General features: G+C 45.1%; 1 protein-coding gene across 16 annotated transcripts; it reads left to right on the forward strand.

Moving 5' to 3' along the window:
• Window positions 1-8,493: 8,493 nt before the first annotated feature.
• LRRFIP2 (LRR binding FLII interacting protein 2) lies at window positions 8,494-121,001 on the forward strand. 16 transcript variants are annotated; one of them, XM_043963013.1, is made up of 28 exons: window positions 8,494-8,800; window positions 42,403-42,551; window positions 71,682-71,768; window positions 72,454-72,504; window positions 74,706-74,762; window positions 74,860-74,904; window positions 78,643-78,684; window positions 80,072-80,137; window positions 82,877-82,951; window positions 83,458-83,505; window positions 83,585-83,629; window positions 85,012-85,059; window positions 85,835-85,888; window positions 88,085-88,153; window positions 89,624-89,713; window positions 92,547-92,591; window positions 93,745-93,861; window positions 95,573-95,644; window positions 104,480-104,650; window positions 106,459-106,551; window positions 108,112-108,204; window positions 111,389-111,490; window positions 111,691-111,823; window positions 113,220-113,269; window positions 114,168-114,288; window positions 117,994-118,073; window positions 118,750-118,854; window positions 120,042-121,001. In XM_043963013.1, the coding sequence occupies exons 2-28, from the start codon at window positions 42,462-42,464 to the stop codon at window positions 120,150-120,152; spliced, it is 2,160 nt and encodes a 719-aa protein (XP_043818948.1). In that variant the 5' UTR covers window positions 8,494-8,800; window positions 42,403-42,461; the 3' UTR covers window positions 120,153-121,001. The 16 variants fall into 16 exon arrangements, with proteins under 16 accessions (XP_043818948.1, XP_043818984.1, XP_043818977.1 ...); XM_043963022.1 differs by lacking the exon at window positions 8,494-8,800 and adding an exon at window positions 9,471-9,574; XM_043963049.1 differs by lacking the exon at window positions 108,112-108,204.
• Window positions 121,002-121,896: the final 895 nt, after the last annotated feature.

The raw sequence follows: 121,896 nt of genomic DNA on the forward strand, positions 1-121,896 counted from the left end.
TCCAGGAGAACTCAGTTCCATGGTGTTTGTCCTTCATTTTTGAAGATGACCAATGACATCATGGGGGATGTCTTGACTTGCACATGAATTGGGTTTAAGTGAGGCAAAGTCATCAGCCTGCCTCTCTCTCTCTCTCTCTCTCTCTCTCTCTCTCTCTCTCTCTCTCTCTCTCTCTTTTAGTCATTGAATTCCAGTAAAAAGATAAAAGTCAAGATGACTGGCAATTGCCCAGGTTACAATGGATGTCCTTGGCTTCTTTGATGTCTGACCAAGCTCTACGTGTTCCACAGCACTTGCTTCAGCTCTCTTCATGTTCAGCTTTTGGAACAAGTTGTTCTTATCCACCCATTCCACTGGGGGAAGTCTTCATATGCTTGGAGTAGACATCTCTTTGATTCACCAACATGTTTGAGATCTCTTGACTTTCCTCAGCATGGTTTAGCCATCTGCCAAGATGACTGCACATGCTACAGCTTCTTGGAGCCCCAGGTGAGAGGGAATAATATTAAATAAAACTTGAAGAGTAGGTAGTAGCTAGACCAGTGGAAGAACTTAAATGCTAGGCTGAGAAGTTAATTTCATTCTAGAGGCAATGAAAAGTGAGTCAAGACCCCTTGGGTTATTAGTGGCAAATTAAAACTTATTAGAAACATTGTCTCAATGTGGGTCACCTTGAGAAATCAGACACAAGTAAATTACAAAAGTTAAAAATTAGAAATAAATTTCCGTTCCCATCTGTTGGCAAATATGATTAACCCATTTAACTAGTCATTATCAAACAGGATCTGGAAAGTGTTACAAGTTAAAAAAAAGTTCTGGAAATCAAGGGTTCTCAATTTAGTGTACACAAACATTTTGTTTTAATGTGTTTGCAACTGCATTTCGATACAATGTGTTCCAAAAGTCTTAGTGCAGTTTTAGGCTTGGATACTTTAAAACTGCACTAAGACTTTTGTAACACCCTTGCATCATTGGTTTCATTTGTAATCCTATGAATTTCATTCATTTAAAAACATTCTGAGAAGGGGTCTATCGGTTTCAACAGACTTGCCAAGAAGGTAATGAGTCCCTGTTCTAGATAGAAGCAGCTCATCTTTATTTTGGGGTTCAGGTCTTGGCTCTGATACTAGCAGAATTTAAGTGAAAAGGCCTAGGCATGATGCAGGTGGACCACAAGGCATTAATTGGGTGGGATGTGGGCTGGAGAGGATCACAGCTCCACTGAGGTATCAGACTGCCTGGTTTAAGGTATTTTAAAGTAGATCATTTTTCAGAAGAAGCTCCTATGTATAGAGATCTCTCTCCTTTGGCTGCCATAACTGATAGTCCATACAATCCAGAGACTAGGGCCAGCATAGTTCTATTTCCGGTCAAAGGTATTGACATTGCCTGGTTTACTCAAAGTCACTGAGCTCCATAGAATCATGTTGAGTCCTTCAAGCTGAGCTCAGTGGCTATATGTTCTCTCCTTCATTCTCCTCTGGGCTCTGCTCTTGCCTTCTGGATTTCTTTCTCCATCAAGACCCAATAGCCTCTTCGTGTTGAAAGAAGACTCTGCCCTTGAGGCCCTTTCCTCTGATTGGTCAATTCTTTCCAGAGCCTCCATTTTGAGGAAAGTGCCCAGGCCAGCTGTGTTCACTCCTTTATTCCTTTCTGGGTTCTGTACCCAGGTCTCCAGATTTCTTTCTTCACCATTATCCAGTAGCCTTCTCACTCTATCCCTGAGTGCTCTGCTTCTCATTGATCAGGCCATCTCAGAATTTCTGTTTTAAAGAAAGTGTCACAGTCAGACATGTTCAGTCTCTGTACTCTCCAGTGTCATCTTTCCTCTGAATATAAGCTCCTTGAGGGCACATCCTGTCTTTCTTTTTGCTTCTACTTGTAATCCTTGTGCCTTAGCACATAATAAGCGCTCAATAAATGCTTATTGCTTTGCCTTGACTTATGTAGTACCTGGCCTTGCAGCCCAAGTACTACAGAGCTAATTGAGCATCTAGAGACAAGTGAATTGGAGTCTGGGAAGATTCTAGCCGAAGGCCACCTGAGGAGTATCAAGAAGATGTATCCTTTTGATGCTTCATTGGCAGCATGCTTGCTTTGTTGAAAGTCCATCCCTGTTGTATTAGTAGCTTTCCAATGCCATTTGAATGATATATACTTAATGAATCAAAAAAGGAAAGTGGAGTCATAGATAGAGAGCTCATGTTGAAGCCAGGAAGAGTTGCGTTCAAATCCTGCCTCTGACACATACTGGCTATGTGACTGAGCAAATCACATCATCTCTCAGTGCCCTAGGTCTCTTCAATATGAACAAGTGGCAGAGATGCTTCTGATTTGCATTGGTGGAAGAAGTTTCCTTGTTTGGAACTTCCCTATACCAATGAATTTACACAAGCTCAGGCCCTAACCCCTTGTGTGTGTGTGTGTGTGTGTGTGTGTGCGTGCGTGCGCATGTGTGCAGATATAAACAGGGACACAGCTCATGCTCCTTCCCTTTCTTCCTCTGTCTCCTTACCTTCCCTTACTCTCTCCTCCTCTTTTCTTTCCTTTCCTCCTATCTTTCTTTCTCTGTCTCTCTTTTTCTCTCTCCCTTTCTCTATATCTATCTATATACATATGCAGATATAGATATATGTGCATATATCTATATCGATCCATCTCTCCATTTTTCTATCCATCTATATTATCCATTTATCTATCTGCCTACCCACCCACCCATCCATCCATCCACCCACCTATCTACCCATCCATCTATATCTATCTATCTATCTATCTATCTATCTATCTATCTATCTATCTATCTATCTATCTATCTATCTATCTATCTATCTATCTATCTATCTGCCTGCCTGCCTGTCTGTCTATCTATCTAACCATCTATCTACCTACCTATCTACCTACCTACCTACCTACCTATCTATCTATCTATCTATCTATCTATCTATCTATCTATCTATCTATCTATCTATCTATCTATCTATCTATCATCTGGGAAGGTAGGTAGTGCAGTGGATAGGGTGCTGGGTCTGGAGTCAGGAAAATTTTCCTGAGTCCAAATCCAGCCTCAGACACATACTAGCTTTGTGACCCTGTGCAAGTTACTTAACCCTTTTTTGCCTCAGTTTCTTCATTTATAAAATGAGCTGGTAAAGGAAATGGCAAAGCACTCCATTATCTTTGCTAAGAAAACCACAAATGAGGCCACAAAGAGTTGGAAATAACCTTTGAAAAAATGGCTAAACAAAACCACATATCTACATATGTCAAAAAGTTACCAAATATAGCTTTTAGAGCCTTTAATAGATGTTTTGGGATTTGATAAGAATTGGTGAACCCAGAGACTTGCCAACACAGTGGCAATAGCACAGAATGAGTATGCCTATTTTTTCCATAGCCCCATCTAAACTAGCTTTTTTCCTTGTCTTTTTCCATTTGATAGGTATTACATGAGATCTCAGACTTGTATTAATTTTAATTTCTCTGGTTATTAGCAAGCTTGAGAATTTTTCCAGATGATTGTTGATAGTTTGTGTTTCTTCTTTTGAAAACTGTTTCAGAACTAATGGAGAGTTGCTCTTCATCTTGCAAATATGTATCAATTCACTGTAGATTTTGGGGTATCAAACTTCTATCAGAGATGTTTAATGTGATTATGCTTAACCATTCCCCATCTTTTCATCTTATTCTGGTTGCATTGCTTTTATTTGTGTACAGTTTTTCATCTTCATATAATCAAAATCATCCATTTTATCTTTCATAATTTCATTCATGTTATGGCTAGTTAATCCACAGTTGGGAAAGATAATTTTAAAATACTCCTCTATTGAATCAATTGTTTTTTTTTTTAACCATAAAGAGGAAAATACTGGCTTTCTAAAGTTTGTCTGCCACCATACCTCTAGAGATGGTTTGAAATTTGCGGCTCATAACCCACCACCCACATAATCAAGGTGCAAAGTAAATTCTTGACGGTATTCATTTTTCATTCATTCATTTCATTTACTCAACAAGCACTTATGAAGAGACACTTTGCTAGGATGCTTCAAGAGATACAAAGTTTACTTAAGACCTGATGGTTGTTTTCTCTGAACTAACAGCCTAGGAGTGGGAGGAGATGCCAAACAACAGCTAGAATATACACTATTAAATGTTACTGGAGGGACTATAAAATATAATATTGCATGTGACATGAGGAAGTTGGGTCATTCCATTTCATCTTAACCAACATTTATTAAGCACTTACTATATATTAACCAATTATATAATCAACATGAATTCAGGAAGCACCTGTTAAATTCTAGGCACTATTCTGGGTGCTGGCTGGGGGTATGGGTAGAAATAAAATATGGAAACAGATAAGTCTGAGATTGTTACTTTTAGGCATGAGAGATTTCTGGATGGGTAAGGGGGATTGGAGTTGGGTTTTAAAGCATGTGTAAGATAAGGAGAGAGAGGGAGAACATTCTAGATAAGGGGACAGTGCAGAGAATGGGTGCATGGATGTATGAAGGCACTACAGGGGGCTGTGTTTGGAGGTGATAATAACCAGTTCATTTTGGTAGGAATGTAATGCTTATGCTTAGAGGGGGGTAATATGAGTGAAAATGACAGATAGTATGGCCCCAGTTCATGGAGAACCTTGCATGACTAACAAAGGAGGCTGAATTTTACTTGGTAGGTAACAGAGAGCCACTGAGGATTTTTGAGGAGAGGAGGCCCTTTATCAGATCCATCTATGAGGAAGGTGATTCCAGCATTGGTGTGATGAATGGGTGGGGGCTGCAGAGAGTGTTGATGGGAGGATATTGCCACAGGGCTCAAATTAGGCTGGTGGCCCTGGGAAATGCAGTAGGTTTTGTTTGAAGGTATATGGTTTAAATTAAGAATACAAGCCAGGAAGCATACCATATCTAAAACTATATTATAAAGCAGCAATCATCAAAACTATTTGGTACTGGCTAAGAAAAAGAGTGGTAGATAAGTGGAATAGGTTAGGCATGCAGGACAGCAGTAAATGACTATAGTAATCTACTCTTTGCTAAACCCGAAGACTCCAGCTTCTGGGATAAGAACTCACTGGTTGACAAAAACTGCTATGAAAACTGGCTAATAGTGTGGCAGGAACTAGGCATAGATCAACATCTTACATCCAACCATTCTGGAGAGCAATTTGGAACTATGCCCAAAGGGCTATAAAACTGTGCATACCCTTTGACCCAGTAATACCACTACAAGGTCTGTATCGCAAAGAGAGCATGGAAAAGGGAAAAGGACCCACATGTACACACATATTTATATCTGCTCTTTTTGTGGTGGCTAAGAATTAAAAATTGAGGGGATGCCTATCAATTGGGGAATGGCTGAATGAGTAGTGGAATATGAATGTAATAGAATACTATTGTGTTGTAAGAAATCATGAACAGGCAGATTTTAGAAAACCCTGGAAAGATTTAAATGGACTGATGCTGAGTGAAGTGAGCAGAACCAGGAGAACATTGTCATACTACCCAGGTCCCCTTGGTAAGCATCTACCATAAGCGCTGTGCTGGTACTGCAGATACAAGGACAATATCAACAAACATTGTGTGATGATCAGCTGTGATAGATGACTTGTCCCTTCTCAGCAATACAGTGACCCAGGACAATTCCTAAACACTCACGATGGAAAATGTTTTCCACATCCAGAGAAAGAACTATGGAATCTGCATGTAGATTGAAGCACACTATTTTTGCTTCATTTGTTGTTTATTTTTTCTTTCTTGTGGTTTTCCCCTTTTGTTCTGATTCTTCTTTCACAACCTGACCAATGTGGAAATATATTTGACATGATAGTACATGTGTAACCTATATCAGATTGCTTGCTGTCTTGGGGAGGGGGGAAAGAAGGGAGGGGAAATAATTTGAAACTCAAAATCTTACAAAAATGAATGTCAAAAACTAATTTACATGTAATTGGAAAAAAACACTATTAAGTTAAAAACAAAAAGAAAAAAGAATACTAGCCAGGATATTGGAAGGGGCCAGGTAAATATCTCCCAGGGCCTGGGCCACAGGGAGCTAATCTAGAGGAAGTTCTGGGCTCAAATGTTTCACCCCACAAGCCAATCAGTCCCTTATGACCAGAACTTCTTTTACTCAAAGTCTGGATAAGCTTGGAAATCCAAAGCCAAGACCACAGTCCCACCTTGGCCAAAGTTTGGGGAAGAAGCTGTGGCTTCCACAGCCTTCCACAAAGCCTTCTGAGCATCTCCTTCTCCTTCAAGAGGACAGTAGCTAGCTTCTTGGTTCCCTGATGCCTTCTTTTTTTGTTTGTTCGTTTGTTTGGTTGGTAGGGCAGTGAGGGTTAAGTGACTTGCCCAGGGTCACACAGCTAGGGTCAAGTGTCTGAGGCTGGATTTGAACTCAGGTCCTCCTGAATCCAAGGCCAGTGCTTTATCCACTGCTCCACCTAGCTGCCCCTCCCTGATGTCTTCTTGTCCCCTTAACGACTGTCTGTCCTAGAATCTCCTGAGGAAAATGGGGGTGGGGGTAGGGAAGAGTGATGAAGGCCGCTGCTGCTCACCAGAAGGTGCTATAAGCCTTGGCTGGAGTATACAAGTCAAGTGGACCTTGGTTCTCCCTAGCTTAGTTTTGCTAAGTATTACCTGGGTGACCCTGGAGGAATATTTCCACTTTAGTGGCTTCAGTCCCTCTTGGAGAAAATGATGGGTGGGTGGGGGAGGGCTAATAAACTGGAGTGCAACTCCAGAGGGGGCAACCAGGGTGTGAACAGCCTGAGATCCATTCTGTGTAAGGATCAGCTGAAGGAACTGGGACTGACTGTTCAGCCTGGAGAAGACACAACTTGGCAGGAACCTAAGTGACTTCAAGTATAGAAGGGCTGTGCCTTGGAAAAGACAAGAGACCTTCTTTTTGGCCTTGGGCAGTTGAGCCAGGCACAGTGGCCTGAGGTGGCAAAGAGATGGATTTGTCCTAGGATTATAGAGAGGGAAGAGCCACCTCCTCTATAGAGGAGATCAAGGCCTAGGGAGCTAAGTGACTCGCCCAGTCACACAGCTAGCAAATGTCTGAGGCAGGATTTGAACCCAGGTCCTCCGAGTGTGGCGATTTTTGCATTGTAATGGAGGTGAAGGGGCTAGGCTCTATGCTCTGAGCAGCTAGGGGAAAAGGACAAGAGAGGACTCATGGGAACCTTCTCACAACACTATATTATACCTTCTCCCAAATTTGACACGGGAGAGATTCCCCAATGGTGGACTGGGCTATTAGTGCCTGCCTCATTAATTCTGGATGTCCTTATTGGTATCCATGGTGTCTCTTCCCTAGAATGGAAACTCCCTGAGGGCAGGAACTGTTTCCATTTTGTGCTTACATCCCCAGTACCGGGGCAACGCTTATGGGAGATGCTTACCAAGGGGACCTGGGTGGCATGACAGATAGAAGGCTGGACCCGTGGTCAGAAAAGCTAAGTTCAAATCCCACCTGAGAACCTTCCTAGCTGTGTGGCACTGGGCAAAGCCCTCCCTTTTCTGCATCTGCAGACAGGTCAAACAGAGCCTCTATTCAAGAAAGCACTTTTTGGACCTGGAAGCCCCTACCGGGGGTGCCCCAATTCTTAGAGGGGTTTAAGCCGTCAAGTTAAAGAAGTGCCCTAAGAGTTTGGGGATGGGGTCTCCATATTAGCCCTTGTTAATGGATTCCACCTCTGGCACTTGTGCACTAGGGGACCCCAGTCCTTGGGCTGTCAGCTGCAGAGAAAGTGAAGACCTGATTGTGGGGAGAGGTTGTAGACCTGGGTCACCTTCCTGTGCCTTAATAAATGGTGCTTGATTGGTGGACAGGCCCCATCAGGGCCATGTTTTAGGAGATTCAAGTTCAGGAGAGGGTTAGACAAAGCGCCTCTGAGGCCAATGCACCCGTCGGCAAGCACTTCTATTGAGCACCTCTTTTGTTCAGGGGAGTGAAAGGCCACAGGCATTTATTAAGCACCTACTATGTGCCTGGCACTGGGGGTACAAGAGGCAAGAATGAAAGCCAACAAACACTTATTGAGCACCTACTATGTGTCAAGCCCTCTGCTACGCGCTTAAGACACCAAGAAGGGCAAAAGTCCGGTGCCTGTCCTCAGAAAGCTCCCACTCCAAGGGAGGAGACATCAGGCAAACAGCTGTGTGCCCGAGATCTCGGGGCAGGAGGCGGGGGGCATCACAGCGGGGGGTACCAGCCGGGCAGGAAGGGGGTGTGGGGCCCAGCCCGGCCACGGCGCCCCTTCCTCTGTCCCTGCTCTCCTCTCGCCCCGCCCCTCCTTCAAAGAAGCGCTCCCTCATCTCCTCTCTCCTCCTCCCTCCTTCCCGCGCTCCCTCCCCCCAGCCCGGGTCGGGCGGGGCCGAGGCCGCAAGTGCATCCGGGTAACTGCCCCGCTGACCTCTGGGCGAGAGCGCGCGGGCCTGGCCCCGCCCCTGCCCTGCCGGCCCCGCCCCTACCGGCCCGGCCCCGCCCCCTCTCCCGGCTTCCCGCTGCCGCCGCCGCCGCCGCCGTTGCCCGGAGGAGAGCAGAAGGAGGAGGGGGAGGAGGACGAGAGAGGAGGCCGAGCTCCCCTGACCCGGACCCCGGCCCCTGACCCGAACCCCCGGTCCAGCGTCTGCGCCTGCGCCCGAGCCGCCCGCCCGCCCCGACCGTGGGACCGCCCGTCCGGCCGCCTGGGGCCCGGGCCCGGCCGGGCGCAGGGGCCGGGGCGGGGGCAGGGGCCGGGCCGGGTCGGGGCGCAGCCCCTCCTGCCCCGCGCCCGCCGCCGCCTCAGGTAAGGGCCGAGGCCCCCCGCCGTACCCCCCGCTCTCACAGCTCGGAGCCCGGAACTTAGGGGCCCGAGCCCCCGGCATCCCCGCTCGCGCCTGCCGGCCCCGGCCCGGGCCCTGCCGGGGGAGGGTCGTGGACAGAGCCCGCCCCACCCGAGAGAGGGTCGCGCGGGGCCTCCGCGGGCAGGTGTTGGAAGCCCCCGGCAGCCCCCGGTTGTGGCCACCCCGGGGGGCAGGGAACTTTGTGCAAGTTCGGGGCCCGGCCCCCTGGAGCTCGGGGGGGCTTGCCTGGCCCCAGGGCTGGGGGGGGGGGAGTCGAGGCCCCCACGCCCCCCTCCTCCCCGGGGAAGGGCTCCCGATGAGCGAGGGTCCCGCCGTGGAGGGGCCCCCAGGAGCACGCGGGCCTCGGGGGCCAGGTCACAAAAGTTCCGGAGAAAGCCCTAGTGGCACTTTGGCGAGTTTCATTTGGACCAAAAAGTGATCTGAGCTCCCGAGGCGCTGCGGCCACTCCCCCCGACCCCCCGGGACCCCCGGGACCCCCGGGGCCCGGCCTGGTGGGTGCAGGGGATGGCCCGCGGTCATAACCGACGGGGGCAAGCCTTTGGGAAGCTGATTCAGCGGGTGACTCACCCCTGTGGGCCTTCCTCACGAACCGGGCGGGGGGGGGGGGCGGCCCAGATGTGGTCCGGGGGCACTGCGGGGGGCACTGGGCTGCCCGGCCTCCTCCCCATCCTCGACCCCCTTTCTTGGAGCAAGAGGAAAACAGAAGCCACTTGTTTGTAAGCATGGTTTGGGCTGGCATTTTTCAGATCGTTTGGGGATTTAGGGCCAAAAAGTTAATCTTTAAGAGGGTTGGTTTTTACCAACTCTTGCTCAATGCCCCTAAGATAAAATACAAATTTCGGCCGACCCTTTAGAACCTTTCACAGTCACAGCCCAGCCTACATGTCACACACTGTGAATTCCAGCTGGTCTGGCCGGGTGCCCTTCCCCAGACTCGGGGGCCGGTTGGATTCCTCCACTTTGCACAGACCCTCCCCCTAGATCAGTAATGCAGAGTTTCCACCATCTCCTTTGCAAGGGGAGATTCTTGTGATCTCTTATACCTGTGCCATCCTCTCCAGAAGACAGGTCCCTTCGTTGATGGCAAGGTCTCCTGAGTATCCCTCACAGGGGTTTCTTTGCACATTTCCTTGGGACAGGATCTGTGATTTCATTGAGTGTGGGGAGTTCCTGGTGAGAAAACCCTCTCTCCCAAGGTAGATCACACCTGTTTCTCAACTCAGTCTTAGCTCTTGGGAACCCTCGGCAACTGCCCCTTGCCCAGGGATGTGTCCAAGGAGTTGCTGGTAGCCAGGCTTCCCTGACTCCAGGGTCTGCTAGCGACTATGCCACAAGTGTACAGAGTAGGGATTAATAAATGCTTCTTGGGTTGAATGGGGTTAAATGAATCTTTACCCCCCAAATTTAATTTGAAGCAAGTATGTCTGCTCTTGAAAAGTGAGTACAAACGTCAGGAAGCTAGGGGACAGTTCATTTTTCAGAAAAGGGCTCGGGTCCCTTTTGGGAGGGCGAAGGCATAGGAAGCCTGACCCCAGGTGAGAAGGTAGGCTGGCACCACTTCTGCTGGGTTCTCCTGATGCTGTACTGGGAGAGGGTGTTTTCCTTTTCCTGTCTAGTGACAGTCTCTTTATTTCACTTTCCACTCTATTCTTTAGGGGGATGGGAATGCTACCAATCAGGAGCAAGTCTCTTCCTTCCAGATGAGTTTGCTGGACCTTCTAATGGCTCTATTTTGGTATTTTGTTTCCTTTCCAGTAGGATTCATTCACTAACCTGGCTTTCCAGTCTTTTCCTGACAGTAACCACAGTAGTCTGGGTTCCTCAGGAGCATAGGGATATTCGTCCCCCTCCCCCCCTTAGGAGGAGGAATCAGCTAGGGACAGCCAAGAAGGGAGCCAGGGAGAGGGAGCTGCTCAGCAGGGTCAGCCCGCCTTTAGACAAAGTCCCGGCCGCTTGTCTTCCCTGGGAGGTTGGTCTTTGACTAAGCAGTTAAAAAGTCTTCCAGAAAAGAAAGTGATTTGCTGCTGCTGATTCCTTTCTGTGGAGTGCCACGGGGAGGAGGGGGAGGACTATCTGCCACCATTTCACAACTGTTGGAGAGGGGCTCCCAGTTCCCCACCCCCACACTGATAAACATTTAGTGGGCCAGGAACCTCAGGACCCGTGATTTCATTGGTGTGGGAAATTCCTCTCCTCACGGCATGCTGGCACCTCCTTGGTAATTTAGACTCAGAGAGTAGCCCAGAGCACTGAGAGGTGCCCATGGGAGATGGGATTTTCCTACTGTGTGTCAGAGACAGGACTTGAACCCGGGTCTTTCTGGCTTGGTGGCCAGGTCTCTAGCCATTGTGCTCTGCTGCCTCTCATTTCAGGGAAGCCTGCTTCCTCCTCCTGTAACCCCGTGTGATTTGGATTCAGGGAACATGAAGAGGAAGCATGGAATACCTGTTAGCAGTACCCTGACTTAGGGTTCAGTCTTGTCCCACTCTTCAGGACCCCAGTTGGGGTTTTCTTGGCCGAGATGCTGCAGTGGTTTGCCGTTTCCTTCTCCAGCTCATTTGACAGATGAAGAAACCAAGGGAAGCAGAGTCACCTAGTAAGTGCCTGAGGCTGGATTGGAACTCAGGTCTTCCTGACTCCAGGCCCAGTGCTCTATCCATTGGGCTACCCAGCTATCCTAAGTAATACTCTGACTACTTGGGGGCTAAAGGAACTCTTCTGTGATTGTCCTTCCTAGGCCCGTTATAGTTTTTGAGGCTCCTTTCAGCAGTCAGACTTGACAAGAATTCATTTTTACTTCAAAGGAATTGAGCAAGGCCTGACCAGTGAGGGTGAGATGATGCCCCTTTCTCTTCTGTTTGCCATGGTTATTACTTCCCTAAATTATGAACACGGTGGCAGGAGGATGGCGGTCAGTGTTGATCCCAGCAACACTTCACTACTTAATAAGCTCCCCCTGCTCTCTCTCACATCTAGAACTTGCTTTTTGTAGACTTTCATCACTACAGCCCATTCATTGTCATGGGCTTCCTTTTTAGTCCTCTGTATTTTGGTTTGTGAATTTCTGAGCCCATACCATAAAAAGCGTGAAGCGCACCTTGCTGCTTGGCATTCAAAGTTCTTCCAGCCTTCTTCTGCACTACTTCCCTCTAGACTGGGGACTTCAGCCCAGCCACACCATTCCTTAAACACATGGTTTTCTGTAAACACATGGTGCCTTCTCCCACCTTTGTGCCCTTGGCATAATCCCTCATTTCCTTGAGACTCTGCTCTGCTGCTATCTTCTTGCCAAGCCCTCCTGACTGTCTGGATAATGGAATGCTGCACTGTCCCTGTCTGGGGTGCCCCTTCTTACAGGGTCATTGAGAGCACTTTTGGACCTCTGGCCCAAAAGAAATCCCAAGGGTTAAAGGAAATCAGCCAGTCCACAAAAACAAGGTTTCTCCATTTGGCCTCAGCCTCCATTGTTCTGATTTGTGGGCATCTGCCTCTGTGGAGGCGCCTGGCTTAGTGTTCAAGTGCTTGGCTAGATGACATGGAAAGTCATAGATAAAAAAGTGTAGGGGTGCTTGGGAACGGTGAGCTTGAGGAGGAAGAAGTGGAAGCACAGTGAGGCACAGGGAATTTGGTGGGAGTGACTTTTGAAAATTATTTTAGACTGGTTCATACCCAGTGTGGGCTACATTTTATGACCTGGTTTTTGTAACAGAACTCTTGGAGACAGGCAACTATTATGGATAGTTTTTCATTCTCCACCTTTCTCCTATTCAATAATAATAAAAAAAAATTGTTAGTCAGCTCTGTGATTTCATCAGTCATGCCTTCAATAATACCCTTATTTTCATAGGCTTTAGAGTTGGCAGGAGCCTGAGAGCTTCTCTCATTCACCTGCACCCACCCCCATTTGACTGATGAGTAGAAAGTCCCAGAGAAGAGAAGGGCCCAGGGCCACTACTTGACCCTCTGGCCTTGCAGGGTTCTCTTTTCTATTCAAGAAAGGCAGTCTAAAGTAGGTACTTCTCAAAAAGTAGTTTAATTTTAGTTATAGAACACTTCATTTATGTTTTCGTTTAAAAAACTTTTGTTGCTGTCTTTTTACATCTTTTAGATTTCCTCCTCTATCCCTCTCATTCCCCTACCAGAGAGCCATCCCATGTAACAAAGAATATTTTTAAAAGAAAACAAAATAAAAAGGAGAAGAAGAACGAGTAAAAGCAATCAGCCAAACCCAAACTGTGGACCTCTCCCCATGCATGGGGGGTGGCGTTGCCAAGCCATGCCCACTTTTTTTTTTTTGGTGAGGCAATTGGTTAAGTGACTTGCCCAGGGTCACACAGCTAGTAAAGTATTAAGTGTCTGAGGCCGGATTTGAACTCAGGTCCTCCTGACTCCAGGGCTGGTGCTCTATCCACTGCGCCACCAACTGCCCGCCATGCTCACTCTTGTAATTCTGCAGTGATCCTGTGGACCCAGTCTTGGTGATGGTCCCTTCCATTGACACTGCTCACTCACTTGCTTGCTTGGTGGTCTTGGTGTCTGTGGTTTGCTTGGCTCTGTTCACTTCAATCTTCACTGACTTGGGCCATCCTTTCCATGCCTCTTGGTCATCGTCAGTGCCGCCATTTCTGCCACACGGCTGTGCCGCCATTCTCCAGGCCATGGGCATCTACTTTGTTTCAGTTCTCTACTCCCACCAAAAGCTCTGCTGTCAGTTCTTCTGTTACTTGGGAACTTCCTTCTTATCAGGGATCTCCTTGGGGGGTCTGGGCCTAGCAGTGGAATCCCTGGTTAAAGGGCGTGGACATTTTAGGCACTTTCTTTGCAGAATTCCGATGATGCTTTTATTGAATCTTAGGATTTTATGACCAAGGGAAGGGCCCAGTGAAATGCAGTTTTATTGCTTGCCAAGTCAGATCATTCATTGTACCGACTGACCTCCCTACCTGGATTTCTTTGCCTCCTAAAGTCGGCCAGCAGAAGGCTTCCTTCCCTTTAAGTGCCAGCTCCGAGGCTGCCTCCAGGAAGAAGCTGATCCTCATCCTCCCCCTTTCCTTGTCTATCTTTGTCTTCTCTTAATGGGTTCCGGCTTTTCTCCCCTCGGAGAGAACATAAGCACCTCGAGAGCAGATACCGTGAGGTGTAGTGGAAATAGCAGTGACTCGAGTGACCTGAGTTTAAATCCTGCCCAGGGGAGACTTCTCAGGGGCCTCCTGGTCTATAAGATGAAGGAGTTGGTTGCAGAGCCCCAGGACCCTGGAGTTCTAAGCCTTTGAATTTTTTTGGGGGGAAGGATATTTGTATCTCACTGCCTGCCACACAGTAGGTGCTTAATAAATGCTCACAGAGTGGTTGCAGGAATGCTGCTGCATAATGCATATGCCATGATATAGCATATCCAGCTTCCCACTCTTCCCTGCTCACTGCGTCAGGTCGGCCTGGGACTTTGTGCCTGGCGGAGCCAGTGAGTTGGAGCTCTTGAAACTGACTGTTAGAGAGAAATGGCACTGGGGAGCCCCAGCAGGAATTCCAGGACCTTTCAAAAGAGAGAGAAAAGAATGATTAAACGGTGTTTGGTGGTGGGTGACGGTACACTTGGGATGAGGGCCTGGCCCTTTATCAGGGGATTCTCATGGGCTCTTGGGAGGCATTTGTGGAAGAGCTGCTGACAGGCCCTACCACACACTGTGTAATCTGGCAGGCCCCTGTTGTCGGGCAGGAAGGCCTGTGGTCTGGGGGCAGGAGCCCTTCCCAGCCTGCCTTGGGTGGGGCAGAAAATGGGCCCCTGTTTGTGGCTCTGGGGCCTTTGTCTCCCTTCCACTATTTAAGTGTTCGTAGGGAGAGAATTGGAGTGGGGGGGAGGGGATGGGGACGGGACGGGGACAGGGATGGGACTGACAGCTTCCCCTGGCCAGGAAGAGAGGCCCTCTGCCTGCCCTGTCAGCTTTCCTGCTTGGAATGGCAAGAGTTGGAGGCGGTTTAAAAAAGCCAGACCAGCTGCTTTCCCTGGAGGAGAGCTAGACCTCAGGAAGGCCAGTTCTGAGTGTCCCAGAGGCCCGCACACCCTGCCAGGCTGCCTGACTTCATGGTGGACAGCAGCTGCTTCTCACAGGCAGATTAGACCACTGAGGGCTGAGTGATCCCAAGGTCATGGCTTCAAGAGGTGCTATTCTGATACTAAGTTCTTTGGTTCTGTCCTGTTAGACAGGATTCTTTTAGGAAAAGAACTTGATGAAATGCTTCCCAAAATGAATGAGAGGAAATTAAAGCTGAGCTGAGCCTTAGGTGATACCAGTGCTTAGGGCCAAGGTTAGGGGGCTGAAGCCTTTCTATATTCCCAGGCGTTCCCACTTCCACTGTTTTCAACCCTTTGGGTGCCAGGACCCTGTGACAATTATTGAGGATCCCAAAGTGTTTTTGTTTATGTGGGTTGTATCTACTGAAATTTACCACATTCAAAATTAGCATGATTATGAAGATAGTTTTGACTTAACAGAACCTTTGAAGGGGTCTCAGCCCCTGGGCCCCCCTTTGGGGGCTGCAGCCCTGCCCACTCCTGCCAGCTTTATTGCATACTAGAATTTTGAGGCCCAAATGCCTCTTCAAAGCCTGATTGTACCAGGCTTTAGGTGGAGTGTAACTTGAGACCTCTGGGGTGTCATCCAGGAGGGGCCAAGTTATTGAGCCCCTCAAATCCAGCATTAGGGCACTTCATTGTTTGTTGCTTGAGAGGAATCCTGAGGGCAGCTATAGATTTTAGGGAACTCATTTTATTTATTTCAGCAAACAGTAAGCATGCACTGAATTGTCGAATTGTATTTAATTGGAAGATAAATACCCAAATAACTTCTCTAAGGGACAGTGAAGTAAATGGGAAGAAAAAGTTCAAAGTGCTATGAAAACTCTGATGAAGGCTTCCTATCTCCCGGAGGTGAGGGGGCGGTATCAGGAAGACTTCCTGTAGGAGGTGGTGATGAGTTGAGCATTGAAGAAAGGGAGGCATTTCAGCCCATAGAAGGGAGTGTGTGAATCCTTGTGATGTGCCAAGTGCCCATGGAGGCAACTTAAAAAGAAAGCACGAATTCAGTGTTGTCTGAAAACTTTCAGAAGTTCATACATGGAGCTGAGACTATTTTGGTCCGTATGGGATTGTGGTTGCTTAAGTGGGAGACACTGGTGCAACTCTGCTGGGAGGCAGTGAACATCTGACCTTCCTTCACATTCTGGCTTTTCCATTTACCAGCTCTTTGACCTTGGGCAAGTCACTTAGAGTAATGGAAGGGAGGAGGCATTTATGGAGTACATGCACGGTGCTAAGCACTTTATAAGCAGTGTCTCACTTCATCTTCACAACAATCCTGGGAAGTAGGTGCTATTATTATTAACCACATTTTACAGCTCAGGAAACTGAGTCAGGCTTACCTGAAGTCACCCAGCTAGTATGTGTCTGAGGCCAGATTTGAACTCTGGTCTTCCTCTCTCCAAGCCCTGAACTCCATGCATGGTGGCTCTGGCTAATGGCCTCTTACTTTGGCTCCTGGCTGTCTTTGGACCAGTTGGCTCTCAGGTCCCTTTGCCCACCAAGAGCGTCAGACTCGGATTCTTTCACATCGTTTATGGTGGCCAGGCAGCTCCCCACCAGTGAGTGACAGGCCAGTTCATCTTTGGCCATCTCACCATTAACCCCATTGGAAGGCCAACTGCTGTCCAGCTGCAGCCCAGGCCTCCCCCAGCTTTGCAGTCACTGTTCCCACTGCCCTAGGGCAGCTCGCTGAGATTTTTCTTCTCAGGGAAGCATGAAGTTCACTGTAGCCCTTGCTGCACTGACGGCAAAGTCCAGCCTCCTCTTCAGTTTCTTACGTCAGGGGAGTCCCACTGCCTAGCCTACCTGGAAGCAGATCCTAATACCGTCTGTGAGATGCCGTGTACACACACAAGGAAGGTGCTGCCTGCTCGGCTCTTCTTACCTCTCCCCTCTCAAGTAGATGGAGGGCCCCAGGATCATAGATTTAGAGTGGGAAGTGACCTCTGAGGTCACACAGCCCTTGTCCAGGGCTCAGCCTCAGCCTCTTTTTGGGGCCCTTGAACCAAGAACGCCTTCTACATTTTAAAATAAAGTTTTATTGTTTTTACAATGTTAAAAGCACTCTTAAGTCTGCTGACCATACAGAAGTAGACAGTGGGGCCCTGACTGACCCCCTGCTCTAATCTGACCCTTTATTTTACAGATGAGGGAACTGAGGCCCAGAGAGGTTCCATGCCTTGCCTAGGGTCATGGAGTTGTTATTGGCAGAAGCAGGCTTGTCCACTTTCCTCTGCACCACAATGTCCTTGGATGAATAGTTGACCCTGGTTCCACTTCATGGAGGTCTTCAGACTGACACTGGTGGCCAAATGCTTGTGGGCTTCCTGCCTCCTTCCTGGTCTCTACTTCCTGCTTCCCTATTTCTTTCGAAATTTTTGTTTTTTTTTTTTTGTTTTTTAGTGAGGCAGTTGGGGTTAAGTGACTTGCCCAGGGTCACACAACTAGTAAGTGTTAAGTGTCTGAGGCCAGATTTGAACTCAGGTACCCCTGACTGCAGGACCGGTGCTCTATCCACTGTGCCACCCAGCTGCCCCATTCTTTCAGGTTTTAACTGCTGAAATCCCTGCTTCTGTCAGAAGCCTTCCCAGTCCCCTGTGTGCTCCTCCTACTGTAGTCTGTATTGATCTTGTTTATTCATAGGTTAGCATGTTGTGTCCTGTACTAGAGGCCACTGGGGGTAGTGAGTGGGTGAAGTCAGGGAGACCCAAGTTCAAATCTGGCTTCAAACATTTCTCTGGCTTTGTGACCCTGGGCAAGTTATTTAAGCTCCCTCTGCCTCGGTTTCCTTATCTGTAATATAGGGTTTAGATTTCTTGTCTAGCACATTGCAAATATAAAGCACTGTGTAAATGCTGGCTTTTATTATGTGCACCCAGTGAGCCCCTTCAGGATAGAAACTGGTCTTGATTTCCCTCATAGACCCATTGCTTAGGGCAGGACCCTGGGCAGGGCTTAACATGCCTGTCTGCTAGTGACTGACTTGGCTTCCTTTACATGCTGGCTTGGCTCCTAGGAACAGGTGAGTCCAGTGCTGGTGCTGGTGCCAAGGTGTGGAATGGGTTGTTTCTCCTGGGGTCAGTGCCTCGGTGTTGTGGAGAGAGGGAACATCTACTTGTGGCCACCTTGGTTTAAAGTTCTCTCTGGCAGGGAGGAGGGAGGAGAGCAGTACCCTGCTCCACCCTTCCCAGGGACCAAGGGTCAGGGCTTCTGCCTCGGATGAGCCAGTGCCGGCCCAACCACCTTCACCCCAGAGACCGCCTCTCCCTTGGGAGCCCCAACTCCCTGTGGTGCTGGCTTTGGGCTGTTCCCTCTGCATTCTCTTTTTTGTGCTCTCACCATGCTGGTGAGAAGCAATGGAGGGACTCTGCCTTCCTGGCTTTTCTTCCCAGCTCTCCCCCAGAAAAAGAGGGGAAAGGAAGCTGCTGGGAGTCCCAGGGACACTGGGCCACCTTGCTTCTGTCTTCACTTCTGTCACTTCAAGGGTACAATTCCTTCTCTCATTGCCATGTCAGGGACTAAAACTCCTGATTTTAGAATGAAGAGCAGAAGCATTTGGTGATGATTTAAAGTGCTGTGGCTTATCTTGTGTTTGTGGATACGTGTGTATCAGCAATACTCGGGTGTACACAGATGTGTCCGTGTGTCCGTGTGCTAAGCGAGAGATGGACCAAGATGGCCCATGCCACGTTGGACAGTGGAGCCAGCTCCTGACGTGCCTTTAACAATCTCAAGCTAGAAGGGCAGAGGGGCGGGCAAGGAGATGGGGCACGGCCTAGGTCCTGGAGAGAGGAGGTGATTGAGGCGATTGGGGTGATTGGCCCAGGGGAGGGCACTTCAGGAGCCTCTCACTGCTTTGACACACCCACTCCCACTCCCTTGTGGAGTCACACTTTAGTGGTGGGGATCTTGGGCTATTTCGTTCTGTCAGCTGAGAAGAATTCTCTTTTCAGTGAGTCAGGCAGGTGAGGCCAGGTGGAAGATGAACAAAGAGGGTCACATCTCACCCCCACCTTATCTTAGCGGTTACTCTTTTCAAAGCTGACTCGGACATAGAAGGGTTGGATTCACCTTTCCATTCCCCCACTTACTGGCAATGAGACCCTGGGCAAGGCTTTTTGTTTTTTTTTTTTAGTGAGACAATTGGGGTTAAGTGACTTGCCCAGGGTCACACAGCTAGTAAGTGTTAAGTGTCTGAGTCCAGATTTGAACTCAGGTCCTCCTGACTCCAGGACCGGTGTTCTATCCACTGTGCCATCCAGCTGCCCCTGGGCAAGGCTTTTAACAGCTTTAAGCCTCAGTTTCCTCTTCAGCAAAATTGAGATAGTAATACTTATGCTGCTGTGTGTGTGTGTATGTTTGTAGCTTTTTATATTAGTACAGATACCCAAATCTATATTTACAGATAGATATTGTTATTATCTCTGTCTTTGTCTATTTCTGTCTCTTGTTCTCTATCTGGTATTTGAGTTACCAAAAACTTGACAGACACACGTACACATACACACATATATACATACACATACACATTCACATACACATCCAGTAGCATAAATACTACTGTCTTTTGCCATATTTCACATCCACACACGGAGGAGCTAAAAGAGGAATAACTAAGACCAGGAGAATGTGGGAAAGAAGCTGGGAGGGGCACTCCTTTAGCAATTTGTACCTACTGGAAAATGTAGAGAGGGAATTTAAATTGGAACCAGAGTGAACTGGTTTGTGGACTGGTTGGCAGGTTGGGCAGGTGGCAAGGGCAGCTTCTCTCCCCAAGTCAAATCTCTGGGATCTAGCTCTGCCCCAATCTGTGATGGAACAATTTATATCCTTCATGAAGCCAGGGGTTCCCAAGCTGGGGTACATGTCTCCCCAAGAGCTACTTGTCTAGGAAGGATGTGAGAGTGTGTACATGTGTGTGTTTGTGTGTTTGGGGGGGGTAGTTATTTGGTAAATAATTCAGTTACCCTTTTGAGATATATGCCAGAAATTAATCTCTATTTCATATTGAGTGGGGAGTGTCCTGACTGCTAATGTTCGCAGGACTGGAGGATGTTTGGGAAGCTGGGATTCCACCTTAGTTTCTGCATCTACACAGCAACCCTTTGGTAGGGTGGTAAAACTTTAGGGTTGCCTTCTCTGAAGAATGCTTTTAAATGCCTAATCAATACATTGGATTGAGAAGTAGTCCAATTAATGAGAAAACTACTGGTCAAAATATTTTTAAAACAGATTCAGGGACCTCAGGTTAAGAGGCCTTGTTTTAGAAAGTCTTCATTAAAACCACAGTCTCTGAAGGAGAGAGTCAGGAAGTGCTATAGAATCACAGCAGCAGTTCAGCACTTCTTACTGGGCCATCTTTCACTGGTGATATCAGCTTTATTTATTCAGTCCCTGACTTAGGAGTTAACAAAGTCAAACAGAATCAATTGATCCACAACTATTTTTAAGCACCTACTGTGTGCCAGACAGGAAACTAGGTGGCTTAATGCACCGAGTGCTGTGCCTGCCATCTGGAAGACCTCACACACTTACTGTCTGTCTTACCCAGGGCCACACTTCACCTCTGTTTGCCTTAATCCACTGGAGAAAAAAATGGCAAATCACTCTCGTGTATCTTTGCCAAGAAAATCCCATGGACATTATGATCCATGGGGTCACGAAGAATTGGACATGACTGAACAACAATGCCATACATTGTAGTAGTGGGTTGCCTCTCCTTCCCGGTCTTCTTACAGCAGCTGGGTGACTACTTTCTGGGTATCATGTCAAGAAGCATTTATTAAGTGCCTACTATGTGCTAGGCACTGTGCTAGTCACGGAGGACAAAGAAAGGCCAAAGACTGCTTGGAGTGGGTGGTGTTGATGGTGATTATAATCTGCAAACAGCCACTTATGAACAAGATAAATACACATACACCCACAGGCACACCTTGGAGGGGATAAATTGGAGATAATATTAGGGGGAAGGCACCAATATTAAGGGAGAACCAGGTTTTAGCTGAGATTTGGAGACCAGGGAGCTCAGGAGTGGGTGATGAGAAGGGAGACAGTCCCAGGCCTAGGGCACTGTGGATGTGCGCAGGTGGGATGTGAAGGACAGCCAGGAAGTCACTCGATCCTACTGGGAGGGCTGGGGAGTCCAATGGAAGAAGGAGGAGGTGGGAAGGGGCTGACTTTTGAAGGACTTGAAAAGCCAAGCAGGACTTTATCTTTGCTCCTGGAGGTCATAGGGAGCCACTGGGGGTGGGGAGGGGTGTGTAACCTCTGACCGTCACTTTGGCAGCAGAATGGAGGATGAACTGGAGTGGTGAGAAGCTAGAGGCAGGGAAACCCACAGGAAGGCTTTCTGTGCAGTGTGTGGGGATTCCTGCCACGAGGTCCCTTCTACTCTGAGCTTTGACTGGGAGAAAAATATAAAGGAACCAGTATGAAGAATATCCAGATGAACTATTTCCTAGTTAAGGCATTTGTAAGTAGGCTGGTGAGTGAAGTTGCATGAGAGAGAATGCCTTCCATTTTCAGCTTCCGTTGTGAAAGTAGGAGGATAGATTTCAGGAGTTATTCTGGTCTTGAGAGAGAGAGTGTGAGGTGATTTAGAAGGGTTGAGCGTGTCAGGCTGAGGGCCTGGAGGCAGGACTGGAATAATTTAGAGAATCCTTGATAAAACTGGAATGGGGACAAGAACAGGAAGGGTTGGCAAAGTTGTCCATTGTTCAGTGACTCATTCAGCAAACATTCCTCAGCATCAAGCTGGACTAGATTGGAATCTAGAATGCCTGAGATCACCCCTTGCCTCAGGTCTTAGCTATAGGACAGACTCAACCTCTCTCAGCTTCTTTTCCTCAGCCATAGAATGGGAATTGGACATGACAGAGCTGTGAGGGTATCTCTCTGATACCTTGGGATCCTTCCAATTCTAGAAATGCTCTTTACTGGGATTGTAGACTGGAGTTAGGACTTTTAAAGGGGCCTCACAGTCATCTGGTGCAGCTGCCTTATTTGACAGTTGACGAAGGTGAGGCCCTAAAAGATGAATTGGCTTGTCCAAGGGCAGGTTCTCAGCCTCTCAACCTCCTGCTCTTTCTACTGCATTGTCATCTGCTGCCTCCTTGACTGTAGGTTGGAGGGGGGGAGTGAAAGAGACATTAACCATCACCGCTTCTCTGTCCTCACGGCACTTTCCATACATTCAGAAGGGGTGCAGGCTCTGGATAGCCATAATGCACAGAATGCATATCTGTCATGAGGTGTGCCTTTGAGATTTTCAAGACAAATTCCTACATGAGGTCTGGTGGAGTGTGGTATAGTGCCAAGGATTGGGCTGGGCAGCAGCACACCTGGATTCCCATCTTGAGATGCTCTTAAAAAGTTTGTAAAACAGAGGCTTACTGCCATCTTAAGTTTACTAGTGTCCCTCTCCTTCCCCCTTCTCAGAGACCCATTCCTTATGACAGTATTTTTCCAAAAAAAACCAAAAAAAAAAACGAGGAAGAAAATCAGTAAAAACCTAGTGACACATTAAACAAGTTAAATGTTTTGTAAGATGTTCCAGACCTGTGGACCTCCACCTCTGCTGAGGGTTTGACAAAGGGGTCTCCCCACACTTCTTTGGGACCAAGCATGTTCTATATAATTTGGAGACATTCAGTTTTGATTATTTTGTATTGGGTGGTTTTTTCCATTTCCGTTCTTGGAGTCATTGTATAGATTGTCTTCTTGGCTTTGCTTGCTTCATTCACTTTGCATCAGTTCATATAAGTCTTTGCAAACTTCTCAGAATTCATCCTGCTCATCACCTTGTGCAACCATTAACATTCTGCCCTAGCTGGTTGATGCTGGCCAGTCCTAGAGCTTCACAGGCTTCATCCAACCCCTCTTCGGAGCTTCCTTGGTTGTCACTGCCAGCACAATAGCCTCTTCCATCATTTTCAGCTACTCCCCTCCTCCCCAATTCAGTCACTTGTGAAATCTTGTTGTTTCTACTTCCCCGTGTCTCTTGTATCCAGGCATCTACTCCATGGAAGCCTTCTTGCTGTTTTCCATTGTGTTCCACTCTTGTGCTGGGGTGTGTTCCCTTAGCCCCTTAGAATCCTGCCTTTCTCCAGCCTTACCTCAAACGCTGCTTTCTCCGTGTGGCCTTTCCTGATTCCCCAGGTGCTACAGTCCCTCCGCCCCAGAAGGGCCACCTTGTACTTAGCTCTCTCATATGTCCTTATGGCAGTGCACACTGACTTTGCCCATTTTCCAATAGCCTGACATCTCATCCTCTCTCCTTGACTCGGCTTTTGATGCCCAACACCTACCGAGCTCCCCCAGCTCCCTTCCCTCTCCAATTGCAGGGCTGGAGGGTGCAGCATTGAATGCCTCCTAAAGCCCTCCTTCACTGGGGGCTCGGAACTTTGCCGGGAACCAGACTAGCAGCCAAGGTGACTGAAGGAAGCCCAGAACTAAGACTTGAAGATCAGAGAGTCACTCAACAAGCATTTCCCGAGAAGCTGCTCAGTGCCTGGCGCTGAGTGAGGCGGGGGAGCTCTGACAAAAAGAAAACAGACCCTGCCCTCCTGCAGCAGAATGAACATTCTAGAGGGAGAGGGGGAACAACAGTTCAGCTCAGTAGAGGTTTATTAGGTGCCCACGGTGGGGCAGGCACTGTGCTAATCGCTGAGGAGATAAACAAGAAAGAGGAAGATTCCCTGCACTCCAGGCTCCAACAATCAAATGGAAAAAGACCATACAGGAAAGAAGAGGGTCAGGACCAAGCCCTGGAAAACACCTGTGATTAGCATGTGTGACCTGGATGAAAATCCAGGAGAGGAAATTTAAAAGAGCAATCAGAGAGATAGGGAAAACCTGGAGAGAAGAGACTATCAGGGAGGAGAGAGTGGACAACTGAGGCAGAGGCTGCAGGGAGGCCTGGAGGAGAAAAGGCCACTGGGCAGGGGAAGAGTTCTTGACCAAACAAGGCCAGGAGAGTTTCACAGGAGATAAGACAGTTTGATCATAACAAATTGAAAAGAGATACACGCACAAAATCTGTCCTGCCAAAATTAGGAGGGAAGTAGTTAATTTGGAAAACATCTGCAGCAAATTTTTTTAATAAAGGACTGATATTGGGCAGCTAGGTGGCACAGTGGATAAAGCACTGGCCCTGGATTCAGGAGGACCTGAGTTCAAATCCAGCCTCAGACACTTGACACTTACTAGCCCTGTGACCCTGGGCACATCAACCCTCATTGCCCTGCCCCCCCCCCAAAAAAACCCCAACAAACAAACAAAAAATACTGATATCCAAGATAGATAGGAAACAAATGTAAATATATAAAAACTAGAACCTCTCCCTGATACCTAAATGGTCAGCAGATATGAATAAGCAGTTTACATCTCAAAAGAAATGCAAGCTTTCTGAGCAGCTGGAACCTGGACTTGGGAAGACTCAAGTTCAAGTTTGGCCTCAGACATTTACTGCCTGTGCCACACTGGGCAAGTCATGTAACCTCTATTTCCCTTGGTCTTCTCATCTATAAAATGAGGATAATAATAGCACTCCTACCTCCTCCCCCACCCACTAGTTATCATTAGGATCAAATGAGATGATATTTGGTTTTCATTCATTCATTCATTCATTCACTTCTCTGGCTTCTTATTTATTTGGTCTTGAAAGTATTTTATTATTTTTCAGTTACATGTAAACATAGTTTTCAATATTTGTTTATAAGATTTAGAGTTTTAAATTTTCCCCCCATCCTCCCTCTCCCCAGGACAGAAAACAATCTGATATAGGTTATATATGTACAAATGAGATGATATTTTGAAGCTCTTAGCACAATGCCTGGAACATAGTAAGCACTATGTAAATGTCAGCTATTAGCTATCAACCATCATGAGGCTCTAAAATCATTAACAATAAAATAAAAACAAAATAATTGAGGATCCACCTCATACCCATCAGATGAGAAAGGCAAATGACAATTATTTTTTGATAGGTCAATACCACTGCTTGGCATCTATCCCCAAAGAGATTAGATAAATAGCAGAAGAACCCACATGATTATATTAATAACACTTTTTGTTGTTGTGAAGAGATGGAAACAAGGAGGGTGCCCGTCAATGACTGAGCAGATTATGGGATGGGAATTAACGGAATATTATTGCATCATAAATGATGATAATCTGTTCTTGGTTTTAGTCATTTCAGTTGTATCCTTGTTTTCAATCATGCTATTGATCTCTGCTCAGATCTTGGCTATTTTTGTTTCCTCTTGTTTGAAACGGCTTCCTCTAGAATTACTCATGATCCTTTCATTGCTAAATCCATTGGTCTTGTCTCAGTCTTCATCCTTTTTGACACTTCTGCAACCTCTGACGCAGTTGTCGCTCTCTTCTCCTGACACTTTCTCTAGGCTTTTTTTACCTGCTTCCTACTCTTGCTGCTCCTTCTCAGGTCTTCTCTACTGGATCTTTATCCAGCTCATCTTCTAGTGGGTGTCTTCTTTTCTCCCTCTTCTCTGTTTCACTTGGTGATCTCATCCACTTCCATGGACTTCCTTGAGGAAGAGAATTCTCAGATCTCTTGATCCAGGCCTACCCTCTCTCTCCGCCTTCAGTTTCACATCCCCAGCTGCCTATTGAACATCTCAGATTGGATGTCCATCGGACCTCTTAAACTCAGTGTATCCAAAATGGAACTCGTTATGCTTGCCTCCAAACTGTCCCTTTGTAAGCTTCCTTGTTACTGCCTAAGACACCACCATTCTCCCAGTCCTCCACACACCCTAGCCAAAGTTGGACTCCACTGTTGGTTGGCTGCCTGCCAGCTTGCCTGACTAGGCAATGTCAGAGACAAACATTTTGCTGAATGCCCATATCTCCAAAACAGAGAAACCTAGTGAGGAGAACCTCTACTTATATCCAGAAAGGAATGAATGAAAACAACCAACTTAAGTCACACAGATTGCCCCTCATGGGCCAGGCACTGTGCTCAGCACTGGGGAGCTCATGAAGGAGACAGACAGCATGCCTATGGCCACGACAAATAAGATACATAGACGGTCCATGAGAGCTGGTCTCAGGTGATCTCAGAGGGAGGCACTGGCCTTAAGGGAATCAGTCTGGAGATGGAACAACAGCCAGGAGACGAGGGTCACCAGAGGGAAAGGGAGTCGAGGGAAACAACGGGAAAAGTGAAAAGGGACCAGCTTATAAAAGGCTTTAAAAGACAAACAGAGGATTTTCTATTTCATGTGGGAGCTAATAGGGAACTATTGGAATTTGCTGATTTGGGGAAGGATACCCATGGTCAGAGCTGTGCTTTAGAAAGGGCCCGTTGGCAGCCAAGTGGAGGATGGATTGGGGTAAGACGGGGTGTGAGGCGGGGAGACATTGTGAAGGCTGCTGCGGTACTCCAGCTGTGAGGTGAGGAGGTCTGCACCAGGGGATGGCCCATCAGAGCAGAGAAGGGAGCTTATGTGAGGTCTGTTAACCAAGGTAGGAAAAACAGTCCATGGCAACTGAAGAGAGGGGGGGGGGGTGTGAGAATTGATACCAAGGTTGTAAGGGATTGTCATTATGTTTGATGGAATCACCTGCTGCTTTGGGGTATTTTCCTCTTTCACTTAGGCTTTTTGAATACTTTGTTCCTTAGTTTCTACAGGGAAGCTCTTTACTCATAACATCACTAATTATTAAATAAATAAAAAAGAATTTAATAAGTACCTCTATGGGCCAGGCATCATGCTAAACATTTGGGATTCAAATACAAGAGCAAGACAATCTGGGGCTCTCAAAAAGCCTATATTCTAATTGGGGGAGACTGGGAGTGGAGACCAATCACAGGGATTGTGAAGAGAGCTATGGGGGACTTAGTTGGTTCCGCCTTTTCAGGAGCAATGGTAGCATTTTATTATTTTTTTTCAAATTACATGTAAAGACCATTTTCAACATTCATTTTTGTTTTCTTTTTTTAAACTTTCCCCTATTTGTTTAGAATTTGATTTTCCCCCAATTACACATAAAACCAGTTTTTAACGTCCATTTTAAAAACTTTGTGCTCCGAATTCTCTTCCTTCCTACCTCCCCCTTTAAGAACACAAGCAATTCAATATAAGTTATACATATGTAGTCATGCAACATTTCCATATTAGTCAGGTTGTGAAAGAAAACAGACAAAAAAAATCTCAAGAAAAATAAACTAAAAAAAAATTATGCTTCAGTCTGTATTCAGACACCATCAGTTCTTTCTCTGGAGATGGATCACATTTTTCATCATAAGTCCTTCAGGGTTGTCTTGGATCATTTTATTGCTGAGAATAATAGCTAAGTCATTCAGAGCTGATCATCTTACAATATTACTGTTACGTTGTATACAGTATATTTCACTTAATTTTTGTAAGATTCTGAGTTCCAAATTTTTCTCCTTTCCACCCTTCCTCCTCCCTCCCCAAGACAGCAAGCAATCTGATATATGTTATATATGTATAGTCACATTAAACATATTTCCAACATTAGTCATGTTGTGAAAGAAGAATCAGAACAAAAGGGAAAAACCTTAAGAAAGGGGAAAAAAAAACACTACAAAGAAAAAAGGTAAAAATAGTATGGTTCAATCTGAATTTAGATTCCAGTTCTTTTTCTAGATGTGGAGAGCATTTTCCATCAGGAGTCCTTTGGAATTGTCTTGGATCATTGTATTGTTGAGAAGAGCTAAGTCTATCACAATTAATCATCACACAATGTTGCTGTTGCTGTGGATTTATTTTATATCCTGCAACTTTGCTAGGGTTAATTGTTTCAAGTAGTTTTTTAGTTGATTCTTTAGGGTTCTCTAATTATCATCTGCAAAGAGTGATAGTTTTGTTTCCTCCTTGCCTGTTCTAATTCCTTCAGTTTCTTCTCTGATTGCTAAAGCTAACATTTCTAATACAGTATTGAATAATAGTGGTGATAATGGACGTCCTTGTTTCACCCCTGATCTTATTGGGGAGGCTTCTAACATTCCCATTACATGGCTTTGTGTAGATACTGCTTTCGTTTTAAGGAAAGCTCCGTTTATTCCTATTCTCTCTAGTGTTTTTAATAGGAATGAGATAATCGTGTGACTTGGGTTAGTTTTGTTACTGATGTGGTCGATTGTGTTGACAGTTTTCCTAACACTGAATCAGCTCTGCCTTCCTGGTATAAGCCCCATCGAGGCGCAGTACGTTATCCTGGCCCTAAATTGCTAACGTTTGATTTAGAATTCTTGCATCCGTATTCATTAGGGAAATTGGTCTGTCATTTTCTTTCTCTGCTTTGGCTCTTCCTGGTTTAGGCGTCAGCACCATATTTGTCTCCTAAAAGAGATTTGGCAGCACTCCTTCACCTGCGCAATGGCAGTATTAAAAAAATTATAGCTGTTCCCAGAGCAAGGAGTAGAAGGGGAAAGGTGGCAAGTGCATGTGTGGATCTAGGACAGATTGTAAAATGCTCGTGTTTTCTTTCTAATGACTGGATAAAATGTGAAGCCTGGTCTCTGGCCTACTGGATGGCTCGAGTGAGTTGAGTTGTGGAGTTCAAAGATAAGTGGACAGACTTGTGCAGGGAGGTGGGGCACGGTCCCTGCTGGTCAGATCTCGATTGAGAAGTGGGACTATAGTAGCACAGATGGCAAGACACCTGGCTCGGCTAGGATTGGCTCGTCATTCCTTTTTTCTCTTCTAGATTATTGCCTGACAGTTTTTATTGTATTTTTAAATGTAAATGTAAATTGTATTTTAAATAAGTTTAGCAAAAGTCACTAACAAAATTGCTCTATTATATATGATTGATTGTATAAATTCTTGAACTCAGGATTTTTCTTTAATCAGAATGAGAGCTTCACTTTGCCTTTCTTTATACGCACAGCATCTAGCAATGTGCCTAGCCCTTGATAAAGTCACATTGGTAAATGCCGGGGGTGCAAAGAGAGGCAAAAATAGCCCCTGCTCCCAAGAACCTCAGGTTCCAGTGGGTAAAGGCCATCTCCTGTGACTTCTGTCTGTAAATTGTCTGATTTTTGTTAATTCTGGAGAATTTTTCTGATGTTATATCTTTATCTGTTCTCTAGGTGTGGGATGGAAAGTCCATGGAGTCTTCCCATCTCTAAGGAGTTGAATTCTCTTTGTGGCTTGTTCTTAGTGATGCTTCTGTTATTTTTGGTTATAGTCTCCATTTTTATTTTCCCCCATTATTATTTTTTTTAAAGTAACTTTTAATTCTAGCTTTAGTTCCTCCCGCAATTTAGAAACATTTCAATAAACTCATCTTTGATTTCCACTTGTGATTTTCTTAATCATTGTCAATTTGGGCTAAATTCTTTTTAAAAAATACTTGACTAGAAAGTTTATTTAAACCTCACTGTAAGTGATTAACTATGAACATTTAAGTTCATTTCTGTATATAAGATTTCAGACCTTTTTAGACATTTCCTCCATTTCTTTGAAGGTTTTTTGCTTGGTTATATTCTTTGGGTGACATTTCATCTCTTTGAGGGTGCCTTCTGGGACACAGGACCATAGACTCACAAATTTAGAGCTAAGTCCAAGTTCTCATTTTACAGATGAGGACACTGAGTTCCAGAGTGATCACATGACTTGTTCAAGATCATACAGACTGTCAGCATCAGGGTGGGATTTGGACCTAAACCCCCTGACTTCAAGCCCAGTGTTATTTCCTTTTCATCAAGTTGTGTTTTGAATTTTTGTCATTGATATTATAGGATCATAGGATCATCGATTTAGAGCCAAAGAGGTGATCTAGTTCAGTCCCCTCATTTTAGGGCACTATTCCATTGTGCTTTACTCGGTTCATTTTTTTTTCTTTTGTAAATTTTACCTGCTTTTCTTTTCCTTTTTTAAAAAATTTTCCTTCTCTTTGATCATGTTGCCTTTTTTAGGTAGTATTTTATTTATTTTCCAATTATATGTAAAGATTGTTTTCAAATTCCTTTGTAAGATTTTCAGTTCCAAATTTTTCTCCCTCTCTCCCCTCCCCCTTCCCCAAGACAGAAAGCAATCAGATATAGGTTTTATACATATAATGATTATGTTGCTTTTTGACAGGGATTTGGGGAACCTGGCCCCCTTCTACCCTTTTGCTCCTCCATCTTCCCTGGAAGGGAATTTTCTTTTCTTATTTGGTCATGTTGAAATTGCTTTTTTTGTCCTGGTCTCATAATACTTGAAAATTTGATAAACATGTTCCTCAAAGACATCAGTAAACATCCTGAACAGTTAGCCCTTTGGTGTGCCGTTAGAGACCTGCTGCCCCCTTCGCTTGACATCTATCCATTTAATCTACATTGTTCCCAATTCACTGAATTCTGACACTGTTGAGACCTCACTTGTTAGAATCACAAAATCGGAGAGTTGGAAGGGACCCAAGAGTTCACTGCTCTAAGCCTGTGTCAAACGAATCCTTCCTGTGGTCTGACAAATGGTCTCCTTCTCTCCCAGGAGGCATAACTGAGGCAGCACCTCTAGGATTTCGGAGCTTTTCCTGACCTCAGACTTGCCAGTTGACCACTGCTTTCTTTGGGTCCTGGTTCTGTCCTTTGGGAGGGAGCAGAAAAGAAGGACTCCCCATTCTGATACTTGAAGATGGCTCTCCTGGGCCGGTGAGCCTTCTCTTCTCCGGGCTAACTATCACCAGCTTCTTCAACTGATCTTTAGATGACATGGACCCGAGGTCCTTCTCTGGACACACTCGAGCTGGCTTCTCGATGCCCTTCTTTGGCTGTGTGCCCCAAACTGAGCCCCATCCTCGCACTTCCCCATTCCTTCCTGGAAGCTCTGCCTTTTGTCATGGAGCCTGATGGAGCATTAGCTTGTGGGCCTTGCCTCATCCCATAGGGCTGACTCACTGCTCTGAGCTCAGCTGGCAGGCTACTAAAACCCGGAGATCATTTTCAGAACAACTGAGGTCTGACCACTCCTCCCACTCACTTGGCATTTATCCTCATACTGAATTTCATTTCATCACACTGAGCCCAGGGCTGGTCTGGTCAAGATCCTATCATATCCACAAGGGTACCCACTGAAAGCCTTGTATCATGACTTGTGCAGATAGTTCGTGTGCTACGTCTGCAGTGAATTAACCCATATTCTATTGGTAATGAAATTCTTTGACATCTTATTTACTTTTTAAATTTCTACTTGTGTCTTTATTTTATTTTTTTGGTGAGGCAGTTGGGGTGAAGTGACTTGCCCAAGGTCACACAAGCTAGTAAGTGTCAAGTGTCTGGGGCTGAATTTGAACTCAGGTCCTTCTCAATCCAGGACCAGTGCTCTATCCATTGTGCCACCTAGCTGCCCCGTGTCCTTAATTTATGAGGCAGTCAGGTGGTAAAGTGGATAGAGTGCTGGACCAGGAGTCAGGAAGACCTGAGTTCAAATTTGGCCTTAGACACTTAATGGCAGTACAACCCTGAGCAAATCCCTTAACTTCAGTTCACCCCAGTTTCTTCTACTGCAAAATGGGAATAATAATAGCACCTACTTCCCAGGATGGTTGTGGGAATCAGATGAGATAATATTTTTAGAGTGCTTAGCAGAGTTCCGGGCCCATAATAATAAATGTTTATTTCGTTCACATTCCCCTTCCCTTCTACTCTGGACCATCCCTTGTAACAAAGGAGAAACTGCCACTGACAGTGGATGCCACATTCTACCTTGGAAATTGGCTGCCCTCCGGGTTTAATCTTGGTCGTTACAGTGTTGTTTACTTGACTGTAGTCTCTCCACTTTGCACCAGTTCATAGAGGGAGCTTCCTGTGTTTCTTGGAATACTTTGTGTTGTTCCGCCTCTGGAGCTCAGTAACATTGTTTTCATATGCCACACTTTGTTTGGCTATCCTCAGTGACAGGAACACAGTGATACATGGAATACTTTGGGGGTATATGCTCAGTAGTGGGGTAAGAGATGGGGCCAAAGGGCATTAGCAGCTTCATAATTTTCTTACATATTTCCAAGTTGTTTTATAAACAGTTGTTCCAACTCTCAGCTCCACCAACAGTGTATTAGCTTGCCTGTCTTCCCACAGCCCCTCCTTCACTGATCATTTTTTTCTTCATTGGAGTTTTCCATTAATCTAAACATAGTCTTCAGCATTAGATTACCCTGACCTTTGGAGTTTGGGATTGGGTTTTCAGTCCCTTTCTTTGCGAGATCTACTGGTTTTCTGTTTTTTCATTTACTTCATTCCTTTCTTCACTAATTTCTGCACCTGGTTCTCATCAGTGTATGGTTTCTTTTTCATTATTTATTCATACATTTAGTCAATCAACAAACATTTTTTAAGTGCTGGTTTTGTACTAGGCATTGTGCTAAATGAATCCTTTCATTTAGGAGATGATAGTGATGCATCCTAAACAAGGTGTTGGTGGGTTTTTTTTAATTGAATTTTTAAAAATTTCCCCAAGTTCACTGTGAGCTAGTAAGCTTTTATTAATGCCTACTATATGCAAAGCACTGGAGATACAAATACAAGGAATGAAATAATCCCTGTTCACAAATAGTTTACATATCTATCAATCTATCAAATTCAAAGTAGCAAATTAGAAGGTGGTTTAGGAGAAAGGGCCTAGCAGTTGTGGGAATCAGGAAAGGCTTAATGTAGAAGGTAGTGCTTGAATCTTGAAATAAGAAAGGACTTCTATAAGGTAGAGGTAAGGACGGAATGGATAGCACAAAGGTATGGAGATGGAGGTGGAGCATTGTGTCTGAAGAACAGAGACAAGGCTAATGGGACTGGACCACATTATTGCTGGAGAGCAGTAATGTGCTCTGTGGCCAGGAAGGTAGGTTGGGACCACCTTGTGAAGGACTTTAAGAGGGAAACTGGAGGGTTTTCTATTCTGTCCTAGAGGCAATAGGGAACCCCTAGAGTCTGTTGAGCAGAGGAGTAGCATGGCCACATTTGTGCATAAGGAAAAGGAATTTTGGCAGCAGTGGCTGGAGTAGGGAAAGGCTTGAGGTAGGGAAACAGGTATGAGCTCTCTCCTAACTTTAAATCTAGGAGAGGGCCTGAACATAGGGGTAGCTGGACTAGCGTAGAGGAGGTGAAAGGCTGAGGCAGAGGGACCAGGGTATTGTGGTGATGGATTGGCTTTTCAGGAGTTGAAGATGATTTTGTTAGGATGGGGAGGCCTTCAACAGAAATGAACACTGGGAAGAGAGGGGGCTGGGCTTGGGGCAGAGATAATGAGTGCAATCCTGGACACAGTGAATTTGAGATGTCTCTTTTCACCTGCCAGTTTTTCATTCCTTCTACATCTATTGTGATTCAGTGTTGTTGCTTCTTTTAAGATGACCTGTGGCAGACAACCTGGAAGACCACTCATAAACATCTATGTCTCTTTTTAAGAGGAGATTCTAAAGTCACACACAGGGAAACTTTTGTTTAAGTGTTAGTTCTTTTATTGTGCAGAAACATTAAGATTCTTGGACAAAGGAGTTTGTTTTTGTTTTTTTTCCAGAATACATTGTACTCTTTGCTTGTAGGCCATGAAATTCAGAATGTAATGGGGGAAATTGCAGTATTCTCAGTTATTCCTGTTATAACATTTGTTGGGTGTTGTGTGGAGTCTAATACTTAAGTGTGCATAAGATACAGGGAGAGGTCTGAGTCCTATTAGAGAACACTTGAGTTTCCTAAAATATAGGAGCTGGAAGAACCCACAGAGATTATCTGATTCATATTACAGAAGAGGACACTGAGGCCCTGCCAGGTGAAGTGCCTTCTGCTAATTCTGAAAGCAGGGGTGGGCACAATGCCCAGGTGTGATTCACTTAACTGTAAGGGAGCAATGATCACCAGCCAACCCCAGGCAGGCCCCCAGAAAATGCTAGGCTATATTTAGAATGAGACAAGCTGATGTTAGGGGCCCAGTCTGGTCTCACTGAAAGTGAGGGAGGCACGGATTGAAAAGCTCCCTTTGCTAAGGCAAGATGGCTGCCTTTGGGGAATCTTCTATGTTCAGCACTAATAAGGGATGAGAAACCCATAGCAGGGGGCAGGATCACTTTGTGGCCTTTTCTTTGTGTCCTCAGAATTAACCCATTTTGAAACTCACAAACATTCCTTTAATTAGGTCAGCAGAATGGATGAATAACAGAATCCCTTAGGAGCCCGTTAAAGACCTTGACACAAGCATAAGCAGTTGTGTTCTTGTCATTCGATGGGAGGTTTTAGTTCTTTGTTAAATAATTGACTGATAAACTGAAGACATATTGGGAGAAATGACCATATCTAATGATTGTATTGGAGAGAACATCATGAAATGGTTTTGTTATCATAGTTGTCTGAGTCATATCTGATTCTTCATGGCCCCATCTGGAGTTTTCTTGGCAGAGATACTGGAGTGGTTTGCCATTTCCTCTTCCAGCTTCCAGCTTACAGATGAGAAACTGTGGCAAACAGGGTGAAGGGACTTGCACAGGATCACACAGCTAGGAAGTGTCTGAGGCCTGATTTGAACTTAGATCCTTCTGACCACAGGCCTGGCATTCTATCGCCAATGGACATTTGGCAGGGCCTCACTCTCACCTGAACGGGAATCCCACCAGACTTTGCTGACAGAGCCCTGGGGAGGCAGAGCCTCCCTGTGTCCATGTACTCTGTTCTCTTTGGGGTTTGGGGGTGGCTGTGATTGTTTGCATAGTTTTCTTTACATCCAGTGTAAATAGTTCACTCTTCACCTCTTACCCCTTGTTCCCTAGTGGACCAAGTCTGGCTGGTGGTCCTGCCAGTATTTGATGACTGCACCCTTGTTCCTATGGAGTCTTCTCCAGGCTCTATCCCTGGTTCCTTCAGTAAATTCTTCTGTGGAATGAGTTTGAGACCCTTCATTTTACTGGTCATGAGCTTTTCTAAGAGATCCTTCATTAGATGTGACATCCAGCACAGGGCATTGATATCTTTCCAGCCCTCGGTGTCAGGCCTTGCCCCCTGCAGCCCAAGCTTGGTGTGGTCACTTTGCTGCTGGTGAATGAATATTCGCTTCCAGTCCATGTAAACCCCCGGATCTCCTTCAGATGAACTTCTGTGTAGCCCTTACTTCCTCATCTTGTATTTGTAAGATTAATTTTTTAAACTTGTGTAGGACTTTACATTCCTTTTTATTAAATGTAATCTTCTTAGATTGAGCTAATTATTCTAGACTGTGGAAATCATTTTCGATCCTGTCGTCCACTGTGTTAGCGATCCCTCCAAGATTTTTATAATCTACAAATTTGATAAATAGTCCATCTCTGCCTTTCTCAATGTTACTGATAAAAATGGTAACCAGCGGAGAGCCAAGGACAGAGGTGTGTTCGTGTAGTGGAAGAAGGGCCGAGTTTGGAAGGAGTTTGAATTTGGCCCCTGCCATCTGTTATCTGGGCCACTTTGGGCAAGGTTCTTCCTGGGCCTCACTTTACTTAATTTTAAAGTGAGGAGGTTAGACAAGGTGATCTTTCAATTTTCTTCCATTTCTGAACCCTGTGATTCTCTGGTAAAGGAGCAGCAAGAGACATTGGACAAAAAAGAAAGCGGTAAAAGCAGGATCTGCCGCCAACCCTTCCATGTGACTGTGAGCACTAAAAGTCTCTTCCACTTTATGAGCCTTGAGTCCAGGATATTAGGGTTTGGCAAAATTATTTTGAGGGGCCGTTGAAAGCCAGTAACGTGAACATTTTAAGTGATCTCACACAGAAAATAAACTCTGCTGAGCTGCTTTCTGACCTTGGTACCTGTTTGTCCATGTGGTGTATCAGTCATTCTTTATTCAGTTGCTAATGTATGAAATAATTGTTAGCTTTGTCAATGCCAGGAGTCAGTTGTCGGTGAGCAGAGGCTCTTACAAACTCTTTTTAGGAATTGTCTTGATTTGTAGCTGGGGCTCATCAGTTTCTGCTTTTCAAGCACATGTGTCGCTTATTCATTGAAACACACCCTTGACTCATTTTATCCAAATCTCTTTTTTCCATGGCAGAAGAGTAGTGAACTGTTTTCTTTCTGGTAAACAGAGAAAGCAGCTCCATGGTAACCGGAGGTGGTGTCAGATGAGACAGGGACATCCTTCACTATCACTGAAAAAACTGCTTTTGTGGGAGACAGGGGCGTGGGGGAAATAGTTTCATCTTATTTACCCTTACTCAAGAAAATTCCACTGCCCTCAAGTCATCTGGAGTTTCAGTGCAGCCAGATTCCATTAGACAAACTTTTTTGAAAAACCCTCAGTGACTCATTGTAATGATATCTTGGCAGTTTGTCCATTTTAAATTTAGAAAAAAGATTCAGATCAATGAATCCAAGCCTGTTCTGCTCCCTCTTCTCTTCAAGTTCAGACTCAGGCAGGAACTAAAACTTGGTGAAACTTAGGAAAAAGAGCTCCTTGGGGCTTTTCCTTGAGAGGAAGGAGGGGCAGGAGAGGGTAGCAGAGCTCAGTGGCACCAGGTGAGGGGCACCTGCCCCTGTCAGGACTCTGGGAGTCCATCGGCACCACTGCACCATGCCTTGGGGATGAAGGGGCCTTAGGGTCTCTCCCTATGGTTGTAAAGGTCTTGGAGCCCCATGGCTCCACCCTCCCAAAGGCTGCTGAGGTAGGCTCTGGGCCCGTTACGTTTGTGCATTGCTATTAGCCGGAGGCACCAGGTGACTCCTGATGCCAGGGGTAGAATGGGACCCCTATTGCTTCTCAAGACATGGTCATGCAACTGTTGCCTAGAGGAGCCCCCCCCCCCCTCCTCGAAGTGCCTTTAGGCACATAGGGCTGAAGCAGTGACTAGTGTTTGAATGATGCCCTCCAGGTCTGGCACTGAAGCTGTTCAGCTCCCATCAGCTACCTTGCCATGCCATGCCATGCTATGGGAGGGGCTTCATCTGTGCTTTGGTAGTTGGGGTTTCTGTAGTCCTTCCTGACCCCACACACCTTTGTCTCACTTAACTCATTTCTCCATAGAGAATTTGTTTCAACCATGATTTTCTAAAGGTGGCTTTCCCTCAGTTAGACTCACTGGAAAACAGTCAAAGTCATTCTGCTATGTAAGTGGATGAGCTGGGGCTTTAAAGAGACAAAGAACCCCAGAGTAGAATCTGAAGCTGCATTTGCAAACGGGTACAGGACCTGTGCTGAGTAAACAGATGGGGATGTTTGTGAGAGAGGTCAGGGAAGGCCTCTTCTGACCTTACATGGCGGATCCTGAATTGGACTTAGAAGAAAGGGAGGGCATTCCGGGAATGAGGACCAGCCTGGGCAAAGGCCCAGAGATGTGAGATGGAGGGTCTTGTGTGAGGAGCAGTAAGAAGGACGGAAAGGAAGCCATGTGTAGTGAGGCTACCGAGGTACCTGGGAGCCAGGTGATTGTTCTTCAGTTGTGTCCGACTCTTTTTTTTTTTGTGTGGTGGGGCAATGGGGGTTAAGTGACTTGCCCAGGGTCACACAGCTAGCAAGTGTCAAGTGTCTGAGGCTGAATTTGAACTCAGGTCTTCCTGAATCCAAGGCCAGTGCACCACCTAGCTGCCCCGTGTCTGACTCTTAATGACCTCATTTGGGGTTTTCTTGGCAGTGGTACTAGAATGGCTTGCTATCTCCTTCTCCAGATCATTTTACGAATGAGAAAACTGAGGCAAGTGGGGTGAAGGGACTTGGCCAAGGATCCTACAACTAGTAAGTATCTGAGGCCCGATTTGAACTCAGGTCTTCCTGACTCCAGGCCCAGCTCCTCTATCCACAGCAATCCCCCCCCCCCCCAAGTTGCCCAGGGAGCCAGGTCATGAAGAATTTGAAATGGCAAACCAAGGAAAATCTGTTTGATCTTTAATGGAATTGGGAGTCACTGGAGTTTATTGATCAGAAATGGTCGGAGCTGTGCTTCTAGAATATGTGTCAGTTTGCCTGGCAGTTATCCCAGTCTAGGTGAGAGCTCCTAAGGGCCTGTGTGAGGATAGTGAGGGGGGACGGGAGCAGAGGGTAAAAATGAGCCCCAAGCTTTTGACCTGTGAGCTGAAACTTCCCTTCCCCAGCTCTCTTGGTTCCTCTGATTGCTATGTTCATGGCTTCCCAGGCTTTCTAAATTGGTGCTGAAGGCTCCAGCCTCATCTCCCTCTCCAGAGCAGGCAGGGACTGCAGACTGTCCAATCCAGGCCTTGGAGAGGGGCAAATTGAGGCCCAGAGAAGGGAGGGCCCCCAGAGAGTAGCCAAGCTAGGATTGGACTCAGCCCTAGGACTCCATCCAGGCTCAGTGGGAAAGGTGACTTAGTTCATTCCACCGTACCCTGCTGCCTCCTTGAGGTGCCTTAGGGAAAGTGACTTACTTGGCCTGCTCATTCATCCAACTAGAAGTGGAAGGGCTGGAACTTGAATAAAGATTCTAAGAGGCCTTTAACCCAAGGTGGGAAGTTGGGTGCCATGGGTCAATTAATTGTCTCTGCACCTTCATTTCTTCATTTGCAGACTGAAAGGGTTGGAATAGAAGATCTCCAAGGACAGTCTCTTATTTTGATGGTGCAGTTCTGTCACGAGCTGGGGGTGGGGGATGGGGTCGGCTTTTATTCTTTCTACATTGTGTATCACCATTTCCTAGTTTAGAAGTCAGACGAGCCCTTCTGCCTGGAGAGTACCTACCACCTTCCCTAATCGGCTCTCCATTCCATCACCCCACCTCCCTCTCTCTTATCCCTTCCCCTCCTACTTTCCTGCAGGGTAAGACAGATTTCTATTTCCAATTGAGTATGTGTGTTATTCCCTCTGAGCCAATTATGATGAGAGTAAAGTTCACTTTATTACCCCCTCCCCACACTTCCCCTCCACAGTAAAAACTTTACCTTGCCCCTGTTATGTGAGATGATTTGCTTCATTCTACCTCTCCTTTCCCCTTTCTTCTGGTACATTCTTCTTTCTTACTCCTTAATCCAATTTTTTTAGATAACCCTTCCCATTCAACTCACACCTGTGCCCTCTGTCTGTATCTATATAGCTATTCCTCCTAACTGCCCTAATTATGAAAAGGTTTTTATGAAGTGCAAGTATCATCTTCCCATATAGGAATGTAAACAGTTTAATTTTATTAAATCCTTTTTTATTTTCCTTTCCTGTTTATCTTTTTATGTTTCTCTTGAATCTTGTATTTGAAAATCAGATTTTCTGTTTAGTTCTGGTCTTTTCTTCAAGAATGCTTGAAAGTCCTTTTATTTCATTGAATGACCATTTTTCCCCCTGAAGGATTATATTCAGTTTTGCTGGGTAGGTGATTCTTGGTTGTAATTCTAGATCCTTTGCCCTCTGGAATATTATATTCCAAGTCCTTGGATTCTTTAATGTAGAAGCTGCTAAATCTTGTGTTATCTTGACTATGGAATGATTGGTAGATTCTTTCATTTTCTAGTTTACCCTCTGGTTCTAGACTATTAGAGCAGTTTTCCATGATAATTTCTTGAAAGATGCTGTTTAGGCTCTTTTTTTTAATCATGGCCTTCAGGTAGTCCAGTAATTTTAAAATTGTCTCTCCTGGATCTATTTTCTAGGTCAGTTGTTTTTTTCTAATGAGATATTTCAAACATTGTTGTCTATCTTTCATTCTTCTGGTTTTGTTTTATTGTTTCTTGATTTCTCACAAAATCATTAGCTTCCATTTATTCAATTCTAATTTTTAAGGAATTATTTTCTAAAGTGAACTTTTATACTTCCCTTTCCATTTGGCCAATTCTATTTTTTAAGGCTTTTTTTCTTCAGTGAATTTTTGTGTTTCTTTTTCTGTTTGGCCAGTCCTGCTTTTCAAGGCATTCTTCTCATGGGCTTTTTGCACTTCTTTTTGCCATTTGGCCTAGTCTATTTTTTTAAGGTGTTATTTTCTTCAGTATTGTGTGTGTGTGTGTGTGTGTGTGTGTGTGTGTGTGTCCCCTTTACTAAGCTTTGACATTTTTCATGATTTTCTTGCATCACTCTCATTTCTCTTTCTGATTTTTTCCTCTACCTCTCTTATTTGAGTTTCAAAATCCTTTTTGAGCTCTTCCATGGCCTGAGACTAAATCATGTTTTTCTTGGGTGACTTTGCTTATAGGAGCTTTGACTTTGCTATCTTCTTCTGAGTGTATTTTGATTTTCCTTGTCACCATAGTAACTTTTTGTGGCCAGAAATTTTTTCTGTTCTTTGCTCATTTTACCAGCCTATTTCTTGACTTTTAACTCTTTGTTAATGTAGGGCTCTGCTTCCAAGGTGGAGGGTGCACTGTCCCAAGCTTCAGGGGGGTTGTGCAGCTGTTTCAGAGATACTTCTAGGGACCTGTATGTTTTCAGTGATTGAAGGGGGAGGTGTGTTTACTACTCCCCTGACCTGTGCTCTGGTATTGAGTAACCACAACCTTTTTTTCTGTCCTGGAACTTTGATGAGGGTTCATGCTCCACTGCAGCCTCAAACTCTAGTGTGCTAGTCCTCCTCTTCGCCCTGGGACTGCCACCCAGGACCGTGACTTGGATCCAAGCATGGGCAAGTCATTTAGCCTCTATTTCCTTTAGTTTTCTCAGCTGTTGTAAAAAGTGAATAACAAGAGTATCTTCCTCACAGAGTGGTTGTAAAGGATCAAATGAAATAATAAGTGTAAAGTGCTTAGCACAGTGCCTGGCACACAGTAGATGCTAAATAAATCTGAGCTATTCTTGTTATCAATTGTCAAATCTTGTAAAAAAATTTAGGTATTTTATTTTTTCCCAATTACATGTAAAGACAATTTTTAACATTTATTTTTTTTTAAATGTTGACTTCCAAATTTTCCCTCCCCTCTTCTCCCCACCCCAGACAGTAAGTAATTTGATAGAGGTTTTACCGTACAATCATGCAGAACATATTTCCATATTAGTCATGTAGTGAAAGAAGACACAGACCCAAAGGGGGAAAAAAAAACATGAACAAAGAAAGAAAGTGGAAAATAGTGTACTTCGATCCGCATTCCAGTCCCATCAGTTTTTCCTCTGGAGTCCTTCAGAATTGTCTTGGATCATTGTATTGCTGAAAAGAGCCAAGTCATTCACGTTTGATCTTCATACATTAAGTATTAAGTGCCAATTTTAATGGACTTTTCTCAATCCTCATTCTTCTCCACCTTTTTGCAGCATTTGACTTTGGCATACAGCCTTTTCTCCTGGATATTCTCCCTTATTTTCACCAACTCTTTCTTAATGATCTATTATGAGTTCAGTTACCATTTCTATGCAGATGATTTTCAGGTCTACTTATCCAGCCCTGACCTCTAGTCTCCCATCACCAATTGCCTATTGGACATAATGAACTTGGCAGCTAGTGGCGCAGTGCATAAGTAGGAATACTTATCTTCCTGAGTTCAAATCTGGCCTCAGACACTTACAGCTATTTGACCCTAGGCAAATCACTTGACCCTGTTTGCTTCAGTTCCTCATCTGTAAAATAAATTGGAGAAAGAAATAGCAAACTTGTCCAGTATCTCTGCTAAGAAAACCCCAAATGGGGTCATGAAGAGTTAGACACAAATTGAACAACAAGAATATTGAACTGGATGTCCCATAGACATCTCAAAGTCACTGTTAAAAAAACTGAGTTCTTCATCCTTCTCCTTCAAGCCTTCCCTCTTCCCAGTTTTTCTATTACTAAAGGCCTGACCGTCTTACCAGCTACCAAAACTTACAGTCTACATCTCTTCCTTAATTCCTTACATTCATCACACCTATCCGTTCTCTTGTTAAATTTTGACATTTCTGCCATTACCACATCTGTTGTTTGCATCCCCTTCTCTACTCACTTAGACACTTATGGACTTACTGACTGTTCTCAATGCTCTACTCCATCTCTTGCCATTCTTGGTATGTGGAATATAATCATCTTAGCCCTTCTAACTTTAGCTCAGGTGCCACATCTTTCATGAAGCCTTCTTTGATGGATTTGTGCTCAAATTGTTAATGATTTTTCCCTCTTCAAGTTGTTGTTCAGTTTTTTCAGTCATGTCCAACTCTTTATGACCCTATTTGGGGTTTTCTTGGTGAAGATACTAGAGTTGTTTGTCATTCATTTCCTTCTCCAGCTCATTTTACAGATGAGGAACTAATGCAAACAGGGTTCCGTGACTAGCCTGGGGTCACAGAGCTAGTGTCTGAGGCTGGATTTGAACTCAGAAAATAAGTCTTCCTGATTTAAGGCCTGGCATTCTATCCACTGCCCCACCTGGCTGCCCTCTTCAAGTAACCTTGCATTTAAGTATATTTATCTCTATACGTGTTGTGCCCAGCCTCATCCCCCACCCCTCCAGCCACTTCACTGTTTTTGTTTCCCTAGTTTAGTTTCTGTCACAGAGTAGACAATTAAATACTCTTTTAATTTGAATAAAAATGGCTTCTGGAAAAAGAAAGTTTATTTTACTTCAAATAGAGACAACAAAATGGAGCAGGTCAGCTTAAATGATGAAGCAAAAAGCTTACTCATCATTTCTGTGTTCTCTTTCAGAGTTAACAACTTGATGAAAGCACTCAATCAAAAGAGTCACAAACATTTAAGAAAGCAAAATGGGGACTCCTGGTTCTGGAAGGAAGAGAACGCCAGTAAAAGACCGGTTCTCTGCAGAAGATGAAGCTTTGAGCAGCATTGCTCGGGAGGTTTGTGCATTTCAAATCCTTACCAATGTATTGTCCCATAGATAGGGTGTTTCCTGGAAAAAGACTCAGAGGGCTGATGAGTGGTTCAGAGTGCCATCCTGTTTCAGCAAACATGTATTGATTGCCTTCTCTGTACAAAGCTCCTGTACTAGGTGCTCATCACAAACAATGCATTTCCAAGAAGACCACATTGGAACAAAAATGGCCATCTGGCTTTTATGCCTGCCACCTGTATCTGAAGGGTAATTTTCTGTTCTCTTCATGAACACTTTTTTATTTAAAGTGTTTGTTCTAATTGGCTGCAGTATACAATAATTCAAGTTAATTTAATGCAGGCTGATCACAGCTTCAAAGAGGTTGTAGGTAGGGGCAACTAGGTGGTGCAGTGGATAGAGCACCAGCCCTGGAGTCAGTAGGACCTGAGTTCAAATCTGGCCTCAGACACTTAACACTTACTAGCTATGTGATCCTGGGCAAGTCACTTAACTCCAATTGCCTCACCAAAAAAAAAAAAAAAAAAAGAGGTTCTAGGTAAATTCCAGAAATGCTCATCTTTTTAAAAATATTTGATTGTATTTTCATTTATTTAATTAAATACTTCACAATTATGTTTTTCCTTTTTTTTTTTTAATAAAAATTTTTATTTAAAGTTTTGAGTTCCAGATTCTATCCCTTCCTTCTCCCTAAGGTGGTAAGCAGTCAGATATAGGTTATACATATCCTATGCAGTTATGTAGAACTGCAGTTATGTAGAGCATTTTCATATTAGTGATTTTGTATAAGACTCAAATAAAAGGGGAAAAAATGAAAGAAAGAAAGAAAGTGGAAAATAGCATGCTTCAGTCTGTATTCAAACAATATCAGTTCTTTCTCTGGAGCTGGGTAGTATGATTCATTATTAGTCCCTTAGGATTGTCTTGGCTCTTTGTATTGCTGAGAATAGTTGCCATTCACAGTTCTTCATTGAACAATATTGTTGTCACTATGTACAGTGTTCTCCTGGTTCTGCTCACTTCACTATATATCTTTTCATGTAAGTCTTTCCAGGTTTTTCTGAAGTCATCTTGCTTATCATATCTTATAGCACAATAATATTCCATCAGAATCATATACCACAGCTTCTTTAGCCATTCCCTAATTAATGGGGATCCCTTTGATTTCCAGTTCTTAGCCACCACAAAAAGTGGCTATAAATATTTTTGTACAAATAGGTCCTTTCTCCTTCTTTTTGGATGTCTTTGGGATATAAACCTGGCAGTGGTGTCAGTGGATCAAAGGGTATGCATAGTTTTACAGCCCTTTGGGTATAATTCCAAATTGTTCACCAGAATGGTTGGATCAGTTTAGGACTCCACCAACAGTGGATTAGTGTCCCAGTTTTTCCATATCCCCATCAACATCCAACATTTTCCTTTTTTGTCATATTAGCCATTCTGATAGATATGAGTGGTACTTCAGAGTAGTTTTAATTTGCATTTCTCTGATCAATAGTTATTTAGAGCATTTTTACATATGACTATAGCTAACTTTGATTTCTTTGTCTGAAAACTGCCTGTTCATATCCTTTGATCATTTATCAATTGGGGAATGACTTATATTTTTATAAATTTGATTTAGTTCTGTATTTGAGAAATGAGGCTTTTATCAGAGATACTTGTTACAAAAATTCTTTCCCAGTTTTCTGCTTTCCTTATAATTTTAGTTGCATTGGTTTTGTTTGTGCAAAAGCTTTTTAATTGTTTATAATCAAAATTTTCTGTTTTACATTTTATAATGCTCTCTTTATCTTTTTTGGTCCTAAATTCTTCCCCTGTCCATAAATCTGACATAAACGATTCCATGCTCTCTTAATTTGCTTATGGTATCACACTTTATGTGTAAATCATGTACCCATTTTGCCCTTATTTTAGTATACGGTATGAGATGTTGGTCTATACCTAGTTTCTGCCATACCGTTTTCTAGTTCTCCCAGAAGTTTTTGCCAAATAATGAGTTTTTGTTCCAAAAGTTGGATCTTTGGATTTATCAAAATGATCATCCCTTTTCAGTGCCAGAGTTACTTAAAGCCCATTCTAGGGGAACACAAGTGTTGTATTGCCCCTTGAGCATTGACTGTAGTTCTTTATCTGAAAGTTTGGCTCAGGAATATTTTCACTGTCGATTTTACTTGAGGGAAGCCCTTTCTAAGGCAGTTCAGTAAACAACTCTTATAGCTCTGACCCTGGGCTTCCTAGTTGGTAGGACAGGGCTTTTAGGCTTCAACTGGGAATTCATTGTCTTTCCTCTCATGGTTAAGGTACTGCAGAGAGATCTTTAATGATTAGTGATCATCAGCCCTGCCATTAGACTTTTTGCTGCCTAATGTCACGAGGGAAGTCATGATCTCCAGCAGCAGAGACCCTAAATGGATCTGGGATTTCACTGACTTGGATGTTCCTGATGACACTAGTTTCATGTGGTCAATCCTGTGTGATGCTTGTCCAGATCCCCTTCCCTTAAGCTTTCCACAGTTTGAGCCAAAGCTCTTCCTCAGATTCTCTTGAAATCACAAGGATACCAGTGTCACACTTGGTCTGTCCATTGATTAACCCTTTTTCTCAACACAACACAGGTATTTTCATCCTACATTTCTTTGACATCCTTTCCTCCAGTTCTTTTTAACTCCTTATTCTGCATTGGCAGCTTGCTCTTGTCCCCTGCCTGATAATGGTTTTAAATTTTGTAGTGATTGTAGAGATTGCAAATTGCAGCCATACAGCATACCTATAGGATATTGATAGTAAAAAGATGGACCTGCCTTTGTTTCACAGAGAGGTTTGAACTCAGACTGCTCTCTTCCTTCTGGGTCCAAACCCAGAGTATGTATAGGATTCTCTGAAGCATCTGACATGAGTAACTACTTCCTCTCTCAAGATTTGTGCTTCTTGGATTTCCATGACATTGCTCTCTTGGTTCTTCTGCTATCAGACTTTCTTCTCAAACACCCTCATGCCTGGATGTACCCTAAGCTTATGTCCTTGGCTTCCTCTGCACTGTTTCTCTCAGTGATCTCATCAACTCCTATGGGTTCAGTTATCATCTCTCTGCAGAACATTCTTGGAGCTATATGACCAGTCACCTTCTCTCTCCTGCACGTCAGAGCTCCATCACCAGCTGCCTGTTGGTTACCAACAACTGGAAGACAGCATATCCAAAACAGAATTTAATGTTCTTTCACCATATTCTCCCTTCTTCCTAGCCACCCATTTTCTCTGGAGGGTATTACCATTCATCCAGTCATAGTGGTTTACAAGTTTGGAATCACCTTGGACTCATCCTTCTCCCTCAGGCGTAACCTCCCAACCCTTGCCAACTACAATTGATTCTGTTTTGGTAGCATCTCTGGCATCAATCTCCACCTTTTCACTCATAGGCGGCTACCTTACCAGTACATTCCTTATTCAGCTCAGGCCTCTAGTCTTTTCTTGATTGGTTTTCTTAAAGTGTGAGTTCATCTATGTTGCTCACTTGCTTAAGAAGCTCAGTTAGTTTACTTTTTTTTCTGGGATAAAATGCCACTCCCTGCACGTTCCTCTACTCCCCTTTTTAAACAACCTTCACAATCTGACTCTGGACTACCTTTACAACTTTAGTATTTTTTTTTGCAGGGCAATAGGGGTTAAGTGACTTGCCCAGGGTGTCACACAGCTAGTAAGTGTCAAGTGTCTGAGGCCGGATTTGAACTCAGGTATTCCTGAATCCAGGGCCAGTGCTTTATCCACTGCGCCACCTAGCCGCCCCTACAACTTTAGTATTTTTACACTGTGTTCTTTCTTATACATCTGTGTTGTAGCCCTCTGGGTCTACTTGCTGTTTCCCATACCTTCCATTCCATCTGTGGTCTCTGTGTCTTTGCATGGGTGATCCATCTTGCCCCTTACCTCTTTTCTTAGAAGCTCTGACTTTGTTCATGGCTCAGCTCAAATGCCACTTTCTATAGAAAACCTGTGCCGATGTACTTCACTTGTACTGTAGAGACTATTTGTGGTTAAATAGTTGAAATGTATTTAAAAATAAAATGGGATAACATCGTTTAAGAGCACATTGAAAAATATTTTACCTCTTTTCCCAGTTATGGGACATTTCTGGCCACATTTGTTTCCTCACCAAGAAACTGGATAGGAATTCTCCAGGAATGCTAATGCAGATTTGGGGTTATTTTGTTCAAATTTCTCTTGAAGGATGGGGGAAGTTGTTTCTTTCTGGGATTCTTCCTAGGCTTAACCCAGAGCTTCTGAGTTCAGACACCTGGGTTCGTGGCTGTCCCTCAAGTAAAGTAGTTGTTTAGACTTGTAGCTTCTCTCAGATACATCCATGATCAGTCAAGCAGAAGATGGAGGGTAGTTATGTTTATGTGACCAAGTGATTACTCTTTAGTAAATGAAGAGAACTGCACAGAACTTGTCCTTGGCAGGGCTGCTTGATTGCTAGGTTTCCTATTCATCACCTGGAAATCAGGGCCCTGCCCCATTTGGCTTAGAGTAGAGTGCGGCTATTATTGACCTCAGCTGTCAAAGAGCTTCCCCGTGTATCTCAACAGCCGACCCGTCTGGTTCTATTTTTATCTCCAGAGTTCCAGGTAGGCCTAGGCTGCTTTTAGCAGCTTTGTACAAAGGTGCACTTTTAACAGAAGAGGCACAGATCCTGTTATCATTCTCAGAAGTCAACATTTTTAGTACGAAACCACTCTGAAGTTTAAGGGAAAACTACTATGTTTCAGAGACACTGCTAAGGAAACAATTCCTCCCCTCAAAGAGCTTACCTTGTGAGGGTTGCTGAGTGAGGAGAGAAATATACACATATGGAAAGAACACAAGGTTCTTCAGGGGAGAGCACGTTCCATATGGGTGCGATTAGTAAATTCCTTGTGTAGACAGTGATACTTGAGCTGAGCCTTGAAGAGAGGCATTCTGAGGCAGGGGGCATTGGACACAGGCATTGCAAAGGTGTGGCTATGGGAGGTGGCGTGTTGTGTGTGAAGACCAACAGAGAGGATTCTGATGTAGCTGACCTATCGAAGGCTGTCATGATAAAATAACATCATAATATAATAATGATATAAAATAATATAATAATATAAAGGGCTGTCATAATAGGGTTGGCAAGATAGTTTGGAGCCTTCTTGAGAAGGACTTCCAAAGCCAAACAGAAAAGTTTACATTTCATTCTAGGGAGCCATTGGAGTTTATTGAATGAGGGTGGACCTGGTTGGATCTGTGTTTTAGGAAAATCACTTTGGAAACTGAGTCTCAGACTGGGCCAGTAAGAGATAGAGCCTGGGTTAGAGCACTTTTTGCAGCGGTCCCGCCAGGAGATGTTGAGAGCTTCAACTCATGTGGTGGTTTTCTGAGGTTGGAGGCAAGAGTGGCTCTTACCATTGTTCCCAGGCTTCCCTTCCCATGTACTCTTACTCTGGCTAAGCAACTGTAGTAAATGAATAGGACTTCAGAAAAAGCTACTGCCAAAGCTGATATACTTGTCTGGGGCCCTTTTGAGATTGGGCTTTCTCTTACTATTTCTTTCTTTCCCCTCTTCCACTTATGTGAGTGCTTTGACAATTTTATTTCGACCTTAAATTTTTTTTTCTGTTCTAAATAATATTGAAAATTAATAAAAAGTTTCTTACTAGTAAAAAAAAAAAAGAAAGAAAAAGGGGAAGCTAGGTGGCACAGTGCATAAGAGCACTGGCCCTGAAGTCAGGGAGACCTGAGTTCAAATATGACTGTAGACATTTTGTTTTGTTTTATTTTGTTTTTGGCTGGGCAGTGAGGGTTAAGTGACTTGCCCAGGGTCACACAGCTAGTAAGTGTCAAGTGTCTGAGGCCACATTTGAACTCAGGTTCTCTTGAATCCAGGGCTGGTGCTCTATTCACTGAGCCACCTAGCTGCCCCCGACTGTAGACATTTACTAGCTGTGTGACCCTGGGCAAATCAATTAACCCTGGTTGCCTCCAAAAAATAGGAAGATAAAAACTATTTTTTTAAAAAACCCACAACTCTTGCTTTCTTACTGCTTCTAACATGCATCTCCCCCACAACAGTGACTTGGTGCCTGATGTCCTGCAACCCGGAATATATGGCTTCCTCCCCCTCACCTCTTAGAATCTCTTTTCCCCATTCAAGTCCAGCTCAGAACACCACTGTCTACACAAGGTGGCCTTGATCCCACAGTTGCTAGTGTCTTCTCTCACCCTTCTCCCCCCCCCCCCTTTTTATTTATTTTATTTATTGTATCAACAATAAGCATGTATTTAAGCCCCTGTTATGTATCAGGTACTGAGCTGGGCACTGAGGACACAGTCAGAAATGAGAGACCCTAGTCCTTCATAAGAAGGGAGTCAGGATGTACAACACAGAGACACACAGTCAGTCCTCAAGTTTAACTTTCATAACTTCAAGCATTTACATGATTTTATTAATAATGTCATTTTCACTTTTGTATTGGCAACTGCACACACTCCTGGCCATGCGCAGTAGGGAAAAAAAATGAGTCTCAATGCACCCAAGTTTATGGAGTAGCTGGTGTCCTGCTAGGTGCTTCACTAATCCTGTTCACCCCATGTCTGTGCATTCATTGCACATCTTCATCGTTTTCCTTTAAAACTCAAGTTTTGTGTTGTAATTTTGCCCCAAAGTATAGTGCAAGTCCTTTGAGCTCTATGCCCAAGCTTAAAAAGTCAGTGATGCAGCTTAGTAAGACAATACAAGTGTTAGATAAACTTCATGCCAGAATGTCTGTAGCTGCTCTTGGCCTAATCACCCAGCTGGCTAGAGACATGGAGGCTACCCATCACAGCCTCAGGGTTAAAGGTCAGTTTAGCCCTGCTATGCTCCCATACTCTGAGACCATTAAGGATCTCAATTGGCACACAAAGCAAATATCATTGATGGAATATTTCCAGCTGTCTGTCCTTCATGATCCCCAATGCCATCCATCAACCATCAACCACAGTGTTGGAGGCGATGTAGAGACCTTGCAAGTCTTTTGCATCTTCCTGACAGCAGTGACTAAAGTCCTAGCAACCTCTCCCTTTGTTTTCAGAGGACAGCCAAGGTAGAGAGCTTTACAGTAGTAGAGTATACAGACTAATGCCATCTAACAGAGTGGAAGATAATATTCACATTTTAAAAAGTAGTAGTTTTTTTTCATATGAATATTTTATCATTTTCCAGTTACATTTAGAGATAGTTTTCAACATTTGTTTTTATAAGATTTCTAGTTTCAAATTTTTCTCCCTTCCTCCCCTCCCTCCCCCCAAGAAAGGAAGTAATCTGATAGAGGTTATATATGTATAATCACATTAAACATATTTCTACATTAGTTACATTATTAGAGAAGAATCAGAGCAAAAAGGAAAAGCCTAACCTATTTTTTTTTTTTTTTGGTGAGGCAATGGGGATTAAGTGACTTGCCCAGGGTCACACAGCTAGTTAGTGTCAAGTGTCTGAGGCCGGATTTTGAACTCAGGTCCTCCTGAATCCAAGGCCGGTGCTTTATCCACTGTACCACCTAGCTGCCCCCTCAGGAAAAACTTCAAAAGAGAAAAACAACAACAAAAAACTCCCAATAGAAATAGTATGGTTCTATCTGCATCTAGATTCCACGTTTTTGTTTTTTTTTTTTTCCTGGATTTGGAGAGCATTTTCCATCATGAGTCCTTTGGAACTATCTGGGACCATTGATTGTATTGCTGAGAAGAATCAAGTCTATCACAGTTGATCAACGCATAATGTTTCTGTTACTGTGTACAATGTTCTCCTGGTTCTGCTCACTTCACTTAGCATCAGTCCACTTAAAGTCTTTCGAGGTTTTTCTGAAATCTGCCTGCTCATCATTTCTTACAGCACAATAGTATTCCATTACATACATATACCACAACTTGTTCAGCCATTCCCTCATTGATGGGCAACCCTTCAATTTTCAATTCCTTGCCACCACAAAAAGAACAGCTATAAATATTTTGTACATGTGGGTCCTTTTCTCTTTTTTATGATCTCTTTGGGAAAAAGACCTAATAGTGGTATTGCTGGGTCAACGGGTATGCACAGCTTTATAGTTTTTAGCCCTTTGGGCATAGTTCCAAACTGCTCTCCAGAATGGTTGGATCAGTTCACAGCTCCGCCAACAATGCATTAGTGTTCCAATTTTTCCACGACTTCTCCAACAAAAATGTAGTAGTTTTAAGAATTCTCTTTGCTATAAGTATTTATGGTTCTGTAGATTTCATATGCTATGAGAAGGGAATATTGTCTGAAATCAGTGTTTTTTTCATTGAGATGTTAGCACAAAAATTCACAGAATTCTAGGGAATTACTGTACTAGGGAGAAAAAATGTTTTGCATATTCCCAGTTTTATTTTGTCTATTGCACTTTATGGATTATTTCATAGTAACTCTATTAGGAAAAATGTATGTTTCAGAATTAATGCTTTGTTATGAAGAATTGTATGCAGAAATGTGTGTATTAAGGATGCTCTTGTGAAAGATTCCAATTCTTGGAGACAGTAGATAAAGCACCAGCCTTGGATTCAGGAGGACCTGAGTTCAAATCTGGTTTCAGACACTTTACACTTACTAGCTGTGTGAACCTGGGCAAATTGCTTAACCCTCATTGCCCTGCAAAACAAACCAAACAAACAAACAAAAGATTCCTGGTCCTAACCCCCTGTTTCCCACAGGTTCATTGTATCAACATTCGCATTTTTTTAGTTTGGCGCGATTTTCTGGAAATGTCACCCCTGTGAAAGTTGAGGATTGATTGTGCTTATATAGAAAATAAATAAGAAGTAATTGGGGAAGAGCAGGATCAAGAAAAGCTTCATGGGGCAGCTAGATGGCGCAGTGGATAGAGCACTGGCCCTGGAGTCAGGAGTACCTGAGTTCAAATCCGGCCTCAGACACTTAACACTTACCAACTGTGTGACCCTAGGCAAGTCACTTAACCCCAATTGCCTCACTAAAAAAAAAAAAGAAAAAGAAAAAAAAAAAGAAAAGCTTCATGTAGGAGGTGGCATTTGAGTTGAGCTATGAAGAAAAAACTAGGGAATTCTAAGAGGTGAAAGTGAGGAGAAAGTCCTTGCCGGGCATGGAAGACAGGACGAAACTAGTGAGGGAAGCCCAGTTGTAGGGTGTGTAGAAAGAATGTAGAAGAAGGAATATAAAACAAGGCGGGAAAGGTGGCTGTGTATCAGACTCTGAGAGGTTTTCAGATGGAGGCGTTTGTCTCTGATACCAGAGGAGAAGGGAGGCACAGCAGGTTACTGAGTAGGGGAGTGACATGGTCGGCTCTGTACTTTAGGAAGATCCCTTGGACACCTGTTGGAGGATGGATTGGAGAGGGGACAGAGTTGAGACAAAAGATTCAATCAGTCTTTTGCAATGTATTTCTGTGCAGTTGTGTATATTTATCTGTATATGCACATAAGTACATAGACTGTCATCCCTAGAGGCTGGAGAACCTGAGTTCAAATGTGATATCAGACACTTCCTAACTGTGTGATCCTGGGCAGGTCATATAACCTTGTTCCTGTCAATTCCTCATCTGTAGAATGAACTGGAGAAAGAAATGGCAGACACCTCCAGTATCTTCGTCAAGAAAACCCCATGTGGGATCATGGAGGGGGTTACAGACACGACTGAAATGAGTAAACAACAACACTTCTATATTACATATGTACATACAATGTAGTCTCTGTATGTATATATGTATTATAGACACATAGAAAGATACATATAGTATTTAAATACACACATGTCTCCTCTTACGGAAGGTGAACCCCTGAGGGCAGAAATTGTTTCCTTTTTGTCTGGCATTCTTAGCACAAGGCTTGGCACATAGACCCTGAATAAATGATTGTTGGTTGATCTTCCCTTGGCAAGGAAAAACTATATGAAAATGGGGTCAGGAAAGATGGGGAGTATGCTGGTTTCTTTTCTGAAATCCTAACCAGTTTTTACCCGGATAGTGGTACCGTGCATTATTAGTTCACAGAGCATTCGCAAACCTTATTTGATTCAACAGCATCAACGTCTTCTGCCTTTTACTAACAAGTAGCTCACTTAACTGTTAGTGTTTCTCTCTTGCCTAACCACTTGGTCATAAGTCTGAAAATAAGTTGAAATAGCCAAACAGCCAGGAAGGGGAGAAAAAAGAATGAGCAGAGGGCAGAAATAGACTTTGTGACTGGCTCATTTGCCTTCTTGTCTAGTGGGATTGGTGGACTCTTTGGAATGCAGACAAATGTAAAGAGCCTAGCAATGGTCCCCTAGGTCTTGTCACTCCAGCCATGGGTATGCCACAGTTTTACTGTTCTCTACTGACAGCAGTAAGTATCATTGTCATTTAAGTGGTCAGGTGCAGACTCAGTAAAGTGAAATTTGGGAGACAGTTATTACCCTAGAGTAAATAAGGCAACTTAGATCCATTTTAAATGAACAATATTTTGATTACCTTGGTAAAAGAGCAAATATGCCTTGGTAGCACATTCCTTAGGTTTGAACAAAACAGAGCACAACCATCTTCTAGGCCAATGTTTCTCAATGATGATGGAAAATCACCAAAAAAGTAGGTTGGGAGAAGGACTTTAGCCATTCAAAATAAGGAGATATCAAGAAAGAAGATTGCCTACCATCAGGGCTAGCATGTTTTCCCAATTTGTTTGTGAAGAGGGATAATATGAGAAGAAATAGTTTTGGGAGAGACCTTTGATTTATATGTAGGATATTCCCTCAAACTCTGAATGCTATTTCTCAAGTTCTAGCATGTTAGCCCTTTTACTGGTTTAGAAATGGAATTATGATGGGAATAAGTTTTAGACAGACTTTAAAATTCAAGTCATGACAAAGGATTGGAAATTGAGGGGATGCCCATCAATTGGGGAATGGCTGAATAAGTTGTGGTGTATGAATGTAATGGAATACTATTGTGCTGTAAGAAACAATGAGCAGGCGGATTTCAGAGAAACCTGGAAGGACTTACATGAACTGATGCTGAGTGAGATGAGCAGAACCAGAAGAACATTGTATACACTAACAGCAACATTGTGTGATGAACAACTGTGATAGACTTGGGTCTTCTCAGCAGTGCAATGATCCAAAACAATTTCAACTCATGATAAAAAATATTCTCAACATCCAGAAAAAAGAACTGTGGCTTATGAATGCAGATTGAACCATACTTGTCTCTACTTTGGGGCTGTTTTTTTTTCCTTCTTTTTTGAGTTTTTCCCCTTGTGTTCTGATTCTTCTTTCACAATATGACTAATGCAGCAATATGTTTAATGTGATCGTACATATATAACATCTATCAGATTATTTTCCATAGTGGGGAGGAGGGAGGGAAGGGAAGGTGGGAAAAAATTTGGAACTAAAAATCCTATGAAAACAAATGTTGAAAACTATTCTTGCATGTAACTGGAAAATAATAAAATACTTTTATTAAAAAAAAAAAGAAATGATGAGCAGGCAGATTTCAGAAAAACCTGGAAAGACTTAAATGGACTGATGCTGAGTGAAGTGGGAAGAACCAGAAGAAACAGCAACATTATGCAGTGACCAACTGTGATAGACTTAGCTCTTCTCAGCAATACAGTGATTCAAGATAATTCCAAAGGACTCATGATGGAAAATGTTCTCTACATTCAGAAAAAAAGAACTGTGGAATCTGAATGCAGATTGAACCATACTGTTTCTACATTTTTGTTTTTGTTTTTTTGAGGTTTTTCCCTTTTGTTCTGATTCTTCTTTCACAACATGACAAACGCAGAAATATGTTTAATGTGATTGTACATAGACAACCTCTGTCAGATTGCTTTCTGTCCCAGGGAGGGAGAAAAATTTGGAATAAATGTTGAAAATTATCTTTATATGTAACTAGAAAAAAAAAATACTATTAAGATTGGAAAAAAAAATCAGGCCCCATTCTCTTGAAAGCAGGCTTTTTTCAAGACTCACAAAAAGTTGAACACAAACACTCACGTGTGAGGAAGGTTTTGCTACATTGGGAACTCAACTTTAAACAAACAGCCCGAATGCCAGCCCAGGAAGCATTGTCAGTTGTGGAGAGCTGTTGAAACTTGGGTGGTACACCGGCACAGGGGTTTGCTGAAATGCAAGGGCTTAAAAGAATGGTGGCATGATCACTGAGAAGAGTGAGACAAAGTAGAAAACATCCCATCTGGATGACTTCATGCCTCTTTGGAGTGCCTTATTCCTTGGAAACTTGTCTGACCTATGACCACACCTTGGTTCATTCTGGCTCTTCGGACTTAATATTTCTGACCATTTCCCCCATGGTCCCGTGGGCCAACTCCACCATCCCAAAGTTGGATATTTCTTCTGTCCTCAGGTGGCTACAGGGCCTTACTGTCTGAAGGGTGGGAGGTGGGGGTGAGGTCTGCTTTTTCTCAGGAAGACACACAACCCTTCACACTTCTCATTTGGTGTGATTCTTGCCTGGATCTTTCAGGGAGGACCCACTGAAGACTTTGCATCTTTTCCTGTCTTGGAGATGCCAGTGTAACCTTTAGTGACTGTACCCCTCTTGGTGGCCTCTTGTTCTCAGCACACAAACAGCTTCCCTTCTCTTCTTGGCATCCAGGTGATCTGTGATGCCCTTTATCCTCCTCCCGTTTTTGTCATTTTGGTCAAATATTGCAGATTACTTGGACGTCTTAGACATCTTTCAGTTTTCTGTTGATTTTGCTGTAGTCTTGAGTCTTCTGAGCTTCTGCCCTTCTGTGACTTGCAGCCCTGTTGTCCTGGAAGAATACTGGTTTGAAAGTGATCAGTATGGCAGAAACCTCTTTAGCAGGCATCAGGGAAGGCTTGTGCAGATTCTGAAGTGTGGTCCACCCTGACCATTGTCTCCCATCCCCTCCTCACCACTGGTTGGCTCATTCATCTGCAGGACCTGTCATTCCCGTACATATGCATGCATTTACACTGTATACAGAAACACCTATACAGACCCCACAGCTGGTTCCATCTTTGCTGCCTTAATTGTGTATTACTGCCCATCCTATACTCTGTAATCCAGCCAAACTGGCCTGCTCCTTCCTTCCACATAACATACCATCTACCATACCTAGAATGTGCTTCTTCCTTTCCTGTGCATCACGGAATCCCTCTATTCTTTCAGTTACACAGCTCAGGATGATTGCTGCCCCATAATGGCCAGGGATACTCAACCTATGTTGATTTGTATTTATTCTGTATGTAATTGTTTGTTATCCATGGAATTGTTTCCCTCATTATATTTTATATATTTTGCATTCCCAGGGACTATTGTAATGTCTGGCACATGCTACATGCTCAAAAAAGTTTGTAGATTGATGTGTACAGATGTACACACATATACTCATACATGTTCGTTTTGGGGCTTCCTGATTCATGGGATCCATCTTTGATATTGCAATATAGTAATTCCCTTTCCTTAGGTCACTCCTTCATTTGGCACTTAGTGGTTTTCTACTGTGTCAAAGTATCATTTCCTCTTCTTGACATTCAGTGCTCCACAGTCTGACTCTGACCTACTTTTCCAGTCTTTTGCATATGGCAGGAACACAGAATAGTTGGTTTAGTGCCTGGAGGACCCTTTAAGACCATCTGGACCAACCACTCACTTGTCAAATGTAAAAATTGGGACCTAGAGAGGATGAGCAACTTGTAAAGGCCCCACATCTTCGAATAACTGTCGAGGTTGGCCTTGAGGCAGGTCTCTCTTGTGCTGTAGAGTGTGTAATGGGTGTTCTGGCCAAACCGAAGTCCCCTCCAGTTAGTTCTTTCCTGCCCTTCCCTTAGCCTTGCATGGCTTACTGTGTTGCCTTTTCCTAAAAATAACTTCTCAACCTCATCTTCAGGATTTGGAATCTCTAGATGTTCGCCAATCATCTTTTAATTCAAGCTTGGATTGTGATAGGCCAACTGTTCTCTTCCCTTTATAATAGCAGCACCTCCCTCACAGGTTATACTAATGCCCGCTAGTCTCCCAGTGCTACTGATGCTGTCATACCATGGTCACCTCCATGACTTTGGATATTTGGGGATGTGAAAAGCTTTAGTTATTCTTCTCTGCCATGTTTGCATATAAGCTCAGGCCTGTCTTGACTGTAGACCATTTGCCAATTCGAGGCAGTTTGTAGCTTTTTTTTACTCTCCAAAAGTGGCAGAAATTTTTATGTGATCCTGGGTATAAAGGTAGATAAAATAGGTATATGTAAGCTTTTACCATTGCCAAATTTTTTGTGAACCCCCCTCCCCCCCTCCCCCCCCCCACATACAGTTAATGTGACCCTATATGGGGTCATGAGCCACAGTTTAAGAAGCTAGGTTTTAAAATTGGTGGCTTGTTTTAAATAGGTTGGGCCACTGCTACTGTAAACACTGGTAGTGTTCTCTCTTTATCCTGTTTTCTAATGTATTTACTTTGACCTTTGCTCTTAACTATTTTCGTGAGCAGTGCCCCGCTGTTATGTAATGACATCTGTGTCTGGGATCAATAGTTTTTCTTTTGTTAAAAAATAATCAGTTACCTTTTTAGGGTTGTATTTGGTTCCTGCCCTCCTATGTAGGGCATTCTGATTATCTTCTTGAAGAAAGTATTCATGATGCAGACCCAAACTTTCTGAATAGTCTTTTAGACCTTGGTCTCTGAACTTCTTAATCAGAAACATCCTAGTTGCTGGATTTCAACATATTTTTGACTGCCCTCATTTTCCCCCCTTCATGGTGCCATCTTAGCTTGTCAAGGTATATTATGGACTTGGTTTGTTGGATCTTTTAAAGTCCTTTGTAATGTAGTGCTCCACCCCCACTCTAGAGTACAAGGGCATTGTCCCTCAGAAGCTGACCATATAGGAAGGTACAGTTAGTTGGCTGCTTTTGAACATTCACCAGCGAGCAATAGACATTATTCTTTGTATCTCTTGGGCATACAAAATGTGTATGTGTATATGTATGTATGTGTGTATGTATATACAAATACACACACACACACACACACACACACCAGGGAGAGTATTTTTCTGTTAGCAGTATTACCTTAATACTCTGGTTTTATTAATTGATTGATAAAGTATTTATTTTGAGTGCTATGCTCAAAGCTAAGTTTACCTATGACTTGTTCCAAGGGAGTTCAAGACTAGCAGGGGAAATAGCATACCTTCAAGCTGTCATCCCATAGCATTCCTCCCTTTCCCTTTACTACTTCCTGTCCTCTCCCACTCGTCAGCTCTCTGCAGTGGCCTCCAACTTCATTAACTGACTCTCCTCTCTCCAGAGTGACCAGTGATCTCTTACTTGCCAAATCTAATGGCCTTTTTACAGTATGCGTCCTTCTTGCTCTCTGTGCAGCATCTGATGCTGTTGACCACAGTCTTCCTCCATATATTCTCTTCTCTTTGTTTTGTGAGACAGCTCTCTCTCCGTTCTCTCATTCAGCCCATTCTTTCTCAGGCTGCTTTACTGGCTCATGGTCTATATCACATCCCCAAACTGTGAGTGCACCCCAAGGTTCTGTCTTGTGTTCTCTTTATAGACTTTTTTTTAGTGAGCTCATCAGCTCATATGTAGTTCATTCTCATCTCTCTGCTGATGACTCCCTGATTTATATGCCCGGTCCTCTTCTCCCAAGCTCTAGGCCTGTATCATTAACTGCCTATTGGATATCTTCAACTGGATGTCCTATAGGATTCTCAAACCCAACATGCCCCCAAGATGAACTCATTTTTTCCCTCCAAATCTACCTCTTTTCCAAACTTCCCCATCATTCTCAAGAACTCTACCATCTCTCCAGTCAGGTTCACAACCTTGTTGTTATCCTCCACTCCTGATTCTTATCCCACTATCAATGGCAAATGTAGAAGAAGAAATAACATCTCTTACATCTGTCCCCTTCTCTCCTTGTGAACACTGACCACCCTGGTCTAGACCCTCAAAGACCTATTGCCTAGACTATTTTAATAGACTGATAACTGGCTTCCCTAACTGATTTCTTCTCTCCCCGTGCCCTTCCATTCTCCATGTGATTGTCAAAGTGATTTTCCCTAAGTACAGCTCCTATGAGTTCTCTCTACCCCATTCAATGAACCCCAGTAGCTCCCTATTGCTTAAAGATTAAAATAGAAACTGTGCTTGCCTTTGAGAGCACTTAACCACTTGGCCCCAACCTGACTTTCAGTCTTTTTTTTTAGAATCATAAAAATATTTTATTATTTTCCAGTTTCACATAAAGACAGTTTTCAACATTTGTTTTAATAAGATTTCTAGTTCCAAATTTTTTCCCCTCCCCCATCCCCAAGATAGAAAGCAATCTAATATAGGCTATAGATGTACAGTCACATGAAACATAGTTCTGCATTAGTCATGTTGTGAAAAAAAGAATCAGAACAAGAAGGAAAAGCCTCAAAAAAGAAAAAAAACCACAAACAAAAAGTAGAAATAGTATGGTTCAATCTGCATCTAGATTCCACCTCTTTTTTTCTCTATGTGGAGGGCATTTTCCATCATGAATCCTTTGGAATTACCTTGGATCATTGGATTGCTGAGAAGAGTTAAGTCTATCACAGTCCTTTTCAGTCTTAATAGCCCACACAACTATAGGCTTCTTAATTCTCCTCATATGTGGCATTCCAGTATCCATTCTCCCAAGCTGGGAAAGTACTTTGTCTTCACTCACCTCCCAATTTTTAGAATCCCCAGGTCTTTTCAAGGCCCGTGTACCTTCTATTTGAAGCTTTTCCTGGTCAGATCACTCCAACCCAGCTGCTAATGCCTTCTCCTCAAAAATATCTTGTATCTGTTTGGAATACACTTATACGTGTATTTTGTTTCTTTTGGCTAGATATATTAAGGGCAGGGATTAATCTTTTTTTTTGTATCTCTACCATCTGTCATGGTACTTGATATTTATTAGATGCTTGATAAATGCTTATTGATTAAATAGGGATTATTAGACCTAGAGACAGTTTAGTTCATAGAATGGTAGGTTTAGAGACTGAAAGGCCTCCCTTCAAATCTTGTATTTGATCCTTAATCTCTGTCAGACCCTAGGGAAGTTACTCAAGTTCAGTACCTTGGGCAATTCCTTAGGATTTATCTACTGAGTCATGGCTTTAGAGTTCCCCAAATGAAATGACAGGTTCTTGATATATTCATTTATTAAACTTCAAGAAAGGACTGAATAAATATTTGTTTTTCCCTTTTGGGGTAGACTTTACAATTTTGCATTTTCCCAGTTCCATCTCCCTGTAAGTTGTTAGGTTGAGTATGGACCTCAATAAGGAATATCTTTAAAGAAACTTATCTTATTTAAAGATAGGGATTCTAGAATTGAGTGTTGGAAGGGACTATAGAAATAATCTAGTCTGGTCCTCATTTTATTTCCAAAAAAAAACCACACACACACACAATGTTTGACCTGCTAATTCTAAAGAATGAATGAAAAAACATTTATTAAGCTGTTACTATGTTCAAAGCACTGTACTAAGGTCCGGGAGAAGCTCATAGAAAAGCAACCTAGTTCTGTCCCAACGAGCTCGAGTTCTGATAGGAAGAGACAACACGTAGAGGTTTCGGCTGCCAGCCTGGAAGCAAGGCCAGGGACATAGATAGTGCATCTCTTTATATGGTACTTTCACTGCTAAAACCATATCTAGTTCTGATACTGAGTCTTTTGACAATGTTAAGGACTTTGGTGACAAGAGCACTTTCTTTTCTGGGTCTTTTTGATAGCTGTAGCTACTTAAAAAACAAGTTTTAACGTGGTTAAGTGTGAATTTAAAAAATCCATTGAGAGTCACCAGTATTATTCTGTACTGCTTTAGACCATTTAAAATAACTAGACAGTATAAAATACCTGAGAGTATACCTGCCAAAACAGACACAGGAACTTTATGAACATAAACCTAAAACACTTTATACAAATAAAGTCGGATTAAAATCATTGAAGTGATATTTGTTATTCGTAGGTAGATAAAGCCAATATAATAAAAAATGGCAATTTAGCCTACCCAGTGTCTTTATTTAAGGCCATCCCAATTAAATTACTAAAATTATTTTACTGAGTTAGAACAAATAATAACAAAATTCATTTGGAAGAATGAAAGGTCAAGAATTTCAAAGAAACTAAGGGAAAAAATGTAAAGGAAGGAGATGCAGTAGAACCAGACCTTAAACTGTATTATAAGAGCATTGTTGAAGTATTAAATGGGTAATTGTGATTATTTTAAATTAAAAATTTCTTGTATAAGGAAAATAAATGTAGTCAATAATAGAAGGAAAGCAGAAAATTGGGGGAAAACTTTCATAGAAAATCTCTTATAGAGGACATGATTGTGTTAGAATACTGCTGGGATCAAAGAAATAGAGAGCTGGTAGATTTAGAAAAACATGAAAAGTTGTGGGCCTATGAAGGAAAATGCTGTCCACCTCCAGAAGAAGAAATGACAGCTAGAATATGATGCATAATGTGGTCTTACATAGAGGTGTGTGTTTATAGATATCTATGTATATGTATATATGGCTGTGTTTAATTGTAGCCTTCTGGGCGTTTGGTGGGGGGGCAGGGGAGGGGGGGAGGAATAAAGTAAAAAGCATACAGCAGAGAACAAAAGAAAACCTAGGAGGAAGCAAAGAAAAGCTGGGTAGCTTTGAAAATAATGTGTGGTATTTATTAAGTAGCTTTTCTTGAAAAGGAAATGTATTGTTCTTTATTGAATCCTTTTCTGTGTTCTGCTGTGCACATGGAAATGTTTTTTTTCCTTTTTTCATTTGTATTTAAGTTTAAAATGAATAAAAGATTTACACCCCCCAAAAATCCAATAAGATTTTTAATTAAGAAAGGGATACATGCATTTTTTTAACTAATAAAAGTTGAGAGAAAATAGAATAATGCCCCTTTAAATTTTGTTTTGTGCATGTGTGTTTTCAGTCTAGAAACCATGACAACAGTAAATATTGTGGCTTTGATGTCACGTCTTCTTTGTTTTGGAGCTGTGCTCTGTGTTTGTGGGTCCAAGGTGACTCAGCTTTAGCTGCTCCAATTAGTCATTTTCCTTGATGTGGGCAGACAGTACCTAGAATATAGTTAGTTCAGATTTCTGATTTATTGGAACCAATATGTCATCTGGGTGATGGCGGCTAGAATACCATCTGTGCTGCTTGATCAAGGCTTCATAGAATTTACGTTAGAAACATTTTTCCCCCATCATTTTATCAGTTTATTTACCTCTGATCCTCTGCTTTGTTCATCCCCTCCTCCCCACCGCTCTACCCCCTACTCCCTGCACAAACAACCTGCACAGTTTGCTGTTTCTGGATTGTGACCTGTCTTCCACACTCTGAATCTAGGCATCTGATAAGATGATTAATACCCTTTAGGTGCCAGCCACAGAGGACATAGAGAACAGTGTGACTGTCACGGAGATTATTGTCATGTAGGTCAAATGTAGAAAAAGATAAGAGAGAAATCCAGGGCACTGTGAATATTCAGAGAAAGGAATAGTAGTTCCTACTAGGAGAATCATGGAAAACATCATGGGAGAGTTACCGCAGGCTCGGCAGTACCTGTAAGATTGGCAGAGGAAGGGCTTTCCAGATGTGGGGGCTCGGGAGCAAAGCATGGAAACTGAGTAGAGGACTAGACAAAATCAAGGAAGCCAGATAGTCTGGTTTGGTTGGAGCAGAGTTCATGGAAGGAAACGAGGAGAGGAAGAGGCTGAGAAGGCATGTTATGTTGAAAGGGTTTGAGGATGTAACCCTAATTCATCCTCTTTCTGTGTGGCTTAGGAAAATCATTTTGTTTGTCACTCTTTCTTAGCCTCAGTGCCCCTATTTGTAAAATGAGAGTATTATACTTGATCATCTCTGGTGCCTTCTAGCTCTACAATTTGTTAACTAAAATGCCATAACAAATGAAATGTTAGTAAAAGACTCATGTAGGTGGTCCAGTGGATAGCATGCTGAGCCTAGAGGTAGGAAGACTCGACTTTGTGAGTTCAAATCTGGCCTCAGACACTAGCTGTATGACCCTGGGCAAGTCACTTAACTCTGTTTACCTCAGTTTCCTCAAATATAAAATGAACTGGGGAAGGAAATGCCAACCACTCCAGTATCTTTGCCAAGAAAACCTCAAATGGGGTCACAAAGAGTTGGATGTGGCTGAAACGACTGGACAACAATAACAAAAGAGACAAATCTGTGATATCATGTGACATAGTCCGAAATGAATTCATGCCTACCCATACTGTGCAGCTCTTGTTTGAATCTTCCCATGAGTTTGCCCTGGGAACTCTACTTATTTTTCCCCCCAGCATGAGGTTCCCAGTGCAGCAGTGGAGCTGCCTACCTCTTGTCTATTTCCCTTTTCAGGTACCAGCCCATCTTTTTTTTTTTTTAATCAAATGATGCCATAGATTGTAGGATCATAGGTGTAGAATGACCTTAAAGGTCACAAACTCCTTGAGGGTAGGGAATATTTCATTTTTTTATCACTGTATCCCTATCATCTGGCACAGTTCTGGAATGGAGCAGGTGCTTAATAAATGTTTGTTTGATGCTGTTCCTTGAAGTCCACACTGGTCATGTATTGCATGTCCTCCCAAACCCACCACAATAAGAAAAAAAAAAATCAACAAAAGTGAAAATTGCATGCTTCAATCTTCATCCAGACTCCCCAGTTCTTTTTTTCTGGATGTGGAGAGCATTTTCTATCATGAGGCTTTTGCCGTTGTCTTGGATCATTGTACTGTTGAGAAGAGCCAAGTCTGTCACAGTTGATCATCACACAATGTTGCTGTTACTGTGTATAATGTTCTCCTGGTTCTGGTCACTTCACTTAGCATCAGTTCACTTTCCAGGTTTTTCTGAAATCTGCCTGCTCATCATTTCTTAGAGCACAATAGTATTCTATTACATTCATATACCACAACTTGTTCAGCCATTCCCCCATTGATGGGCAGCCCCTCGATTTCCAATTCTTTGCCACCACAAAGAGAGCTGCTATAAATATTTTTGTAAATGTGGGTCCCCTTCCTTTTTTTATGATCTCTGGGATACAGACCTAGTAGTGGTATTACTGGGTCAAAGGGTATGTACAGTTTATCCTGAATGTTTTTGATAGACAGATGAGACGGACCTTGTTGGAAGTGAGCCTGTGAGGTGGAACCTTACTCTTGCTGAATGAAGACTTGAACCCCAGCTCCTAAGGAGGCTTGTGAGCAGCCATGTCTCTCATTTGTATGTGTGGTGATAGAGTGGTGGTGCTTTGCAGAAGGCCCCTTCTTGCCTCTCAGGATCCACACTGAGGGCGCCTTTAATGCCGGTATAGATGGTTCTCACAGATTTGTTTAGTTGGGAATTCATTGTGTCAATTGTGGGTGTTTTCTTGGCCATCTGTTTCTTTTCTGTATTGGTAGGCCAGGAATTTGAGGTCTTCTCCTCCCTCACCTCCCTTCACTTTTGGGACTTCTTTCCCAGTGGTGTGGCCTCCAGCAGGGTTCCTTTCTTTGTTTACTTGGTCCAGCCCAGTAAAGCTGCTTTTCCCCTCTTTGTTCTTTAGTGCTTTTTCTACCAAAATTTTGATTGACACATCTGAGACCAATGTTAGCATCTTAGGGTGGTGGCGCCATTGTCCTTGAGGTAGAAAACTCCTTGCTAATTATTTTACTTTTTCCTCTGTTTGTTCTTCCATTTTTATCCTCCTGGCTCATGTGAATTGTAAACTCAGAGAAATGTGAATAGAAAGGCACCTTTCCAGTGTAATCTTAACAGATGAGGAAAAGAGGCCCAGAGAGGCAAAGGTGCCCCATATTAAGTGCCAGCTGAGACTTGAACTCAGATCCTCTGCTTTCCAGTGCCTTTGATTGGCCTGATCACCACCATTTTGGAGTTAATATTTTGGGGTAGGACTTTCCAACCACATGTATTATTTGCTGATTACATTAATAGATTTATTAATAGATTACGTTAATACATTTATAGGTAAGGTGCTGTGTTAAAAGGGATGGGATAGAAAGTTGAGAGATGGTAATCCCTGCCCCAAAGTTTTGAGTTTCAAATTTTATCCCTCCTTCCCTCCCTCCCTCCCCCTTCCCTGAGGTGGTAAGCAATCAGATATGGGTTATACATGTACAATTATGTAAAACATTACCATATTAGTCATTTTGTACAAGAAAACGTGAATAAAGAAAAAAATGAAAGAAATTTAAAAATAACATGCTTCAGTCTGTGTTCCATCAATTTCAGTTCTTTCTTTGGAGGTGGATACTATTCTTCATCATTAGTCCTTTGAGTTTGTCTTGGCTCACTGTATTGCTAAGATAATATTGCTGTCACTGTATACAGTGTTTTCCTGGTTCTCCTCACTTCACTATACATCAGTTTATACGTGTCTTTCCAGGTTTTTCTGAAATCTGCCTGCTCCTCATTTCCTATAACACAGTAATATTCCATCACCATCATATACCACAGTTTGTTTAGCCATTCCCCAATGGATGGGCATCCCTTTGATTTCCAGTTCTTAGCCATCACAAAAGGAGCTGCCAGAAATATTTTTGAACAAATAGGTCTTTTTCAGCTGGGCCATGTGTTTCATGGAGGAGATTGATGAGCTGGGTCTTGAAAGGAGATAACTATTTTCAGACCTGAGGAATACTTGGTTTGACTCTAGGCAAATGGATGCTTGCTAGGCAGAGTCCCTTGACAGCTGGAGCCCAGTTTGACTGAAAAGTGGAAGGTGTGAAAGGGAATAGTGTAAGATAAGGCTGTAGAAGTATGGTGGCACTGGGGGCTTTTAGTGCAAGTGTAAGGAGGGTCTGATATTTATTGGGGTAGCTTAAAGGAATATGTTGGGGTTTTGGACCCTTTTTTGTGACCCCTTGAGCAGTTTGGTAAAGTCTATAGATACCTCAGAATCATATTTTTAAATAAATAAAATAAATAAGATTACAAAATAAATCTATTTTATAGAAATATAGTTATAAAATATATTTTTTAAAAGTGTATGTATACCATAGCATGTTAGACTCACCTGTACTGTATATAGGGATCACTTTTGACAAGGACCCAGACCCAGGATATACTGAACAATGTATGGAACATTCAGCAAGGGGGATGAAAATCAGGCCCTTACTTCATTCAAGGGTTAGACTTGGTTCACAGTCTGTCAAATGGGCAGAAGAATTCCCAGCTGTGCTAGAAGTACAGTGAGCCTCATTGTCTTATTGTGAAGGAGTCTTCTTTTCTGATGTATTCTTTTTTCCCAGAAAGCTTTACATTGTACCAATACTAAGTCTTTTTGTTTTGATTAAGACATTTGGGAATTGTCTGAGTCTTGTGACCTGGTTGCACTTGGACAGGTTGATTCATTTAGATTGGTCCTCAGATTTGTGAACGAGACCATCTTGGGAGGAGTGGCCAGTCTTTGGAAGGGCTAGATTGGACAGACCAACAAAGTGAGATTCAGCAGGGATTTCTGGGTACAGAGGGCTACAGGGGAAAGGTGAAAAGGGAAAGAAAGAGGCAAGTCCACGGGCCCAGTGGGGGGAGCTGTGGATTTGGAATCCAGAGATTGGAGCCATTTCTGATACTGTCATTTTGTGCTTGGGCCACTTTGGGTGTGTGTAAGCTGAACTGTGATTCTTCCCCTGGAACATCTCTTGAATGCACCTTCTCTCCTCTGATGCTATCGCCACTACCCCAATTGTAAACCTCCATCATTCCATGCCTGGTCTATTCCTGTAGTTGCTGGGGGTGGAGGTGGGGGTCTACCTGCCTCCAGTCTCTCCCCACTCCAGAATATTCTCCATTTAGCCACCAAAGTGATGTTCCTAAAGCCCTGGTCTGACCATGCTACCCCCTACTCAGTAAAGACCAGTGATTGCTTATCATTGCCAGGATCAAAAAGAAGATCCTCTGTTTTGACATTCAAAGCCTCACCCCTACATAGTTTGCTATCCAGTGACATCAACTTCTTTGCTGTTCCTTGTACGAAACCTTCTTTCTCCTGACTCCTAGAGCATCTTCTCTGGCTGTCCCCTGTGCCTGAATGCCTTCCCTTCTCATCACCACCTCCTCGTTTCCCTGGCTCCCTTCGAGTCCCAGCTAAAATCCCATCTTCTAGTAGAAGCCTTTCCTCATGCTCTGTCTCTGATTATCTCCAGTTTATCCTCTGTATCTCCTGTTTATATAGAGCTGTTGTTGGCATGTGGTCTTCCTGATTAGACTGAGCTCCTTGAGGACAGGGACTGCTCTTACCCTTTTGGGGGTAACCTCAGTCCTTAGCACAGTACCTGGCACGTAGTGACTGACAACCAATTTTCAAGCTTCAGTTTTCTCATTTATCTGTAAAATAGAAGAGACTGGAGTAGATGAACTTACTTTCTTTTTTTTTCCAAGGCAATGGGGGTTAAGTGACTTGCCCAGGGTCACACAGCTAGTAAGTGTCAAGTGTCTGAGGTCATATTTGAATTCAGGTCCTCCTGACTCCAGTGCTGGTGCTTTGTTCACTGCGCCCCCTAGCTGCCCGATGATCCTTCAAAGACATTAGCATTATCCCTGTCTCTAGAGTGCTCTGATGCTGAGGAAGTATGACAGAGGATGAGAAGTCCTAGTGAATTAGTAGTTGAGTGGGAAAAGGATGACACAAGCTTTTCCTGCAGCAGTCTCTCTGGTGGCGCACCTTCAGAGGCCCCCTGCACGTTCACTCCTGCAAACAGCACAGACCATTCCCTGTGTTTCCCCCCCCATTACCTCACGTCAGCCCCTCCAGAGGAGAGGTGAGCTCTTGAGCATACGTGAGTACCAGCAAGCCCTTCCTGGGAACTGAGACCATTAAGAACACAGGGCAGTTCCCCAGATGGGATGGGCTGCAACCTGCTTTCTCCTTGCCATTTCTGGGTCATATTCATGGTTCATCCACATTGATTGTGTAAGAGATCTGTGCTGGCGGGCCAACTCAGCCAGCTGCCTCCCCCACAGTGACACATCCTGGCCCCTAGGCAGCTGTGGGCACGACTATGAAGCAATCACACAGATCAGAATGATCTCTCTGATCTCTGCCCCCTCAACTGGAAGATCATGACTTTTTTATTGCTCCCACTGAAGAGACCACTTGCCAGAATGTTTTATCATTTAGATTGGAAAGTGATTCATTGTTCATTTGTCTTGTTACTTCCCAACCAACACCTAAATTCTTTCTACAAAATACCTTCCCTGGAAAAAGTTAGGTGAGCAGAAAGCATGGAAGTGTCCATTCATTTTGTGGGATGGAGCTAACATTGCCCACTATATTTGACTAGTTTTATCCCCTCATTCCTTGACCTTATAGTTTCCATTATCGTGGTCTTTGTATATGTTGTTCTTTTGCCTCTCCTTTTTTCTCTCTGCGTTACCTTCTGTAAGTCTTATTGTGTTTTCCCAAATACTTCATATCATCTTGGCTCATGACTCAACAACAACAACAACAGATTTCTCTGTAAAGTTTGCAAAGTGCTATACAAATATTATCTCATTTCATCCTCAAAATACCTTTGGGAGGTTGGTGCTGTTCTTATCACCCCCTCTTTACAAATGAGGAAATGGGACTGGGAGAGGTTAAGAGATTTGCCAAGACATACACAGCTGGTTTGACTTCTTATGTACCTTTAGAAAGAAATCTATATTAATAGTCTTTCTGTTGTGGGCAGCTAGTGGCTCAGTGCATGGAGCACTGGGCCTGGAGTTAGGCAGTTGTGAGTTCAGATCTGGCCTCAGTCACTTACTAACTGTGTGACCCTGGGCTAGGCACTGAACTTCTATCTGCCTCAGTTTCCTTAACTGTAAAATATGGATAATATGAGTATCTACACCCAAGAGTTGTTGTGAGGATCAAATGAGAGAATATCTGTAAAAAGTGCTTAGCACAGTGCCCAGCACATAGTAGGCACTATAGAATGCTGGTTGTTGCTCTTATTTTTATTTAAAATTTTTCATCATTGTTGCTGACTGGTTGCTCAATTTGTTTACTCATTTTGTATTTGTGGTGTTTGAGAAGCACTTTTTTTTTTTTGAGATCTGGTTTTCTAGGAATGTTTTAAACCTTTCCCCCCCACCCCCACTTGTGGTTAGACTCAGGTTTGCAGAGTGAGTCACCTTGGGCTACATCTTGAACACCTTTTGCTTTTCAGAACACATTATTCCAGTCTTTCCTGCTGGTTTTGGTGGTTGTAGAGTAGTCTTGTGTTATTCAAATTTCCTTTATTTTATATTTGAAGGTCACTTGAAGAATATTTTGTTTGTGGAATTGTTAAACTTAATTGCTGAGTGTCTTAGTTTGTAGCATGGAGATGTTTTCGCTTTATTGGAGGCTATCTGTATAATCTTTTGATTGATACTTTATCTTTTGTGTTTAGAAGTTTTGGCAGAGGGGCAGCTAGGTGGTGCAGTGGATAAAGCACTGGCCCTGGATTCAGGAGGACCTGAGTTCAAATTTGGCCTCAGACACTTGACACTTACTAGCTGTGTGACCCTGGGCAAGTTACTTAACCCCCATTGCCCTGCCAAAAAAAAAAAAAGTTCTTGCAGCTTTCTTGCATTATAGTGTTCAGATGGAATTCTATTGTGCTATAAGAAATGATGAAGGAAAAGATTTTGGAAAAATTTGGGAGGACTTGTATGAATTGATGAAAAGTGAAGTGAGTAGAACAGAACAATTTCTTTTTTTTTTTTTTAGTAAGGCAGTTGGGGTTAAGTGACTTGCCCAGGGTCACACAGCTAGTAAGTGTTAAGTGTCTGAGGCCGGATTTGAACTCAGGTACTCCTGACTCCAGGGCCGGTGCTCTATCCACTGCACCATCTAACTGCCCCAGAACAATTTCTTTTAAAATTTTTTTCTGGTTAATTTAATCATTTTATTAATAAGGCCAGCAGGTTATCAACAAAAGGATGATCATTTGGCCATCTCTGTTAGACCAAAGACAATCATAGTAGCAGTCTCACAGTTTATACCCCCTTCAAAACAGTAGGTGGTCCATCAAACAACAATCAGATCTAATTAATGTGATTGGAGGTGGGCTATATTAAAATGAAGGGCTGAATATCTCTTGGATAGGGAAAGTGTCTTTATACCAGATCACCCACAACTTTAAGCTATCACTTCAAAGAAAGTAGACCCTTTTTAATGGGGGGGGGAGGGTTGAAAGTAATCCCCAGACAGAGAACAGTTTAACAATAATATTGTAAAGACTATCAACTTCAAAAAAATTAATAACCCTGACCAAGATCAACTATAATTCCTAAGGACTCATGATGGAACATACTATCCATCACTAGATAGAGAGCTGATGGACTTAGAGTGCAGGCTGAAGCAAATTTTCTTTCTTTTCTCTTTTTCGCCTGGGGGTGGTGTGGGGAGTGGCTAATTTGGGAATTTGGTTTGTATGACTATACATGTTTTTAATGAGTTTTGTTCTTATTGGCTTCTCGTTGGGAGGGAGAGAATTTGGAATTGAAAATAAAATTGAATTTAAAAGCTACTTAGTGATATTTGGACTCCTTTCTCTGATCTGGAGGTAATTTCTCTTTCTGTTATTGATATTATCTCTTGGTTTATCTGTTTCTATTCAAGGTCTTTAGTTTTCTCCTCCCTGAGATTATTGATAATTTCAGTCTTTTTTCTTTAGTGACTCCTAAAGCTCACTTTCTGACTCTTTCCCCTGTGAGGGTAATTTCCTAATGTACTGGATCTCAGAGCTTTCTCAGCCACCTCCCATGCAGTTCTTGTCTCTCCAGTCTCTCTGCCCCAAGTGACTTCTGGTAGGACAGAACTGGCCCTAGTTGAATGTCGGACTCTTTCCCTCAGGTTTAGTAGAGGGCCTTCTCCTCCAACCCATGAGTTCTTGTTCCTGTTCCCTTTATTCCTCAATTTTCTATCTGAGCTCTTGCTCACTATCTCTCTCACTGAGCTCTTGAAGGCCACTCCTTGCTATTTGGATTTCCCTGGGCCTTGGAAGGAAAGGGTGTGTGGGCCAGACTGTAGCATTTGATTCTCTTGTAAGTGTATAGGTCCAGTACAGCCTTCTGCTGGGAGTGAGGTGGACAGTGCTAGAGGGAATGCTGGCAAGTGTGTTGGGCCTCCTCTGTTCTTATTTAGTTTTTTTTTAGTGAGGCAATTGGGGTTAAGTGACTTGCCTAGGGTCACACAGCTAGTGTTAAGTGTCTGAGGCCGGATTTGAACTCAGGTACTCCAGACTCCAGGGCCGATGCTCTATCCACTGCGCCACCTAGCTGCCCCTGTTCTTATTTATTGCACTTGTTTTGGAGAGGTGTGAGAGAGTCGCTCGTGTGACCTGGAAGGCTCAGCTTCCCACACTTTGGGACCTCCCAGGCTTCAGGGGTTGGGGGGGAAGGGTAGCAGATTTATGAGAGGACAATGACAAGAACTGCAAAGGATGGACAGGCAGGAATGGCTTGTGATCACTCTTGTTAGAAAGCACCCTTAGACTAATGAGATCACAGATTTCTTTGGGGCTCTGTATAAGTGTATATATGGGTTCATGGATGCAATAAAAACAAAAACTTCTGTACAAAAAAGGGGTGAGGTAGCTAACCAGGGCTAGAAGAGGGGGTCAGTCAATTGAGAGTCACTCACCTGAAAGGTTTTATTATACTTTCTCATTTGGAGTCTATTAAAAATCAGTCTGAGAAGATTTGTTGGTGCTAGATCTAATCTATTTCTTGAGTGTTGGAGTAAAGGATGACGTTTCTCCAGAGCTTGTTAGTCAATGTCCTCAACTGAAAGTGTCCAAGGGGGGCTAACAGCTAACTTTTCATGGTCTCTGTTAACTAATTATTTTTTATTAGAATTGGATAGAAATCTCTAAGGGGCCAGAAAACTCATCACTGCAACGGAATCACACAATCTGAATCAGTTGGTTTGGGGAAGGCAAAGGAAGAAATGCGTACTGGAGCAGACATCAAGTCTGGGTGGCCCTGAGACATCTCCATTGCTCCCTGCAGTATCCACCCAGCCTTCCCCACCCTGAGTACTGATTTGACACTTCCCACTCCCCCATTTCAGCAGCTCTCTGATAGCTCTCTTTCTGAATCTGCTTCCAGGCCGAGGCCAGGCTGGCGGCCAAACGGGCTGCCCGAGCGGAAGCAAGAGACATCCGGATGCGGGAGCTGGAGCGGCAGCAAAAAGAGGTAAAGGGAGTGTGTGTGGGGGGACACAAGGGGATATCCCCGAGAAAAGCAGTCATCCACATGTCCTGTAACCAAAACCAAATAAAGGTTGGCAGGAGAGATGTGGGTAGACATAGCATGGGACATAAGGGATGCTTTGGAAAGTCATTCATGTCTGGAAATGTCAGAATGTTCATCTTTAGGCATATAGAAATGGGGATTATTACTGGAACTCGCCAGTTATTTTCCATCTCTTCCGTTTGCCTCAGGTTCTGCACATTCCCATATTCAGGAAGGTTTTGGTGCCACGTACCAAAATGTTCTATGGCAGGGAAAATGTCCTGGGTATAATATGAAAAGCTTCCTTTTGATGTTGGCGGTTGGTCACTTGATTGTACCCTCGCAGAAATGGGATTTACAGCTTCTCTATTGTCCCAGCATTGTCCAGCCCTGTATTTTATGCCATGGAAATTACAGTACACCTGAGACAGAGGGGACATTGCTCAGCAGTAAACCTCAGGGTGGCGGGGCTTCTTCCATGCCTGGCCCGCCCTTGACATTAGAATTTTGCCTGTAGAGCTCTCTTCAGTCCATAACCTGCCTTATTTATTACTGCTCAGATGTAAATGGTGCCATGAATGAAATACTTGTGGAGGATGCTTGCTCACTGCCACATTTTTGTGAAATAACACTTTTGCCTTCTTAGCACTCCCATCGTTCCTACGATCGAAAATGGGGCCAGATTCAGAAATGGATGGTAGGCCCAGAAAGACGACCCGTCGTGCATGGAATGTGCACTTACTGATAGAGTGGAGTGAAGTGGGCCGTGTACTAACCCTGTGCCGCGTGCGCTGTGTGTGCAGTGTTTGGAGTGTGCTGTTTGGGGAGTCCCTGGCAGGGTGTGTGTGTGGGGGGGTAACCGTTTTGTTTGTCCAGTAACCTCACATTTATTGTTGAAGAGTCCTATGCAAGGAGGGCTGGAGACACTGCTTCTACTGGAGCTCCTTTTGTATGTGAGTGTGGTGGTTTTTTGAGGTCTTGGTCTCTCAATGTATTTTTGGTCTTGAATTACTAGGTTGGCAGGATGTGTTTGAAGGATGATCCAAACCATTCCTTCTTCTAAAAATGCCTTGGAGGATTTTGCTAATCTTGTCATTTTAGCTTTTTGAGCTTCATCTTCGTTTAAGGCCCCTGCCCATGCCCCCAAATTGGATGCCACAAGAGGAAGCCACAAACCCTCAGTGGCAGCTGAGAAATACCACTTCCAGCTCTTTCTATGGAAAGATGTAATTGGCAGACTTCCTGCCGCCTCCTGCTCTTAGCACACAAGCTTCCCTTGGAGTTACGTTTAGTCTTTTCAGGCAGTTTGAAAGTACAGTCAGGAGATTGATTAGGGTTCAAATGTAATTCAGCAGAATTATTTATAAGTTAAAACCTCCACTAAAACAACAAGTATAGGAGTTATTTTGTTTAGAGAACGCCCTGTCAGGCTTCTGATACTCATGGTTTTCCTTTGGGTATAAACATTGAAAATCTACTCTCTGTTTAGATATTGCTGGAGGTAGAGTGGGGAAGGAGGCTGCTTGGAATGCTGAGACTAGCGGACTTCCCCTGGCCTGTTTTCTGACATTTTCTTATTTTCATTGATTCTAGAAAAGAGAGCAATGATTTTGTGCCCGTATATACAAAATGACCACGAATGGCTGGAATCTCACTTCGGGCTAACCAAAAACTTTCAAGTTATTAGTGGTCAAATATTTGCTTCATTAACATGGCATTCTAGTTTCTGTGTATGAGACAAATAGTTTAGTTTTTAAAATGTTTATATCTAGTGTTCACCGTTCCTTTGAGTTCTAATGATGTTCCAGGTCTTTTATGATTTGATACAGTATTTGAGGTAAATTTGTGAAGAACAGAATGGGAGCTAGTGTGATGGCTTTCCCTAGAGGGCCAGTTTTGGAGTCAGGAAGGCCTAGATTTCATAGATGGTAGACTTACTGACCATGATCAAACCTTCTTGATCTCACAGTGCCCCAGGCTGCTCTCTAAGAGTATTAAGTTACAGGTGCGCTACTGTTTTGCGCCAGGGAAGGTAGTTTCCATCCTGCGAATTCTCTGCACTGATGCATTCCTAGTTCCAGCCCCCTCCTCCCACCCAAATAAACTAAAACAAGTGAGTGGAATTAAACACATGTGCAGGACCTGTAGTCACAGCTTCAGATTTGGGGGGGAAATCCCTCCAGGATTTTTTGTTCTACTTGGAGAGAAAGACAGCATTTCCCTGAGTTTGCCATTGAGCCCCCTTGATGCTGCAGGCACTTTGAGAAGGGAAATCCTGGTGGGCATGGAGGGCAAGGGGTAAGGGATGGTCCTTGGCCTCCAGAGTTAGGGCTCTGTCAGAGTGCTGCATGATGTTGCCTCTGAGATCCATCTAAATTAAGGACCTTCCATACCAATATAAAAGTGTTAGTGAGTCTCTCGCCTATCGGAATGACATCTGTTTCCTCTGAAAAATATACCCATCCAGGGCAGCTTGCTTGACTTGACTTCTTGACTTCTCATGGGCAAGTTGGCCATCTTCAAGGTGAAAACCCAACCCCTGCTGGACAGATTCACTCTCTTGGTTGTATTTTTCGGTTAATAGCTTCTGTTCTTATTGATGTCCGTGGTACTATGTAACTGATTGTCACTGTCGTCAGAGAAAGGCCCGTTGTAAGCAGTGTTTTACCAGAAACATTGACCATGACACCAGAACTTTCACTGATGGATGACACTGCCTAAGATCTCTGATCCCAGAGCTCAGTTGTCCAAACCTCTCCACTGTGAGGAATGGTGAAAGGGCCGGCAGTTGGGCTGTGGTCAAGCTTAGCTTTGCTGCATGTGTCTGTGAGCATGTAGACACAGGTGCTTTTTCTTTGTTTGAATGACTAATTTTCCATATATTCTCTCCTTTCTCAGGAAGATGCAGAAAGGGCCAGGTATTCTCACCGGTCCAGTCACCATCGTCCCTACCTGGTTTGTAATAACATATCATCTATATTCTCCCTTAATTTCAGACTTCCCTTTTTAATATTTTCACAGACAAACCATCTCATTTTCTTTCTATTATCAGGGAGTTGAGGACACACTGTCCACTCGAAATATTGGCAGTCACAGGGTTAGTATTCATACTGTTTATGTGGTGAGAGCAAGAGCTTGTTTGTGTTAGCTTTCAGAAGAATCAGTGCATGAAGAATCAATGGTGTCATCGATTTTTCATTTTTTTTTCTATTGTGGAGAAACAATCAAAACTTCATTCAAACAGCAATTAAAAAACAATGAAGTAAAATAATTTTTAATCAAATATTTCCATCTGCTATGACCAGATATTTCCATCTACATGTCCTATGGTCTAATTCCTTCAGAGAATTATGGATGATTTGGAAAAATTCATTAAGTAATTGCAAATTTGTTTGTTACTTATCATGCCTGTTGCCCTGATTGGAACTGAATTGCCTGAGTTCTCCCCTCGCCCTCCACACTTTCTTTTTAATAAATTGATTATTTTAAAAGTTGGAAAAATCTTTGAAATTTAGGGGAAGTTATTCCTCTCGTACATGGAAAAACAGGACCTTAAATACACAATGTTTTTTGTTTAGGTAAAGCTGTTTCACAGCAATTAGATTACACCTCTGACTGGCACAGAAGTTGATTTGGTGACATGTTGGTTAATATTCTGGGGGATTCATTTGTTTTTAGAAGATCTTCCTGTGGGGAAAGTTGAAATCATTGATCAAAGCTGAGGGGGAAAGGGGTGCAGACAGGCAAGACTTGCTTTACTTTTTCTGTTGTCATATTTCCTTGATTCTCTTAAAATGATGTTTTAGAGTGTGTGTTGTTATTGGATTTTGTTTTTCCACATTGATTTTTTTTTTTGGTGGGGCAGTGGAGGTTAAGTGACTTGCCCAGGGTCACACAGCTAGTAAGTGTCAAGTGTCTAAGTGTCAAGTGTCTGAGGCCGGATTTGAACTCAGGTACTCCTGACTCCAGGGCCAGTGCTCTATCCACTGCGCCACCTAGCTGCCCCTGTTTTCTTCTATTCTAATGAATAACAGTTGCTTCAGGCCATACAATTTGCTGGTTCCTTGTATTGTTCAGATGTCATGTGGGCCTACCCGTATTTGGCTCCGTCCTAGCTTACATTGTTGGTAAAGCAATATTTCATTTACTTTGTTTTACTTTTAAATATTCTATAAAAATCATTGAAACTCTGGGCAAACAGATGCTGCCTGGTCTGATGGAGAGGCAGTGAGACATCTTTGTGGTCTTGGCTGTAACAGCTGTGGGTGTGCTGAAGGCATCTGAGGAGTAATTGCACCATTCTAGGCCCTTAGCTTGGTACTCAGGGGAACAGAGTAGGTGAGCTCCTGGGTATTCCCTGAACATTTTTAGACATCACCAAGATGCTCCTCTTTGTGAATGCCCTGCAGTCTAGACCGGAAGCGGTCTAGATCTAGCCTGGTCTGGAAGGAGGAGGCCCCTTTGGCTGTGAAGGAAACCCCTCTCTTGGAGCAGATGTGGTAGGAACCTCCTGGGCAGTGAAGGGAAAACCACAGCTCTCTTGCTAGGTATTTGTACTTATTCGTGGCCCTACCAGCCATGTTCAGCAGCCTCTGAAGAAGGAACGGCCATTCCCAGGACAAATCTGGTCCATAGATCACCGCTTACTTTGTTTTCAAGGGGGCCTGCTCTTGGTGTTCAGTTCATATTATTCCAAATGAGCCCCTTCTTGAAGGGCATCAGTGTCCTCATTAAATCTGCAGGAATTCTGGGTGGCTACAAGCAGTGGAAGGGGGCAAGGGGAGAGACCCACTGTTGTGAGTCAGCCTAGAAAAGTGACGTGCTGAGTGCATTACTCATGGCTTCGTGATTGTTAGGCCAAAGGCTCAGAACCCTCCTTAGAGTTCTGACATAAAGTGGGAAGTCGAGCAGCAGAACAGAACATGAAGCCCGTCAGCAGCATTAGATTTTCACTGGGAACAATCAGGCCTTCACTGCTGATATGCTTAGTGTCTGTGATCTCAGTACAGGCCCCAGCTGAAAGCACGGGTCCCCACTCCTGTGAAGTCCAGGGGTACAATGATGGGCACATCACTGCCCCTGCCTTTTAGGAGCTCACGGTTTATTCCATAAATAACTGATATTTACATTCCTCAGAGACCTCTACAGAGCAGAGAGACAGGAACCTCACAGGGAAGTCACTGGCAGCTTTGGGGTGGGGGGCTGGGCAAGGCTTCCTGCACAAGGTGAGGTGTGAGCTGAGTCTTGAAGGGAGCCTGAGCAGCTTCAGGAGATGAGGAAGGAGAGTGTTCCAGGCACAGAGACAGGTGATGGAGTGGCAGGGGACGGCCGGTGGCTCAGTCAGAGCTTTACCAGAGAGTGTTCAGAGGGCAGTCATGTGACGAACGCCTAGAACATTGGTTCTGAGGGGCTCTTAATGCCGAGTCATGAAGGTAATAGACACAGGAGGTACTTGGTCACACACGTGCTTAAGGAAAATGGCAGCCAAGCGGGGATGACCTGGAGTCAGGGAGGCCAAGGAAGAGGTTTCTGCCTTGGGCCAGGTGAGAGGTGATGAGGGCCTGCCCCCTAGTGGCAGCTCTGGAGGGGCTGTGGGCAAGAGGGCCTTGGGCTTCTTAGGAGTTTGGAGTCAGAGATGACACTGCACTTGTGAGCCTCAGGAACTGGGAGGACAGTGGTGCCCATGGCAGTCATAAGGCAGGTTGGAAGAGAGGGAAAGATGGCAACCCCTGGTTCTGACATGGAGATGTTCACTAGGCAGTTGTAGATGGAGGCTGGAGGTCAGCAGAGAATTTAGGATTGGACAGTAGAAATGCAGTTGAACCCATGGGTACTGAGGTGATCACCACAGAGAGAGTGGCTGAAGAGCAGTATGGGTGGGCCTCTTTGCTCCTGACTCAGCCTACCTCCTAGCTCCTTCTGTTGGGGTATGTTGTAGCCCCTCCAATAGAGGACAGGCTCGTGGTGTAGAGTCTGGGGAAGAAAGGACATCTCCTACCAAGCACAGGCCTTTGTGTACAGAAGGAGCTAATGGATGAGTCTGACTTGGGTTGCTCATTACTGAGTCTAACTTCTTTTTAAAACTAAACTCTGGCTGCATCTTAGACCCACAGCAGGCAGAGCGTGGAACTCAAGAAGGAGAAGACTCCAGGTGTGGGCTGTCAATCGCCTCAGCTGAGGTTTGAGATTGAGCCCTTTTTAATGGAAAGAACTGCTTTTCCAATTGGGTCTCTGGAATGTCTTGGCTGAACAAAGTCTTTTGGGTTGTTTTCTTAGCATAGCCAGGAGACTTTACCTGATCTTTCCCCCTTAGTCTTGATTTCCAAATCTCCAGTCTACCAGAGAATCAATATTTTAAGGAAACACTCATCATAGATGGTTTTCCATAGGTACTTTTCATGTTTATTTTTGGAAAAGCAAAATCACAGTCACATGCAATAGTATATGCCCTGTAACCTCTCTCTGCCTCTGGTGCTAATTGATTTCAGTGAGATCACTTGGGGCCACCTCAGTGCCTCATTTGGTTAGTGCCACGAATCCTTGACCACAGAAGGCCCCATGAAAACATTTAGTCCAGATTTTTCCATGTCACTGTGGCCCCAGTACACACCCCTTCTTATTTTTCACACAAGGAAGCTTATACACAGAGATGGGAAAGGTAGAGAGTATGTCCTTAAGATCTTAGACGTGGTCATTAGCAGATGGCTGATTAGAATTTGGGGCTCTGAATTCCAGGTCAGGGTTGCTTTGTCAATTAACAGTAATAATTCAAGTATTGTTTTTCTTTTCCATTTCCTTCAAAATGTGACCAAATTCATCGCCATTGGAAACTCAGTATGATACTCTGAAGACTCGCTCGACAAAGCATTCATCTTCAGTATGTGGTCCATTTGCATGGTTCTGTGTTACATCATTAATACAACTTTAAGCACTTAACTTTACTAATCACAGACAGTATTTTGGTACTCAGGCTTGCCAGAATTTTAACTAAATGATTGGTGGGCCACAAGTAAATAATACTGTTATAAAATTCTGAAACAGTTAAGTTGCTTTTGGAAATTACAAAAACATGTCACAGATAAAAAGGAACCTCATTCCTCCTAAGAATTAAGAGGTTACTGGTGATATTTTCTTAATCTTGAAATAACGAGCTTCTGATGATGAATTTTCATTAACATGCTAGCCTATAGTGAATGTATTCTCCAAGTTTGAGAACACATGGAGCAGAAATGGGCCTGATTCTTGGTTGTGGCCTGCAGTTTCCCTGAGCATAGTGTGTCTGTCACTGACCGGCTCTTAGCCCCCCAAGGCCTCTTTCTCATGTTTGGGTGTTCTATGTTGACCTGGGAGCTGAGGCAGAATGAAGGACTGAGTCTGGTTAGAGCTTGTTTCAATTTCCAGCCAGTCTCCTAAATCACTTAGGATTTTCTAGAGGAAATGGTCCTAGAAAGAGTTTTTTGAAAAAATCATCCATTTGTCTCCTGTTATTGAGAATTTACTTTGTAATGCATCCACCCCTGTACATATCCCAGAGACCTGTCTGGTCATCACTGGATGAGGGCAAGCCTGACCTGTGTATTTTCAGGACACAGCCAAGGGCAGCTACAAATCCTGCTAGAAAAAGATGTCTCCATATACCTTATTTCCAAGTCATTTCTCCTTTGAGGTGCACAGAGGGCTATTCACATCCCTGCTGTCTGACAGTGAAGCACCTTACCACCAGTAGAGAGTGCATGCATGCACACACATGTGTTCACGCACGCGCACATGCACACACACACAGAGTTTTTTTAGAGGAAGCAGTGAGTTATGCTTGCTTGATTCCTGTTCCTTTGCTTGGGTTGCCTCAAGGTGAGATAGCTGACCTGGGGTAGACTGTGGACAGTGTTCTCTTTGTGCCACCCCTGCTTAGGCAGAGAGGTCTGAGTACCCTCAGACTTCCCTTCAGATGTCCATGCTGACTGAAACCCTCAGCACTCTACAGGGGGAGGTCTTGGCTTGAACCTTAGTAGTTCCAAAATAGAACAACATGGGGGCCAGTTCTTGGGCCATACTTTTGGTGTCCGGTGACTCATGATTTTCAAAGTGTGTGATGCCTTCCCTTGGTTTATTGGCAATTGCCTGCATGGAGGCTCTCTCAAACTCACTCTTCTTCTTGGGTTCCTTTTAGCCTATTAAGGGTGGATTTTAGTTGACTTTGACTTTGGTGTTTGGTCTAAAAAAGGCCTGCTATTTTTTTATCTAATGAACACATTTGCTTCCAGAGCCATGCTTACGGTGACTCTTACGGCACGAAGAGGAGGCCTTCTGGCTCCTACAAAGATCCCTTGGTTAGTTCTGTTGTGTGTGTGTGTGTGTGTGTGTGTATACATGTACCCAGAATGTGATTGTTTCACTCCAGTCCTTGATAACACACCGGAATTCCATTGTAACCATTTTTCTATAGAAATCCTTTGTTAATCCCATTTAAGAGGTTTTGCTTAGTGTTATACTTACTATCAGGACTTCACAAAGTTCTTCACTAGGACAGTGGCCATTCTGTCCTGTGGACTCCAAGGTTATTGTTAAGGGAATGCCAGTTTCCTTATTTTAGAAATGTGTGTTTGAAGTAATTTTTGTGTTATTGGCTGTACCCAGTGCTAAAGAGATTGTGATCCAGCAGTTTTTAAATTGGAAAGCATTTTCTCATAGAAACTGTGTTGTAGGTCATGGTCAGGTAACTGGGCCACGAAGCAGAAAGCCCTTGAATCCCTTGTGTAGGCTGGCCATAGTATATTGTTAATAACTCAGAAGAGTCCTTCCCCATATCCACTTTCAGTGGGAGAATGTGTCCAGAACTCTGATAGTCAGTGCCAAGACCCAGGAACCTGACGGTGCCGTTGCCTAGCCCCCGGCTACTGGTACCAGTTCCCAAGGCTGCGCTGGGCTGGCATGGGAAGAATGGGTTTTGTCAGTGGTTGGGTGTAGACACCTGAAGGACAAGAGTGTCTCAATGGGCAGGGCTGGGCTTAGGGATGAGACTCAGTGCTTGCCAAGGGCTGGTGAGGCATCACTGGGGGGCAAAGTAAAGGAGCATTCAAGGAGAAGTCTATCCCAGCTGGGCAGCCATTTGTGTATGAGGCAAATTCAGAGCTGATCCTCTCCGGGCCTGAGTGGCCTGTGCTTGCTGTGCCTGTCCCTGCAGCCCACTGCTTTCTGTTTTCTGGAACTCCAGAAAAGCATGTGTAGCCCCAGTGGGAGGTTCCTTAAACCCAAGTGGGACGCAGAATTATTTGCCCTTTGCTTAGGTGGTTTTTTCTTTTATTAACATTCCTATTTAAAGTTTTGAGTTTCAAAGTCTATCCCTCCCTTCTTTCCTCCTTCCCCATCTTCTTTCCTGAGGCAGTATACAATCAGATACAGGTTATACGTGTGCAATTATGGAAAATGTTACCATATTATTGTCATTTTGTATAAGAAAACTAGAATAAAAGAAAAAAATGAAAGAAATAAAGTACAAAATAGCCTGCTTCAGCCTGTGTTCAATCAATATCATTTCTTTCTTTGGAGGTGAATAGTGTGCTTCATCAAAAGTCCTTTGCTATATTAAAAAAAAAAGTCTGCACTATGAAATAGATTCGCAGTTTCTCATGTGTGTGTGTGTGTGTGTGTGTGTGTGTGTGTGTGTGTGTACACACACATAAATATTTGGGGAGTGTTTAATGATTTGAATAAATGCTGAATAAAAAAGTTATGAATAAAAAAATAAAAGGAAAGGGGAAAAAAGCCAGCTGTTATTGAAGGCTGTGACTAGGGTTAGCTGCTTTTCAGTTTCTCCCCTTCTTATTCTTTGCTTGACTCCCTGGTTCTCCATTTCCTCATCTATAATATGGGACCACAAGACTGGAGTTGAGAGATATAAGAACAGAAGGCATATGCAGTGCAGTCTTTTCAGTGGTTTTGCCAAATGGGTTTTGGGGGGGCGGGGGGGGGACCATTATTTACTTGAATAGAATTTTCATGGATACTCTTGGGTATGGCATATTTTATTCCATTTGCCTGAAGAGTGTTTTTTAAAGGAAGGAACTATTAGTAAGAAATCCTTTAATATTTGCCTTTTGGGGTTGGAGACATGCGCCAGTGACATTCCTGTGTTTGAATCTGTTCTAGCACTTTGAGGCATTGGGTTTGGGGAGGATATCCTTGGTAAATGTGCTTCACCAGACTTTTCCCCATCCCTCCTTCCCCTATTACTATCAAAGGCAACCCCGGGCTGCTCCCAGTCCCTCAGGCTCCAGCCTGGGAGTCATCCTTGACACCTCACTCCCAACCCCCATCCATCTAAGCCTTGCCAAGGCCTGTTGGTTTGGCCTCTGCCACATCTCTAGATTACGTCCCCCTTCTCTCTGACACTGTTACCCCTCTGGACCAGGGCCATACAACCTCATACCTGTACTGTTATGGTCACTGCTCCAGGGTTGGCCTGCCTCAAGTCTTTCCCCACTCCAGCCCATCTTCCATTCAGACACTGAAGTGATTTCCCTAAATTGCAGGCCCAGCCACGTCAAACCCTGTGACCTCCAGGAGCAAATAGGAAATGCTGTGCTTGACATTCAGAGCCCTTCCTTACCTGCCCTGTCCTACCATACCAGTCTTCTTACACTTTGCTCCGTGATACATCCTCTTCCGTCTACTGACACTGGTGTCCTGGCTGATTTACTCTCCTGGCTCCAGGCTTTTTCTCAGGCTGTCCTCCATGCCTGGGATGGAGTCCCGCCACCACTCCAACTACCGACCTCCTTGGCTTCCTTTAAGCCTGGGTTACAATCTCATCTTTTGTAGGAAGCCTGCTGCAGCCCATTCATTCTAGTGGCTTCCCTCTATGTGTTATTTCCCATTTATCTTGTCTGTGGCTTGCTTGGTAGGTAATTGTTTGCATGCTGTCTGCCCTTTAGACTGTGAGCACTTTGAGGGCAGGGACTGCCTTTGGCCTGGAGTGGGCACAGAACAAATATCTCTTGTTGATTGTCCGTTTCATTGTCAGAATGGAGTCCACATTAAGCCGAGCTCTTCCCTTTTGCTTCTTGCAGAAAGGCCTCTACTTTGACCAGAGGAACTATAGCAGCCTTAGACACAGCAAGTCCCCCTCTGCCTACTACACTCGGGTCTGTTGGTATCTTGCTTCTGCTTTATTTAGGGATCCTTTATCCTTTTAGGCTGGGGCTAATCTGGGAGAGGTGTTATGTGTGGATGCCATGTTTTGGTGACTTTTTCTAGTTCATGTCTTCTGGGTACGTGTGGCAGTGCACGTGACAGGGTGCCCAGGCCTCCTGAAGGGAGTTCTTGAATTAACCTAGTGGATGATTTGGGGAAAGGGCCTTTGTTTTTGGCCTTTCCCATGATACTCTAGTCTTTGCAAATTTTGTTATTTTCATCTTCTGACACCAGCATTAAATGATCATTAATGTATAAAAATATTTCTGATACTCAGTAAGTACATATCTTCTCAAGATTTCAATAATAGCCCAGAGAAGTGTCTCTAATGACTTTGTTTTATGCTTTGGGGTAATGATGTCCAAGACCGATGATGAATTAGGAAGTAACAAGTTGTGAGATTAATTCATGTATTACCATGTGCTAACAGACTTTCTTGTTTTTTCTTTTAAAACAGTCTTCTTCCTTGTGCAGTGATCCTCTGGCGACTTCTAAAGCTCACAGGGTTAGTACAGTGCCCGAGCTGAGGCGTCTCCCGAGCGCCTCCCTGCTCTTTTCCCATTTGAGAATCCCTTCTTTTGTAGGTTTCTCGTGCAGTAGACACTGGTCTGATGAGAAGTACCAGCTTGGTTCGTATGTTCCCAGCCCAGATTGTGCATGAATGGTGGGGCTGCTCACGGTGTGACGTGACCGCCTAAGTCTAACAGAAAGCCAGGCCTCCTAGCCCAGCTGTCATAAACCATCAAGTAATTGTGCCATCCATCAGCTAAGAGGATGATGCTCCCGGCCACCACCTGGAGTCTTTGTGGTCAGGGCGAGTCAGTGAACGGGCTGTTCTCTGCTCCCACAATACACTTAGGCAGCAGCGCTGATGTCTATGGCTTTAGAGCAGAGAGAAGAGGGGCTTGGCCCCTGTGGCCCTGCCTGTAACCTCACTGGGGCCATGATCCCCCATGGGGACTGAAATTTGGGCAGAAGCAGCAGGTTCGCTAAGGGCAGCCTCGGCTTTAGGTGGCATGGCCTCATGGCTGACATTGTGGACTCAGAATCTGGTGCTTGTAATTGGCTGAGGCTTTCTTCTTTCTGTATCAGCCTTCTCCCCCCCCCCCCCCCCAACTTGGCTTATCAAATAGGTTGATCCTTGCTAATGCGGAGGCCACAGGAAAAAAAAAGTTATTAGTCCTTGATGGTCATTGCTCATTTTTTACATAAATGACAATACCCCATTAGGGTCTAAATTGCCTTTGGCTGTTAACACAAATCAGATTCTTCATCCAAGGAGTCAGGTTTGACTGGCCTCCCTGTCGGGGCCCTGACATGCATTGTGAGCCTTACTTCCCACATCTGGGAACTCGGGATGATAATACTTGCCCTACTTGCCTCACAAGGTTTGGGGGAGAAAATGGTTTTGTTAGATCTCCATGGAGCAGTGGTAAATGTTAGATTTCAGGCTCCAAAGACACTTCCTTCTTTGAGGATGTGCCCCAGTCTACTTTGCCTCCTCATGTGGCCTGTACAAGAGGGTAGGTGCTGCAGTTGTCCTTCCTCCAGTTGTGTAGATCAGCCAGTGAGCATTTGTGAAGCTCTTGGAGGTGGAAGCCTGAGACAGCCCGTGCCTTCGGGGGCTTACAAAGCCACATGTAGGGAATGCCAGCAGGGAGTCAGGGCTGCCCAGCCATGGAGGGACATGCCCGGATCACGTGGCCAGTTTTGGCAACTGTGGGGCTTGAGCCCAGGTCTTGTGGCTTCAGGGCAGGCTCTCTTTGCTGCACCCCAGAGTCCCCCGTGCTGTGGCCAGGACTGCTTTCTTCTGTTCCTAACCATTAGGGATGTTCTGAGAGCATATTAAGGGCGTGACCCTAATTTGTGCAAGAAGGAAACAAAGCAGATTTATCTTTAGGGGCCCTCTGAGGGAAGGGAAGGGCTGCAAGACATTCCAGACTGCTGCCAGGCACAGGCGTGCAGCCCCTCAAACACTGAAGAGATGCATCCTGTCTCCTTTGTTTTCTAGGCTTCTCTGGGTGATGTGGGATTGTATAGTCCGTACAGTTCACGAACAGTGAGTCTTCACCAGGGGAATGGGAGAGTGTAAGGAGTGGGTGGGGGTGGGGGGCTGATGGGGGTGGGAGGGAAGAGATACACTTTTACTGATGGAAAAATGCCATTTTAAAAGTACCCCCTTCCCCCCCAAAAAAGTACCCCTATGAGCTCACCTCCCTGGGACCATTCCCCAGGCCTATACATGAGGCAGATAGATAGGCAACAAATTGGGGCTCCTGTGCAGATCATGTTTGCAGGGGGTTAGAACTTTGACCATATCTTGGTGATGCATCAGTCAAGTCAGCAAACATTTATTAAGTACCTACTGTGAGCCATCAAGAACAAAAGGATGTCTTGGGGCAGCTAGGTGGTACAGTGGATAAAGCATCAGCCCTGGATTCAGGAGGACCTCAGTTCAAATCTGGCCTCAGACACTTGACACTTACTAGCTGTGTGACCCTGGGCAAGTCACTTAACCCTCATTGCCCTGAAAAAAAAAAAAAAAAGGATGCCTCATCATGTGCCATAGGATAGGCAGATGTATTGTCCTTTCTCTTTGGCCCCATACAATGAAAAGCACTTCTGGGTAACCCTCTGCCTTTCCTGGATCCTGTAGGTAGGAAGGACCAGACTCATTTTCTACCTGCTTCTCTAGGGAGCAAATACCCCACCAGCTCTTGGGCCAGTCTTAGGTCCCTCAGACATCAATGGCAAACTTCAAGGCCCATGTACTAATAAGAGTGTCAGAGAAGCTGAGCCTTGTTTTAAAATGGTTCTTCTTGTAAACTTTGTAGCCATCAGAATATAGTTACTCATCAAGAGCAAGTTCGTCACGGAGCAGCCCAGTGGTGAGAACTCTTGCTGCCTATTGGCTCTGTACTGTATGAACACCTTCTGGCTTATCCCCTAGGAAGTATTTCTAACATCTTGTGCATGGAGTGCCAGTTTCACACAAGTAAAACTAAGCATGCTAACCCAGAAATGAATCCGTCTTCAGGAAACCACTTCTTAAAATCCTGTCTTCTACTCCTCCAGGCATGGGGAACCTAATCTTAGAGATCTCTAACACAGGAGCCTGTGCATGTGAAGGAGGCAGGGTGGGGCAGTGGGAAGAGTCCTGTCTGGCTTGGGAGCCAGAAGACAACAGGTGATACCCACGTGTGTCCTCTGTAATTCTCAGTTTGTTCATCTGGAAAATGAGAGGGTTGGGTATGGCCCCCAGAGTATCCTCCTAGCTGTAGATTGGTGACCCTTTGAGGTTTTTCCACTTTTCATGGATTAATGGAAGATCCATGGGTTTGTAGAGCAGTGGTAGGTGAAAACCTAGGTTCATTAGCATTATCATCACCATAGGGCAGGGAAAAAATACTTTGCAGAGTATTTCCTGCTAGACTTTGCTCCTCCTGTCACTGTGCCCAGCAGCCTCTCCTGTGTTAAGCAAGGGATTACAATGGTATTAGTATCAACATAGGAAGTTTAAAAGAAGTTTTTCACATCTAGAAAGATTTCTTTTCACTCATATGACATAAATCCACTTGTTTTTCAGGAAATTAAGTAAAAATAGGTTGATACCTTCAGCCCATTCATTTTATTTTATTATTTTTTAAAAATAAAAGTATTTTATATTTTTCCAGTGACATGTAGAGATAGTTTTCAACATTTGTTTATATAAGATTTCCAATTTCCAATTTTTCTCCCTCTTCTACCCCCCTTCCCCAGACAGCAGGCAATCTGATATAGGTTGTGTGTGTGTGTGTGTGTGTGTGTGTGTGTGTGTGTGTGTGTGTGTGTGTGTGTGTGTGTATATTATATATATATATATATATATATATATAAAACATAATAATATTATGTATATATATAACATAATAACATTAAACATATTTCTGCATTAGTCATATTATAAGAGAAGAATCAGAGCAAAAAGGAAAAACCTCAAAAAAGAAAAACAACAGCACCAAAACCAAAAGAAACAGTATGGGCCAATCAGCAACCATATTCTGTAGTTCCTCTTTTTTTCCTTTCTGGATTTGAAGAGCCTTTTCCATCATGAGTCCTTTGGAACTTTCTTGTACCATTGGATTGGTGAGAAGAATCTAGTCTATCACAGTTGATCAACATATAACATTGATGATACTGTGTATAATGTTCTCCTGGTTCTGCTCATCTCTCTCACTCTCTATCTGTCTCTCTCCATCCACCCACCCACCCATCCATCCATCCCTCATCCATGCATCTATCTATCCATCTCTCCATGCATGCATGCATCCATCCATCAGTAGAACTCTGCCCTTTTTCTTGTCCAGCCTGCTGTACTTTGTCTTGGAGTGTAGCTCCTAGTCTTTACTTCCCTTTATAACATTATCTCTGTTCCCCAGAAACAGGCTGAGGAGGTCCAGTGAGGAGAATTTTGTTGTGTGATAGCTCTGTATTGATATACACATACAGTATTCTGGCATGAGATCATTGTAAAACTAAGAACAGGTGATATCATACATAAAAAAACTCTTTTCAAGACTCTAAATGTCCCAGAAGTCCTGAAGAGTCAAAGCTGAAATTACTCACTCAATTTAAAACTCCAGATCAGCTATTTGGCTGCTGTTGCTGCTGTACTTTGGGGGGGGGGGAGGGAGGGAGGGGGAGGAAGGGGAACAGGAATTTACTCAACACCTGCTGTGTGCCAGCCACCTTACTGAGAGTATTTCATTTGATCTCCCAACAACCCTGTGAAAGAGGTGCTGTGATGATTGGTATCTGAGACCAGATCTGAATTGAAGTCTGATTCCAGGCCCAGAGCTCTGTATTTACTTGTGTTTCTTGTGCCTCCCCCAGGATATACCAGTTTCATTTTGAAATGAATCTCCCCATCTCAGACTCTTCCCCCAATTCATGCCCAAAACAGGTTGTGTGTGTGCTTGCTTGAGAGGAATGATGAGTCTGGGCACCAGTTGGGTCTGCCCCTGTACATTCAGGGTGTGTTGAGTGCACCAGTGACTGCCGACAGCTCCGTGTACTTTTTAATGATCTCCTTTGAACATGGACAGTTTTCAGATGATGACACCAGGAGCCTCGCATCTTCGGGTCGCTCCAGCCAAGGGCGAAGAGCTAGTGTGGTGAGCTTGGTTGGCATGCTGGCAAGAAATGCAAATGGCAACAGCTTTTCACACTCTTTGGGTTTTGGTTTTTATTTTTAATTGACACAGTTTGGTATTTCAAGAGCACATTGAATTTATTGTCAATTAACTAACACCGTGGAAAGGCCAAAAAGCCAAGAGCTTGTGTACTTCCCAGTCGCGATACTTAGACTTCACTAACTTTGGTTATGTGGTTTGTCCTCCCATCCCCTTTTGGAAGTTTGAGGTCATAAATTGAGGCCTTCAAGCTTTTCATACCTTTTGTTGTATCAAGCATGTGCATTATGCTGTTTATTAACCTCAAAGAGCTGCCTTGCGTTATGGTTAAGAATATGGCATGTAAAAGGCAAGGAGACCCCTGTGGTAAAATGAACATTCCTGGCATGATACACATGAGTTACGGTTGACAAAACATTTTTTCTGTAATGCGCCTTCTCTTTGAAATATTTTGTATTTGTTTTTGTTGCCAAGCTTGAAAAGTTGCTAGTAAAAAAATGAGGAGATTGTGCATCCTTCTCCCCTCTGTGCAGCTATAGAAGCGAGCTTACAGAAAAAGCAGAAGGAGGGGCGGCTAGGTGGCGCAGTGGGTAGAGCACTGGCCCTGGAGTCAGGAGGACCTGAGTTCAAATCCGGCCTCAGATACTTAATACTTACTAGCTGTGTGACCCTGGGCAAGTCACTTAACCCCAACTGCCTCACTTAAAAAAAGCAGAAGGAAAACCCAGGTGGGGACTGCTGGGGATGTGCCCCTGGATAGGAAGGACAGGCTCAGTAGCTCTAGCACCTCCTCCATGGCTAGCCTCCTCCATGGGCTTATCAGCCGAGAGAGAAATGAGGAGATGCGAACATGGAAGAGAACTTGTTTGAGGGAATATAGTCTTGGTTAACCCAGTGAATCTCCCTGAGGGTTGAGTCTTGGTTTCCTAGTGGCTTTTCCCATAGAAAGGAATCAGATCATTTTATTTGTTCAAATCTTAACTTGTCCAGGAGGACTTTCTTGTCTCCTCAGCTGCTTAGCCCTTCCCTTCTGAGATCACCTCCCGTCTGCTCTGGATACTTGTCTTATATGGACCCGTCTATTGACATGTTTTCTCCCCATTAGAATGTGTCTTCCCTGAGGACAGGGGCTGCTGCTTCTATATTGTCCAGAGCTTAGCTATGGGTTGGCCCATAGGAAGGGCTTGGTAAATGCTTTTTGATGAGTTGGCTGACACTAGAAGGCTAAGGTGGTACAAGAGACTGACGTGTATTTGATAGGTCATTGTTTTGGTGGGTGAGATGGATGTTAGGGCATGTGTCTTCCCCTCCCCCATTGTACTCGACGAAACAGTCTGCAAATTTTGGTCTTTGATGTCTCTTTTTTACCTTTCCTACAAGTGGACTGTTCTGCCCCAGTCTTCTTTCTCTCTTTGCTGATCATGAAATGACTTGATTTTTCTGATGTCAAAGGTGTCCGCCGCCGATTACTTTAGTCGCTCCAGTCGGAGGGGAAGTGTCATCTCTGATGTGGACGATGTCATTATCCCAGATTTGAACAGCGTGAGTGCATTGCATGGGCCAGTCATTGGCCTGCAGTGGATATTTCCAAACTAACAATGAGAAGTTTGCCTCCTTAGGATTTATTTTTCAAATCAGAAACACAACTGTCTTGAAATAAGTTAAGCGAGTATGAAGAAGTTGTCTGCATGTTTGGTGTGTTCTGGTCACCACCCTGCATTTGCTGGTCTGGGAGTGTGTGAGTTGTAACCAGACTTCCTATAAGCACGCTTTAAGTTTGTATAACTTGCAGGGGCTCTGCCTTATTTTCTGTTGGAATGTTTGTTTTACTCAGACAACTTGTGTGAAATGCCAAGTCTAACTGTAAAGACTTTTTTGCTAATTGACTTGTTTAACCACAGAATTTAATCCACAGTGAGCACAACAGAGCTTTTCTGGTTCACAAGAGTGTCAGATCAGTTAGTGAAGAGTCTGATTGAAGAGGAATGCCAAGCAAAGTTCAACCAGTAGTTGTCATGACCTTGGCATGGAGAGCCTGCTGTCCTTGGAGTTGGAACAGCTGGGTTCAAGTCCAGCCCTTCCCCCAGCCTAACTGTGTGACCCTGAGCAAGTCACCAGCCTTCTCAGTGCCCCCAGGCAGTTAAGCTATGGAATTGTTGGTCCTTGTTGTTATCTCATTTGCATCCTCACCATATCCATGGGAGGTAGATGCTGTTTTTAACCTCTTTTTACAGATGAGGAAAATGAGGCAGACAAATTAAGTGACTTGCCCAGGATCCTACAGCTAGAAAGTGTCTGAGGCTAGATCTGAGCGCAGATGGTCTTGACTCACAAGTTTAGTGCTCAGTCTCTTGCACTCCGGGTAGAGATTTTTCTGTCAGCTGACTTACCTCTTGTTATATCTTACCTGAATGTTTGCCCGTGGAACAGTGCACACTTCCTGTGCTGTTTTCCTGTGTTTCTGGAAGTCATTGCAGTAGTTCAGGCCTCACTGTGGTTGCCACAGGACTTGAGGGCAAAATGAAGCTACTGATACTGTAAGACAGGAAAGCCCCCAGACCAGGGGCGAGGCTCTCCAGAGCCCTGCAGGCCAATTTCCAGGGTTTACTGTGAACCTGTCACTAGTGGCATTGCAGCATCTGAGGAGACCGGCTGTTTGTTGTGTGCCCCCCACCCCAGAATATAAGCTCCTTGAGGTCAGAGGGCAGCCCAGGGACTTGTCCATAATCGATGCTCAGTAAATACCTGGTGATTGAGTGGTTCACGCCTCAACTCTTTGGCTCCATGCTGTCTCCTCTAGAATATCAGCAGTCCTGAAGGTCCCGGGGCAGCTGGCAGAGAGCCCTGGCTGCCTGATGGGATGCCAGCACAAGAGCCGTTTCTGCTGACTTAGCTTCTCTTGACGGAAGGGCTATAGGCATGGCAGTGCCCCTGGCAGTAGTTGGCGTGATTCTGGCCATGTCACTGCAGTTCTAGTAACTGGACTGCGGCATGGCCTATGGGGGCGTTTCTGCTGCCTTTTCTCCTGCCTGCCGCAGGCTCTGCTAAGTGGCCATTGGCCAGAGCCAGCCCAGGAGGAGGCAGCAAAACGCTCCAGTGACATCCCAGAGAAGCCACTCCTGAGTGGATGGGCTCAGTACCCCCCACGTTCAGCTGATGCTCAGCTCCTCACCATCACTTATGTAAGTGGGTTCAGGGGGTGCATTGGGTGCTTTCTCTTCTCTGGGGGGTATGCCGGGGAAGGGCTTTGGGTTGATTTGGAAAACGTTTGAACCTTGGGAGTGCCTTACTTAGCATTACCAGGAGAGGACAGAAAGTTTGAAAGTGTTCCTTGGAGGGAGAAGTGGTGAGAGGCAGGGGCTCCTTGTCTGGAAAATAATTGACCCAATCCTAAAGCCATGGGTTGTCCTGTGGCCAGCCCCAGACAGACAGCTCCAGAGGCAGGGTTCGCAGCATGGCTGGAGGTGACCTCCCAACAGGATGGGCAACACCAGAGCATTCAGAAGATCACCCTGAAGTCTGAAGTAAAATGAATGTTTCTAAGGCCCTTCTAGTAATTAGAAACACCCACATTGTAGCAGAATTAAAGGGCTTAGAGGCTAGGATGACCTTCGGATTGCTGAGGTCAGTTGGAAGTCATCCACATAGAGACAGAAAATGAATGTTTTTGGTAAATAGAGAAATGGACATATTTCATGATACAGATTAGAGGGAGTTTCCTCGGAGCCATTGTCTTGGTATGTAAACATTTTAACCTGTTTTGGTCTATATTTATCGTGCTCCTTTGAGGTACCTAAGTATTGTAAGCACAGGTCTTGGTAGAATCTAGGGTGTTGGTTGTTTCTACAGTGTGTTGGGGGCCAGTTGTCCCACCTCCCCTTTTCAGACTGGCACATTAGTTCGGCCATTTTCATTTGGCTAAATTTCTTGGTGACTTAATGTCCAAGGCTCTGGCTGCTCGGGGCTTCTTCATCCCAGTTGGTCTTTGGCTGTTGGTGCCAGCCAGGAGTGTCTGAAGTATATGGTTTCATCTAGTCAGATTTCTCAGTGTTGGCCTCATTGATGTTTGGTTTTCTCTTAGTACCACATACAGTTAATGAATTCATGTGGCCTTCAGGCTGAGTCGTGGCTTGTCACTCTTGTTTTCTTTCATGACTTTGTTGGTTCTCAGGAAGCCCAGGATGCCAAGAACTCATTTTCTTCTTTTACTTAATTGGAGTTTGATTCATTTACTTTACAGGGTTTGAAGCCCCATTCCAGGTTTATGTGTTTGTTTTAGGAGAGAGTTGGGAGCATTGTGGATGAGGCGTAAATTTATTTGAAATCAACATCATGTGAATCTAGCCTGATTTTTACTTTTATTTTTCTTTTCCAGTTGGATGAAAAGTGTGACAAGCAGTATGCTGAAATTTATACCAGGGTGAGTGTGTTAACTGACTTCAAGAAGTTCTCAAGATGAATCAAATGTGTTTTCTCCTGCCACGATTAACTGTCCCTCACTGTTACTGCTCCTGTGGTAAAGAGCTGCCCCTTCATCTGATCTCCTTGGCCAAGAGTCCCTTTCAAAGCTGAGTCATGACAGGGAAGGAGTTTTTGTTGTTGCTGCTGTTGAGTTCTCTCCCTTTGACTTTTTGATTTGCCATCAAACATTCAGAGCCAGTGCACACCTGAGAGGCCAGCCCTTCATTCTGGTGATGAGGAATCTGGGACCGGAGCAGTGGTGCTCAAGGTCACCGGAGTTGGGGGGGGGGGGGACAGCCAAAGATTGGACAACCCCACCCCCCATCCCAGTACATCTGTCGCTCTTCTCTTCCTTTGGAAATGGATGTTTGATGACAAGCATTAAACAAACCCCATGAGAAATGGGCATCCCCTGAGAGCCGCCCTGAACAGGGTCCTACACATTGAGTTTATTTCTTCAGAGAAAGGAATTACTCTCAAAATCCTGTTTTGTGCCATCCCTTTGTAGTTTTCTAAGAGACATCCGCCCATTTTCTGAGGGAGGCTTGGCTTTATTAGCCCACAAAGATGGGCTCCTCATCTGTTTTTATGTTTGGGTTCAACCTCAGTCTGGGGCACTTTGGGGGAAAGGCATCAGCACAACCTCTCAAGAATATGGGTGCAGAGAGGGCTGGTCTGCAACCACTGCTGTGGACCCCCAATAGGCCGCTGGGTTAGCTGCTACCCCAGGGGCCAGCACCTGCCTCCCCACTGGGGAGTCTGGGAAGTTGTCCAGCAGAAGGAGTGTTGGGAGGGGGGCTGGGCCTCAGTTTTCTCATCTTTAAATGACACGGTTGGATTCAGTGACCTTTGACGTCTCTTCCAGCTCCAAGTCTGATCTTGTGAACTGTCCCCTGAAAGTCATTTTGTGGTGTGTTCTCCAGTCCACATGGGGATCCTCACAGATGCCAGCCCATACCCCCCTTCCATCCCTGATACCATGGAAGCTCCCCAGCCCTAGGGAAGACCAGGAGCCCTAGGGACCTTCTCTACTCCTCCCACCCCCATCCTCAGCCCCGCCACGCCATCTCAGCAGGGGAGAGTGTCGCGCTCACATGTGGTCTTTCTCCTAGCCTTCTTCTCGCAACTCTGCCTCAGCAACAACACCCCTGAGTGGGAGCGCCTCCCGCCGAGGGAGCGGAGACACGGGCAGCTTCGTGGACCCGGATGCTTCATTAAGTGAATTACGGGTAAGGGTGTGAACAGAAGCCACATACTTTTCTTTAAAGAATTCTGGCCTTTCTGGGTGATTGGCAGATACTCTTAGGGCCTAATAGGGAATCAGCTAAGAGTGCTGTACAATTCTTTTGGACCTCTAGTCATTCTGGAACAACAGCCCATCAGGCATTGCAGAGCAGGGGGAGGGCAGGGCTCTTTGGCTGGTTCCCTGGGCCTTGGACCCTTTGTGTTCCTTTGGATATTCTAGTTTGTCCTGCCATTTCCCAGCAGCCCAGAGGAGCTTAGCAAATACCACCACTGTTTCCTCCAAAATCAGTGCCTTCAGTTCCCTACAGCGTCTGGAGGGCAAAAAGCAGTGTAGTGTGGTGAGTCCCTGAAGCGGGGGGTTCTTTATCAGCTTTGTATCCCAGATCCCCCTGGCCAGCTGGGCGAGCTGATGGATCCCTTCTCAAAATAATAGTCTTAAATGCAGAAGGTAAAACACATAGGATTCCAAAGGAATTAATTCTATTGAAAATGGTTATCAGAATGTTTTAAAAAGTTCATAGATTTGGGGGCAGCTAGGTGGCACAGTGGATAGAGCACTTGCCCTGGATTCAGGAGGATCTGAGTTCAAATCTGGCCTCAGACACTTGACACTTCCTAGCTGTATGACCCTGGGGAAGTCACTTAACCCCCATTGCCTCACCAAAAAAAAAAAAAAAGTTCCTAGATTCCATCTTAAGAACCCCCAAACTAAAAGATCCTTTAGTCCCATCAGCCCTTGATTTCCATGATCACAGGGCATAGGAGTGTGTTGTGTAGCTGGGTCATTAATTCCAGCTCTCTGCTTAAATCTTGTATTTGAGGCATTAGCCAGGAGGGAAAGAGTTGACATTCTTTGTCTTTTGACCCCGATGGGACGGCGTCAAGACAGCCGGGAGGTCAAAGGCAAGTGCCTGGAGGGAAGGGAAACAGACTCTTAGGCCCCGAGGCTCAAGTTGGCCATGGTCAGTACCTGAATGGCACATAGCCATCTGCGATGAGCTCGCACTGCCACGGAGGATGACCGTGCTTAGCTTTGGCCTGATGGGCAGGCATCTGGGAGAAATCTGCACGCTCAGTGTTGGAGACTTTAACTCAAACTGTGTAAAAGTTACAATTTGAATCCTTCCTGGCACGTTATTTCCACAGGTCCTAAGAGGGTAGAAATCATGTTGTAGACAGGGAGATCTATTGGCAGCCGTGTACAGGCTGAGTCACTGTGTCTTGGTGGTCATTCAGTTGGTCGTGGAAGCGATGCCTCCACTCCTGGCTCCTTGTGCTTCATGGCACGAGATAGCTGTGGTGCCTCCTGGGAAGCCACCAACGCCACAAGGGTGGGCTTGAACCCTGCCCGTGAGTGAGGTGTGGCCACAGGGCTTGGCTCAGCTGAGCACTTCTCAAGGCCCAGGAGGGGAGGGGGGTGAATAAGCACGGAACAGCTGATGTACTTTTCAGCCCCAGTTTGATGGTGAAGAGGGCCATGTGGGCTGACCCAAAGGCCTTCCTCCTGCTCCTCCTCCTGCTCGCCTCCAGCCCTTTCTAGTCATCTTGAGTAAGAGTTATGCTTGGCTTATTTTCATTTGTCTGATATCAATCTGAAGTAGATGAAGCTTAATTCTCACTTCCTTTGGAAAATTTTAAGCTGTCAATTATTTTTCTGCATGACTTTCTGCAATGGTTTCTTCCCATGTCCTACAGGATATCTATGATCTTAAGGACCAGATACAAGATGTAGAAGGGAGATACATGCAGGGGCTTAAGGAGCTCAAGGTACCAGGGTTCTAGCCTCTATCCTAAGCATGCTTTCTGTACAAACCCCCGTGTCCATGGAGGCCTCACCCCCAGGAGAGCCAACCTCATTGCACATAGCTTTACTAACAGTGTTTGTCTTGGAAGCATGTGCTTAACCTGCCCTCCCCCCCCCCCCCCCATCTCCCAGGAAGGGTCACCATGGGCTCTGTGGTGCTGGCATTGTTGGCAGGTCCTAGGCTGGTGGCAACACTGTTGTCTGCAGGTCCCGGGCCAGTGGCGACACTGTCGTCTGCAGGTCCTGGGCAGCTGACCTTCATGGGAGCCCTGGGGTGTCGCTTACTTCACCTGTGCATAGGAATGTGACGTTTTCATCGAGACTTGGTCTGTGATAAAAGAACTATGATAGCCATGGGGTGGGGGGGGCTCACTCTGCCTTGATGGAGTCATTACCCTACCTCTGGAGTCATGAAGAGGTGGGAACATCACTCTTACAGGATAAATGCGAATATATGCTTGTGTATACTTGTGTATACTTCATGTACTCATAGCTCCTATTAGTAATATTCGTATTCTAGTACTGCTAGTGCTAGAGGAGGCTGCAGAGATGACTCCAAACCCCTAGTTTTACAGATAAGGAAACTGAGGCTCAGAGAGGTGAACTATTTGTCAGACATTTAAGCACCTGCCATGTGCCAAGCACTGTGCTAAGCCCTGGGGATAAGAAGAACAACAGAAGACGGTCCCTGCCTTCTGGGGGTTCACAGTCCAATGGGGGAGCCGGCATCCAAAGAACTGCATTAACAAGCTCTTGCCAGGGCAATTTGCCAGCCATAGTGGGGGTTGGGAAGGGCTTCCTGGGAGGCAGGATTTTACTGGGGACTTGAAGGAAGCCAGGAGGCAGAGAAGCGGAGGGGGACCATTCCTGGCCCAGAGCCATCCCCAGAAAATGCCTCAGCTCAGGGAATCCAGGGCTTGGGCCTACGGGACACCCAGCAAAGGGGACTCAGGGTGGGGAGGGCCTGGAGCAGAGAGAACATCGAGGAGAGGACCATCGGCTGCATCAGAGGCTTCAGGGACGTTGAGCTGCAAGGTGGGGAGAGAGCCCTTGGGTTTGGTTGTGGAGAGATGATGATTTTGACTTGGGGAAGAGCAGCTTCAGCGGAATGATGAGCTCAGAAGGCAGAGTTAGGAAGAGAATGAGAGGACAGACGTGGAGGCCCTACCATAGTTGAGTCCCAAAATGGCGGAGAGCTGTGGGCTGAGAGCTAGTGGGGACGGCTGGGTCCGAGGGGCTTGTTTTTGAGGATGGGTCTGTTTGCATAGACTAGCAGAGATTGAAGAGAAGTGAATAGGAATGATGGAGGAGGCAGTCTGCTAGAGGAGACAGGACGGAATGGGAGCCCTTGTGCCCACAGAGCAGTTGGCCTTGGCCAAAGGAAAGGCCTCCTCTTGATGGGAGAGAGGGGTGAGGGAGCAGAGAGTGGCAGAGAAGGCTTCTAGGTGACAGGAGATGAGGAGGAAGAGAGGAAAAGAGGGAACTTAGGGAGCAAGGAGCAGTGCCAGGATTCAAACCCAGTCTTCTGACTAGAAACCTAGTGCTTTTTTTCACTCTCTTATCTAGATTTGCTTCTCGGTCCATGTATCAGGAATTGAAGTGGAATATTTTAGCAAATGGGAAAGTTCTGTAGGAGATCCTTTGGGTATTCATTCCCACCATATTTGGAGGGCAGTGGAATTGCCAGGCTGGAGGAAGCAAAAGCTGGAATTAAGGCTGCTGGGAGAAATATCAACCATCTCAGACATGCAGATGATACCCATCTGATGGTGGAAAGGGAAGAGGATTCAGAAGCTTCTTGGTGAGGGTGAAAGAGGAGAGGGCAAAAGCTGTTTTAAAGCTTAACATCAAAGTCTTGGCAACTGGTCCCAACACTTCCTGACAAACAGAGGGAGAAGAAATGGAAGCAGGGTCAGATTTGATATTCTTGGATCACTGCAGACGGTGACTTCAGCTGTGAAAATAAAAGACACCTACCCCTTGGAAGGAAAGCTCTGGCAAATCTGGACAGCAGACACAGCAGTGGAGACCTCACCTTGCGGATGAAGGTCTGGATAGTCAAAGCTGTGGTTTTTCCAGGAGCTGGACTCTGAGGAGAGCAGAGCACTGCAGAACCGACCCTTGGGAGTTACAGTGCCGGATCTTTGAGTCCCTTAGACAGCACTGGAAGGTCAAATACTGAGTCAGAAGCTTCAATACTTTGGCCCCATAAGGAGAAGACGGGACTCACTGGAAAAGGCCCTGACGTTGTCAAGGATTGAAGAAGGCAGAGGATGAGGTGGAGAGACAGTTCCATGGAAACAACGAGCATGGGCTTGGGCAGGCTCCCAGAGAGAGCGCAGGAGAGAAGGGACCAACAGCACAGCGACAACAAGGAAGGGCGGCTCGTCTCGAGAAGAAAAAGGAGCTCTGTGGGACCTGCAGAGTGTCATCCTTGGGAGGCAGCGTTGTTGTCGCTTTTGAAATCAGCCTTTGTGAGCTTCACTAACACTCTTTCTGACAAGGTCACTGTAGCCTGGAAGGGGGTTAATCACCAGGCATTCATCTCTGTTCTAAATTGGAGATTAGTTTATGACCAAGAGGGGCCCCTAGGCTGCTTTGGGAGGTCTAAAGGAGCTGAGCCGCCCACAAACACCCAGTATGGGAAAAGACTGTTGTGGAGACGTGTCTGCCGGGGGATTGGATGGAACAAGAAGACCCAGGCCAGAAGATGATAGGACAGGAATGAGTGAGGCTGGGGAGGAAGCCACTGTCACACTGCACTGTCGACTTACACTGGAGATGTTTGGCTACAGTGGTAAAGGGCATCTGTTGGGTTAGACCCACATCCCCTGTACCATCATGCTGTTAGAAAGACAGCCGAGAGAGTTAAAAGATGGGGCTTGCTTACTTATGTCCTTTGGTCATTATCATTCATTGTAGAGGAGGGAAGATCCGGTGAGCCGGCGAGCGCAAACGATATGTTCATTGGCCGTGTGAAGTTTAAAGAGGATTCCTGGGACCCAGTGTTGACCCCGCATTCATAGACATGTTTTCCTTCTCAGTCGAATGTTCCATCCATTTGAGCATTCCTCTTTTAAAAAGCCATATAGATGTTATCCTATAAATCCCTTGGCCATTTTGATTTGGTGATCTCGTGTACCAAAGAGCTGCTAGTCTGAGCTGTGCCTCTGCACACCTGGAGATGATGCTTCTTGTCTGATTGGAGGAGGGGCGATCTTTCCTATGCATTATAATGATGTCCTCATTTAGACATTTCCTCCCCTGGGGAATGTTGGGCTCCATGATCGGGCGGCTCCTTCCAGCTCTGAAGTGCTGTGACCACTGTTTCTGACTCCCTGCAGAGGAGGAGGAGGCAGAAGGTGCGGAGACATCCCCCTTAAGTCCAACAGCAGAGCAAGAGTCATTGGCCGTTTGGTTTTCCCTTTAGGAGGGATACAAGCACTCAAGGTTTGGTGAACATTCAGTGCTTGTCAAGCTCAGAACCAAAGAATTGTTTTAAAAGATGGGAACCGTTATACTTCCTTTTAATCTGGATTTAGTCAGAAATGACAGAAGTAATTCACTCACCCCCTTCTCTGCTTTGGAGAGGGCAGCTGCTCCATGCCTACATCATGGGATGTTGGTCTCCGGATTCTCCCTTTCCCACTCTGGGCCTGAGGGTTGGGCTGAAGAGTCAGTGTCATCCAGCCTCACCTCTCACTTCAGGCAGCACCAGAATCCTGGGACTCCCTTCTGTCTCATTGGCTATGGCTGCTGCAGAATTTCTGGCCTAGTGCTTCAGGGCTCCATAGATGTGGAGTAGGGTCCCTTTGCCCTGCAGCCCAGGTTTCTCATGCCCTCCCTGACCATTTGGGGCATCTTTGTGCTTGAGTTTCTCATTTCTGTGCCTTCTTAATCATTCTCCAATGTTTGCCAAAGTTGACTCAGATGGGCCCGTGACCATGTCAGCTCAGGGCTCCCCTTCACCGTCTCAAGTCACAGCCATTGATATCTACCCGTCCCGTGAGCCTCTCATCCGTGTCTTCCAAAGGGTTTGCTCCACCATCACAAGGCCACGAGGGAAGCCCATGGTCTCTATTCTCCCTGTCATGAGCCTTTTTCTTCCCGTCACACTGGTACTCAGTGATGTCCTTTATTTCTCTTCTTCTCCAGAGTTCTTTGTGACTCATGGATAGGCTGCAGCCTGCTCTTCCTCATCATGTACCTCTCTCAGGTCAGGTCAGACACTGGGGAAATAAAGTCAAAACCAGCCATCTTCTCACGGGAGAGGCAATGTCCAGACACAGCTGCATACATACAAGCAGTGCAAATAGGAGGCAGTCCTAGAGGGAAGGCAGTAGGTGGAAGAGCGTTCTTGTGGAACGACAGGAGATGGAGGTAAGAAGGGAGAGCATTTCAGACATCGGAACCAGCCACCAAAGAGCCCAGACTCTGAATGTCTTTAAAAGCCCACCAGAATTTCCATGGACTTTGATCCCAGCCCACAGGCCTACTCTCCTATTCCTATAAAGTCACCGCTGGCCTTGTCTCTGCACGCACCAAAGGGACGTGATGGCAGATGTAACCCTGTTTAGTGGGACCGGAAAACCTGGTAGCATATTTGGGCATGCTCACCAGAGGTCTTTGCCACTGTGGCAGAGGAGATCCGTGGCAGTCTGCGGTGAGGCGGGAAGTCCTCTTGATGGCTGACATTGTTGATCACCAGCACTCAAGGGCAGGCTTGTTCGTCTACGTGGGCATTGCCCGGATTTCTGCCCATGTCTGAAGGGAGGCTCACATGATCGTCTGGGCCCCACAGACTGGCTCGCCCTTTGACCTCCGTTAGAGACCATTGGCCTCTTGGTCTTTCTTTCACTTGTTCTCTTCTTCCTCTCATCCCTAACTATAGCTTGTCATTGCCTTTCTCTCCACAAGCTCCCCCTTAAGTGATCTCCAAGGGAGGCGGCCCCAGCTTTTATAAATTCCAAGTTGATCATTCCCATCTTAATGTCTCCAGGCATTAGCTCTTTGTAGCCTTCCCACTTGATGCTGAGCGGTGTGCCAGATGCGGCATTTTAAAGTTTGTCAAGGGTCATTCCTGCATTTTTGCTTGAGCCTGACAACACCCCCACGAGGGCTGGTGGTGTATTAGCCTCGTTTTGCAGTTGAGAAAACTGAGTCTGAAAGAGGTTGAGCAAGCTTTCTACCACCACAGCTAGTCAAAACCAGAGGCAGGATTCGAACCCAGGTGTTCTGGACCCTTGAGTCCAGTGTTCCATCCACTCTGTATGTGTGTGCATGTGAATGCATGCGTGGGTGTGTGTGTATGTGGGTGTGTGCTGGTGTTGTACCTGGCTGAGCAAAATCTGCACATGAACATGGCTAAAAGCAAACTCCTGATTACTCTCCCAGCCCCAAGCTGGTTCTCCCTCCCCTCTTTACAATCTCCTTTAACAGTCCTGCTCTTTTCCTCATCTTGCCCAGGCACCGGGTTTTCTCCCTTTGTTCTCCTTCCTCCAGGTCTTGGTTTTTCCTTCATCCTCTGTCATATTGGCCTCTTCTTTGTCAGTTCTTCTGACACCAGCCTGGTCTCAGCCCTTGTGACTTCTTCATCCTTGCCCCATGGCCCATAACACCCTACCTGCCTCCTTTATGTCTCTGCCAGCACTTGGACAGACAGAAACTTGCGATTCATTAGGCTCAATCTTGCATGGAGACAAGGGCTTCTCAACAGTGGTCGTAGGCAGATACACTAGTAGACCTGACTAGTCACATGCGGTCCTTGAGGAAACATTCTTGGTGGCAGCTTCTGTGCTGCTGGGGCTCAGCAGAGAGGAGAGAGTAATAGGAAGCCCGGATTTAACTTCAAAGTTGAGTCTCTGGGGAGCACAAGTTGCGAGGAGCTGGGTGGGAGAACATCAGTGGAAGTATTAGCAGCAGCACCCAGATTCAGACTCAGTTCTGAGGCATGTGTGGGAGCATCAGGCATGGGGGGAGCTCAGGTTCATCAATTACAAGTTGCCAGTAACTGTCAGAACTGGCTGGAAATGTCCACATCCTTATAACATCTTAAGTTAGAAAAGGAAGAAAAATCAGTCCTCCAGCTGCCATTTTATTATTAATACACTATTTTATTCATACACACACACCCCTATTACATGTTAAAACAGTTTTAAAAACAGTTTTTTAAAAAAGTTTTGAGTTCAAAATTCTTTCTATCCCCCCATCCTTCTCTTCCCTTCTCCTTCCCTGAGGTTAAGCAATCTGCTGTAGTTTTTCCACATGCAATCATGTAAGATTTTCCATTCTAGTCAGACTTGAATAAAAAAAAGGAATGAAAGAGTGAAAAATAACATGCTTCATGAAGTCTGTATTCAGACTTTCTCTGTATATGCAGTTCTTTCTCTGAAGGTGGATAGTATGCTTCTTCATTAGTCCTTTGGAATTGTCTTGCATCATTGTATCGCTGATAACGGCTAAGTCATTGACGGTTCTTCATCACACAATACTGCTGTTACTGTATATGATGTTTTCTTCGTTCTGCTCACTTCCCTTTGCATCAGTTCATGTAAGTCTCTCCAGCCTTTTCTGAAATCATCCTGCTTGTCATTTCTTATAACACAGCGATATTCCATCACCATCATATACCACAGCTTGTTTAGCCATCCCCCAGTGGATGGGCATCCCTTTGAAGCCACCACAAAAAAAAAAAGCTGCTGTAAGTATTTTTGTACAAATAGGTCCTTTTCCCTTTTTTTTGATGTGTTTGAGATATATACCTAGCAGTGGTATACCAGCTACCATTTTAAAGAGAGATTGGAATAGAAGTTTTTACACCATTATGAAATAGCCTTCTCTTTGTTATTAGAGTTATTATGATACATTATTTTATATCATAGCACTCCACTCTCTCCTCCCAGTATGGGAGGAGCACAGCAGTCCTGTGGATAGGGCAGGAGATCCTAGACCTACAAGGGTCCCTGGAGGACACGAGATCCCCTTACCCCCTCATCTCAATGGCTTTTATGTGAGACTGAGTTATAATGAGTTTGTTTTTTTCTGATAATTTCGATAAGTAATATGCCTTTGGATGGATCAATGAATGGACACCAGGAAAACAGCCTATTCTCCTGCTAGTACTTGCCATGGACTTGCATTTTCCTAAATTTTATATCCTAGTCAGGTGTCCAAGGTATTGATTTTTAATGTATTTGCTAGCCCAGCCTGCTCATGCATTTTATTCCCAACCCTAGTGCCTGGTCCATGAGCAAAATCTGAGGCTTTTTACCCTTACAGTTGTCTGTGGAAAGAATTGTGATTTTTCTGTTGTTGGATTCTCAGCCATATCTTCAGTTATCTTTATTAACCCTTCGCTTTAGTAGGAAAAATGTTCCCAAGTAAGAATTTTACCTAAAGCAGGATAATATAACTCTTTTTTAAAATCATAAAAGTATTTTGTTATTTTCCAGTTACATGTAAAGATAGTTTTCAACATGTGTTTTCATAAGATGTTGAGTTCCACATTTGTCTCCCTCCCTCTCTACCCTCACCCCTCCCCAAGACAGAAAGCAGTCTGATATAGGTCATATATATATATATACACACACACACACACACACACAATCCCATTAAACACATTTCTGCATTAGTCGAGTTGTGAAAGAAGAATCAGAACAAAAGGGAAAATTCTCAAAAAAGTAAAAACAAAAGTAGAAATAGTCCGTTTCGATCTACATTCAGATTCCACAGTTCTTTTTTCTGGATGTTGAAAATATTTTCCATCATGAGTTCTTTGGAATTGTCTTGGATCATTGCACTGCTGGGAAGAGCCAAGTTTATCACAGTTGATCAGCACACAGTGTTGCTATTATTGTATCCAGTGTTTTCCTGGTTCTGCTCACTTCACTCGGCATGCGTCTACTTAAGTCTTTCCAGGTTTTTCTGAAATCTGCCTGCTCATTATTTCTTACAGCACAATAGTATTCCATTACATTCATATACCACAACTTGTTCAGCCATTCTCCAATTCCCTCGATTTCCAATTCTTTGCCAACCACAAAGAGAGCTGCTATAAATATTTTTGTACATGTGGGTCTGATAATATAACTCTTTATGCAGAGAGATTTGAATGTAAAGTTTTCATTAAAGGCAGTCATATATTGTTTTTACCAGTATTGCTTATTTATTTAGGAACTTCTAATTGACAATTAGAAATGGTTACTAGCAGACAAGTTCATCTAATTTAGAGAGACTAACATAACAGAAAATTCTTGAGAAAATATTAAGGATACGGATCAAATTTCAAGAGTTAGAAGTTTACTGTGATGAGAGATTCCTGCCTGCTTATTACTGAAACTTTTGAAGTTGATAAACACTACAGGCCATGAGTGCACTTCATTCTGCAAGTCATGTGTGCTGATGTCTGAGGCGCTCCCAAGGCAGTCAGAGTCAGCCCTGCAGCTAGAGGAGGGAGGCCCCTTCTGGGACCCTCACAGGGAGTTCCTAGACAGTTACTGGCTTGTTGAGGGCATCTTTTCTATCCAGAAAACCACAGAATGACTTGAGGTTTCATGGAAGAGTGTGTGTGTGTGTGTGTGTGTGTGTGTGTGTGTGTGTGTGTGTGTGTGTGTGTGAGTGAGACAGACAGACAGACAGACACTAAATGAGCGAGCCCCTCAAATACCTGTTTTCTGTGAAAATGTCAGTCTTTGGATGAATCTTTGTGGTGTTTTCTGTCGGCCCAGCCGGGGTCTTTGGCAGCCAGAGGAGCCTGGCCAACCTGGCCCTGAAGGCACTTCCTTTCACCTTCCCCTTAGGACTCTTTGGCGGCGGTGGAGGACAAGTACAAGAAGGCCATGGTTTCCAATGCGCAGCTTGACAATGAGAAGAACAATTTGATCTACCAAGTGGACACCCTGAAGGATGTGCTTGAGGGACAAGAAGAACAGATGGCAGAAATCTACCGTGACAATGAGGAGAAATCCAAGGTAAGTCCCTGGGGGAGTCCACTGCCCTCTGCGCTGCCCTCACTGGGCGGCCTGTCACAGCATCTGTGGCAGGGCCCCATTCCCTGGCACTGAGAGTTTGCCTTGCTAGCTTCGAAATCCCAGCTTCAGAGCCTTGGGGGCACCATTTGTTCATTATTCCCAGTTTTTCAGTGACTGGGATCATTCCACAGACTTCCAGGTGTCCTGGCATGACAAGTTGAGTTTTTTCTACAATCTCTGTAGATACTTTGATAACAGAGATAAGCCGCATCCCACTTGGTTAGAGGTGACGATTTATCTGGTTACTTGAGACTAATGAGGGGGTGAAGGTACGGGGATAATTTTCAGAACGTTGCTAAGAGAATTGGATTTCTGAGTTTATAACCTATGAATGGAATGATTAAAAAGTAAAGAAGAGGGGCAGCTAGGTGGCCCAGTGGATAGAGCACTGGCTCTGAATTCAGAAGGACCTGAGTTCAAATCCGGACTCAGCCCCTTGTCACTTACTAGCTGTGTGACCCTGGGCAAGTCACTTAACCCCAATTGCCTCACCAAAAAAAAAAAAAAAAAGTAAAGAAGAGAAATCATCTAATACCCGTGGACCTAACATTGCTAGAAATCCACTGACTGCTTTCAGTTAGATGTTCAAGAAGCAGGGTACCCCACCCCTCCAGCGTCTGTTAAATTCCTCTTGAAAAGAATTGAAGGGAGTTGTCATGAGACTCATGGAGGGGTTGACCCCAGGCTCCTCTGTGGCCAGTGTGGCTCCCTCAGGCCGAGAAGAGTTACCCACATTTATAATAGTAGCATTCACAAGTCTAGAATGCTTTGAGCACAATACCCTAAGAGTATGGCAGGGTAAATGGAGGTGTTCTTATTTTATAGATGAGGAAACTGAGCCTTAAGGAGATGAAAGGACTAGCCCAGATGACCCAGCCTGGGGGTGGCAGTGTCTCCCTGACTCCAAACCAGGGCTCCTCCTGCCCAGTAGCACAATTACCGATAATGCATTGGCCCGAGCCTTTAGAAGCAGGAAAAGTTGGTGTTTGGGAGAAAAAAACACACGAGAATGTTGTGTAGTGTCATACTGGGAGATGTGTACTGCCCAGTGGCATTGGGCATTGCAGATGAGCTGTGCTTCTAGCTCCTTTGCCTCAGGAGAATTTTTTCACATCCTCATTTTTGGTTTAAAAATGAAAAGAAACTTGGACATTGTCAGGTGAGCATGTGTTTAAGTCCTAAGGTAAAGTGAGTATCTGCTTTTTATTTAGGGCCATTTTCCAAAGGTAATTTGGAAGTCCTGACTTTGCCTAGAAGGGACATTTTCTCTTTGCATTCACAGCTCTGCCCAACACCATCATTCTGAGCTTTCTTGTGTTCTCTAAGTGTTGTCCCATTTGTTAGCACGTTCACATCCAGGGCCGTGTGTGTGTGTGTGTGTGTGTGTGTGTGTGTGTGTGTGTGTGTGTGTGTGTGTGTGTGTGTGTGTGTGTGTAGAGCAGCAGCAATAAATGTGAGGGGGAAGAATTCACTTTCCCCACCTCCCCACCCCACAAGTTGTCTTTTTTTCTAGCTTGATTTCTGTAGGATGGCCTTATTCTTCAGCCTGCTTTGAGGGCCAGGAAACTGAGGTCACCACAATGCTAATGTTTCACAACCATTAAATAAGCCACTGAAGGGATAAAGCTCCATGTGCCCTGATGGTGCCCTTTTCCTTTGGCTGGGGGTGGAAGCACAATCAGACCCTTGGTCTTCCCACATGGGTGAGTGGCTTCCACTCCTCAGGGGTCTTGTCTGTCTGCTGACAGGAGCTGGAGCGGCAGAAGCACCTGTGCGCCGTGCTGCAGCACAAGATGGAGATGCTCAAGGAGGGCCTGCGGCAGCGGGACGAGCTCATCGAGGTAGGGGCGGCCGGGGGGAGGGCGTCTTCTCTGCGGGGCTCTCCTGCCCCTGCGAGAGCCTTGGGAGGGCTGCTGGGTGCTAGATCCCAAAGCCATGCCTGCCGTCGCTCAGCCCAGAAGAGAGACTCGAGGGAGCACAAGGCACCGTCCACCTTCTTGTTCCTGCTCCTCCAAAGCAGGTCTCTCCTGCTAGTTTGCTTTCTTTTGGCCTCCAGGGCTTCACCTGTGGAGCCTTGCTCTTGGTTTTCTCTCCTTCCCTAAAGGGTGCAGAGACTTTGGGCATGAGAGCCAGTCTTTAGGCTCTTCTTTCTGAGTCAGTCCCTGTGTTTCCTGCTGAGATGCCCACTCCATTGCAGCTTCTCAGTGTCCATGCTGGGGAAGCCCTGAGGAGGCTGCTGGTAGATGGGATGTTCTCTGAAGGCCAGGGAGAGCCACTTTCAGAGACTTTCCTGTTGTAGGCCCACAACACCCAGTGTGCTGACCCCAGTACAGTCATTCTCCTTGTTGTCACGTCTGCAGCTCCTCAGAGGCCCATAGCTTGTAAGGTGGATCAACTGTGACAAGCCCCACCTTTGTTCTGGCTTCTGTCGTTTTCTTCATGCCTCTCCTGCCACTGTTTCTATGCCCCCCCCCCCCCAACCATGTCGCAGCAAGGATGAAATGTAGGTAAATCTTCCTCTTCTGACCTGTTCTTAGAGATTGCAGGCAGGGGGCACAAGCAGCATGTCGAGGGAAGAGATGAAAGCAAACATTCAGAGAAGGTGGGAGGGCGAACAAAGGGGAGCAGGAGGTGCCCAGAAATTCCCTCAGGGATTGAGGGCTCGGCTGTGCAGTGTGGAGCCTACTGATGCCCGAGTAGAGCTGGGTGCGCTCTCGTCTTTCCTTTTTCTTGACTGACATTAAATTCAGGTTCTTAATGGACACTCCCAAAGACAGCACACTGGGTACTCCAATAAGGTGAGAAGGTGTCTGGTCAGTGGTGAAGTGTGGATGAGGGTCCGTTTTACTGGCTGGATGAGTAAAGACCAGAGAAGGCTGGCCCGGCCCCACTCCAGAACAAGGCCTTGTGTTTCTGCCTGTGGTGGTTGGCCCTCTTCCCTCAAGAAGGGCTGAGCCTTCCTGAAGTCCAGCAGGCCAGTGTCAGGAACTATACCTGGAGACAGGCTGTGGGTCCATGGGGTTCTGCCATCCCCCTGCCCCAGACCTGTAATTCCAGTGGTTCTCTTGGCTCTTTGGCTCCATCCAATCACAGCCCTGGGCCCCATTTTTGCTTTGGGGCCTTTCCCTTTTTTGGATACCTATGGAATCATTAATGTGTGAAAATGGACGGAATTCGGTGCTTGGAGCTTGCTGGGTTTGAATCTTGGTCCTTCAGTAGCTGGGTGATCTTGGGCGAATCGCCTTGGCTTGGGTGCCCACCTGCCTTCTCTGCAAGGCAGCCCCCTCCCGTTCTGCGCAGCTTTCCCTCAGTCACCTTATGGCTCAGTTTCCTTCCTGGTTTTCTTGTCCCTTCGCCTCCTGTTTTCTTTCTGCTTCTTGGTTATTTCTTTTCCCCTGCAGGAGAAGCGATGCATGCAGCAGAGAGTAGACACCATAACCAAAGACTTGTTTGACCTCCAGGAGACACTTATTTGGAAAGATAAAAAAATTGGGGTATGAGAAGAAATTGGGCTTTGGGAAAAGTTCACTGATCTGGAAGAGACCAATATGGTTTAGTTTTTCTATTCTCCGCCCCCCTAAAAAAAATGTTTGCTGTGATGGTGTCTGCATATTTGGTCAGCATCAAATGTGAACCAACAGGGAAATAATGAGAGACTTCTCCCTTCTACCACCTCCCACAAGGAACCCCTATTCGGGAGAACCACTTAGGGCAGGTCCAGAGCCCCCTGACCATCCACTCAAGTACAAGGCAGGAGGCTCAGCCAGCTCTGGGTTTGGGAAGCAAACTGTGGCCAGCCACAGGGTTCTGCTGCGGCCCTGTGCCTAGAAGTACAAACCCAGAGGGGAGTCCAGCACTCTTGTGGCAGAAGGATTCCACAAAGAAGTGAGGGAGCATTTAATACTACATAAGTGCTTTGGTTAAAGTAGGAAGATGTCAAATATATTCCCAGGAACTGAAGCCTGGGTTTTACTGGGAGGTGTGGAAGGGCTTGGGTTTTGTTTTTTGTGTTTTGTTTTTCCTCAGGGCTTAGACTTTTCCCTTTTCCCTTTATTAGCATTTTGGTAGCTTTTTCCACCCCAGTTGTATCAGGGGTCATGTCAGGACTGAAGTGATCTTGGCCCCCAAACATTCAGGCCGTGAAAAAAGAAACCCTTCACAGGCGGGTTTTGACACTCCCGTGGGCTGTGTCTGCCGTTGACTCGGAATGGCCCCTCTGGTACCAAGCTTTATTGTGACAACAGAATCAGGGCATTCCTAAGCACTAAAGTGGTCTAGAAGCCTCTGTTTTCTCTAACAATCGAGGTGAACTAATGGGTTTTTCTTAACCCAAGGGGAAGTTTTGTCCCGAGGAGTGTGGGGGGCTCTGTTTACACAAAAGAAGCAGTAGCAAATCACTATTTACAAGATACATACCTGAAGCTTTAGTTTCAGTCTTTGAATGTTGTTGCTCACTGAGTATAACATGCCCATTTTCTGTCCATAGGCCAAAGTTTAGCGTTGGTCTGGCTGTCCCTTAGGATTTCCCCTGTGCCACAGAAACCACATTAGGGCTGTCCATTCTACCTTCCCAGTGAGAGATTTCGTCATACTCTTTGAGAAGGAGTCTCTGCCACAGTGTGCCAACGCTTCTCGAGGGCTTGCCAGTCCTTTTAAAAAACACATCAACTTCTCCCCGCCTTATTCTTGTCTGTCAGACTTTACAATAATAGAATTGGACACTGCAGAGAGGAGGAGATTAGACTTCAAGAAGTATGTAATTTTATTTAAAAATAATTGTCTTTTCAAAGCATTGTTTTCTCGCAAATCCAAGTTCAGTGGTGATATGGACAAATGTACTCTATTGGTCGGGTCAGTTTCAAGTCACTTGATTCCAGCATTAGGTATTTTCAGAGGTCTCAGACATCCTGGTGAAATGAGTGGATTTAACAGATGTCTCTACGCTCCCATCTACAATTATGGGAAGAGAAAAATGAAAGTGCATTAAGACAAAACCAAAATCAAACACCCAGCGCCCAGCACCACACATAGAAGCACCACAGAGCTTTCCTACTTAGAGTTCCCAACTCCATATTGGTCTGTTCCTGAATAATCATGCATGAAGGCAGCCTTCATTGAGGAGTTGTGTCAGTAAAGCATGTTGTTGCCTTAGCACCCATTGTCCTCTTGCCAGAATTGCATGTTCTGCATGATGCTGGGCACACAGACATTAACAGCTGAGGCCAGGATTGGGGGCAAAGTGTCCTTTGTGCATTTACTTGTGAAATCTGTTGGGATGGTGCCTGTTTTATGCAAGGTGCTAGGAAGACAGAGTCAGAACAGTGCAGCCTGCCCTCAGGGAGCGTGCTCTCTATGAGTTCTGTAATTCACCGCACTCACATTCTTAGACTATTGATGTCTAAGAGTGAACACTGGTGACTGCTTTGGGACATACAGTTGTCAAAAGGAGAACTGTGGAAGATGTGAGAAAACCAGAACTAAGACTTCCCTGGGGACAGGAACCGTCTGGGACTATGTCCCTGCCCATCATCCCTCCCAGTACTCTGCTGGTCGTCCTCTGCCAGTGTGCTAAGAGTGAGGCCCTTCCAGGGATGCTGGGACAGGATGCATTGGAAAGAGTCGCGGCTGTTTTGGTTACGCACTGAAGATGAGATTATGGAGTTTAAGATTAAAGCTTTTCCAGCCCACTTAAAGAAGGCTGGGAGGTCAAGGGAGGGGATCTTTTGGTGGTGATGAGAACTGATGGGCGGCGGACACTTCTGGTCTCCGCGGAGGCCCTGCTGAGGGCCCCATCTAGTCACTGACTCTCAGGCACCACAGAAAAAGGTCCCGGGCTGGCCACAGTGCTGCCGTACGTTGTGGTGCCCGTCCTCAGCTTGGCAGTGTGTGCGGACTTCAGAAGGGAGGCACTTGGAGGAACTGAAAACCTAGTAGGGTAGGAGAGTGTGTGCCCAGGTCACTGTAATGCGCGTTAAAATAGGTAAGCCACCGAGGAGACAAGCGCCCTGCGGGAGTGTGGCTCGTCTGTGGGGGCTCAGTTCCAGTCCAACCCGCTACCTATTGTCAGAAGCAACAGACTTTGAAATGGCTTTCGTTGAACAAGTGTTTGGGGATCTTTTTTAATTAAATCTAGTAAATGATGATAATAATAGTAGTAGCTAACCTAGAACACCCCCTTTGCACCAGGCACTGCGCTAAGCACTCAACAGAGTTCTCACCACAACCCTGGGAGGCAGGGGCCATCATTATCCCAGTTTTACGGATGAGGACACTGAGACAGAGCTCAAGGGTCTTGTCCAGGGTCACACAGCTAGAAAGCGTCTGAGGCTGCATTTGAACTTGTCTTCCTAACTCCACGCCTCTGCTCTGTCCATTTTACCACCCAGCTGCTTCAGTGTCCCCAACCCACCTCCACCTAGACTTTGGGCTATGTATCTAATCCCGTCTTCCCCTTCCTGTTTATCATATCTGGAAGAGAAAGGGGAGTGTCCATGCTCAGTGCGTGTGCGTTTGTGTGAGCATGTTCTTAATGGCGAGCTCATGCATGAACACCTGTTCTTCCAAGAGTGGTGACCCCTCTGGCTTTCTGTCCCCTTACTCAGCTGGGCTTTGGGAGGTCCGCATCCCTGCTCTCTGTCACACTCTTTCTTCTTTCCCTGCGGCTCTGCCCCAACCCAGGCCCTAGAGAGGCAGAAAGAGTCCTTTGACTGCATTAGGAATGAGCGGGATGCGCTCAGAGAGGAGTTGGCCAAGCTGAAGGAAACCCTGGAGACAGGAGAGGTAGGTGAGCGGTCTGTCATCCACCCCACAGCGTTCCCTGATGGGGGCCGGGCGCCCAGGCCTCTGCTCCCGCCCACCTCCGTGCCCAGCTGGCCAACTGTAGGGCGAGGCCCTCGCCCATGGCCGATCTGGGGCCTCCATGTGAGCCAGCGTCTCGTTTTCTTGGCTGTTCTCATTTGTGACGGCTTTTTGTCTTTCAGAAACATGGCTTAGTTATAATCCCGGATGGCACTCCAAATGGTGACGTCAGCCATGAGCCTGTGGTGGGTGCCATCACTGTGGTGTCTCAGGAAGCAGCTCAGGTCTTGGAGTCTGCGGGGGAAGGGCCCCTAGGTAAGAACAAGTCCAAATGTTGGTGGGAGCTGGGCCTCTGCTGCCCGCACGTAGCAGGTGCACAGTCTGTCACTTGGCTGGGCAGTCAGGTCCCAGACAGGAAATGGAGGCAGTGTGAGGCTCCTCTGTACCATGGCCGTGGTCTTGGCCATTCACATCGGGCTCCACTCTGAGGAGATGGTCCGTATCTACATTAGCCATCAGGAAGCTGAGCAGAATCTGGCCGGGCGTCCATACAATTTCACTTTTCTGCACTTGTCACCCAGATCAAATTAACTGGTGGGAGCTTTAAACCACAGTGGCATGGTTAGACAGAGGAGTGTGATTAGACCATAGATTAGGACCATGTAGGGGTGGGGGAGGAGGTCTAATGTTTTGTGGGGGAAATGCCACAGGCACCTTGCCTGATGCCCACAGAGTCACTGGGCTGCCACCAGCAAGGAAGAGTTTGGATTTTGGTAGCTTCTGGCTACTAATGGCCTGTTGCTGGTGTGCACAGTCATGGCCAGGGCCAGTCAGATGCCTTCCAGCCTGGGGATGAGTGAGTGTCTGATTGGGGGGGGCCAGATGCCCTATGAATTCCGTACTGGCAAAAATGAGGGGCGGCTGCACTTGACCTCTCAAGTCCCCCTCACACTTCACCCATTCCCTGCACCCACACAGTGACTCACACTGGAAACATTTTTTGCTCATCCCCCGTGAAAGGCGCTCACCTCTCGTGTCTTTGACTTCTAATTGTGATTTTGGGACCCGTTTCCTTTGGAAATTGGCAGCACTGTGGTTATCGGGATTTGCTTGCTTCTTCCAGATGAGATGATGCCAGTTTTAAAGGGGCACCTTTATACTTCCTATTGGCTTTATTTTTTTTTTAATGGATTTTTTCGTTTTTGGGGGGGCAGGGCAGTAAGGGTTAAGTGACTTGCCCAGGGTCACGCAGCTAATAAGTGTCAAGTGTCTGAGGCTGCTATTGGCTTTAAAATGAAAAACCCCTGACCTTGGGATTGTGGTGGGTATTAGGGATGTTGTGTCGGTGGTGTGGAAGTAGGTACAGATTTGAGAAGTGCTTGGAATCTTTGATTTTTGTATTCTCACCATGTATTTCTTTAAATGTGCTCAAGAGTGTGTGTTGGAAGTAACCGTGAATTCTAAGCATTATCACTCCTTGAAAAGCAACTCAATTAAAAAAAAACTTCCTTCCTTCCTTCCTTCCTTCCTTCCTTCCTTCCTTCCTTCCTTCCTTCCTTCCTTCCTTCCTTCCTTCCTTCCTTCCTTCCTTCCTTCCTTCCTTCCTTCCTTCCTTCCTTCCTTCCTTCCTGTCTTACTGTCTTACTGTCTTACTGTCTTTCTCTTTATGTCTGTCTTTCTATTTTTCTATTTTTTTTTTGGTTTGTCTTAGATGTAAGGCTACGAAAACTTGCTGGAGAAAAAGAGGAGCTGCTGTCACAGGTAAAGACCAAGTCCCTTCTGTTGTGTGTATGGCGCAGATGTGTGATAAGGAGAGGAAAGTATCCTGGGGCCAAGGGTCAGAATTCAGCTCTACCACAGTTGGACTTGTGTGACCCCAGGGTCAGAACATCTCTAATATTCCTACTTATAGAGTGATTTTTGTAAGGAAGATGGTATTTTCTTTGGGGGACGGGGTGTGCCAAGATTTCCTCTCTATTTTCCCTTCCAAGATTATTCAGAAATGGGCAGTTTTTCCCTCTCTGTAATTGTTTGGATGACTTTAGTCTCCCCTGACCACCAAGCCCTTGGGAGTGAAGTGAGCAGTGTGGCCAGGGCCTCCCACAGGGCTGGCTCCCTAGCTTCCACACACTCACCGAGATCCTAAAAAAGTTGGTTTGTATTCACTGAGGGGGTGCACCATGGAGGCTGGAACTGAGGTTTCCTTGGGCTTCGGGGACCGAAGAAGGCCTTGGGTCACATGTGTGTTGGGTCCATGAGCTGGGCCCGCCACTGTGGAGTTGAGCATGAGGAAGGAAACCAGGCACAGGACTGTCCTGAGCATCTGCCACCAGACCCTCCTTCGGATGAGGTGAAGGTGCTGAGGGGGTGAACAGTTATGGCTGGACACCTCCAACACCCCTAAGAGGGAGGAGGTAGGTGAGTCAGCTCCGCCTCCCTTCACAAAGAGCACAGGGTGTGATGGGAGGAGGCCTGGCGTTTTCGAGTCCTCGCCCTGGAGATGGTGCTCACTCTTCTTGGCACACCTGAGTTCTTGTTCTCGACCCCTCGGCCCACCTTGCAGTGGGTGAGAGAACCAGTGGTTGCCGGAGAGAGTGCTGCATGGTTGTTCTGCACTTAGCTGATCTTGCATTGCAATACGTGTCTGTCCTGATTTCAGATCAGAAAGCTGAAACTGCAGCTGGAAGAAGAAAGACAGAAATACTCGCGGCACGACGGCACCTTTGGAGACCTGGGAGGGCTGGAGAACGGGTCAGACCTACAGCTCATCGAGATGCAGAGTATGTAGGAGCCCCTCCCTCCCGGGCCTACCCCATGCAGAGCCCAGAGGGATGTCACATGTCACACCGCAGCCGCAGCCGCAAGCTCTTCCTTCCCGGGCTTTCTCATTCATGAGGCCCCGCAGGGAGGACTCTGGGGGCCCAGTCAGGTAGAACAGGGCGACCTGCCCAGGGAGAATCTCACCAGAGCCTGCTCCCTTCAGGGACTTCGCAGATACTGGGGCGGGGCAGGGACAAGAGCAGCTCTCCTTGTGGCGTGCTCTGTTTGATGCTGAGGGGCAACTCTTGAGGCTTCTCTAGGGCTCGCTCTTCATGGACATGGGGAGGCCTTTTTGGTGGAGAGGCCTTGAGGCTATATTTTTCACTCCCTAATCAAATGCTTTTTCATTATCAATCAATGGTAAACACAATGGCACAGAACATGTTGGTTAAAGGAAGTAGTCTGGGAAAGCCTGCCCATTTCTATCTTGCATTTTCATTAAGATCCCCATCCTAGGGGGGCAGCTAGGTGGCGCAGTGGATAAAGCACCGGCCCTGGATTCAGGAGAACCTGAGTTCAAATCCAGCCTCAGACACTTGGCACTTACTAGCTGTGTGACCCTGGGCAAGTCACTTAACACTCATTAGCCTGCAAAAAAAAAAAAAAATATCCCCCTCCTGTTTTGAGGTGAGAAACTAGGCCCATGTACATTCACAGATATATACCTATGTACACCTCTCTCCCTCTCCTCCCACATGTCTCATTTTTTTGGGAGGGGAGATGGTTACCTCCCATCAAGCCTCTGTGCAGACCCCACCTTCGCTTCCCATTCTGCCCTCTAGAGCCAGGAAGGACAAGTGTAGTCTCTCTTCTTCTCCGTGACAGCCCTTCCCATACTTGGACAGCTCTTGTGGCCCCCCAGGATCCTGGGTGCCCTTCAGCCTGTCCTGCAATGGTCTGAGTAGGGCTGAAGACTGCAGGCTGCCCACCTCCCTGTCCTGGAAGCTGGACTTCTAGGAGAGAAGAATGACTCTGAGGGGAGGGTCCTCAGAGGACAAGGGGGCAGACTGAGGCTTCAGCTCCCTCCCCTCTCCTTTCATTGAGGCCTCTGCCTGACATGCAGGGTATGGGAAAACCTCCTTCCCCCACCCCACCCATCTTGCACGTGGCAGGGGGGGGGGGGCGGGAATCAGGCTCTTTCTTCATCACCTTGAAATCTAAATTTCATTGGACTGATGCCAGTGGTTTAGCCCACAGAGGCCCTGTCTCTGGTTCGGGGGCCAGCCCTGCTCCCAGCTTTGCACTTTCTACAGACTGGAGAAGCACGTCTGGGCCTTTGTGCAGGGCACGTAAATATCTCACTTGTGTCCTAAGAGCGGTGTTTTTGAAGGCTCTCGGATGCTGGCTCTCTTCTGTCTGCAAGTCACACACACGCATTTCCTTTTCACGAATGAGAATCAAATCCAGAATAGAATTTCTTTAAAGAATTAAATTATCACTAAGATGAGTCTTTTCTGCTTTTGGGAGAGAGTCTTAGCTGAACCTCCTGAGGCATGAAGTTCCCAGGCTTGTGCTCTGTGCTCAGGCAGCATCGTGTCCACCATGCTTGCCTGCAGCTCCATCTCCTGCCAAGATTTTTATCTGTGGCCCCTGTACCCTCTTTTTTTTTTTTTTTTTTTGGTGAGGCAATTGGGGTTAAGTGACTTGCCCAGGGTCACACAGCTAGTATGTGTCAAGTGTCTTAGGCCGGATTTGAACTCAGGTCCTGTACCCTCTTTTAAAAATTGTTTTATTTAGAATTTTATTTTTCCCCAATTACATGTAAAAACAATTTTCAACATCCATTTTTAAAACCTTGTGTTCCAAATTCTCTTCCTCACCCTCCCCGCTTTAAGAAGGCAAATAATTCAATATAAGTTGTACAAGTATAGTCATGTAGAACATTTCCATATTAGGTTGTGAAAGAAAACTGATTTTAAAAAAACCTCAAGAAAAATGAAGTTTAAAAAATGCTTCAATCTGTATTCAGACACCATCAGTTCTTTCTCTGGAAATAGATCGCCTTTTTCATCATAAGTCCTTCAGAGTTATCTTGGATCATTGTATTGCTGAGAATAGCCAGGTCATTCACAGCTGAATATCTTACAGTACTGCTGTTACTTTGTACACAGCACATTTCACTTTGCATCAGCTCATGTAAGTCTTCCCAGGTTTTTCTGAGAGCTTCCTGCTCATCATTTCTGACAGCACAATAATGGTCTATCGTAACCACATACCACAACAGTTGGTGGGCATCCCTTCGATTTCTAATTCTTTGCCACCAGAAAAGACCTACTATAAATTTTTTTGTACACATAGGTCCTTTAACTTTTTGTTTTTTATCTCTTTTTGGATAGGAACCCAGTAGTGGTATTGCTAGGTCAGAGAGTATGCATGATTTTATAGTTTTTTGGCCCTAGTTCCAAGTTGCTCTACAGAATGGTTGAATCCGTTTATAACTCCACAGTACATTAATGTCTTGTTTTCCCCATATCCCCTGTAATGTTTGTCATTTTCCTCTGCTATTATTTTAGCCAGTCCAATAGGTATGAGATAGTACCCCAGAATAGTTTTGATTTGCATCTTTCTAATCAGTAGTGGTTTAGAGCATTTTAAAATATGGCTATAGATAGCTTTATTTCATCTGAAAACTGGTCATATCTTTTAATCATTTATCAATTGGGGAATGACTATTAATAAATTTGACTCAGTTCTCTATGTGTTTGAGAAATGAAGCCTTTATCAGACAAACCTGCTTCAAAATTTTTTTCACACTTTTTATCACTATTTCCCTCCATCTTATTCCCTCCCCACACCATTTGCTTTATTCTCTATCTTCTTTCACCCTGTCCCACCTTAAAAGTGTTTTGCTTCTGAATGCCCCCTCCCCGAATCTGCCCTCCCTTCTATCCCTCCCCATTCCCTTTCCCCTCCTACTTTCCTGCAGGGTAAGATAGATTACTGTACCCAATTGAATGTGCATGTTATTCCGTTTGGGGCCAATTCTGATGAGAGTAAGGTTCATTTATTCCCCCGCACCCCCCCCATCTTCCCCTCCACTGTTTAAGCTTCTCTTGCTTCTTTTATGTGAGATAATTTACTCCATTTCACCTCTCCCTTTCCCTTTTTCCCAGTGCATTTCTCTTCCACCCCTTCATTTTAAGATATCCTCCCTTCCTATTCAACTCACACCTGTGCCCTCTGTCTAAATAGACTCCATCCACCTGCCCTAATAATGAAAAAGTTCTTATGGGTTACACGCATTGTCTTCCTGCGTAGGAACGTAACCAGTTTAGCCTTGTAATGTCCCTCACAAAAGAGGTGGCTCAGGGCAAGCTTCCTCAGCTGGGCCTGGACGGGCGAGGTCTCCAGTGGCCTGATCTCAGCACTGGGGCTGGTACTGGCTGAGTGTCCAGCCAGGTGTGCTTGAAAGCCAGGATCAGCATTTCCCATTTCCTGTCCTGGGGACACAGAAGGCTTGAATAGAGAACAGAGCTGTGTTAGGGCCTCATAGGAAGAAAGGGCAGTGGAGGAGGGGGATGGAAGCTAGGCCAGCCATCCGCCGGGCCCAAAGAGAGGCAGCCAGAATGGAGTGTTGGTGGCAGCCAGCCTGCTCCCTGGCTAGAGGAGCCCTGACGGCTGACGCCTGCTTGGAGGACTCCTCTCATGGTTGTCTTTTGTTCCAGGAGATGCCAACAGACAAATTAGTGAATACAAATTCAAGCTTTCCAAAGCAGAACAAGATATAACGACCATGGAGCAAAATGTAAGTGCTTTTTGGGAGTCATAGAATCTGCCTCTGGTCTGGCCTGTCCTCACAGACCACCCCTGCTGAGAGGGGACAGCCCCTCCCATGTGGGGGGATGCTCATGGCTCCAAATTCTGGCTCCCGGGGGGCCGAGGGGGGCAAGGCCAAGCCTCTCGTTCCACTCGCTGTGTTCTGCTCTAGATCCCATGACCAGGCTTGAGACCCTCTCCTGGCCTGTCTGATGTCCCTGAGCGCCTCAGGGTTTGTCCGGACCTCATTCTGTGACTGGCTATAAAAGCCAATAGAAGAATTCAAAACATAGTTTCTCCCATTAACAAGTATTATGGAAAATAAGAGACTGAGGAGCCCAGATGAAAATCCCTTGGAACACAAGTCTGTGTTCTTGCTCAAACTCTGTCTCGTTTATCCCCTTGAATGCTGTCGGAAGCGGCCTGCTGAGGACTGTCCAGTGGGAATCAGGGTGGGAGATCAGTGAATAGCGCTCCATCCCCAGTACGCCCATGGGTCATTGGCAGGGGGTGTGGGCTCAGTACATTACTCAGATGCTGGCTACACGGTGTTTCCACCAGTGGGTTCTCACTGTTCCAGCTGCCTTCTGTGGGGTCCACCAGGGTGGGGAGCAGGGAGTGCTGGGGGCCAAGAGCCTCGGCATGACAGGTGGCTCCTGTTACAGATCGGGAGGCTGGAAGGGCAGGTGGCCAGGTACAAGAGTGCAGCAGAGAATGCGGAGAAAGTGGAGGACGAACTCAAAGCAGACAAGAGGAAGCTTCAGCGCGAGGTATTTGCTTCAAAGGAGACTGAGGGGTGGCACCTATGCATGAGATGGAGACCCGCGGACCAAGTGTTCTGTGTAGTTTCAGGGACTGCAGGAGGGGGAGGAGGGATGTGAGAGAGGAAGGAGAGGTTTGGGGAGGGGAAGGGAGACAAATAGCACTGATCATTCCTGTATCTGACAAGTGATGTTGGCTTTTTCATGGCTCCTTTGGTGAGCACCCCTGGCCTTGACCCCTTGGAGGGTCAGCCTGCAGAGTGAGGCTGCAGCAGGCCCTCAGTATGGACCAGTGTCTGTACAACTGACTGGGTGATGGCCCTGCCTTCCCCAGCATCAGCCTGGCTCGGGGAAGCCCAAAAGCCCACATCAAGACCTTAGTCCCATTTTCAGAGCCTTGAATGTTTTTTCCTGCTAATAGGAAAATCGCTCTTTTTAGCCTGATGTGTCTCTCCCGTGTTCTAGTCCTCCTTCACCAACAATGCCAGCTGAACATGTCTTTCTAGGTGTCCCATGGGCACCGCTAATCTAGCACACCTCAAAGAGAACTCATTGTCTTTGAAACAGACCTCTTCCCCCTGGTTCCCCTTTTCTGTTGAGAATGCCCAAATCCTTCCTGGCACCTACATTCAGTGTCGGAGTCGGCCTCTACTCTTCCCACACTTCCCATGACCCATGAGGTGGCAAGGAGTGGTTTTCCTGCCTCCCCTCTACATCTGGGGCATCTGTCTCTTTCTTGGCCCCTCCTCCCTTTTGCCTGGACGCCAGCAACAGTTGCTGAGTGGACTTAGGACTTTCTGAGCCGTCCCCTCCTCCAATCCATGCTCCACCTTCCTGAAGCCCAAATGTAAGCCCACAGGAGGGTTCAGATCCATGTGGGCGTGACGTCTTCTTGCTTTGTGGATAAAACTAACACTCCACTGTTAGGCAGTGAGGGCCCATTGCGTAGCCCCTCTCAGACCGATACAGCCCTGAGACCCCCGGCAGGCACCAAGCAGGTAGATGTGCTCTGCACCCCCACAAAGCTCCCTGCTGCCTTTTTGGACATGAGACAGGCCCTTGCTCCTCTGCTCCCTCCTGGGGGCTCACGGCCTCCTCTAGAGCCTTTCGTTTCCCGCCCCCACTGGAACCCATGCGTTTGTCCCAGGGACTGAATGGCGCACAGCCAGTGCCTGAGCTTTGCTCTTTCTCCATAGTTACGGACAGCCCTGGATAAGATAGAAGAGATGGAGATGACCAACAGTCACCTCGTGAAGAGGCTGGAGAAGATGAAGGCCAACCGGACAGCCCTCCTGTCTCAGCAGTGAGCAGCAGGAGTGCCCAGCCTGCGGCGTCCTCCCTTGGAACTCGCCCTGCTGGGGACTCTGCCCGGGCTCAGGCTAACTCAGACTTCTCTCCTCCTGTGCACACAAACCATTTGAATGAATGCCCAGCTGTTGAGTGATATTTCTTGTCTCATGATTAAAAGTGGCGTCCTTTTACTGTGTAATTTATGAGAGAATGAAACCGGCTCGAATCTGTGAATGAATTGGTTTTTATTAGCAGTTTGATTCTAGAAGAACAGCTGGTGGACCCAGAGGATTTGTTTTGACATTTGTAGAATCATGGTTCCTCTCTGCCTCCGCTCCTTCCCGCCAGCGGACCTGGAGGCACCTGCCCACACCCAGAGGAGGAGCTGCCTCTTGCACCTGCTTCCTCCTGGACTTGCTCGAGACATCCTGCAACACAAGTGCCTTCTCCACAAGTGGTGCAATTCAAACACATGAACCCTGAAAATCAAATAACGTTTATATTTCTAAGAGACGTGTGGGGGTAGGGGAACACGGTCAGTGAACTTTATATGTTTTAATGGAAACTTTTTTTGTAAAATATTTAAATTTCTATCAGAAAGTGTTAAATGTATATAAACTTGCTTTATTGCATGGGTGACGGCACCCCTAAGGTCCCAGTTTGTTGTCACAGGATGTCCGGAGCCCAGGACTCTTAAAAGAAGAGTAGGGACGAGATGTTGTGCATTGTAAATTGTATTTCATCTGCTGCTTACTTTTGGAACAAGAGTTGAGGAATCGTAGGGGGAAGGGATGGATCAGGCAGGCGGGCTAGGCCAGGCAGGTGGGTATCTGGATGGAGATGCTATTAAACAGACACTTTCCGGACCACTGAGGGCTGCTGCTGAGTTCTTTGGAGCCCTGCCTGACCCACCCAAACCTTTGTCTTTTAGCTTAACTGTCTTTATTACTGGTTTCAGACAGAAATCTGTCCTCAGTGAAGGCCACTGCCAGGAGTTGGGACTTCCTGTCGTCATGGGGTAGAAAAGTGACCATTTCTTCAGACTTTACACACTATTGGTGGTCTCACATGAGTGACTATTGAAAAAGACCCATTAATGCAGCCACATTGTTTCTTTCACCCTTAAACCCTTGGGTTGGGTTGATGGGACGTCAGAATTACAGCAATGGGGCTATTCTTAAAAAGCCCAGCTAAGAAACTAGCTCTCCTTCCTTGCATCCCATCCCTGGACCACAAGCTGAGAACCCATCGGCAGAAAGAATACTAAGGGGCACACAGCTCAGTTTAAGTCGTTTAAGCCTTACTTTCCATGTCCACATAACTGTCAACTGGTGGCTGTAAGAGCCACTGCCTCCAACTTCAGCTAAGAGGATATTGGCCGTGGGGGTGGGGGTCTTTTTGATTCACTTGGAGCTGTTCCTGTGGCCAGTAGAGGCATCCGTGTGTTTAGAGTCAAATGAATGAGCTCGTGCCCTTCATGAATAAATGATGATCAGAGAAACTAGTCCACCCTCAAATTAAAATCCAGTGGGTAGAGAGAATGTGTGACGTACACAAGTATGATAGAAAATGATTTGTTGTTTCACGAGGGTTAAAATGGAAGGAGAGAATGAAGGAATCAGATTGCAGTAGGCAGACACGGGAAATTCTCCAAGTTGCAACTATGCCAGTAGCCTATAAAGGGGGAGTCACAGGAAAAGTCTGGGAAGAAAATGGGTTGGAGCCAGATATGGCTGAGGCCTTGAGTGTCAATCTAAAGGG

Source organism: Dromiciops gliroides, chromosome 1, assembly GCF_019393635.1.
Source record: "Dromiciops gliroides isolate mDroGli1 chromosome 1, mDroGli1.pri, whole genome shotgun sequence".
Lineage (NCBI taxonomy): Eukaryota > Metazoa > Chordata > Mammalia > Microbiotheria > Microbiotheriidae > Dromiciops > Dromiciops gliroides.

Excerpts from the sequence above, each read along its gene's own strand:
- LRRFIP2 (XM_043963013.1), top strand. The coding sequence starts at position 42,462 with ATGGGGACTCCTGGTTCTGGAAGGAAGAGAACGCCAGTAAAAGACCGG. Across the intron at positions 85,060-85,834 it reads GTCCGTACAGTTCACGAACA|CCATCAGAATATAGTTACTC; the intron begins GTGAGTCTTCAC and ends TAAACTTTGTAG. Across the intron at positions 95,645-104,479 it reads AGGGGCTTAAGGAGCTCAAG|GACTCTTTGGCGGCGGTGGA; the intron begins GTACCAGGGTTC and ends CCTTCCCCTTAG.